This window comes from Coregonus clupeaformis, chromosome 19, assembly GCF_020615455.1.
Source record: "Coregonus clupeaformis isolate EN_2021a chromosome 19, ASM2061545v1, whole genome shotgun sequence".
Taxonomy (NCBI): Eukaryota; Metazoa; Chordata; class Actinopteri; order Salmoniformes; family Salmonidae; genus Coregonus; species Coregonus clupeaformis.
Window position 1 is genome coordinate 5,941,072 of NC_059210.1, and position 144,179 is coordinate 6,085,250.

The following is a 144,179-nucleotide window of genomic DNA, read 5'->3' on the forward strand; positions in this document are numbered from 1 at the left end:
TGGTGGCTTAGCCCATAGCAGTAGAGGGGTCCGGGAAGGAATTTCAACAGCTAAACCAATGTCCCACAGGCATTACGACCGGGTCGCGTGCAGCTGCACCCCGAACTGATGATTACTTGTGTTCTGCCAGCTGTCGGCATGTGGGCAACCTTCATTTACGCTGTGATACAGTCACGACCAGAAGTCGAAACAAAAAAAATCTAAACAAAACGCATGTCCCTGTCCTCTTTTTCAAGATGTGGCCGATTTAAACAGCCAGAAGACATTTTTAAATTAAGAAATAACCCTATTTTTTACGACTTGTTTCGAAATGGCTGCTGGGTAATTTGATATGTATCTAAATGGTGGTCCTCTGTAGCTCAGCTGGTAGAGCACGAGCGCTTGTAACGCCAAGGTAGTGGGTTCAATTCCGGGGACCACCCATACACAAAAAAAATTATGCACGCATGACTGTAAGTCGCTTTGGATAAAAGCGTCTGCTAAACGGCATATTATTATTATAAGTCTCACAAAACTCCGTTTTGGACGAGACTGAATTTATGACCAAAATTATCCTATTTACACTTCGTAGTCAATTTTGACAGTAGAACAAATGTTTCTGACTCATACTCGATGCCACATAGGCTGTTTGCTAAATGAGAAGTGGTTTTTAGGTGCAGTTGCTCTTTAAAGTTACTGTGTACTGACCAGGGAAACACAACCGTAAAGACAAATTCAAGTGTCCGCATAACAGATCAACACAACTCCAAACATGACAGATAAGAAGCTGCATGGCTCCCCAGGGTATATGAATATAAACATGAGACAAAAAAAATACCTGTAGAATGGAATTAGTTATAAGACCTCTATGATTCATTTCATTTTGTCAGTTCTACCAGCCAATGTGAGATTTTTAGATTACACAACATTTGAGCACACATAATTTAAGGGCCTATGTATTTTCTATGTTTTGTTCACCTACAATCTAACCACAAATCTGGCCATCTTTTCCCCTCCCTTTCTGGCTGACCTCCCCTTCTCAGTCCAAGTTCAAACGTGTTTATTTGTCATATACTCATGATATACATTATGGGTGGTTTAGCTTACACAGATTAAGCCTAATCTAAATTGCACTTTTAAAATGGACTAACTGAAATGGCATTACTCAGACATGGCTAAAAATTGTCTCAGATTTGCCTTAGTCTAGATTGAAAAAGTCTGATGTCCAGAAGGACGATTAAAGTTAATCTAGATCTAAGTGAAGGTTTAAATTAAACCTGGTCAGAGGTAGGTATAACTTCAGATTAATGGATGTTGGCTCCCAGGTTGACCTTGGCAATGGAGGGAAATGGATTAGCTGGACTATATCAATGATGATCACAGAGCATCACCAAGACCTGACAGAAGGGCAGTTATAGACAAGAGCATCCACTGAAGGATTTGGATTAAATCTCAATTTCTGTGACCGTTTCCGTATTTACGAAGAAAATGCAGCTGACATCATTTGTTTGCTTGAGCCAAGCATCCCTCCTTCCCTACAGGTACTGATCACCATGAGGTTTTTGGCATCTGGAACCTTCCATTGGGAAACAGGAGATATGAGTGTTGTAAGTGAACCGACTGTATGCAGAATAGTCCACGAAGTCTGCAATGCTAACAGTTGAAGTCGGAAGTTTACGTACACTTAGGTTGGTGTCATTAAAACTTGTTTTTCAACCACTCCCACAAGTTTCTTGTTAACAAACTATAGTTTTGGCAAATCGGTTAGAGATCTACTTTGTGCATGACACAAGTAATTTTTCCAACAATTGTTTACAGACAGCTTATTTCACTTATAATTCACTGTATCACAATTCCAGTGGGTCAGAATTTTACATACACTAAGTTGACTGTGCCTTTAAACAGCTTGGAAAATTCCAGAAAATGACGTCATGGCTTTAGAAGCTTCTTATAGACTAATTTACATCATTTGAGTCAATTGGAGGTGTACCTGTGGATGTATTTCAAGGCCTACCTTCAAACTCAGTGCCTCTTTGCTTGACATCATGGGGAAATCAAAAGAAATCGGCCAATTTTTTGGGGGGGACCTCCACAAGTCTGGTTCATCCTTGGGAGCAATTTCCAAATGCCTGAAGGTACCACGTTCATCTGTACAAACAATAGTAAACAAGTACTATAGTGGTCCTCTGTAGCTCAGCTGGTAGAGCACGGCGCTTGTAACGCCAAGGTAGTGGGTTCAATCCCCGGGACCACCCATACACAAAAATGTATGCACGCATGACTGTAAGTCGCTTTGGATAAAAGCGTCTGCTAAATGGCATATTATTATTATTATTATAAGTATAAACACCATGGGACAACGCAGCCGTCACACCGCTCAGGAAGGAGACGCATTCTGTCTCCTAGAGATGAACGTACTAAAATCAATCCCAGAACAACAGCAAAGGACCTTGTGAAGATGCTGGAGGAAACAGGTACGAAAGTATCTATATCCACAGTAAAACGAGTCCTATATCGACATAACCTGAAAGGCCGCTCAGAAAGAAAGAAGCCACTGCTCCAAAACTGCCATAAAAAAGCCAGACTACTGTTTGCAACTGCACATGGGGACAAATATCGTACTTTTGGAGAAATGTCCTCTGGTCTGATGAAACAAAAATAGAACTGTTTGGCCATAATGACCATCGTTATGTTTGGAGGAAAAGGGGAGTGCTTGCAAGCCGAAGAACACCATCCCAACCGTGAAGCACGGGGTGGCAGCATCATGCTGTGGGGGTGCTTTGCTGTAGGAGGGATTGGTGCACTTCACAAAATAGATGGCATCATGAGGAAGGAAAATGATGTGGATATATTGAAGCAACATCTCAAGACATCAGTCAGGAAGTTAAAGCTTGGTCGCAAATGGGTCTTCCAAATGGACAATGACCCCAAGCATACTTCCAAAGTTGTGGCAAAATGGCTTAAGGACAACAAAAGTCAAGGTATTGGAGTGGCCATCACAAAGCCCTGACCTCAATCCTATAGAAAATGTGTGGGCAGAACTGAAAAGTGTGTGCGAGCAAGGAGGCCAACAAACCTGACTCAGTTACACCTGCTCTGTTAGGAGGAATGGGCCAAAATTCACCCAACTTATTGTGGGACGCTTGTGGAAGGCTACCCAAAACGTTTGACCCAAGTTAAACAATTTAAAGGCAATGCTACCAAATACTAATTGAGTGTATGTAAACTTCTGACCCACTGGGGAATGTGATTAAATAAATAAAAGCTGAAATAAATCATTCTCACCCAACTGTCACGGATTCTGCCCTTCCTCCTTCGTCGTCACCGGAGTACTAGCTGCTGCCGATCTACAGTGAGGGGAAAAAGTATTTGATCCCCTGCTGATTTTGTACGTTTGCCCACTGACAAGAAATGATCAGTCTATAATTTTAATGGTAGGTTTATTTGAACAGTGAGAGACAGAATAACAACAAAAAAATCCAGAAAACGCATGTCAAAAATGTTATAAATTGATTTGCATTTTAATTAGGGAGGACACGGAGGAGAGTTCCGTGGAGCCCACTCCCATACTTCCGGCGTCGTATCTGGTGGCACCGGTGGTGTGGGAGGTTGACGCGGAGATCGAGCGGGCGTTGCGTAACGAACCCACTCCTCCCCAGTGTCCAGAGGGTCATATGTACGTACCGCTGGATGTCCGCGATCGTTTGATCTATTGGGCTCACTACGTCACCCTCCTCTGGTCATCCTGGCATAGGTCGGACAGTGCACTGCCTTAGTGGGAAGTACTGTTGGCCCACCTTAGCTAAGGACGTGAGGGTTTATGTTTCCTCCTGCTCGGTGTGCGCCCAGTGTAAGGCTCTAGACACCTGCCCAGAGGGAAATTGCAACCCCTACCCGTTCCACAACGACCGTGGTCCCACCTATCGGTGGACTTCGTGACGGATCTTCCCCCTCACAAGGGAACACCACGATCCTGGTCGTTGTGGATCGGTTTTCTAAGTCCTGCCGCCTCATTCCTCTGCCCGGGTCTCCCCTACGCCTACAGACGGCCGAGGCCCTATTTACACACGTCTTCCGGCACTACGGGTACCTGAGGATATAGTGTCTGATCGGGGTTCTCAGTTCACCTCAAGGGTTTGGAGGGCGTTCATGGAACATCTGGGAGTCTCGGTCAGTCTGACCTCAGGGTTTCACCCCGAGAGTAACGGGCAGGTGGAGAGAGTCAACAAGGAGGTGGGTAGGTTTCTGAGGTCGTATTGCCAGGACCGGGCGGGGGAGTGGTCGGTTTACCTCCCCTGGGCAGAGATGGCCCAAAACTCCCTCCGCCACTCCTCCACTAACCTTACTCCATTCCAGTGTGTTTTAGGTTATCAGCCGGTCCTGGCACCATGGCATCAGAGCCAGATCGAGGCTCCTGCGGTGGATGAATGGTTTCGGCGCTCGCAGGAGACCTGGAATGCTGCCCATGTACGTCTGCAGCGGGTCATCAGGTGGCAAAAGGCGGCGCCGACCGCCACCGCTATTAGGCTTGGGTGGGGGACTCAGGTGCAGAGACGGACACGCGGACAACGAGGGTGAATTATGATGTAGTTTATTCAGCGTGTTATGGTAGAGAGAAGCAGTACAGGGTGGAGTAGCTTCAGGCCGGGGTAGGAGCTGAGTAGGGTGGAGAGCCAGTAGTCCTGAGGGCTGGATGACGAGGATATCAGACAACAGAGCAGGTTGCGGCGTGGGAATGGCAGGCAGGCAGGCAGCAGGAACAGACGAGATCTAATCGAAGGAGAGACAGGTTACAAACGTGGCAGAAACAACTATAATACTGAGAGAGTTCAACTAAACTGAGATTTCTGTACGGGGCCAAGTTACCACAGGTAGTGTAGGAACGAACTGGCGCTGGAGAGGTGTCCAGCCCGGGTAGATAACTGCTGGTTGATTGTTGACAATTAGCTGCAGCTGGGTGTAACTGATCTTGTGAGAGAATGGCCACGCCCCCTGACCTAGATCCTCTGACTGGACTGCACAGCAGGGGGAGACAGACACAAACAACACACACACAGGGAAAAAGGGAAAGGAAAACCAGCAGGAACAGGACCAACAGTGCCGGACCGTAACAACCGCAGTGAGGCTCTGGTGTATGCACCGGGGGGACCATGTCTGGCTCTCGATCTGAAACCTGCCCCTTCGCCTGCCCTGCCGGAAACTGGGTCGGGCGGTTTGTGGGGCCATTCAAAGTCCTGAGGAGATTGAACGAGGTATGTTATATTTTTTATTTTATTTCACCTTTATTTAACCAGGTAAGCCAGTTGAGAACAGGTTCTCATTTACAACTGCGACTTGGCCAAGATAAAGCAAAGTAGTGCAATAAAAACAACACAGAGTTACATATGGGGTAAAAAAATAAACATAAAGTCAGAAATACAACAGAAAATATATATATACAGTGTGTGCAAATGTAGCAAGTTATGGAGGTAAGGCAATAAATAGGCTATAGTGCAGAATAATTACAATAGTATTAACACTGGAATGCTAGATGTGCAAGAGATTATGTGCAAATAGAGATACTGGGGTGCAAAAGAGCAAAATAAATAACAATATAGGGATGAGGTAGTTGGGTGGGCTAATTTCAGATGGGCTGTGTACAGGTGCAGTGATCGGTAAGGTGCTCTGACAACTGATGCTTAAAGTTATTGAGGGGAGATAAGAGTCTCCAGCTTCAGAGATTTTTGCAATTCGTTGCAATCATTGGCAGCAGAGAACTGGAAGGAATGGCGGCCAAAGGAGGTGTTGGCTTTGGGAATGACCAGTGAGATATACCTGCTGGAGCGCAGACTACGGGTGGGTGCTGCTGTGGTGACCAATGAGCTAAGATAAGGCGGGGATTTGCCTAGCAGTGATTTATAGATGGCCTGGAGCCAGTGGGTTTGACGACGAACATGTAGTGAGGACCAGCCAACAAGAGCGTACAGGTCACAGTGGTGGGTAGTGTATGGGGCTTTGGAGACAAAACGGATGGCACTGTGATAGACTACATCCAATTTGCTGAGTAGAGTGTTGGAGGCTATTTTGTAAATGACATCGCCGAAGTCAAGGATCGGTAGGATAGTCAGTTTACGAGGGCATGTTTGGCAGCATGAGTGAAGGAGGCTTTGTTGCGAAATAGGAAGCCGATTCTAGATTTAACTTTGGATTGGAGATTCTTTATGTGAGTCTGGAAGTTGAGTTTACAGTCTAACCAGACACCTAGATATTTGTAGTTGTCCACATACTCTAGGTCAGACCCGTCGAGAGTGGTGATTCTAGTCGGGTGGGCGGGTACTAGCAGCGTTCGATTGAAAAGCATGCATTTAGTTTTACTAGTGTTTAAGAGCAGTTGAAGGCTACTGAAGGATTGTTGTATGGCATTGAAGCTCGTTTGGAGGTTTGTTAACACAGTGTCCAATGAAGGGCCAGATGTATACAAAATGGTGTCGTCTGCGTAGAGGTGGATCTGAGAGTCACCAGCAGCAAGAGCGACATCATTGATATACACGGAGAAAAGTGTCGGCCCAAGAATTGAACCCTGTGGCACCCCCATAGAGACTGCCATAGGTCCAGACAACAGGCCCTCCGATTTGACACACTGAACTCTGTCTGAGAAGTAGTTGGTGAACCAGGCGAGGCAGTCATTTGAGAAACCAAGGTTATAGGTTACAACTTCCTCCTAATTATCGTATTAACCCCTCGTTCCATGTGTCTCTCCTCAGGCCGGTGGTAGCTGGTCCACTCCAGGAGTCTGAGATACAGGAGGGTCCTCCGCCCCCACTGGACATCGAGGGGGCACTGGCGTACTCGGTTCGTTCCATCTTGGATTCGAGGCGTCGGGTGGGGGGTCTGCAGTATCTCGTGGAGTGGGAGGGGTACGGTCCGGAGGAACGGTGCTGGGTCCCTAGGAGGGACATCCTCGATCCCTCCATGTTGATGGATTTCCACTGCAATCATCCGACTCGCCCCGCGCCGCGTCCTCCTGGCCGTCCTCGAGGCCGGTGTCCTCGAGGCCGGGGGGGGGGGTACTGTCACGGATTCTGCCAAGGCTGCCCTTCCTCCTTGCTCGGGCAGGCTTCGGCGTTCGTCGTCACCGGAGTACTAGTTGCTGCCGATCTATGTTCTATGTTTCTATGTTCTACCTGTTGTCTGATTGTTTCACACCTGTTTCCCATCTTGTAATTACTCCGTCCCTATTTAACCCTGTGGCTCCCATTGTGCTCTGTGCGTGTTTGTTTATTGTTTCGTTTGTCGTTGGTGAGCAGGTTTGTTCCTTCCTGCGTGGAGGTTTACTTGTTTCTTTACGTGTTCAGTAAAGTTACGTTTTCATTTAGTTCTGTGTCCTGCGCCTGACTTCGTCTACCGCATTCCACTGACACCGTGACACCAACTTATTGTGGGAAGCTTGTGGAAGGCTACCCGAAACGTTTGACCCAAGTTAAACAATTTAAAGGCAATGCTACCAAATACTAATTGAGTGTATGTAAACTTCTGACCCACTGGGAATGTGATGAAATAAATAAAAGCTGAAATAAATTATTCTCTCTACTATTATTCTGACATTTCACATTCTTAAAATAAAGTGGTGATCCTAACTGACCTAAACAGGGAATTTTTATTAGGATTAAATGTCAGGAATTGTGAAAAACTGAGTTTAAATGTATTTGATTAATGTGTATGTAAACTTCTGACTTCAACTGTATATGTGAACTGAAAGACAATTCCATAAAGTTCCCTGATGCTGCTGCCCAAGCCAGCTACAAGGTAGAGTTCTATGAATATGGGATCTTCCCTGGAGTCATTGATTGTATAGAGCTCTATCATACTATCCAGGTCTGTGCCCAAACAGTTTGAGCTTCTACTTATAAAAATCCACCTTTCCAGAAATAAGTCTCTCACTGTTGCCGCTTGCTACAGACCCCCCTCAGCCCCCAGCTGTGCCCTGGACACCATATGTGAATTGATTGCCCCCATTTATCCTCAGAGTTTGTACTGCTTGGTGACCTAAATTGGGATATGCTTAATACCCCAGCCATCCTACAATCCAAGCTAGATGCCCTCAACCTCACGCAAATTATCAACGAACCTACCAGGTACAACCCTAAATCCGTAAACATGGGTACCCTCATAGATATCATCCTGACTAACATACCCTCTAAATACACCTCAGCTGTCTTCAACCAGGATCTCAGCGATCACTGCCTTATTGCCTGCGTCCGTAACGGGTCCGCGGTCAAACGACCACCTCTCATCACTGTCAAACGCTCCCTAAAACACATTAGCGAGCATGCCTTCCTAATTGACCTGGCCCAGGTATCCTGGATGGATATAGATCTCATTCCGTCAGTAGAGGATGCCTGGTTGTTCCTTAAAAGTAATTTCCTCTCAATCTTAAATAAACATGCCCCATTCAAAAAATACAGAACTAAGAACCGATATAGCCCCTGGTTCTCCTCAGACTTGACTGCCCTTGACCAGCACAAAAAAACATCCTGTGGCGTACAGCATTAGCATCAAATAGCCCCCGCGATATGCAACTTTTCAGGGAAGTTAGGAACCAATATACACAAGCAGTCAGGAAAGCAAAGGCTAACTTTTTCAAACAGAAATTTGCATCCTGTAGCACTAACTCCAAAAAGTTTTGGGACACTGTAAAGTCCATGGAGAATAAGAGCACTTCCTCCCAGCTGCCCACTGCACTGAGGCTAGGAAACACTATCACCACCGATAAATCTACAATAATCGAGAATTTCAACAAGCATTTTGCTACAGCTGGCCATGCTTTCCATCTGGCTACCACTAACCCGGCCACCAACTCTGCACCCTCTGCTGCAACTTGCCCATGCCCCCCCGCTTCTCCTTCACACAAATTCAGACAGCTGATGTTTTGAAAGCGCTGCAAAATCTGGACCCCTACAAATCAGCTGGGCTAGACAATCTGGACCCTTTCTTTCTAAAACTAGCCGCCGAAATTGTCGCAACCCCTATTACTAGTCTGTTCAACCTCTCTTTCATAACGTCTGAGATCCCCAGAGATTGGAAAGCTGCCGCGGTCATCCCCCTCTTCAAAGGGGGTGACACTCTAGATCCAAACTGCTACAGACCTATATCCATCCTGCCCTGCCTTTCGAAAGTATTTGAAAGCCAAGTTAACAAACAGATCACCGACCATTTCGAATACCACCGTACCTTCTCCGCTATGCAATCCGGTTTCCGAGCTGGTCACGGGTGCACTTCAGCCACGCTCAAGGTCATAAACGATATTATAACCGCGATTGATAATAGACAGTACTGTGCAGCCGTCTTCATCGACCTGGCCAAGGCTTTCGACTCTGTCAACCACCGCATTCTTATTGGCAGACTAAATAGCCTTGGTTTCTCAAATGACTGCCTCGCCTGGTTCACCAACTACTTCTCAGATAGAGTTCAGTGTGTCAAATCGGAGGGCCTGTTGTCTGGACCTATGGCAGTCTCTATGGGGGTGCCACAGGGTTCAATTCTTGGGCCGACACTTTTCTCCGTGTATATCAATGATGTCGCTCTTGCTGCTGGTGACTCTCAGATCCACCTCTACGCAGACGACACCATTTTGTATACATCTGGCCCTTCATTGGACACTGTGTTAACAAACCTCCAAACGAGCTTCAATGCCATACAACAATCCTTCAGTAGCCTCCAACTGCTCTTAAACACTAGTAAAACTAAATGCATGCTTTTCAATCGAACGCTGCTGGCACCCGCCCACCCGACTAGAATCACCACTCTCGACGGGTCTGACCTAGAGTATGTGGACAACTACAAATACCTAGGTGTCTGGTTAGACTGTAAACTCAACTTCCAGACTCACATAAAGAATCTCCAATCCAAAGTTAAATCTAGAATCGGCTTCCTATTTCGCAACAAAGCCTCCTTCACTCATGCTGCCAAACATGCCCTCGTAAAACTGACTATCCTACCGATCCTTGACTTTGGCGATGTCATTTACAAAATAGCCTCCAACACTCTACTCAGCAAATTGGATGTAGTCTATCACAGTGCCATCCGTTTTGTCTCCAAAGCCCCATACACTACCCACCACTGTGACCTGTACGCTCTTGTTGGCTGGTCCTCACTACATGTTCGTCGTCAAACCCACTGGCTCCAGGCCATCTATAAATCACTGCTAGGCAAATCCCCGCCTTATCTTAGCTCATTGGTCACCATAGCAGCACCCACCCGTAGTCTGCGCTCCAGCAGGTATATCTCACTGGTCATTCCCAAAGCCAACACCTCCTTTGGCCGCCATTCCTTCCAGTTCTCTGCTGCCAATGACTGGAACGAATTGCAAAAATCTCTTAAGCTGGAGACTCTTATCTCCCTCAATAACTTTAAGCATCAGTTGTCAGAGCACCTTACCGATCACTGCACCTGTACACAGCCCATCTGAAATTAGCCCACCCAACTACCTCATCCCTATATTGTTATTTATTTTGCTCTTTTGCACCCCCAGTATCTCTATTTGCACATAATCTCTTGCACATCTAGCATTCCAGTGTTAATACTATTGTAATTATTCTGCACTATAGCTTATTTATTGCCTTACCTCCATAACTTGCTACATTTGCACACACTGTATATATATTTTCTGTTGTATTTTTGACTTTATGTTTTTTTACCCCATATGTAACTCTGTGTTGTTTTTATTGCACTGCTTTGCTTTATCTTGGCCAGGTCGCAGTTGTAAATGAGAACCTGTTCTCAACTGGTTTACCTGGTTAAATAAAGGTGAAATAAATAAAAATAAAAATAAAAATAGATGGATGTCATATTTCCATCAAGTATCCCTCTACAGCAGAGTACAGGAATCATAAAAACTGGTTCTCAATAAATGCTCAAAGTGTGTGTACTCCCAATGTGCTGTTCTCCAACATTGTTGCATGTTGAAAAGGTGCAACTCATGACTCAAGGATTATCCAAAATTCTTATTTGTCTACTCAGCTTGAAGGAGGACAACATAGTGGAATCATACTTGGTGACAGTGGGTATGTACAGACTAACTTCTTGTTCACTCCCTATCTTCATGCAATAGGATCTGAGCAATAACGGTACAACCAAGTTCATATCCACACCAAATGTTTGGTGTATGGAGAGTCGTTTCCAGTGTCTCAGAAACACATTGCACTTTCAACCAAAAAGATGCTGCATTGTCATAATTGCAACAGTAGTGCTTCACAATGACCTCAAACAGCATGACTGCCCAGATCAATGACCTCAAACAGCATGACTGCCCAGATCAATGACCTCGAACAGCATGACTGCCCAGATCAATGACCTCGAACAGCATGACTGCCCAGATCCTCACATTAAAGATGAGGATGACCCCCATGTTCCCCGGGTTGAGGCAGACAATGACAGAAAGGGACTAGCCTGCAGAGATGCGTGTGGTATGCAACACTTCTCACAGCAAAGATATCTTAAATGATTGAAGCAAACAATAGCCATGGATTGGTAACAAAACACTTTTTATTTCACAAATATTGGGGACCCTGAACTGATGCTGGTTTGAGAAGAACATTGTTAGTGCTGCTGCTTCATGTTCCTCTCCTCCTCCTCCTCCATAGCCAACTCAACATGAAGGATTCACATCTTCATATCATGCTCTTATTTGAAATATATTAGTTTGCGCTCATGAAATTCCATGGCCAGTTTCTCCTGCATGCTCAGCCTCTTAGTCTTTGTCCTCCGGCCTGGGTTAGTGACACAATCCTCCCTCCTGGCTGCTGTAGATGTATCGGGCTGTCCTCCAAGCTATGGTGATCATCTGCCTCTAGAAAAGGATTACATTTGCTGCATTAGAGAACATTAACTCGTCATGTTGAGTTCAGTACATCATTTTATTATGGGAGTGCAAGAGATGACTTACAACATTATATATTCCCTGCAGTCCGGGATGGCACATGTTGAATGAATGTGTAAATGAGGATTGGAACGGTCCCCCATCTGAACTGTCCAAATGGTCATCATCGGGGATACCTTCCAGGGGTAGCTGGCTGTCAATGATTAACGGTCAACAAGTCCCCCAGCTCATCTGGTCTAATTGGGGTCCTCCACCAGTCCCCCAGCCCATCTATCTCTGGTCTAACTGGGGGTCCTCCACCAGTCCCCCAGCCCATCTGTCTCTGGTCTAACTGGGGGTCCTCCACCAGTCCCCCAGCCCATCTGTCTCTGGTCTAACTGGGGGTCCTCCACCAGTCCCCCAGCCCATCTGTCTCTGGTCTAACTGGGGGTCCTCCACCAGTCCCCCAGCCCATCTGTCTCTGGTCTAACTGGGGGTCCTCCACCAGTCTTAAAAAGCTCCCTACGAGCAACAGCATTTGTCTTCTTTAAATAGATGTGTATGTTTTTCCGCAGGACCTTTCAAAGACAAGACAAAACAGAAATGATGGATTATATTGTTACATTTCTGTCCCCGACTGTGTGGTATTACACAAGAAAACTGACATTTCGAAGTGACTCTGACTAGTAAAAGTGGTTCATCAATAAATACAGTATCTCACCTGAAGTTGTTGTAAAGTCCTTTTATTTACTTTTTCGTTTGAGTTGAATTAGTTTCAAATGGTAGTTCAGGCGTTCTTCTTTTAGTTTTCTGTTGTTGAATCATGCTGTTTGTTCCAGAATTGGGTGGTTTGACACCAGGGTTTTTTCAAAGTCACTGAACTTATCTGAACGTTTTCTTTTACCTCCGTCCATTTGTTTGGTTTAGGTGACATGTTCCAATTCCACACAACGCTTATGGATTAGTGTCCCATCCCTGGTTTCTCCCGAGTGGCGCAGTGGTCTAAGGCGCTGCATCGCAGTGCTAGCTGTGCCACTAGAGATCCTGGTTCGAATCCAGGCTCTGTCGTAGCCGGCCGCGACCGGGGAGACCCATGGGGGCGGCGCACAATTGGCCCAGCGTCGTCCAGGGTAGGGGAGGGAATGGCCGGCAGGAATGTAGCTCAGTTGGTAGAGCATGGCGTTTGCAACGCCAGGGTTGTGGGTTCGATTCCCACGGGGGCCAGTATGAAAACAATTAAAAATAATAATGTATGCACTCACTAACTGTAAGTCGCTCTGGATAAGAGCGTCTGCTAAATGACTAAAATGTAACTGTAAATGTTTCTGAAGGATCCTCAGGTCAGCACCAAGTGCACACCGTTAATCTAATTAGGCTTCACAAAGATTAACTGGTTAGTCCTTACTTACCCTAGTCTGGGACTCCCTAGACTAGAGCTAATTAATCTGAAGTTAATCAATGTCTCAGAAAGCTTTAAAAAAAAATCTGGATTAATTTAAGTAAAATTAGCCTAGTCCTTATTTAAATTAAAATCTGTCCGGGAAACCGCCCCTCAGTCTCTCATCTACTCTGAGCTCAGATGGGGAAACATAAGTTAGGAAAGCAAAGGCTAGCTTTTTCAAACAGAAATGTGCATCCTGTAGCACTAACTCCAAATAGTTTTGGGACACTGTAAAGTCCATGGAGAATAAGAGGACTTCCTCCCAGCTGCCCACTGCACTGAGGCTAGGAAACACTGTCACCACCGATAAATCTACGATAATCGAGAATTTCAATAAGCATTTTGCTACGGCTGGCCATGCTTTCCACCTGGCTACCCCTACCCCGGCCACCAGCCTTGAGGCCGATACGTAAAGCTTATTAAAGAGCAGTGATACTATCTAGAGCAGTGATACTATCTAGAGCAGTGATACTATCTAGAGCAGTGATACTATCAAGAGCAGTGATACTATCAAGAGCAGTGATACTATCAAGAGCAGTGATACTATCTAGAGCAGTGATACTATCTAGAGCAGTGATACTATCTAGAGCAGTGATACTATCAAGAGCAGTGATACTATCTAGAGCAGTGATACTATCAAGAGCAGTGATACTATCAAGAGCAGTGATACTATCTAGAGCAGTGATACTATAGAGAGCAGTGATACTATCAAGAGCAGTGATACTATCTAGAGCAGTGATACTATCAAGAGCAGTGATACTACCAAGAGCAGTGATACTACCAAGAGCAATGATACTATCAAGAGCAGTGATACTATCAAGAGCAGTGATACTATCAACAGCAGTGATACTATCAAGAGCAGTGATACTACCAAGAGCAGTGATACTACCAAGAGCAGTGATACTATCAAGAGCAGTGACACTATCAAGAGCAGTGATACTATTTAGAGCAGTGATACTATCAAGAGCAGTGACACTATCAAGAGCAGTGACACTATCAAGAGCAGTGATACTATTTAGAGCAGTGATACTATCAAGAGCAGTGACACTATCAAGAGCAGTGATACTATAGAGAGCAGTGATACTATCTAGAGCAGTGATACTATCTAGAGCAGTGATACTATCTAGAGCAGTGATACTATCAAGAGCAGTGATACTATCAAGAGCAGTGACACTATCTAGAGCAGTGATACTATAGAGAGCAGTGATACTATCAAGAGCAGTGATACTATCAAGAGCAGTGATACTATCTAGAGCAGTGATACTATAGAGAGCAGTGATACTATCAAGAGCAGGGATACTATCAAGAGCAGTGATACTATAGAGAGCAGTGATACTATCAAGAGCAGTGATACTATCAACAGCAAAAAAAGATAGCTCAGATGTGCGAGTGCCTTTTGAAGTTTAAACTGGACTAACTGAAATGGCATTACTCAGACATGGCTAAAAATTGTCCCAGATTTGCCTTAGTCTAGATTGAAAAAGTCTGATGTCCAGAAGGACGATTAAAGTTAATCTAGATCTAGGTGAAGGTTTAAATTAAACCTGGTCGGAGGTAGGTATAACTTCAGATTAATGGATGTTGGCTCCCAGGTTGACCTTGGCAATGGAGGGAAATGGATTAGCTGGACTATATCAATGATGATCAAAGAGCATCACCAAGACCTGACAGAAAGGCAGTTATAGACAGGAGCATCCATAGAATGATTTGTATTAAATCAATTTCTGTGACCGTTTCCGTATTTACGAAGAAAATGCAGCTGAAATAATTTGTTTTCTTGAGCCAAGCATCCCTCCTTCCCTACAAGTACTGATTACCTTGAGGTTTTTGGGATCTGGAAACTTCCATCGTGAAACAGGAGATATGAGTTATATTTTTTTGGTGAGGGAGGCCCTGCTCTCTCCTTTCCCAGATGTTTAGTTCATTTCATTCCGATCTCCTCTGCATTATTGTAGCCATCTGGTACAGCCTGTCAACTATGCCTCTGCCTATCCCTGTTCTCTCCTCTCCGCACAGGCTACACAAACGCCTCACACCGCGTGGCTGCTGCCTCTCTAACCTGGTGGTCCCTGCATGCACCACACACCTGGAGTTCCAGGTCTCAGGCAGCCTCTGGAACTGCCGTTCTGCTGCCAACAAGACTGACTTCATCCCAGCCTATGCTACCCTCCAGTCCCTCGACTTCCTGGCGCTGACGGAAACATGGATTACCACTGAAAACACTGCTACTCCTACTGCTCTCTCCTCGTCTGACCATGTGTTCTCGCATACCCCGAGAGCATCTGGTCAGAGGGGTGGTGGCACAGGAATCCTAATCTCTCCCAAGTGGTCATTCTCAATTTTTTCCCCTAACCCATCTGTCTATCTCCTCATTTGAATTCCACGCTGTCACAGTCACTAGCCCATTTAAGCTTAATATCCTTGTCATCTATCGCCCTCCAGGTTCCCTTGGAGAGTTCATCAATGAGCTTGACGCCTTGATAAGTTCCTTTCCTGAGGATGGCTCACCCCTCACAGTTTTGGGTGATTTCAACCTCCCTACGTCTACATTTGACTCATTTCTCTCTGCCTCCTTCTTTCCACTCCTCTCCTCTTTTGACCTCACCCTCTCACCCTCTCACCGTCCCCCCCTACTCACAAGGCAGGCAATACGCTTGACTTCATCTTTACTAGATGTTGCTCTTCTACTAATCTCACTGCAACTCCCCTCCATGTCTCCGACCACTACTTTGTATCCTTTTCTCTCTCGCTCTCCTCCAACACTACTCACTCTGCCCCTACACAGATGGTAATGCGCCGCCGCAACCTTCGCTCTCTCTCTCCCACTACTCTCTCCTCTTCCATCCTATCATCTCTTCCCTCTGCTCAATCCTTCTCCCTCCAATCTCCTGATTCTGCCTCCTCAACCCTCCTCTCCTCCCCTTTCTGCATCCTTTGACTCCCTGTGTCCCCCTATCCTCCCGGCCGGCTCGGTCCTCCCCTCCAGCTCCGTGGCTTGATGACTCATTGCGAGCTCACAGAACAGAGCTCCGGGCAGCGGAGCGGAAATGGAAGAAAACTAAACTCCCCTGCCGACCTGGCATCTTTTCACTCCCTCCTCTCTACATTTTCTTCATCTGTTTCTGCTGCTAAGGCCACTTTCTACCACTCTAAATTCCAAGCATCTGCCTCTAACCCTAGGAAGCTCTTTGCCACATTCTCCTCACTGCTGAATACTCCCCCCCCACCCCCTCCTCCCTCTCTGTGGATGACTTCGTCAACCACTTTGAAAAAAGAAGGTTGACGACATCCGATCCTCGTTTGTTAAGTCTAATGACACTGCTGGTCCTGCTCACACTGCCCTACCCTATGCTTTGACTTCTTTCTCCCCTCTCTCTCCAGATAAAATCTTGCGACTTGTGACTGCAGGCCGCCCAACAACCTGCCCGCTTGACCCCATCCCCTCCTCTCTTCTCCAGACCATCTCCGGTGACCTTCTCCCCCTACCTCACCTCGCTGATCAACTCATCCTTGACCGCTGGCTATGTCCCTTCCGTCTTCAAGAGAGCGAGAGTTGCACCCCTTCTCAAAAAAACCAACACTCGATCCCACTGATGTCAACAACTACAGACCAGTATCCCTTCTTTCTTTTCTTTCCAAAACTATTGAGCGTGCCGTCTTTAGCCAACTCTCTTGCTATCGCTCTCAGAATGACCTTCTTGATCCAAACCAGTCAGGTTTCAGGACTGGTCATTCAACTGAGACTGCTCTTCTCTGTGTCACGGAGGCTCTCCGCACTGCTAAAGCTAACTCTCTCTCCTCTGCTCTTGTCCTTCTAGACCTGTCTGCTGCCTTTGATACTGTGAACCATCAGATCCTCCTCTCCACCCTCTCCGAGCTGGGCATCTCCGGCGCGGCTCACTCCTGGATTGCGTCCTACCTGACCGGTCGCTCCCTACCAAGTGGCGTGGCGAGAAGCTGTCTCCGCACCACGTGCTCTCACCACTGGTGTCCCCCAGGGCTCAGTTCTAGGCCCTCTCCTTTTCTCCCTATACACCAAGTCACTTGGCTCTGTCATATCCTCACATGGCCTCTCCTATCATTGCTACGCTGACGATACACAACTAATCTTCTCCTTTCCCCCTTCTGATAACCAGGTGGCGAATCGCATCTCTGCATGTCTGGCAGACATATCAGTATGGATGACGGATCACCACCTCAAGCTGAACCCTGGCAAGACGGAGCTGCTCTTCCTCCCGGGGAAGGACTGCCCGTTCCATGATCTCGCCATCACGGTTGACAACTCCGTTGTGTCCTCCTCCCAGAGTGCGAAGAGCCTTGGCGTGACCCTGGACAACACCCTGTTGCTCTCCGCTAACATCAAGGCGGTGACCCGATCCTGCAGGTTCATGCTCTACAACATTCGGAGAGTACGACCCTGCCTTACACAGGAAGCGGCACAGGTCCTAATCCAGGCACTTGTCATCTCCCCGTCTGGATTACTGCAACTCGCTGTTGGCTGGGCTCCCTGCCTGTGCCATTAAACCCCTACAACTCATCCAGAATGCCGCAGCCCGTCTGGTGTTCAACCTTCCCAAGTTCTCTCACGTCACCCCGCTCCTCCGCACACTCCACTGGCTTCCAGTTGAAGCTCGCATCCGTTACAAGACCATGGTGCTTGCCTATGGAGCTGTGAGGGGAACGGCACCTCCGTACCTTCAGGCTCTGATCAGTCCCTACACCCAAACGAGGGCATTGCGTTCATCCACCTCTGGCCTGCTGGCTCCCTTCCTCTGCGGAAGCATAGTTCCCGCTCAGCCCAGTCAAAACTGTTCGCTGCTCTGGCACCCCAATGGTGGAACAAGCTCCCTCACGACGCCAGGACAGCGGAGTCACTCACCACCTTCCAGAGACATTTGAAACCCCACCTCTTTAAGGAATACCTGGGATAGGATAAAGTAATCCTTCTACCCCTCCCCCCTAAAAAAACAACAACAAAAAACAATTGTAAAGTGGTTATCCCACTGGCTATAGGGTGAATGCACCAATTTGTAAGTCGCTCTGGATAAGAGCGTCTGCTAAATGACGTAAATGTAAATGTAAATGTAAATGAACCGACTGTATGCAGAATAGTCCACAAAGTCTGCAATGCTATATGTGAACTGAAAGACAATTCCATAAAGTTCCCTGATGCTGCTGCCCAATGTCACTCTGCCGATGTGGATGTGGTGGAGGAGTCAAGCGCAGGAAACAGAGGTTTAGTCCAACAAGACTTTAATAGTCTCAATACACGAATAGAAAACCCCGACCTCGAAAAACACGAAGTGGCGAGGAAAAATTACGCACACGCCGTAAAACACTAAACATGAAATGACACGGAAAACAAACACGTAGCAAAGACAAAGTGGCAACAGAATAACAACACACAATTACCCTACAGCAAAACAAGGAACTTATAAGACACGTAATCAACACCCAAACAGACACAGGTGTGACAGACAGACAAAAGCAATCAAATACAGAAACATAGAGCGGTGGCAGCTAGTACTCCGGGGACGGCGACCGCCGAAGCCTGCCCGAACCAGGAGGAGGAGCAGCCTCGGCCGAAACCGTGACAGTACCCCCCCCTTAGCCGCGCGCCGACCCCGGCCTCGGGGACGGCCAGGAGGACGCTGACCCGGGCGCGTGGGATGCCCACGGTGAAACTCAGTCAGGAGGGATGGATCGAGTATGTCCCTCCTGGGCACCCAGCACCGTTCCTCCGGACCGTACCCCTCCCACTCCACGAGATACTGGAGACCACTCCTCCGGCGCCTCGAGTCCAAGATGGTCCGGACCCTGTACGCCGGGGCCCCCTCGATGTCCAAAGGGGGCGGAGGGGTCTCTCCTATCTCATCTTCTTGGAGTGGGCCAGCTACCACCGGCCTGAGAAGAGACACATAGAACGAGGGGTTAATATTTTTATACTCAATTGGCAGTTGTAACCTGTAACACACCTCGTTCAATCTTCTCAGGACTTTGAAGGGCCCCACAAACCGCCGACCCAGCTTCCGGCAGGGCAGGCGGAGGGGCAGGTTTCGAGTCGAGAGCCAGACTCGATCTCCCAGTGCGTACACCGGTCCCTCACTGCGGTGGCGATCGGCGCTCGCCTTTTGTTGACGGATGGCACGCTGCAGATGGACATGGGCAGCGTCCCCACGTCTCCTCCGAGCGCCGAATCCACTCGTCCACCGCAGGGGGCCTCGATCTGGCTCTCGTGCCACGGTGCCAGGACCGGCTGATAACCTAAAACACACTGGAAAGGTGTTAAGTTGGTGGAGGAGTGGCGGAGAGAGTTCTGGGCCATCTCTGCCCAGGGGATGAACCTCGACCACTCCTCCGGCCGGTCCCGGCAATAGGACCTCAAAACCTACCCACATCCTGGTTGACACGTTCCACCTGCCCATTACTCTCTGGGTGGTACCCCGAGGTAAGGCTTACCGAGACCCCCAACCGTTCCATGAACGCTCCCCAAACTCTGGAAGTGAACTGGGGACCTCGGTCAGACACAATATCCTCGGGGACCCCATAGTGCCGGAACACATGGGTAAATAGGGCCTCAGCGGTTTGTAGGGCAGTAGGGAGACCCGGCATGGGAAGGAGACGACAGGCCTTGGAAAACCGATCCACAACGACCAATATGGTGGTATTCCCCTGGGAGGGGGGTAGGTCTGTTACGAAATCCACCGATAGGTGGGACCATGGTCGTTGTGGAACGGGCAGGGGATGTAGCTTACCCCCTGGGCAAATGTCTAGGCGCCTTACACTGGGCACACACCGAGCAGGAGGAGACATAAACCCTCACATCCCTAGCTAACGTTGGCCACCAGTATTTCATGCTAAGACAGTGCACGGTCCGGCCAATACCTGGATGTCCAGAGGAGGGTGATGTATGAGCCCAATAAATAAGACGATCACGGACCTCGAGCGGAACGTGCGTCCGCCCCACAGGACACTCGGGGGAGTAGGGTCGGTACGCAGTGCCCGCTCGATTTCCGTATCGACCTCCCATACCACCGGAGCCACCAAACAAGATTCCGGCAATATGGAAGTAGGCTCGTTGGACCTCTCCTCCGTGTCATACCGCCGGGACAGGGCGTCTGCCTTACCATTCTGGGACCCTGGGATGTATGTGATCTTAAAAACAAACCGGGTTAGGAACATATTCCACCTAGCCTGACGAGGGTTCAATCTCCTAGCTGCCCGGATGTACTCCAGGTTACGGTGATCAGTCAGAATGAGGAAAGGGTGTTGAGCCCCCTCAAGCCAATGCCTCCACACCTTTAGGGCTTGGACTACGGCTAACAGCTCCCTGTCCCCAACATCATAGTTGCGCTCCAACGAGCTGAGCTTCTTAGAGTAGAAAGCACAGGGGCGGAGTTTAGGTGGCGCGCCCGGACCGTTGTGACAGGACTGCCCCAATACCGGTCTCGGACGCGTCTACCTCAACCTGGAATGGTAAAGAGGGATCCGGATGCGCCAGCACCGGAGCCGAGGTGAACAGGTTCTTCAGTTTGACAAATGCCCTGTCCGCCTCAGCCGACCACTGCAAACGAACCGGACCCCCCTTTAGTAGGGACGTAATGGGAGCTGCAACCTGTCCAAAACCCCGAATAAACCTCCGGTAGTAATTAGCAAAACCCAAGAACTGCTGCACCTCTTTTACAGTGGTTGGAGTTTGCCAATTACGCACGGCCGATACCCGGTCTACCTCTATCTCCACACCAGACGCGGACAACCGATAACCCAAAAAGGAGACTGACTCCTGGAAGAACAGGCATTTCTCTGCCTTGACATACAAGTCATGCTCCAACAGTCTTCTCAACACTCGGCGCACCTGGGCTACATGCTCGGCTCGAGTAGCAGAGTACACTAGGATGTCGTCGATGTAAACTACTACCCCCTGCCCATGCATGTCCCGGAAAATCTCGTCAACAAAGGATTGGAAGACTGACGGAGCATTCATTAACCCGTATGGCATGACGAGATACTCGTAATGACCCGAGGTGGTGCTAAATGCTGTCTTCCATTCATCCCCCCTCCCTAATGCGCACCAGATTGTACGCGCTCCTGAGATCCAACTTTGTGAAGAACCGCGCTCCGCGTAATGCATTCCGTCATCGTCGCAATCAGTGGAAGGGGGTAGCTGTATTTAACTGTGATCTGATTGAGACTACGATAATCAATACACGGGCGCAATCCCCGTCCTTCTTCTTCACAAAGAAGAAACTCGAGGAGACTGGGGAAGTAGAGGACCGTATGTATCCCTGTGCCAAGGACTCGGCTATGTATGTCTCCATAGCCGCTGTTTCCTCTTGAGACAGGGGATACACATGACTCCGTGGAAGAGCCGCTCCTGTTTGGAGATTTATCGCACAGTCCCCCTGTCTATGAGGAGGTAGCCGTGTTGCCCTCGATTTGCTAAACACGAATGCTAAATCCTCATACTCGGGGAATGCGCAGTGCGGGCACTTGGTTCGGACTCTCTACCGAGGGTCGCCCCTACGGAAACACCTAGACATCTCCCTACACACTGGGCAGACCACTCCATAAGAGCCCTCTGTTGCCACGCTATGGTAGGATCATGGGTGCTTAACCAGGGAAGGCCCAACACCACGGGGTACGCAGGAGAGTCAATCAGATAAAACTGAATGATCTCCTCATGACCCCCCTGCGTCGTCATCGTCAGTGGTGCTGTGACCTCCCTGATCAGGCCCGACCCCAACGGCCGGCTGTCTAATGCGTGGACAGGAAATGGAGCGTCTACCGGCCGAAGGGGAATTCCTAACCTACTACAAAATGCCAGATCAATAAAGTTCCCAGCTGCGCCTGAATCTACTAGCGCCTTATGCTGGGAATGAGGTGCCACCTGTGGAAACCTCACAGGAATACTCATGTGACCAACAGAGAGCTCTGGGTAAGTGGGGCGCCTACTCACCTGAAATGACTCCCCAGTGCGTGGCCTGTTGTCACCTCCCCCAGGAGACCCTCCCCAGCACCTGGCCGCAGTGTGTCCTCCACGACCGCAGGTGGTGCAGGGGATGGCCCCCCTCGGGTTCCCTCTCCTCCTCTCTCTAGCGCCAGCACCCCCGAGCTCCATGGGAATCGGCTCGGGGGTGCTGGAGGGTGGACTGGACGACCCCCACTCGGGACGTCCGCGGGTAGCCAGCAGGGTGTCCAGACGGATGGAAATGTCCACCAACTGGTCAAACGACAGGTTGGTGTCCCTGCAGGCCAGCTCCCGCCGAACGTCCTCTCGTAGACTACACCGGTACTGGTCGATGAGGGCCCTCTCATTCCACCCTGCATCCGCCGCTAGTGTCCGGAACTCCAGTGCGAACTCCTGTGCGCTCCTCTTCCCCTGTCGGAGGTGGAATAGACGCTCTCCCACCGCTTTCCCCTCAGGTGGATGATCGAAGACAGCCCTGAAGCGGCGGGAGAACTCCGCGTAGGTGATGGTTGCGGCGTCTATTCCCCTCCATTCGGCGTTGGCCCACTCCAACGCCTTGCCGGAGAGACAGGAGATGAGGGCGGAGACGCTCTCGTATCCCGAGGGCGCCGGGTGTATGGTGGCAAGGTAAAGTTCCACCTGCAGGAGGAATCCCTGACACCCGGCTGCAGAACCGTCATATGCCCTCGGGAGTGAGAGCCGAATGCCACTGGGTTCCGGTGCTGAGAGAGGAGGACTGGCCGTTGGTGATGAGATGTTGTAAGGGTCCTTGGCCACCTCAGGGTTCACCAATCGGCGCAGAGTGTTGGACACCTCGTCCATGGCGGTCCCGAGTTGCCGGATCATGGCGTCCTGGAAGTTGATCCGGTCCAGCAGGGATTCGGGTGCCGCCGCTGTTCCTGCTGACTCCATGATGGTGTGTTGTTCTGTCACTCTGCCGATGTGGATGTGGTGGAGGAGTCAAGCGCAGGAAACAGAGGTTTAGTCCAACAAGACTTTAATAGTCTCAATACACGAATAGAAAACCCCGACCTCGAAAAACACGAAGTGGCGAGGGAAAATTACGCACACGCGTAAAACACTAAACATGAAATGACACGGAAAACAAACACGTAGCAAAGACAAAGTGGCAACAGAATAACAACACACAATTATCCTACAGCAAAACAAGGAACTTATAAGACACGTAATCAACACCCAAACAGACACAGGTGTGACAGACAGACAAAAGCAATCAAATACAGAAACATAGAGCGGTGGCAGCTAGTACTCCGGGGACGGCGAACGCCGAAGCCTGCCCGAACCAGGAGGAGGAGCAGCCTCGGCCGAAACCGTGACACCCAAGCCAGCTACAAGGTAGAGTTCTAGTCATTGATTCTATAGATGGATGTCATATTCCCATCAAGTATCCCTCTACAGCAGAGTACAGGAATCGTAAAAACTGGTTCTCAATAAATGCTCAAAGTGTGTGTACTCCCAATGTGCTGTTCTCCAACATTGTTGCATTTTGAAAAGGTGCAACTCATGACTCAAAGATTATCCCAAATTCTTCTTTGTCTACTCAGCTTGAAGGAGGACAACATAGTGGAATCATACTTGGTGACAGTGGGTATGTACAGACTAACTTCTTGTTCACTCCCTATCTTCATGCAATAGGACCTGAGCAATAACGGTACAACCAAGTTCATATCCACACCAAATGTTTGGTGTATGGAGAGTCGTTTCCAGTGTCTCAGAAACACATTGCACTTTCAACCAAAAAGATGCTGCATTGTCATAATTGCAACAGTAGTGCTTCACAATGACCTCAAACAGCATGACTGCCCAGATCAATGACCTCAAACAGCATGACTGCCCAGATCAATTGGTTAGTTGGTTATACCTGGAGTACTTCTCCTGTCTTATCCAGTGTCCTGTGTGAATTTAAGTATGCTCTCTCTAATTCTCTCGTTCTCTCTTTCTCTCTGAGAACCTGAGCCCTAGGACCATACGTCAGGACTACCGGGCATGATGACACCTTGCTGTCCCCAGTCCGCCTGGCCTTGCTGCTATTCCAGTTTCAACTGTTCTGCCTGCGGCTACGAAACCCCTACCTGTCCCAGACCTGCTGTTTTCAACTCTAAATGATCGGCTATGAAAAGCCAACTGAGAGACCTGAGCCCTAGGACCATACGTCGGGACTACCGGCCGTGGTGACTCCTTGCTGTCCCCAGTCCGCCTGGCCTTGCTGCTATTCCAGTTTAAACTGTTCTGCCTGCGGTTATGGAACCCCTACCTGTCCCAGACCTGCTGTTTTAAACTCTAATGATCGGCTATGAAAAGCCAACTGAGATTTATTCCTGATTATTATTTGACCATGCTTGTCACTTATGAACATTTTTGAACATCTTGGCATGGTTCTGTTATAATCTCCACCCGGCACAGCCAGAAGAGGACTGGCCACCCCTCATAGCCTGGTTCCTCTCTAGGTTTCTTCCTAGGTTTTGCCTTTCTAGGGAGTTTTTCCTAGCCACCGTGCTTCTACACCTGCATTACTAGCTGTTTGGGGTTTTAGGCTGGGTTTCTGTACAGCACTTCGAGATATTAGCTGATGTAAGAAGGGCTATATAAAATAAAATTGATTGATTGATTGATCAATGACCTCAAACAGAAAAGAAAGGAGATGGAGTCAACAAGAAAGGACCACCTTTTCAAACTGTAGACACCACCTGGTGATACTGGAGACACCACCTGGTGATACTGGACACACCACCTGGTGATACTGGAGACACCACCTGGTCATACTGGAGACACCACCTGGTGATACTGGAGACACCACCTGGTGATACTGGAGACACCACCTGGTCTCTCTGGAGACACCACCTGGTGATACTGGAGACACCACCTGGTGATACTGGAGACACCACCTGGTCATACTGGAGACACCACCTGGTCATACTGGAGACACCACCTGGTGATACTGGAGACACCACCTGGTGATACTGGAGACACATTTAGATTCATTTACATTTACGTCATTTAGCAGACGCTCTTATCCAGAGCGACTTACAAATTGGTGCATTCACCCTATAGCCAGTGGGATAACCACTTTACAATATGTGTTTTTCTTTTTTTCTTTTTTTTCTTTGGGGGGGGCGACGGGGTAGAGGGATTACTTTATCCTATCCCAGGTATTCCTTAAAGAGGTGGGGTTTCAAATGTCTCCGGAAGGTGGTGAGTGACTCCGCTGTCCTGGCGTCGTGAGGGAGCTTGTTCCACCATTGGGGTGCCAGAGCAGCGAACAGTTTTGACTGGGCTGGGCGGGAACTATGCTTCCGCAGAGGAAGGGAGCCAGCAGGCCAGAGGTGGATGAACGCAATGCCCTCGTTTGGGTGTAGGGACTGATCAGAGCCTGAAGGTACAGAGGTGCCGATCCCCTCACAGCTCCATAGGCAAGCACCATGGTCTTGTAACAGATGCGAGCTTCAACTGGAAGCCAGTGGAGTGTGCGGAGGAGCGGGGTGACGTGAGAGAACTTGGGAAGGTTGAACACCAGACGGGCTGCGGCATTCTGGATGAGTTGTAGGGGTTTAATGGCACAGGCAGGGAGCCCAGCCAACAGCGAGTTGCAGTAATCCAGACGGGAGATGACAAGTGCCTGGATTAGGACCTGTGCCGCTTCCTGTGTAAGGCAGGGTCGTACTCTCCGAATGTTGTAGAGCATGAACCTGCAGGATCGGGTCACCGCCTTGATGTTAGCGGAGAGCGACAGGGTGTTGTCCAGGGTCACGCCAAGGCTCTTCGCACTCTGGGAGGAGGACACAACGGAGTTGTCAACCGTGATGGCGAGATCATGGAACGGGCAGTCCTTCCCGGGAGGAAGAGCAGCTCCGTCTTGCCAGGGTTCAGCTTGAGGTGGTGATCCGTCATCCATACTGATATGTCTGCCAGACATGCAGAGATGCGATTCGCCACCTGGTTATCAGAAGGGGGAAAGGAGAAGATTAGTTGTGTATCGTCAGCGTAGCAATGATAGGAGAGGCCATGTGAGGATATGACAGAGCCAAGTGACTTGGTGTATAGGGAGAATAGGAGAGGGCCTAGAACTGAGACCTGGGGGACACCAGTGGTGAGAGCAGCTTCTCGCCACGCCACTTGGTAGGAGCGACCGGTCAGGTAGGACGCAATCCAGGAGTGAGCCGCGCCGGAGATGCCCAGCTCGGAGAGGGTGGAGAGGAGGATCTGATGGTTCACAGTATCAAAGGCAGCAGACAGGTCTAGAAGGACAAGAGCAGAGGAGAGAGAGTTAGCTTTAGCAGTGCGGAGAGCCTCCGTGACACAGAGAAGAGCAGTCTCAGTTGAATGACCAGTCCTGAAACCTGACTGGTTTGGATCAAGAAGGTCATTCTGAGAGAGATAGCAAGAGAGTTGGCTAAAGACGGCACGCTCAATAGTTTTGGAAAGAAAAGAAAGAAGGGATACTGGTCTGTAGTTGTTGACATCAGTGGGATCGAGTGTTGGTTTTTTGAGAAGGGGTGCAACTCTCGCTCTCTTGAAGACGGAAGGGACATAGCCAGCGGTCAAGGATGAGTTGATCAGCGAGGTGAGGTAGGGAAGAAGGTCACCGGAGATGGTCTGGAGAAGAGAGGAGGGGATGGGGTCAAGCGGGCAGGTTGTTGGGCGGCCTGCAGTCACAAGTCGCAGGATTTTATCTGGAGAGAGAGGGGAGAAAGAAGTCAAAGCATAGGGTAGGGCAGTGTGAGCAGGACCAGCAGTGTCATTAGACTTAACAAACGAGGATCGGATGTCGTCAACCTTCTTTTCAAAGTGGTTGACGAAGTCATCCACAGAGAGAGAGGAGGGGGGGGGGGAGAGGAGGGAGTGAAAAGATGCCAGGTCGGCAGGGAGTTTAGTTTTCTTCCATTTCCGCTCCGCTGCCCGGAGCTCTGTTCTGTGAGCTCGCAATGAGTCATCAAGCCACGGAGCTGGAGGGGAGGACCGAGCCGGCCGGGAGGATAGGGGACACAGAGAGTCAAAGGATGCAGAAAGGGAGGAGAGGAGGGTTGAGGAGGCAGAATCAGGAGATTGGAGGGAGAAGGATTGAGCAGAGGGAAGAGATGATAGGATGGAAGAGGAGAGAGTAGTGGGAGAGAGAGCGAAGGTTGCGGCGGCGCATTACCATCTGTGTAGGGGCAGAGTGAGTAGTGTTGGAGGAGAGCGAGAGAGAAAAAGGATACAAAGTAGTGGTCAGAGACATGGAGGGAGTTGCAGTGAGATTAGTAGAAGAGCAGCATCTAGTAAAGATGAGGTCAAGTGTATTGCCTGCCTTGTGAGTAGGGGGGACGGTGAGAGGGTGAGGTCAAAAGAGGAGAGGAGTGGAAAGAAGGAGGCAGAGAGAAATGAGTCAAATGTAGACGTAGGGGAGGTTGAAATCCCCCAAAACTGTGAAGGGTGAGCCATCCTCAGGAAAGGAACTTATCAAGGCGTCAAGCTCATTGATGAACTCTCCAAGGGAACCTGGAGGGCGATAGATGACAAGGATATTAAGCTTAAATGGGCTAGTGACTGTGACAGCATGGAATTCAAATGAGGAGATAGACAGATGGGTTAGGGGAAAAATTGAGAATGTCCACTTGGGAGAGATGAGGATTCCTGTGCCACCACCCCCTCTGACCAGATGCTCTCGGGTATGCGAGAACACATGGTCAGACGAGGAGAGAGCAGTAGGAGTAGCAGTGTTTTCAGTGGTAATCCATGTTTCCGTCAGCGCCAGGAAGTCGAGGGACTGGAGGTTAGCATAGGCTGGGATGAAGTCAGCCTTGTTGGCAGCAGAACGGCAGTTCCAGAGGCTGCCTGAGACCTGGAACTCCAGGTGTGGGGTGCGTGCAGGGACCACCAGGTTAGAGAGGCAGCAGCCACGCGGTGTGAGGCGTTTGTGTAGCCTGTGCGGAGAGGAGAGAACAGGGATAGGCAGAGGCATAGTTGACAGGCTGTAGCAAATGGCTACAATAATGCAGAGGAGAACGGAATGAAATGAACTAAACATCTGGGAAAGGAGAGAGTAGGGCCTCCCTCACCAAAACTTCCACCTCAGAAACTATAATTGTTTCACTGAACCACCCGAATAAAAACTCTCCCAACTTCCACTTTAGAAATTAGAATTGTTGTGAACTACAGCGGTTCAATGTTTCAAGGAATAGACTCAACTTACTTTGTTCAGCTAGCTAACTATGACGCCATAGCTAACTAGCATGCTAGCATCCAATAACACACAGTTTAGCACCAATACTTGGTTACAACAAACTACCAATAGTGTGTTAACACACTAAACAGATAATTCGTGTCCGTGTCTAGTTCCTTTCATAACGCAGCAATAATTAAACGTTGGCTAGCTAGCACAAATATATTGTATTTAGCTGCTACAGTACAGTTAGCTGGTCGTGTTGGCTAGCTAGCAATGGCTACTGTGTTGACTTTGTTTGAAAACGGCTAGCTAGCTAGCTTCGTGCTACACCCGGCACCGCCCGAATACAATGTTAACCTACAATAACTACCCACAACAGCCCACGATGCCTAACTATGACGCCATAGCTAACTAGCATGCTAGCATCCAATAACACACAGTTTAGCACCAATACTTGGTTACAACAAACTACCAATAGTGTGTTAACACACTAAACAGATAATTTGTGTCCGTGTCTAGTTCCTTTCATAACGCAGCAATAATTAAACGTTGGCTAGCTAGCACAAATATATTGTATTTAGCTGCTACAGTACAGTTAGCTGGTCGTGTTGGCTAGCTAGCAATGGCTACTGTGTTGACTTTGTTTGAAAACGGCTAGCTAGCTAGCTTCGTGCTACACCGGCACCGCCGAATACAATGCTAACCTACAATAACTACCCACAACAGCCCACGATGCCTACCTACAATACCTAACTACAATCTAAATACATAATTAAGCCTTACTCGACAAAGCCCAAGCTATGTATAAACTATCCACCGTTGCTAAACGTTACCAGTAGCTACCCGCTAGCTAGCTAGCCTCGTGCTTCGCCGGGCTCCGCCGTATACAATACTTACCTACAATAATTACCTACAAAAACCTACAATAACTATTTAGATAAACTACCTACAATACCTAACTACAACTACCTACCTACAATCTAAATACATGGTTTAAGCTTTACTCAACACCATATAAGAAGCCAAGCTTACCTCCTGCTAGAGAAAAAACACAACCTCTCCCGGCCACTCCAAACAGATAACCACCTGGTGATACTGGAGACACCACCTGGTGATACTGGAGACACCACCTGGTGATACTGGAGACACCACCTGGTCATACTGGAGACACCACCTGGTGATACTGGAGACACCACCTGGTCTCACTGGAGACACCACCTGGTGATACTGGAGACACCACCTGGTGATACTGGAGACACCACCTGGTCAAACTGGAGACACCACCTGGTCAAACTGGAGACACCACCTGGTCATACTGGAGACACCACCTGGTGATACTGGAGACACCACCTGGTGATACTGGAGACACCACCTGGTCTCACTGGAGACACCACCTGGTGATACTGGAGACACCACCTGGTGATACTGGAGACACCACCTGGTGATACTGGAGACACCACCTGGTGATACTGGAGACACCACCTGGTCATACTGGAGACACCACCTGGTGATACTGGAGACACCACCTGGTCTCACTGGAGACACCACCTGGTGATACTGGAGACACCACCTGGTGATACTGGAGACACCACCTGGTCTCACTGGAGACACCACCTGGTCTCACTGGGGTCGGTGACAGTCACACACACACTCCAAGGTTAAAACCTCAAACGTAAACAGTTGTTCACACACACTTTTCATCATGCAGGAAGCTCTGAGAGGTTTTGTGCAGAAGCTTTGAAGAAGTCATTGAACACTGGAGGAACAAGGATCCTATCAGCTCCCAAAATGCACGTTTTAGAGGAATGTGAAAAATCCTCCATTGCACAAGCAAGGAAAAGTTCAGTGGATGACAGTAAAAGAGACTAGAAGCTGACCACAAAGCCTGTGAGGCATTCTAGAGACCGTATGTGCCAAACTCTCCTCCAACATCACAAGCAATGGGTGGCAAAAGAAACTGGACCGAACTTGACCACGACCCCTCTGAGGCATTCATGCAAATGATGGCACAAAACCCAGCACCAACATCACAAGGTTGACCTCCTACTGAGTACAGGATCCCAACAGGGAGACCAAACCATGGTGCACCAAGGCTGCATTCTGCAAGCAACATCATACAACCACAGCAACAGCCACTAACACCCACAGATGGTGCTAATGTGCAAGCAACTCAAAGTGCGGGTTCCCACCAGGCTAATGCTACCAGCTACCATGCTAATGCTACTAGCCGACAAGCTAAATGCTACCAGCTATCATGCTAATGCTACTAGCAATCAAGATTCTCTGACCAATGCTATCCAAAGACAGAATGACATCACTGAATTTCTGATAAAACAGCAACAGCTCTCTCTCCTGAATGTATCTCACCACAGAAAGCATCCGAGCGAGCGAAACAGCGCCCCCTCTGTCTCTGTATGTGTAGCCCATCTATCTGATGCTGTCTGGTCCAAAAGAGTATGACATTGTTGCCGCCCCATAGCATTGAATGCAAGGGAAGCCAGCGAGCATTTGGCCTCCCTTCATTAAAAAAAGTATAAAATAATAGCCAATCTGCGTTGAGCTCAACTGTGAATGGTCCTGGAGCACCAAAACAAAGTGTCAAGGGAAGCCAGCTTGGAATTGGCGTCAATCCGATCAAATCACATTGAGAGCATACATCATTGACAGAAACAACTTGAATTGTTGCATCTCGTTGTGTTGTTGTCCTCCGTTGGCTAGCTAGCTAACTAAAATCGTCCTTTTCCTAAATTAGCCACGGATGGAGATGGGGATTTGGACTGGTGGTTTTACTTCATTCACTGTACTGGCCAATGGCTATAACAACTATTCTGATCCAACCATAAATTCATACCCCTGGCCTGATAGGATGGAAGTTCAACATGTAGCTAGATGTAGTATGCTAATGTTAACTAGCTGGCCTGATAGGATGGAAGTTCAACATGTAGCTAGATGTAGTATGCTAATGTTAACTAGCTGACCTGGCGTATTGTTGCCCATGAAAGGAAGTTAGGCTAGAGAGCAAGCATTTTAGGCAGGTAGCCTAGGACAACAAAAACTAAAAGCGTGTACTGTATAACAGAGTCAAAGACAGTTTAGGCAACATGAAAGAGGAGGATGGCGTTGGCGTTTCTCTACAAGTAGGGTGAGTCAACATATTTTTCAACTTGCACGCTGTTAAGTTGCGTCAATTCAAATCTGGTATTAGGAACAAAAGAGGTCAATACACGTCTTCTAAATAGACTAGTATTTTAATTAATGCAAAACCTTCAATGGTAAATATGATGTTCGTATATACGGGTCCACTGAAATACCACGCAGGGCACTCAGAGAACTAATCCATTGTTATGAGTTCTCCTTAAAATACTCTGACAGAGATAGTTCCCGCTCCCTGCTGGGCCTATCAGAGTAGAGACTGAGCGTGGTTTAGACTTACTCAGCCAATCCGTTGGCGCACCGGCTGGTCCCAGCCTCTTGGCGCTCCACCGTTGCACACTGTTGCCAGGCATAAGTTCTTATCATAACAACCTGTAGAGCCAGCTCCCATAGACACCATTCCTACGTCCAAGGACGGTTCACAGATCACAAAGAAGCAGTGTAGTCTAGTATTTGGAGACACAAATTCTTATCTTCCCCTACTCCCTAAAACAGCTCCTCACATTAATCACAGCATGTTAGGTGAAACAATTTATATCAGTACAGTACAGACCTTTTATGCTTTAATCATTAATGCATTCTTTCTAAGTTAGTCATCCCATCCATTTATGAGAATAATAAATCCCCAAAAAACAGACTTGTGGAGGTCTACAATTTTTTTTCTGAGGTCTTGGCTGATTTCTTTTGATTTTCCCATGATGTCAAGCAAAGAGGCACTGAGTTTGAAGGTAGGCCTTGAAATACATCCATTGGTACACCTCCAATTGACTCAAATGATGTCAATTAGCCTATCAGAATCTTCTAAAGCCATGACATCATTTTCTGGAATTTTCCAAGCTGTTTAAAGGCACAGTCAACTTAGTGTATGTAAACTTCTGACCAACTGGAATTGCGATACAGTGAATTATAAGTGAAATAATCTGTCTGTAAACAATTGTTGGAAAAATGACTTGTGTCATTCACAAAGTAGATGTCCTAACCGACTTGCCAAAACTATAGTTTGTTAACAAGAAATTTGTGGAGTGGTTGAAAAACGAGTTTGAATGACTCCAACCTAAGTGTATGTAAACTTCCGACTTCAACTGTACATTTAACATTTTTATAAAAACATTTTTATGAGTGCGTTGTCGTGTATTGAGATTATGACTGTTTTGGAGGAACAAGGAATGTTGTTTATGTTAGTATCAAGAGGGAATGTTTTAGGTGTAATACCACATACCACAGACAGGAGGTGGGTTGTAGACAGGGGAGACTGGTGATTGGCCAGAAGAGGGGGCATCATTGTTTATAAATAGGGGGAAAACGAAGGAGAAGGCAGAGCAAAGCAGCCATTCTGAGGCGTCGCTCTCCGGGTGTCATGTCACCTGTCACTCCTGCTGAAGCTTCTGATCTGAATAAACCTTATGATCAACGTTCAGTATGAGCAGACTCCTTTTGTTCATCAGCAATAATTGCCACCACTCACTCGATACGACAAATGGCGAGCTAGCCAGGGAGGGGTCTGCAGTCCTCCTCTGCTGCATTTGGAGTCGCCAGGCTAACTCAAGCTAACTTCGGTCTGGAGTCATGACCCGACCAAACACAGCTAAGTTGTTAGTTTTGTTACTGCTTGTGTACACTGGAGGAATGTACCATTATGACCGTGCCTCTGGTGGCGTTATCGCTGTTGACTAGGAGTCTGAAAAATTTCTAAATTTGGTTGATGGGTAAACGGTAAATAATTTTAGAGCAATCGATGGTAGAGATATTAACGGCAGATATTGGCAGAATGAAGTCAGGAATACGTATGCATTTTAGGGCATTGTCAATCTGGAAAGACCTCGAAACGGGGCGACTCGTAATAATAATAATTATTATTATTGTGTGGGCTACAAATCCTGTGTGAAGTGTTAGACTTTGTCAGGTTGGTTCCGGGAACCATGAATTGAATGATTGTATTTATGTTATACTCCTCCTCTGGCCGACGGGAAATTGGCTGGGGGTAACCTCTCGATATGATATTCATAATTCAAGGCAGCATAAAGTTAGGCGGAGATATGGATATATGGATAATGATTTGGGGACAATGCGAGGTTACTTAGGGCGTGGTAGGCCGCAGTTAGCTAAAGGCTAAGGCTAAATGCTAATTGTGTTGTGTGCTACATGCTAATGTATCCTTAGAGGTCCCGTTGCGATGGACTAAGCCTCTTAAAATATGTATGTGTGTGTAGAATTTAAAGTTTTACGCAAATGTGAGCTCTGTTATGTGTAATTGTGTGATTATAAGGTATAAAATAGTGAGGTTGTAGCGGAATGCTATCGTTCTGTTGTGTGGCAATCGTATTGTTAAGGGTATGCGCATGCGTTTGATTTTGCGACACTACACTACAGAAAGGGGGAGTTTATGGCACGAGATTAGGACACGTTTTGGTTTACGGCACTAAACTACAACACGAGGGTATTGTAAAACTACAAAACAAAATGGTGGGTAAGGGTCATAGGTCCCATCTGGCGTTACCCTGCGAGGGGGAGACAGAGAAATAGACAGACAGAGGAGAAATTTTGACATGAGTATTCTAGTTGTTACATCGGCGATGGTTAAAGATGAAACTTGTTTTGTGACCTATTGAATTTATACATTAAATATATGTTGACGGAGTATAATGAATTAAATTAAATGACGGATTAAAATAAAATAAAAATGTTTTTGAGCGATCTATAATTAGTCCTGAGTTAAGTCTTAGAGCAAATGTGAACGAATGAATATTGAATATGGTTGAAATAACTCAGTATTGCATAAACTGCTGAAATCTTGTGTGTTTCTATGTTTTTTGAAATATGAGAGGAACATGGAACGAGAGGAGAGAGAGAGGGGGGCTAACGTGTGCGTGACGTCACATGACGTGACATCACGTGACGCGGCAGAGGATCAGACATCAGGCTAGGTTACAAGATCTTCCTTTTTACAGATATGTGATAAAATGACAATTTTGCATAGGCTTGGCAAAATACTATTTGAATAAAATTTACATTTTGGAGGCTATGTGCATCACTGGGCTGGATTACAGTTCGATTGGAAATCAGGTACTGACATTATTTGGCAATTATGATTATTGGGTTTATATCATAGGAAGAAACAAGGGGTTATGGGGATTGTAGTGTTGTAGGGGTACAGGCGTGGTTTTAGGATTATAGTCTGAAGTTTAATACTTGCATTTGATGGGTTATGGTGAGAGAGCCACTAATTGCTAAATTGATAAGATAGGGAAATAAAAAATAGATTTTAATTATTCGTTTTTTTTTTGATTTTTAATTGATTTTTAATTTTTATGGAAATGGTTTTGAATAAAACATTTAATTGAATTTTTAATATTCATATTTTTGCCGGTTTATTTAAAAATTTTTTTTTTTTTTTATTGTTTAGGTTATATTAAGAATTACAGGGGGGAAGCCTATATAAGTTATATAGTCTAAAATAGGATAGTTCACAATAAAGGAATAGAAAGGCTTGTTACAATGGGGAAAAAGATATCAGGACTATGAAAGTCATTATACGGGTTGAAATAGTGGTAATCCTTTAATTAAAGTGTTGCTAGGGTATCTGGCAAGTGAAACAAAAGTTGCCCTTCATTCTCAAACAGAAATTGATAAAATATGTCAGCAATAAGATAGGTTTAAAAAGTAGAGCTTAGGGAGGTTTATTCTCAGCTTACAGTCATCATCCAGGAGAGTGATTATTGCATCAGAGATGAAGATGAATCCAAAACTCCAGAAGTAAGGAAAACCGAGATGTCTGGAAACGAAGAGAAGAATGAGGTTCAGAAAGATGAAGAGGATGATGAAGATGAGAGTGATTGATGAGAGGCCATGGGTGGAGGTGACTCTGTGATCAGAAGGAAGTGGCAAGAGAGGAAAGAAGGATACTGGAGACTTGATCTCTGATGAAGGTTGAAGAAAGAAGGGTACAAGAGCAAAGAAGAAATGGAGATATAGGCAGATTGCTTATCATGCCTGGATAAATCGAATAAGAAGTAACACGACTGGACGAAGAATTCAAGAATGGAAGGAGAAGAACACATTGAGGTCAAGAAGAGCCCACTAGTAAGAAGATGATGGAAGATGATATTTCGAGGACAGAACTTAGAAGAGAACCTTTTGAAGAATACTGATATGTCAATGACGAGAAGAACAGGACGAAGAAAACCTGCTGAGAAAATAATCCCAAGAGAAGGAGAAGGAGAAAAGAAGTTTTGGTTATGAAGAATCAGAATGAACCAAATCAACAATCACTGTTACAGCTTCAACTGAACAATATCAAATGCAATTGTACCAGCCAAAGGGGGTACCAGATGTTCCATATCCACAGCAACAAGTCAGGAGGAAACAAGAGAACATTTTTAAGGAAGATACAGGGGCAATTCAAGATCACCTGTTCTCCAGGTGAACTTTAAATATTCTAGAGGGCCTAGAATATCCGGAAGGGGGGTACCAGCTGAGAGCATCGATTAGAGAAGAAGAGAAAATAGCCAACAATTGAAGTAAAAACAACCGACCATTAGAAGTGATGGTGAATAGTGGAAAAACTTATCTGGGTTCAGCCTAAAGAGGTTAAACATTTCACTAATTGATAACTAATTAGGATAGGGATTTGAGGTAGTAAAACAGTTAATTACTCTTAAGATACTAATATTAGAAGATACTGTTATTGCAGTGTTGGGAAGAGATGCATTGTTTAAATTGAATTGTACAATTGGATGTACACTAAAAGGTTTTTCTGGTAGAAGATTTTAAAAAGTAGGGTTTTTGGGAATCATTTGCTTAAAAAGATAATATCATAGGAAGGATGATAATGTATTAGACAATGTCTGAAAATAAACTTAAAAGGGGTGACTGTTTATTCTGGGTTATATTCTTACACTAAGAGATTTCAGGCTAGGCTAAAAGGTGTTTAGTCGTTTGCCAAGTCTGTGTGTAATGAGTCAGAAGCAGGTGGGGAACTTTCCCAATCACATATTCTAAAAATTTGGTGGTAAGGGGTTTTGGGGAAGATCAGGGGGAAAAGTTGTAAATGTTATGAGAGAAAAGATTAGATTAAAATAAGTTAGGAGGACTAGGTTGAAGGAACTCTTAAGACAGTAAGCTAAGTTTCAAAGTTAGTAGTAAGAGAGAGAGAGCAGTGATGAAGGACATTTTAGAGTTTAGTGGGAAGATATGGTAGGAGGTTAGATCTGTTAGGGGCAGATGCATTGAGAAAGTATGTGTTGCTGAATGATAAGAGAAGATTGAGGGTGATTGAGTATCTATAGTTACAGTTCCCAGTAGGGAGATCAAGGTAATTATAGGGGTATTTTGTAGTTTGAAAGTCAGGGATTTAGAGAAAGGACTGAGATTTGGGGAAAAAGTGACACTAGTGGTGATAGAGGGAAGTACAAGTAAAGAGTTCAAAGTCTTAGGGGAAAACTGGGGAAAATTAGGAGTAACTAAGGACATCAACACGTGAGTCTATTATAACAACAGGGAGAAGCAATTTAATTCTTTCAACATTGATAGTTATTAAAGCCATAAATATATTGCATTTGGTTATAAGGGAACCAATACAGCACCAATGTTAGGAAATAATACTTATTAGGGATTAGGATGGGGACGTTCCTCCCATATGGAGAGATAATTATGGGGAATAAGTATGGTTATCAGGACCAGGACTAGAAGTTGTTGCACCTAGTCAAAGGAGGGATAGTTTGTACAACGATATGAAGTGGAAGATGTTAGGAGTGACTGTTCACTTATGTTGCGTAATGTTACAGAGAAAGGTCAGGGAGAATATATGTATACTTATCTAGTGCAAGCATTAGAAGTTGTTCCGGTTAAGAATGATTGGTTAAAGGGCTATGTAATTCGTAAAGTGACGCTTATAATGGAAGATTTGAAATCTGTAGAAGGTTCCACAGTCACAGAGGGAGTTAAGGATAAGTTTATTACAGTAGTCACTCAAACAGTAAATAATACACAGAGTATATTGGTAGCTTTTCCACTAGAAGGAATTAAGGGTTTTAATTCATCAACTAAATCAACAACGTTAATGGTAACTTTGGGAAGGGATTAATGATACGAGGGTAATAGCAAATGTAGGAAGGATGACACCGACAACAACTTTTCTGAAATTAGAGGTAGCAAGAGGGACTCAGGAGGTTATGGTACGAATGGGTTTAAAATAGGAGAGCAGATAGAAACAATATAGATTAATCTGAAATGGAGAATATAGATTCATCATGGAAGCTGCAGGATGGGGTCTTTTGATTTTGATGACAGACAGGGAGAGGTATCTGATCAGTACTGCTCGTTCCTCTGTTGTGAAAATTAGAGATAGATTAACTCATTCTGTAAGAATCCGTGAGGAATCTTGAGGGTTGATGTCTGTTGGGGATGCCAGCCCAAGACATGTTAGACGGTCGCGCGGCCTCTAGCAGGTATGGGTCAGTCTTATGCTTTGTCATGACTGTGGTATCAGCAACAGTCATTGACAGATAAAATAATGTCGTTGTCAGAACAGTAGGGTTTAAGTGTTCTTGGGTAAATGGTTTACCCTATGGGAATTGTTAGATGGAAAGTAAAGTCAGGTAACAGCGGAACCCTGAAGTATTCAGGTGAACCAGTGAGGATAAAGGTTGTTTTTGTTCTAATGAAACATGTGAGGTAGGGGGTGTGTTTATGGGAAGATCAGATTGGGATGTTATATGATAACTTTGGATAAGCATGAACATAAGGTTAGAGATGACAAATATAATGTAATTTTTAATATACCAGTTAGTAGGAACAGCAGGACTTTGATGGTTAAAGGATTAGCTTTTGACTGACAATGTGACTATGGAGAATTCTAGAGATATTTGGTGGGTTTGTGATGATAAAATATATATTCTTACATTATGGATGAACAGGATTTGGTTACATGTCAACGTTGAAGCTTCCATATGAGGTTTCTACTATTATAAGAGGATAGCACCGGACACAGCTAAATCTAGGGTTAAAAGGGTGACATGGCGACATGTCATAGTCTTCAAGCCTATCATTGAAGGATAAGTCTAAGGGAGAAGGGGGGACTTTATTCATGGTATGGTGTAACATTTGGGAAGATCATATTGATAAATATTAGTTATACTTTGAGTCCAGATAGTTCAGATAATATCACTTGGGTTATAGATGCATTATAAGGGATGTGTTTGGGAGATCTGAGAGGATTTGGTTGCAAGATCAATTAGGCCAGTAGGGGCAGTGATGGGTCAGATTTTAGTTTCAGCTTTGATAACACTGTGTGATGTTTGTAATTTGTTACTGACCTTTGAGAAAGCTATGATATTGAGATAGGTTGAGAGTGATGCCTGGAGACAACACTCAGATGCCGGTGGTGACTGTTCCTGTTCTGGATAAAGATGGACAAGTGGAACTGATGGATAAATATCATTTTGGATTATTTGATGATTTTTCAAATTGGTTTTTCAATATTAGTGTGATTTTTAGTATGATTTATGAATCAAAGGGGGAATGGATAATGTGATTCATACATCATTTATATATCATTTTTTAATTCTTAGGTGAAATTGAGGTTTAATTTGAAAGTGGTTGTTTTGCAAAGGATACTGTTTGGTCGTTTCTTTTCTTTTCATTCCAGAAGCATTTGGGGAACATGTGACTCAAACAAAGACAATATGAAGGGACAATATGACTGGAGGAGATGGAACAAGGAGGGTGTGGCTGATTCCATCATCAACAAGTCCATTGGAAGAGGGGACTACGGGGGAGATGAAGTGTAGTGGACTACATTCCAGTGTCTGCAATGAAATATAGACATGTGTAATACATAATTGTGTCATAGCCTTAGGGATTAATTTTTTGTAGAATGATATTTGATGTTATTGAATACATGTGAGGATCTTAGATGTTTTTGTTTATTTCGTGAATGTTTAGGGACAGAGAGACTAGGAAGGGAGAGATTCACTGTAAGGTCCTATGGGTTGACCAGCCTTACAAGTGGATATTTTTTGGATAGGATTTTGTTTGCAGGGGCTTACATGTGTATTTAATGGCATCATACTTTCAAGTGCATTTACATGGGTTATGAGGTTATCTGGAGTACCGACGGTGGTTGCCTGGGGCAGAGGGACCGTGAGAGAATTTTACTGTCTTGATTATGGATGGAAGGTTGCCGGACAGTTTTTTCGCTCTTACACTCCATAAAGATTTATTCATATTTCATAGTAATGTATTCACACTTCATAAACAGTTATTCATAATTCATAGTAATGTATTCACACTTCATAAACAGTTATTCATAATTCATAGAAAGATATTTACACTCTAGAGGAGAATGTTTTGGTTTAAGGTTAAAGATATTCAATAAGATAAATTGTTACTAGTCATAATCCTATTCTGTTTGGTTTCGAGACGTTTAGTTCGTCTCGAAGGGGGAATATGTCGTGTATTGAGATTATGACTGTTTTGGAGGAACAAGGAATGTTGTTTATGTTAGTATCAAGAGGGAATGTTTTAGGTGTAATACCACATACCACAGACAGGAGGTGGGTTGTAGACAGGGGAGACTGGTGATTGGCCAGAAGAGGGGGCATCATTGTTTATAAATAGGGGGGAAAACGAAGGAGAAGGCAGAGCAAACAGCCATTCTGAGGCGTCGCTCTCCGGGTGTCATGTCACCTGTCACTCCTGCTGAAGCTTCTGATCTGAATAAACCTTATGATCAACGTTCAGTATGAGCAGACTCCTTTTGTTCATCAGCAATAATTGCCACCACTCACTCGATACGACAGCGTCCCATAAAAAAAAGACACCCGTTTCACACATGTAGCTGGTTGTTATTGTCAGTCAAAGCTGCGTTACAGTCAGAGGCTCCTTGTGTATGTATCCTGAGTGGCGCAGTGGTCTAAGGCTCTGCATTGCAGTGCTAGCTGTGCCACTAGAGATCCTGGTTTGAATCCAGGCTCACAAGTCGTCCAGGGTAGGGGAGGGAATGGCCGGCAGGGATGTAGCTCAGTTGGTAGAGCATGGCGTTTGCAATGCCAGGGTTGTGTGTTCGTTTCCCCACGGGGGCCAGTATAAATAAATAATGTATGCACTAACTGTAAGTCGCTCTGGATAAGAGCGTCTGCTAAATGACTAAAATGTAAAAAGCGGGAGATTTCTAATCAATGCAAAATGTAATTAAAATTACTGAATTAAGTTAGCTAAATGAGAAGGAGTAGACTACAATGATCAACCAACAGGTAGGCTGTTGTTTCATATGAATGGAGTTGTCATAAACAAGGACGCCTCAAAATATCCTCAATTATCCTCCACTTCAGCTGGCTATTGTAGCTAGCTAGCTTCTTTACAAGGATTTGATGCAGTCAAAACAGGCACTACCAGATGGTTTGATAGATAACCTATGGCAGAAACAAGTCAAACCAGGCCCTACCAGATGGTTTGATAGATAACCTATGGCAGAAACAAGTCAAACCAGGCCCTACCAGATGGTTTGATAGATAACCTGGCAGAAACAAGTTGGTCTTTAACAGCGCAAGTCGGTCTGGCTACTTTCTCCCTCCGTGCCACACACACCGGCCCCTGCTCCTCTCTCGCCCCTTTCTCCCTCCGTGCCACACACACCGGCCCCTGCTCCTCTCTCGCCCCTCAAGAGCGCAAATTAAACTTGAGCGCTTTCAAGTCTGACTTGTCACAGATCAAAAAGAAAAATGTCTTAAACAGTACATGTAGAATTGTAAGCAAAGAAACGTGATTCAAATGTGTAAAAATATGTATTTGAACATATTCAATTGTCCACCAGCAATAGTCACTTGTCATGTTTTTTCGCTCTAAATTTCTCAAATTGCTCTCTCAAGTCCTGAAACCTTTGGGTTTGGATTTTAGGCTGATGGGGGCCAGGTGTACAGGCGGGTGCGTGTCTAGAAACCTTACAACTAACAACTTCCTGCCACTGGCCAGTCCAGTGTTGTGATTGGCTATTATGAGGCTTCTGTTTGCGATGCACTGCAAGAGCCGTCTGTTTAGCTAGCTAGCCGTCTGTTTAGCTAGCTAGCCGTCTGTTTAGCTAGCTAGCCGTCTGTTTAGCTAGCTAGCCGTCTGTTTAGCTAGCTAGCCGTCTGTTTAGCTAGCTAGCCGTCTGTTTAGCTAGCTAGCCGTCTGTTTGAGCTAGCTAGCCGTCTGTTTAGCTAGCTAGCCGTCTGTTTAGCTAGTGTTGTGTCTGAAAACATGTTGCTAATCATGCTGTGGAGGACAAGGAAATCCGCTGACACTGTACTTTGATTATAAAGGTTTATTCATAACAAAGGATTTCAGCGTCGATTTACAGATACCTGCAGGCATCTGGAGAACAGTGGACCCAAAAGAATATGTTGTTCTGTCCGTCCTTTGTCTTCACCAAGTATATATCCTATGTAATCTGATATGGGTGTTTTCCCCTACAGACCAATCCCAGGAGGTCACCTAACAGACTTCCTCTGCTTTAGGGTGCCCCTCTAAAACTGCTCTCCAGATGTCTCCCTGGGCTAAATCAACATTCTCTAAGCTACCATTTGCAAACATTAACAGTCATAAATTCCTTAGATACCACACTAGCAAGCCGGGTTGAGCTGTACGCGTCGAATGACTTGGGAAACCCCCGTTACAAAAAAATATTGCAGTTTTGAAACTGCAGTAAAAGTGCAGTAACTGCAGTCGACTGTGGTATTTTGGACGCAGTATTTGCAGCATACTGCACTCTGACTGCAATCTTTTCTCTTAAGGGCCCGAAGCTTGATTTTTTATTATATACTGAACAAAAATATTAAAACATGCAACAATTGACGACTTTTACTAAGTTACAGTTCATATAAGGAAACCCCCCCCCACACACACAAAATGACTTTATTACAGACAGAAATACTCAGTTTCATCAGCTGTCCTGGTGGCTGGTCTCAGACGATCCCACAGGGGAAGAAGCTGGATGTGGAGGTCCTGGGCTGGCGTGGTTACATGTGGTCTGCGGTTCTGAGGCCGGTTGGACGTACTGCCAAATTCTCTAACTACGTTGGAGGCGGCTTATGGTAGAGAAATTAACATTAAATTCTCTGGCAACAGCTCTGGTGGACACAATGGTGTAAAGTACTTATGTAAAAATACTTGAAAGTAGTACTTAAGTAGTTTTTTGGGGTATCTGTACTTTATTTACTATTTATATGGTTTGACAACTTTTACTTCACTATTCCTAAAGAAAATTATGTACTTTTTACTCCATACATTTTCCCTGATACCCAAAAGTACTCATTACATTTTGAATGCTTAGCAGGACAGGAAAATGGTCTAAGTCACACACTTATCAAGAGAACATCCCTGGTCATCTCTACTGCCTCTGATATGGCAGAATCACTAAACACATGCTTCGTTTGTAAATTATGTCTGAGTGTTGGAGAATGCCCCTGGCTATCCGTAAATTGTCAAATAAGAAAATGGTGCTGCCTGGTTTGCTTTATAAAAGGAATTTTTAAAATATTTATACTTTTGATACTTAAGTATATTTAAAACCAAATACGTTAAGACTTTTACTCAAGTAGTATTTTACTGGGTGACTCACTTTTACTCGAGTCATTTTCTATTAAAAGGTATCTTTATTTTTACTCAATTATGACAATTGGGAACTTTTTCCACCACTGGGTGGACATTCCTCCAGTCAGCGTGCCTCAAAACTTAAGACATCTGTGGCATTGTGTTGTGACAGAACTGCACATTTTAGAGTGGCCTTTTATTATCCCCCAGCACAAGGTGCACCTGTGTAATGATCATGCTGTTTAATCAGCTTCTTGATATGCCACACCTGTCAGGTGGATGGATTATCTTGGCAAAGGAGAAATGCTCACTAACAGGGACGTAAACACATTTGTTCACAAATTTGAGAGAAATAAGCTTTTTGTGCGTATGGAACATTTCTGGGATCTTTTATTTCAGCTCATGAAACATGGGACCAACACCTCACATGTTGCGTTAATATTTCTGTTCAGTATATGAAGACATAAAGGGGAGAATCTGCTACAGTTCATAACCAGTCCCAAATAATACAATGGAAACGGATATGATAAACCAGCTCAACTCAGGTTAACATGTCAGAATCAGATTTATTCACTAAATACATTCAGATGAAGAATTTCCACAGATCCACATACAGCGCATTCGGAAAGTATTCAGACCCCTTGACTTTCTCCACATTTTGTTACGTTACAGCCTTACTCTAATATGGATTAAATTAATTTGATGAATAACGCCAAGTCCGATGGCACGCAGGAAGAAACTGTTCAGGTGGTGGAAGGTTTTGGTCGTGATTGACCTCTACCGTTTGACAGAGGGGAGTCTTTGGAAGAGGGGGTGGAAGGGGGTCGGCGATGATCTTTCCTGCCCGCTTCCTTGCCCTGGAGTCGTGCAGGACCTCGATGGAGGGCAGGTGGCAGCCAATTACCCTCTTGGTGGGTTTTACCATCTACTACAAGTGGTGTATGTTCTATTTTTATTGGCAAATGTAACTTGCAACATGGCCTTTAACAGTTTTTAAATGAAGCCAGTAACACAAATAATTCATCTCAGTGATTGACAATATACAGTGTTGCATGTTAACTCATTCAAGCTCCTTGGGTGCTGCCATAGAGTTACATTAGAAGTGCCCATCCAAGAAGGCTCAAGGTCATTGGCCACAGATAAAATGACGTCCAATCACGTTATATCTACCGTAGCTTTGATTGGACTGATCATGTCAACATCATACTTTCAAAATCTTAGTGTTGGTGAAACCATACAGGAGAGGAAGTTCAGAACCAACGACGCTAGACGGAGAGGAATATATTTAAGCAAAAGGCAGTTTATTAAACACAGAGATAGCTGGTACTGCTCAAGCTACATGCATGGGCCCAATGCATGGACCCATTTCAGTTGCCTCTTATGGGAGACAGTTGAGAAGGGATCAAAAACAGAGTTTTCAGCATTACTTTATACAATGCAACACAAAGGAAGGGGTCCTTCTTCTAGTCCCTTGATTGGTTCCGGAGGCGTAGGAGGCGGGTCTGCTCTGTCCAGAGTAGAAGCCCCATTTTGTGCACGGCAGAGTCCTCTGCCCTAGGCACCCGACCAGTAGAAAAAAGTGCAGTGTGTGTGTGTGCGTAACTCGTGAGGCATGAGGATGAGTGTGCGTATGCATGGAGATGTGTGTGTGAATGTGTGTATGTTCTCAAAGGAAAGTCTCGTGGGGAGCAACCAGATTGTGGCCTGTGGCGTGGGAGTTGTCCCTTGAGAAGATATTGGCTCTGTCCATTGTTCTTGCATAGGAACAGCATTGATTGAAAACAAGCTCCTAACATTAAAATGGGTCATGCACAAGATTTTAGTCAGACCAAGCTATAACATTTTAATATTTACTACGACAAACCCCTCTTCACGTCTCCCCAGAGACGTGACCAAGTAACAGTAAAGAAGGAAAACTTGAGACGTGACACAAGCTAACAGTGTAATTGGCAAAATAGGGAAAACTTTATCAGAAGATAAAGTTTTACATTCCCCCTCTTCACGTCTCACAAGAGACGTGACCCATTAATCATGGTGGCATGAAGCATAGTTGAATCAGTCTTAAAAGAAAAACAATAATGCAGGAAAGAAAACAAAACATGATAACGCATAATGCAATGGTAAAAAACATTCAATCCCCCTCTAGCATACAAATTATATGGGCAGTTAATTAAACAATGTTAGTCCCCCTCTAGTGCACGATTAAATACATCAAAGCTGTTGTTCAAATTCTATTTCATCTTCATTTTGGTGTCAAATTTTGGTTTTGGCTGCTCAAATCAGCCCTGACTTCTGTCAGTGATCTAGAAGGGAGTGGGGGCTGGTGTACAATGAGTTAGATGGTGCCAGGGTGCGCCTGATTTACCTCTGACCTGGACTGAGTGTGAAGTAACCTCCTTCACTTCAGTACGGTCCAGTCCACCTGGGTTCCAGCCACTTTCTCTTGTGGACCTTCACCCTCACCCAGTCCCCCACTTTTTACCTTTAGTGGCAACGTGTTTTCCTGTCAGCTCCCCCTCTTTGGCCTTCCGCACCTGAGAAGAGAGTGCTGCAGAAAACTCAGTCAATTTCATATCATGATCAGTCATTTCTATCTGTTGTACATCAAGGGCGGGCATATGACCTCCCTCCCTTGACTAGGTTGGCGCGTTCCACGAGTCCCTAGGACTGAGGAATGTACACTGAACCGAATCTGTGCATGATTCCGAATCTTACCTCCACCTTTTTCAGGTGTTTTTTTTTTTGCTAAAATGTGTGGTTGTCAGATCTCATCTGCCTTGGTATACCGTACCTGGATATTAATTCAGTTTGTAGCCACTTAATAACTGACCTATCATCCTCTAATTCTGTAGTTTTCTGTAGGAATTTCCTCTACCCATTTTGAAAAGCTGTCTACAGTTTCTGTCATGCGAGGGTGCCACCAGATGTGTGAAACCTTTTGGAGGGTCTCAAACTCAACAGTTCAGGGCAGAGTCTAGCTGGTGCAAATAGTCTTCCATCCTGGCACCTCCAGAGTTCTTCCTGTCCTCTGCCGCCCCCTCCTGGGCCCAGACTGAATGTTCATAGTTTCCCTCTGCTATAGTCGCCTTGGTTGGAGTTCAGTCTGTAATGTCGGTGGTATCGGATGAGGATCACGCCTTCGGCACCTGGAGTTCAGACTGGTGGGTTTATGGTTGTTGTGGGGGTCCACCCCTTCCTCTACCTCTCCATTGTGGTTTACCACTGTCTCTTCCCTCCCTGGGTGTTGATGGTTAGATTTCTGCAGATCCCAGCAATCACGCTTGAAGTGTCCAGTTCTTCCACAATGGTAGCACAGGTAGTTCCCTCTTCTAGGAGGACCTGGTGGAGTGCCTTGCTGAGGCCATGGTTGTGGTTGTGGGCCAAAGTCATGGTGCCTTTTAGGCTGTATAGTGAGGTGGGGCCAGGAGTGGTGCTGGTACTGGCCTCTGGGGAAGCTGCTTCAGTGGCCACACACACATCTGATTTCTTTGGTTGCACCCTCCTGCTCTCTAACGCCACTTTTTAAAAACTTTCCTATACTGTACTTTTCCCCTTGCTCTGTCTGTCATTCATTGTTCTAAGTATTCATTAAATTTGGGTTCGGTTATGTTTTGCCTCAATACAGACGTATCTCATGTAGACACCCTTGTATATAAAGAGGCTGATTGTTTTTATATTATGTGTAATGCAATCATTATCATAAAAATCAGAATTCCAGTCACATATACCAATGCAGTAATTTCCACCCACAGCACACACCACGCCTTAGTTATCTCACACTTGTTCTAGAATCATGCACAATGTCAATATCAGCCCCCCAGTCCCTGGTTCCTGAAACCCTAGGTCAAATTTACTCAATTCCACAGATTAGTATTCAGTTTCATAAGTCTCACTATAACTTTCCATCCTCCATCACACGTTATAATACATAAAAAAACACAGACACGTTAAAATATAAACACAGCAAAACAAAACTGCCAATTAGAATTCAATACCTTAAAAAATTTAGGTTACCAGAGCGTCCTAAAACATAGTCTCAGTTCAACAGAAGCCAACTGATCACTCAGAGACTCGTGTCTTCAGTTTAACTGCACCTTTCACACAACCATTTAAATGGAACGTTTTAAATGTGAAATTACAGAAATAACTGGCACCCCCGGGAATGGGAATTCAGTACCTCTGGTCAATTTCGTTGATTCTCCCCCACCTAATGTCTAGAACTCTGCCACAGTTTAACATGCATAAGGTCTCAGTTCAAACTGGGTCCCTTTAGGAATCTAGATTATGGGTCAAATCTTATCCACCAATGTGTCAATCCGTAGTTTGACACATTCTGGATACGTTTATCTTTATTCCTTATTCCTTATTCCTTAATTCCTTAGTATAAAACACAGTACCAGATATCTCATGTATGCCTTAATTCATTAAGATGGAAAATTATTTAACAAGTATTCATACTCACACTCAGTACTTCTGATCAAAATTTGGTATTGGTCTATAATACAATATGCAAGATTTCGTTTTAACAGGCTCTGCATACCTTTTTAGATGAGCGCTCTGATCAGGTTTCCTGAGGCAAGACGAATAGTTGATGTCTCCTGGATTTTCAGGTCACTCTTCCGTCTGTTTTTAGATCGATGATTTGCCTTTTCCTCTCGCACCAACTTTTAGATCGAATTAAAAACCATCCTCTGCTACCATTTTTGTTGGTGAAACCATACAGGAGAGGAAGTTCAGAACCAACGACGCTAGACGGAGAGGAATATATTTAAGCAAAAGGCAGTTTATTAAACACAGAGATAGCTGGTACTGCTCAAGCTACATGCATGGGCCCAATGCATGGACCCATTTCAGTTGCCTCTTATGGAGACAGTTGAGAAGGGATCAAAAACAGAGTTTTCAGCATTACTTTATACAATGCAACACAAAGGAAGGGGTCCTTCTTCTAGTCCCTTGATTGGTTCCGGAGGCGTAGGAGGCGGGTCTGCTCTGTCCAGAGTAGAAGCCCCATTTTGTGCACGGCAGAGTCCTCTGCCCTAGGCACCCGACCAGTAGAAAAAAGTGCAGTGTGTGTGTGTGCGTAACTCGTGAGGCATGAGGATGAGTGTGCGTATGCATGGAGATGTGTGTGTGAATGTGTGTATGTTCTCAAAGGAAAGTCTCGTGGGGAGCAACCAGATTGTGGCCTGTGGCGTGGGAGTTGTCCTTGAGAAGATATTGGCTCTGTCCATTGTTCTTGCATAGGAACAGCATTGATTGAAAACAAGCTCCTAACATTAAAATGGGTCATGCACAAGATTTTAGTCAGACCAAGCTATAACATTTTAATATTTACTACGACATTAGCTAGCAGTCATCATCATGAATCAAGTAGACAATTTACTGGCAAATCCTTTTCAATCCTTGTCATATGTAGAGAAATTATAGATAAAATGTATTGGTGCTCATCGGCCATTGGACATAAACATTACACAACAAATTTGAAAATCGCATATTCAACAATGAGTGATTTGGAAGGAATTAGTGGCTAACTGCAAGCATTGCAAAGCAATCACTAGCCTGCTATTCAGTGGAGTGGGTGTGTGGTCCAAGTCTGGGTTTAAGGGTCTCTTTTCCAAACCTAAAAGGATAAACATTCAACATTGGCCATGCTGTCAATCCAGCATGACTTCTGCCGCGGTAAAAACAACTGGAAACTCAGAAGTCTCAGACTTCAGTGAGTTCAAAACTGGGAACTCTGGAAAAAACGAGCTCCGACTGGGAAAATACGTTTTGAATGGTGATCCAACTTGGAATTCCAAGTCGGGAACTCGGGCCTCTTTCTAAAGCTCTGACCTGAAGATCACTGACGTAATTTGCCCTCAAGAAGGACCGCCACATCTCCTTCTTCAAGTGAGCACAGCGCAACAAGGTGAGTCCAAAAATGTCTTGTATGCTGCTGCATAAATGATGTAATATGCCAGGGAGATATGTATACTGTAGCTAAGAAAGTAATACTAAGTGTATGTTGTGTAGTAAGCTGTTAGTAGCCCATGTGCCTCACCCTAGCTCATCAACGTAGCTCATCAACGGAGCTCATCCAGTTTATTCTATTTGCGGATGAGAACAAAAACAGGGCAGGAGAAGGTAGATGGTCAGACTACATGTAGACAGACTGGGGCAGGAGAGGAGGCAAGGTTCGGAAGGAGAGGAGGCAAGGTTCGGAAGGAGAGGAGGCAAGGTTCGGTAGGAGAGGAGGCAAGGTTCGGAAGGAGAGGAGGCAAGGTTCGGAAGGAGAGGAGGCAAGGTTCGGAAGGAGAGGAGGCAAGGTTCGGAAGGAGAGGAGGCAAGGTTCGGAAGGAGAGGAGGCAAGGTTCGGAAGGAGAGGAGGCATGGTTCGAAGGAGAGGAGGCAAGGTTCGGAAGGAGAGGAGGCAAGGTTCGGAAGGAGAGGAGGCAAGGTTCGGAAGGAGAGGAGGCATGGTTCGGAAGGAGAGGAGGCATGGTTCGGAAGGAGAGGAGGCATGGTTCGGAAGGAGAGGAGGCAAGGTTCGGAAGGAGAGGAGGCATGGTTCGGAAGGAGAGGAGGCAAGGTTCGGAAGGAGAGGAGGCAAGGTTCGGAAGGAGAGGAGGCAAGGTTCGGAAGGAGAGGGGAGGCAAGGTTCGGAAGGAGAGGAGGCAAGGTTCGGAAGGAGAGGAGGCATGGTTCGGAAGGAGAGGAGGAAATGGTCGGAAGGAGAGGAGGCATGGTTCGGAAGGAGAGGAGGCAAGGTTCGGAAGGAGAGGAGGCAAGGTTCGGAAGGAGAGGAGGCAAGGTTCGGAAGGAGAGGAGGCATGGTTCGGAAGGAGAGGAGACATGGAGAGGAGGCATGGTTCGGAAGGAGAGAGGCAAGGTTCGGAAGGAGAGAGTCAAGGTTCGGAAGGAGAGGAGGCATGGTTCGGAAGGAGAGGAGGCAAAGGTTCGGAAGGAGAGGAGGCATGGTTCGGAAGGAGAGGAGGCAAGGTTCGGAAGGAGAGGAGGCATGGTTTGGAAGGAGAGGAGGCAAGGTTCGAAGGAGAGGAGGGCAAGGTTCGGAAGGAGAGGAGGCATGGTTCGGAAGGAGAGGAGGCAAGGTTCGGAAGGAGAGGAGGCAAGGTTCGGAAGGAGAGGAGGCATGGTTCGGAAGGAGAGGAGGCAAGGTTCGGAAGGAGAGGAGGCATGGTTCGGAAGGAGAGGAGACATGGAGAGAGGCATGGTTCGGAAGGAGAGGAGGCAAGGTTCGGAAGGAGAGGAGGCATGGTTCGGAAGGAGAGGAGACATGGAGAGGAGGCATGGTTCGGAAGGAGAGGAGGCAAGGTTCGGAAGGAGAGGAGGCATGGTTCGGAAGGAGAGAGACATGGAGAGGAGGCATGGTTCGGAAGGAGAGGAGGCAAGGTTCGGAAGGAGAGGAGGCATGGTTCGGAAGGAGAGGAGGCAAGGTTCGGACTGGCTCTACCAGCTAACCTAAGGGATGTGTGAAGAGAATTACTAATTACAATTGAGTTATTTTAGAGAGAGCTGCAGGCTGGGGAGGTTTCTCATGTGGTGATGGAGGTATTGTTTTTCCCTCCAGAACATTCTTAGTTCCTTTAGTGGGAAGAGAACAGCTTATCCTTTACTCTACAGTAAATTACAGTCATACTTATAATATCCAGTCCAGTTCCGCCATCTACTGTTCATTCATTGTAATTAACACTTTCTATATTTTAGCCACTTAAGATCCAAAAGGGACTTAGTTAGTGAGTGCAGACATTTTCTTACTTGTCCCCCGCAGGAATCGAACCCACAAACCTGGCGTTGCAAGTGCCACGCTCTACCAACTGAGCTACAGGAGACTATTATAACCAGCCATTAGAATCGTGTCCCATAACTTAGTCTGTCAGCTGTTTTATCACTTTACACCATAACTAATTGCTTTTTACATTGCAAAACTCATTCCATTGTTACCATAAAAACAAACACACAAAAAGGTGCTTTGAAAGGAATTTAATTCCTAAACGTGTTTTACAATGAAAGCTGTGCAGATCAGTTTAGTCCAACCAGGAAGAAAATACCTTTACAAAATGAGTAGAGAAATATGTAAATATAATCTACCAGCTGATACAAAAATAAACTGAACATGAATGAAGGCTTGAACTTCATCGTTTCAAACAAGAGACAGAAAAACAGCAGAGAAAATATTTAACTGAACAAAATGTATCCCAATATTAGCCTGGTCCCAGATCTGTGTCGTCTTGCCAGCTCCTATGGTCAGTCACACCACAACACAAACAGATCTGAGACCAGGCTACTTTTCACTGACTGCCTCTATGTGCCAGGTAACAAAACAGAACTGTTCTAAAATCACAGAAAATACTAAAGTAAATCTGAAAACATTTAACTATTCTTATATATTGTCAACAGGCCCAGTTAGTTATGAACCACAACACAGCAGTCCATCTTTGGCTGAATCATGATGCATGCATTCAGTTAATACTGCCTTTATATGTGATCACACGACACACCAAAATATAAAATATTTTACAAAATAAGCTTGGGTGAAGTGTATATATATAAATTTATAAAAAAAAGCAATAGGAAATGTTTAAATAGATTATACTAAAGCTAAACAAAACGTTTCCAGAGTGTTGGATATTGCACACCAGCCGCGTGGGGGGAGGAGGGAGGGAGGGAGGGGGTGAGGAGGGAGGGAGGGGGGAGGGGGTGAGGAGGAGAGAGGGGTGAGGAGGGAGGGAGGGGGGTGAGGAGGAGGGGTGAGGAGGGAGGAGAGAGGAGGGGGGGGAGGAGGAGGGAGGGGGTGAGGAGGGAGGGAGGGGGTGAGGAGGGAGGGAGGGGGTGAGGAGGGAGGGAGGTGAGGAGGGAGGAGGGTGAGGAGAGAGGGGGGGAGGAGAGAGGAGGGAGGGGTGAGGAGGGAGGAGGGAGGGGGTGAGGAGGGAGGGAGGGGGAGGGAGGGAGAAGAGGAGGGTGAGGAGGAGGGGGAGGGAGGGGAGAGGGAGGGGAGGGAGGAGAGGTGAGGAGGGAGGGAGAGGGGGGGAGGGAGGAGGGAGGGGGAGAGAGGAGGGAGGGGGGGAGGGAGGAGGAGGGAGGGGGAGAGGAGGAGGGGAGGAGAGAGGGAGGGGGGGGAGAGAGGAGGGAGGGGGTGAGGAGGGAGGAAGGAGGGAGGGAGGGGGAGGGAGGGAGGAGGGAGGGAGGGGGGTGAGGGTTAAGGTTGAGGAGGGAGGGAGGTTATGGAGGGAGGGGGTGAGGAATGAGGAAGGAGGGAGGGGGTGAGGGTTGAGGAGGGAGGGAAGTTTATGGAGAGAGGGGGAGAGTTGAGGGAGAGAGGGGGGAGTTGAGGAGAGAGGGGGAGAGTTGAGGAGGGAGGGGGAGAGTTGAGGAGGGAGGGGGAGAGTTGAGGAGGGAGGGGGGAGTTGAGGGGGAGAGTTGAGGAGGGAGGGGGGAGAGTTGAGGAGGGAGGGGAGAGTTGAGGGGGGAGAGTTGAGGAGGGAGGGGGAGAGTTGAGGGGGAGAGAGTTGAGGGGGAGAGTTGAGGAGGGAGGGGGGAGAGTTGAGGAGGGAGAGAGGGGTGTATGGAGCAGCCCAGACAGGACAGGACAGGACCTTCTCAGGGCTTTCTGCGCCTAAAACACAATCAACAACAAATTACAAGAGTTACACTCACTTCAGAAATACACTGAGTATACAAACAGCAGGAACAGCTTCCCTAATATTGTGTCCTTTGGGTGGTGGACCATTCTTGATACACACAGGAAACTGTTGAGCGTGAAAAACCCAGCAGCCTTGCAGTTCTTGACACTCAAACCGGTGCGCCTGGCACCTACTACCATACCTCGTTCAAAGGCACTTCAATATTTTGTCTTTCTGAATGGCACACATACACAATCCATGTCTCAATTGTCTCAAGGATTTAAAAAATCCTTCTTTAACCCGTCTCCTCCCCTTCATCTACACTATTGAAGTGGATTTAACAGGTGACATCAATAAGGGATCATAGCTTTCACCTGGATTCACCTGGTCAGTCTGTCATGGAAAGAACAGGTGTTCCTAATGATTTGTACACTCTGTGTATATTAATTTAGAAAACTTTCGGCGGACACTATTGACGGTATCACACATACACATTTGTCCAATAAAACCCTACAGAATAAATGATACTTACTTCTGATGTCCATGGTGCTGGTAGCCTGGACCCAGGTTCGACCCAGCCCTCATCTCTATAGCCATAGAGCACTGGAACACAGAACACACACAATGTGGAAGCTTCTAGAATGGTTGACGACAAGCAACTGCCTTCTTTGTTTTTACATCAACATAAAGTATCTTAACAGGGTGTTGGGTCACCACGAGACAGAACAGCTTCAATGCACCTTGGCATAGATTTGGATGATTCAGGTTCCAGACCAGTTAACTAGGCCTAAGACCCCTAGACATAATGATTCAGGTTCCAGACCAGTTAACTAGGCCTAAGACCCCTAGACATAATGATTCAGGTTCCAGACCAGTTAACTAGACTCAGGACCCCTAGACATAATGATTCAGGTTCCAGACCAGTTAACTAGGCCTAAGACCCCTAGACATAATGATTCAGGTTCCAGACCAGTTAACTAGGCCTAAGACCCCTAGACATAATGATTCAGGTTCCAGACCAGTTAACTAGGCCTAAGACCCCTAGACATAATGATTCCGGTTCCAGACCAGTTAACTAGACTCAGGACCCCTAGACATAATGATTCAGGTTCCAGACCAGTTAACTAGGCCTAAGACCTCTAGACATAATGATTCAGGTTCCAGACCAGTTAACTAGGCCTAAGACCCCTAGACATAATGATTCAGGTTCCAGACCAGTTAACTAGACTCAGGACCTCTAGACATAATGATTCAGGTTCCAGACCAGTGAGTGCAGCTAAATCAGTAGGCTTATTATGGGTTTCGTAACACTGGGAGTTGGCAAGACGGCACAAACCGACCAGGGACCAGACTAACCAGTCCAATAACCAGTGTAGTGAGTGAACCCTGCCTCTTACCCGGTCCTCCACATCTGTCCAGTCTCCCTCCATACGGTCGCCCCCCTGGGCAGTGTTGCCCTCTGAAGACCTCCTCTTACGGCTGAATGGAGGAACACACAGTGAGTGTTTCACATCAACTACATCAGACTACACAGAATCGCTGATCTTCACCTTATCGTTCTGGATCTACAGTGAGGGGGAAAAAGTATTTGATCCCCTGCTGATTTTGTACGTTTGCCCACTGACAAAGAAATGATCAGTCTATCATTTTAATGGTAGGTTTATTTGAACAGTGAGAGACAGAATAACAACAACAAAATCCAGAAAAACGCATGTCAAAAATGTTAAATTGATTTGCATTTTAATGAGGGAAATAAGTATTTGACCCCTCTGCAAAACATTACTTAGTACTTGGTGGCAAAACCCTTGTTGGCACCCACAGTCAACGAGCACATTTACAGTACAGAAACAAAAGTGAGTTTAGTGTTTAGCACAGTGAGTGGACAACTACGTTGGTCCAGTGGTGAGCTCCTGTCTCAGTCTCGATGCAAGTACAGTGCATTCGGGAAAGTATTCAGATCCCTTGACTTTTTCCACATTTTGTTACATTACTGCCTTATTCTAAAATATATTAAATTGTTTTTTCCCCTCAATCTACACACAATACCGCACCCATAATGACGAAGCAAAAACAGGTTTTTAGAAACTGAATATCACATTTACATAAGTATTCAGACCCTTTTCTCAGTACTTTGTTGAAGCACCTTTGGCAGCGATTACAGCCTCAAGTCTTCTTGGGTATGACGCTACAAGCTTGGCACACCTGTATTTGGGGAGTTTATCCCATTCTTCTCTGCAGATCCTCTCAAGCTCTGTCAGGTTGGATGGGGAGCGTCGCTGCACAGCTATTTTTAGGTCTCTCCAGAGATGTTCAATCGGGTTCAAGTCCGGGCTCTGGCAGGGCCACTCAAGGACATTCAGAGACTTGTCCCGAAGCCACTCCTGCATTGTCTTGGCTGTGTGCTTAGAGTTGTTGTCCTGTTGGAAGGTGAACCTTCGCCCCAGTCTGAGTTCCTGAGCACTCTGGAGCAGGTTTTCATCAAGGATCTCTCTGTACTTTGCTCCTTTCATATTTCCCTCGATCCTGACTAGTCTCCCAGTCCCTGCAGCTGAAAAACATCCCCACAGCATGATGCTGCCACCACCATGCTTCACCATAGGGATGGTGCCAGGTTTCCTACAGACGTGACACTTGGAATTCAGGCCAAAGAGTTCAATCTTGGTTTCATCAGACGAGAGAATCTTGTTTCTCATGGTCAGAGTCCTTTAGGTGCCTTTTGGCAAACTCCAAGCGGGCTGTCATGTGCCTTTTACTGAGGAGTGGCTTCCGTCTGGCCACTCTACCATAAAGGCCTGATTGGTGGAGTGCTGCCGAGATGGGGAGAACCTTCTAGAAGGACAACCATCTCCACAGAGGAACTCTGGAGCTCTGTCAGAGTGACCATCAGGTTTTTTGTCACCTCCCTGACCAAGGCCCTTCTCCTCTGATTACTCAGTTGGGCTGGGCGGCCAGCTCTAGGAAGAGACTTGGTGATTCCAAACTTCTTCCATTTCAGAATGATGGAGGCCACTGTGTTCTTGGGGACCTTCAATGCTGCAGAAATGTTTTTGTACCCTTCCCCAGATCTGTGCCTTGACACAATCCTGTCTCAGAGCTCTACGGACAATTCCTTCGACCTCATGGCTTGGTTTTTGCACTGTCAACTGTGGGACCTTATATAGACAGGTGTGTGCTTTTTCAAATCATGTCCAATCAATTGAATTTACCACAGGTGGACTCCAATCAAGTTGTAGAAACATCTCAAGGATGATCAATGGAAACAGGATGCACTGGAGCTCAATTTTGAGGCTCATAGCAAAGGGTCTGTTCTTTAATTTTTTATAAACCTTCGCTTGTAGGTCCCCAAGAACACAGTGGCCTCTTTCATTCTGAAATGGAAGAAGTTTGGAACCACCAAGACTCTTCCTAGAGCTGGCCGCACGGTCAAACTGAGCAATCGGGGGAGAAGGGCCTTGGTCAGGGAGGTGACTAAGAACCCGATGGTCACTCTGACAGAGCTCCAGAGTTCCTCTGTGGAGATGGGAGAACCTTCCAGAAGGACAACCATCTCTGCAGCACTCCACCAATCAGGTATTTATGGTAGTGGTCAGACGGAAGCCACTCCTCAGTAAAAGGCACGACAGCCCGCTTGGAGTTTGCCAAAAGGCACCTAAAGGACTCTCAGACCATGAGAAACAAGATTCTATGGTCTGATGAAACAAAGATTGAACTCTTTGGCCTGAATGCCAAGCGTCACATCTGGAGGAAACGAGGCTCCGCTCATCACCTGGCCAATACCATCCCTACGGTGAAGCATGGTGGTGGCAGCATCACGCTGTGGGGATGATTTTCAGAGGCAGGAACTGGGAGACCAGTCAGGATCGAGGAAAGATGATTGGAGCAAAGTACAAAAAGATCCTTGATGAAAAGCGCCCATCCAACCTGACAGAGCTTGAGAGGATCTGCAGAGAAGAATGGGACAAACTCCCCAAATACAGGTGTGCCAAGCTTGTAGCATCATACCCAAGAAGACTCGAGGCTGTAATCGCTGCCAAAGGTGCTTCAACAAAGTACTGAGTAAAGGGTCTGAATACTTATGTAAATGTGATTTCAGTTTTTATTTTTAATAAACCTGTTTTTGCTTTGTCATTATGGGGTATTGTGTGTAGATTGATTTAATCAATTTCAGAATAAGGCTGCAACGTAACAAAACGTGAAAAAAGTGAAGGGGTCTGAATACTTTCCGAATGCACTGTATGTATGTATGTAGGTCTGTATGTCTGTATGTCTGTATGTCTGTATGAATATACACTGAACAAAAATATAAACGCAACATGCAACAATTTAAAAGCTCTGACTGAGTTACAGTTCATATAAGGACGTCGGTCAATTGAAATTAATTCATTAGGCCCTAATCTATGGATTTCACATGACTGGAATTACAGATATGCATCTGTTGGTCACAGATACCTTAAAAAAAAGGTAGAGCGTGAATCAGAAAACCAGTCAGTATCTGGTGTGACCACCATTTGCCTCATGCAGTGCGACACGTCTCCTTCGCATAGAGTTGATCAGGCTGTTGATTGTGGCCTGTGGAATGTTGTTCCACTCCTCTTCAATGGCTGTGCGAGTTGCTGGATATTGGTGGGAACTGGAACACCCTGTTGTACACGTCAATCCAGAGCATCCCAAACATGCTCAATGGGTGACATAATAATAATAATAATAATATGCCATTTAGCAGACACTTTTATCCAAAGCGACTTACAGTCATGCGTGCATACATTTATTTTTTTTGTATGGGTGGTCCCGGGATCGAACCCACTACCTTGGCGTTACAAGCGCCGTGCTCTACCAGCTGAGCTACAGAGGACCACATGCCTGGTGAGTATATGCAGGCCGTGGAAGAACTGGGACATTTTCAGCGTCTACGAGTGTGAACAGATCCTTGCGACATGAGGCCGTGCATTATAATGCTGAAACATTAGGTGATGGCGGCGGATGAATGGCACGACAATGGGCCCCATGATCTCGTCACGGTATCTCTGTGCATTCAAATCAATAAAATGCAATTGTGTTCGTTGTCAATAGCTTATACCTGCCCATACCATAACCCCACCATGGGGCACTCTGTTCACAATGTTGACATCAGCAAACCACTTGCCCACATGACTCCATTCACGCTGTCTGCCATCTGCCCGGGACAGTTGAAACCGGGATTAATCCGTGAAGAGTAAGTCAAGACCCTGGTGAGGACGACGAGCACACAGATGAGCTTCCCTGAGACGGTTTCTGACAGTTTGTGCAGAAATGATTCGGTTGTGCAAACCCACAGTTTTATCAGCTGTCCGGGTGGCTGGTCTCAGACGATCCCGCAGGTGAAGTAGTCGGATATGGAGGTCCTGGGCTGGCGTGGTTACACGTGGTCTGCGGTTGTGAGGCCGGTTGGACGTACTGCCAAATTCTCTAAAACGACGTTGGAGGCGGCTTATGGTAGAGAAATGAACATTCACTTCTCTGGCAACAGCTCTGGTGGACATTCCTGCAGTCGTTAGCAGTAGCAGCGGTACGTTAGCAGCAGTCGTGGTACGTTAGCAGCAGTCGTGGGTACGTTAGCAGCAGTCGTGGTAATGCGTTAGCAGCAGTCGTGGTACGTTAGCAGCAGTCGTGGGTACGTTAGCAGCAGTCGTGGTACGTTAGCAGCAGTCGTGGGTACGTTAGCAGCAGTAGTGGTACATTAGCAGCAGTCGTGGTAATGCGTTAGAAGCAGTCGTGGTACGTTAGCAGCAGTAGTAGCAGCAGCAGCTGTAAAAACAGGACACCTACCATGGTCCAGTAGGAAGCTCCTGTCTCAGAGTTTCTATGTCAGTGAACTGGACCGCCTGTCCTCCACCTCGGGTCTTGAACACTTCACCCTAAAAGTTAATAATACAGGCATGAGAACACAGGCATTAGAATACATTTTAGTCATTTAGCAGACGCTCTTATCCAGAGCGACTTACAGTTAAGTGAGTGCACACATTTTTCATACTGGTCCCACGTGGGAATCGAACCCACAACCAGACGTTGCAAGCGCCATGCACTACTAACTGAGACACACGGGAACACAGGCATGAGAACACAGGCATGAGTACTAGCAGTAGTAAAATAGCAGACGCCGTGGATTACAGGCAACATCCGCATTGAAATACAGGCTAGAGCGGCTGCTTTCATGGAGCGGGACACGAATCCGGACGCTACGACATCCGACAAGCCATCAAACAGTCTGATATGATGTTTTTTATGGTGTAATGACGTCATGTCATAGTATCGTGGGGAACAGGTTAGAGTTACTAGATAAGTGGTGAGGAGACAGAAAGTCTACATTCCTTTATGTCAAAGGAGATTACTGATGTTTAGGATAGCATGAGTGATGGGCAGGATAGTGACTTGGGGTAAAGAGTGATGAACATCAAAGACAGGGAGTGCCCATGGAGATTTACCAGATGGATGCCAGGAAGATGGTAACAGAAGGTATACAAGGTAGAGTGTTTCCTTTGTTCAAGTTAGTTCGTAACACCAAGGGGGCAAAGCTCTGGTCATTGTTGTAACGAACCCGGCACCCGATCATTAAACATTTGCATTAACTGTCTACAAAGTGTCTAAGTAAATCCTTGCATCCTTGACTACTTGAACACCCGAGAAACTCATCATAACATCAATACAGGACTATGATCTAATCTTACTACGCCGGCTCCGACGCTCGTCGGATGTCAGGTTTTACAAACTATCACGGCTTACAAAGGGAAACCCAGCCGCGAGCTGCACATTGACGCGAGCCTACCAGACGATCTAAATTCCGTCTATGCTCGCTTCAAGGCAAGCAACACTGTACCTGCATGAGAGCACCAGCTGTTCCAGACGACTGTGATCTCACTCTCCGTAGCCGATGTAAGACCTTTAAACAGGTTAACATTCACAAGGCCCAGGGCCAGACGGATTACCAGGACACACTCAAGAGGATGTGCTGACCAGCTGGAAAGTGTCTAAAATGACTTTCAACCTCTCCCTGACCCAGTCTGTAATACCTACATGTTTGAAGCAGACCACCATAGTCCCTGTGCCCAAGAACGCCAAGGTAACCTGTCTAAATGACTACCACCCCGTAGCACTCACATCTGTAGCCCTGAAATGCTTTGAAAGGCTGGTCATGGCTCACATCAAAACCATCATCCCAGACACCCTCGGCCCACTCCAAATCGTATACCGCCCAAACAGATCCACAGATGATGCAATCTCTATTGCACTCCACACTGCCCTCTCCCACCTGGACAAGAGGAACACCTACGTGAGAATGCTGTTCATTGACTGTAGCTCATCAATACCAAAGCTCATCACTAAGCTAAGGACCCTGGGACTGAACACTTCCCTCTGCAACTGGATCCTGGACTTCCTGGCGGGGCGCCCCCAGGTGGCGAGCGTAGGCAACAACACATCCGCCATGTTGACCCTCAACACGGGGGCCCACTCGGGTGCGTGCTCAGTCCCCTCCTGTACTCCCTGTTCACCCATGACTGCGTGGCCGTGCACGACTCAAACACCATCATTAAGTTTGCTGACGACACGGCGGTGATTGGCCTGATCGGCGACGAGACAGCCTATAGGGAGGTCGTCAGTGACCTGGCAGTGTGGTGCCAGGACAACAACCTCTCCCTCAACGTCAGCAAGAGAAAGGAGCTGATCGTGGACTACAGGAAATGGAGTGCCGAGCACAAACCCATCCACATCGATGGAGCAGGTCTAGAGCTTCAAGTTCGGTGTCCACATCACTAAGGAACTATCATGGTACACATCAACACAGTCGAAGGAGGCATGACTACGCCTCTTCCCCCTCAGGAGGCAAAAAAGATTTTGCATGGGTCCTCAGATCCTTAAAAAGTTATACAGCTGCACCATCGAGAGCATCCTGACTGGTTGCATCACTGCCTGGTATGGCAACTGCTCGGCCTCCGACCTCAAGGCGCTACAGAGGGTAGTGCGTACGGCCCAGTACATCACTGGGGCCAAGCTTCCTGCCATCCAGGACCTCTATACCAGGCGGTGTCAGAGGAAGGCCCTAAAAATGGTAATAAACCAGCCACCCAAGTCATAGACGATTCTCTCCGCTACCGCACGGCAAGCGGTACCGATGCACCATGTCTGGAACCAACAAGATCCTGAACAGCTTCTACCCCCAAGCCATAACACTGCTAAATAGTTAGTCCGGGTAGTTATTGTTTAACTATTTACATTGAACCTGAAGGCCATCGTGACAACATTTTGACTCATCACATATGCTGCTGTTACTGTTTTATTTATCCTTTTGCCTAGTCACTTTATCCCTACCGATATGTACATATCTACCTCAATTACTTCATACCCCTGTACATCGACTCGGTACTGGAATTCCCTGTATATAGCCATGTTATTACCTGGTACCCCTGCACATCGACTCGGTACTGGTACTCCCTGTATATAGTCAAGTTATTACCTGGTACCCCTGTACATCGGCAGGCATTGGACTGCAGGGATTGGACTGCAGGGATTGGACTGCAGGGATTGGACTGCAGGGATTGGACTGCAGGCATTGGACTGCAGGGATTGGACTGCAGGGATTGGACTGCAGGCATTGGACTGCAGGGATTGGACTGCAGGGATTGGACTGCAGGGGATTGGACTGCAGGGATTGGACTGCAGGGATTGGACTGCAGGGATTGGACTGCAGGGATTGGACTGCAGGCATTGGACTGCAGGGATTGGACTGCAGGGATTGGACTGCAGGCATTAATGATCCATTCCAATAGATCCACAGAGGTGATAAAGAGGTCTCTTTCTAAATAAGTCTTCCCACAATTCCCTGTCCTCTCTTATCTTATTCTCAGACATCCAAGGTCCCTTCCCTTCTGACCTTCTCTTCCAATACATTTTAACAAGGAGGCGCAGAGAGAGGTCACGAGGAAGGGTTAGTGACCGTAAAACTTCCATTAAACGCAGTCTCAAATAGTACTTCAATAACCAGGCATCGCCACACATTACAGCAAATAAACGGCGGGTCTAAATGAACTGTTTACGAGGTTACAAGGGACACAGCTCTGATATTCCCATGGTCATGTGCATTCATTGTATTTATCTCTTCTGTCATCATTACTAGCCATGGTGCCACCGAAAAGAAAATGACATCAAATTCAAGCTATCAGTGATCAAATTCAAGCTAGCAGTGATCAAATTCAAGCTAGCAGTGATCAAATTCAAGCTAGCAGTGATCAAAATCAAGCTAGCAGTGATCAAAATCAAGCTAGCAGTGATCAAAATCCCACAACAACATGTGGGCGAGGCAACAGCCAGGCATTTTGGAATCGACCCAAAACAAGTGAGAGAACGGGGGGTTAGTAAGGAAATAGAAGCCTGGATCATATAGAAGCCTGTCTCTAATAAGCGCCAGTTGTGTTCAGTGATTGAAGCAAATAAACGCCCAGGCTATTAATTGAAGTTTGACGGTAGATTAATTCAGAGAGCCTTTCTATAAGTCTTGACTGGTACATACCTTAATGAGTTTGGTCTGTATCTCTCCATCAGAGGCCAAGTCTTGGTGAGTGAGCATGTACTTGTCACACTTGGCCAGGGCCTTCTCGCTGGGGGCCGAGACCTTAATGGAGTTGGATCCCAGGATGGGCTGCATCACCGTGTCCAGCTCCACGTTCGACGACGGCTTGTGGTCCACCCACCTCTCCCCAGCAGAGTGGGAGCGCCTGTGGACCGCACGCACCGGGGGACCCGTCTAGTCGTCGACGGAAACGAAGCAGAGGGAAAGTCAGGGACAGAGAATCATGTGTTTGCTAACAATAAAATCATTCCATTGCTGGAGTTAGCGACACTAATAAACCATCAACTCTACAGGAAGTACAATCTAGCCAACCAAACGAAGCAACTAAATCTGATTCAATCAGGGATCAATTACATGCTTCATAATGTCATTATGGTGTTAGAAAACGACTGAAACTTGGTCAACATGTTGTTATACATGCAGTCATCTGATGTTTCAGAGGAACAAGACATCATGTTATGTTAGAAAATCATTTTATTTTGGTCTAAAGTGCAAACAAGAACATGCACCTGTTATATAGAGGGAGCGTTCATAAACGCATTACCCGACAAACCTAAAAGTCAGCTGATGACATGGTTAGTGTAACTGACTGCAGCTCTGCTTCCTACCAGCTGACCTTAGCACCTTAGTCTGTTGAGACTCACTGACCCTGTAAGCACCTCCCTGCTGCTCCTCCTCTAGGTCTAGATCACAGGCCTGGTCAGGTACCTGTCTGTCTTCCTCTCTTTCTCTGGCCCTCTCCCAACACCTGCCTCTCCTCCTGCTAAGGCTGCTGGGTAGACCGTGGGCTTGGTACTGGGCCAGGCTAGTGCTAGTCTGTCTGTCCTGAGGGACTCTCTGCTCCCACTCTGAGATGCAGGAGGTTACAACAGAGAGGGAAGTGCTGCCGGTGCTAGCGCTCTGAGGAGGGGAGGTGGGGTGGGAGCCTGACCCTGGCCACTGCCCTACCTGCTGGGGATGGGGAGGGGCGAACACTGGGTCTAGGGCCTGGCTGGACCTGGAGCCAGATAGACAACTCACCCAGCTGGTTAGGATACATGCATACATACATGGCTGGCTGGCTGGCTGCACACACTAACAAACAGGCTGCACGCACACCAGCAGACAGACAACACACAATTACAGAATGTTACATTCAATCAAAGTCTGACCAAGTATACAAAAGGTTAGCTATGGGAAAGAATAGTGGATTTCATATAAACCTTCCACAAAAGGTCAGGGTCAGTAAATTCAAGTCATTAAATCCACATTGTAACATGTAAAATAACATGCAGATGTGTTTTCACATCATGATTAACACGCCAGTCAGAAGAGGCTAGTCAACGTGTTAGCAGTAAAGGGGGAAACAGTAGTTTGTTTTGGAAAGGGGATTCCTTTTGATTCCTTTGAGTAGGAAAGGGAAAACGTTAGCAGGGTATATTAGCTGGATGAGTCAGTGCTCTAGAAGCGCATGTCGTGGTAACGTACGGGAACAGGCGATGGCGAGGCCGATCTCTTGGCGGGGGCGCGGTCCCTCTCCCGGGAGGGACGCTGGGGCTTGTCGGTGGTGGGGCGCTGGTCTGAGGGGGTCTTGCTCTCAGTCACAATGGCCTTCAGCTGCTTCAGCTTCTCATCTTTCACCCACAGCTTGTTCTGCATCTCCAGCTGCTTGGCACACACACGGCGCTCCTGGAAACACAAACCAGGACCAGCCAGGGTTAACACACACTGCTGCTTCTGCTGCTACCAGTACTACTACTACTACTACTACTACTACTACTACTACTACTACTACTACTGCCGCTACAACCACTACTACCACTACTACTGCTACTACTACTAATACTACTTTCAGACCCTTTAGAGAACAGAGATATCACATTTACATAAGTATTCAGACCCTTTACTCAGTACTTTGTTGAAGCACCTTTGGCAGCGATTACAGCCTCGAGTCTTCTTGGGTATGACGCTACAAGCTTGGCACACCTGTATTTGGGGAGTTTCTCCCATTCTTCTTTGCAGATCCTCTCAAGCTCTGTCAGGTTGGATGGGGAGTGTCGCTGCATAGCTATTTTCAGGCTCTCCAGAGATGTTCGATCGGGATCAAGTCCGGGCTCTGGCTGGGCCACTCAAGGACATTCAGAGACTTGTCCCGAAGCCACTCCTGGAGTTGACTTGGCTGTGTGCTTAGAGGTGTTGTCCTGTTGGAAGGTGAACCTTCACCCCAGTCTGAGGTCCTGAGCGCTCTGGAGCAGGTTTTCATCAAGGATCTCTCTGTACTTTGCGCCGTTCATCTTACCTCGATCCTGACTAGTCTCCCAGTCCCTGAAAAAACATCCCCACAGCATGATGCTGCCACCACTATGCTTCATCGTAGGGATGGTGCCAGGTTTCCTCCAGACGTGACGCTTGGCATTCAGGCCAAAGATTTCAATCTTGGTTTCATCAGACCAGAGAATCTGGTCTGAGAGTCCTAGGTTGCCTTTTGGCAAACTCCAGCGGGCTGTCATGTGCCTTTTACTGAGGAGTGGTTTCCGTCTGGCCACTCTACCATAAAGGCCTGATTGGTGGGAGTGCTGAAGAGATGGTTGTCCTTCTGGAAGGTTCTACAAACTCCACAGAGGAACTCTGGAGCTCTGTCAGAGTGACCATCGGGTTCTTGGTCACCTCCCTGACCAAGGCCCTTCTCCCCCGATTGCTCAGTTTGGCCGGGCGGCCAGCTCTAGGAAGAGTCTTGGTGGTTCCAAACTTCCTCCATTTCAGAATGGAGGCCACTGTGTTCTTGGGACCTTCAATGCTGCAGAATTGTTTTGGCACTCTTCCCCAGATCTGTGCCTCGACACAATCCTGTCTCGGAGCTCTAAGGACAATTCCTTCGACCTCATGGCTTGGTTTTTTGCTCTGACATGCATTGTCAACTGTGGGACCTTATATAGACAGGTGTGTGCCTTTCCAAATCATGTCCAATCAATTGAATTTACCACAGGTGGACTCCAATCAAGTTGTAGAAACATCAAGGATGATCAATGGAAACAGGATGCACCTGAGCTCCATTTCGATTCTCATAAACTTACCTGGTAAAATAAAGGTTAAAAAATACCTTCACAGGATTGGTTAACTCTTGAGGTTCCTAGGGTCTCCACCGAGCTAAAAGGTAAATCTGCTTTTAGTTTTAATGCACCGTATTACTGGAACTAAATACTAAATACATTTCATCTTCATGTTCTGGTGCCGTTGGTTAATAAATCAGAAGCAGCACTTCCTTTATCATACTATTTTCCTCCAAGAGAGAAAGAATAGGCATAAATCTATCCTGCAGCACAGAGAGAGATCATCATCCTGTAGCACAGAGAGAGAGAGATCATCATCCTCTAGTCTACTCACACTCTCCTTCCTGTAGCAGAGAGATCATCATCCTCTAGTCTACTCACACTCTCCTTCCTGTAGCAGAGAGATCATCATCCTCTAGTCTACTCACACTCTCCTTCCTGTAGCACAGAGAGATCATCATCCTCTAGTCTACTCACACTCTCCTTCCTGTAGCAGAGAGATCATCATCCTCTAGTCTACTCACACTCTCCTTCCTGTAGCACAGAGAGATCATCATCCTCTAGTCTACTCACACTCTCCTTCCTGTAGCACAGAGATCATCATCCTCTAGTCTACTCACACTCTCCTTCCTGTAGCAGAGATCATCATCCTCTAGTCTACTCACACTCTCCTTCCTGTAGCACAGAGATCATCATCCTCTAGTCTACTCACACTCTCCTTCCTGTAGCAGAGAGATCATCATCCTCTAGTCTACTCACACTCTCCTTCCTGTAGCAGAGAGATCATCATCCTCTAGTCTACTCACACTCTCCTTCCTGTAGCACAGAGATGATAGATAGAGAGAGAGAGAACTCACACACTCCTTCTCCCACTTGTGCTTGGTGTCCTGGACCATGCCCTGCATGCGTTGCTCCATGCGCCTCTTCTCCGACTGCTCTCTCTGCAGACGCTGTTCTCTGCTCTCCAGCTCCTGCTGCAACGTACGCTTGTCATCCTCATAGATGTTGGTGGTCTTCTGCAGGATGTCAATCTGATGGAACGAGAGAGAGAGAGAGAGAGATGTTAAGTGACAGTAGATGGCACTATAGACCAATAAATACCAAACCTACCCGACTGGTACACTAGGGCGGACCCCATTTAGTCGACTGGTCGATTGTTTGGTCGACCAAGATTTTAACCTCATTGTGTGAATTGTTTGCGTTTGATTGTGTGTCTATCAATTCCCCATTACATATATCACCAGTAGTACATGTTCTGTTAATTCCTATAATTTCTCATCTACAATGTTTGTTTGTTTATGGTAATTGCTGTTAATGCATTCAATATATTATTATTCCAGTCTTTTACCGTTGTCGGAGTGGACACATTGTTTGCAGAGCGCAAAACCTATGCTACACTTCTGAGAAACAAGTGTTGGTATATTTCATTCAATTCACAAGTTGTCAATTTAATCATTGTCTTTTGTTTGGAGCGCTCCTGTCAATGTTGAGTAAGGACGCGCACCTGATTACTCATAGAAGTAGGACCATATGCTACCTGGCTGCACGCTAATGTAGGCCTATAAATGTGCCCGTTTGGGGATCTGATAGTGTTTCTGATTGGCTTAACGCACCACCACTAATGACCTGTGGAGCTTCTCAAAGTCATGTTTTCTTCCCCTCAAACAGCAAGTAAACAAAGTCTGTTTTTACATCCATTGAGAATGACAATAGTTCCTCAATGTATTTGAAAAATCTTTCCAGCTCTCTCCCTTTCAATAATCACTCAGTGTGAAAGGGGAAAAATATATAATGCTCTGATCCAGTGGAAACGTCATAAAATAGGCCTACCTGATAACTTCTTATCCCTTACGCAAATAGCCTCCAGCTGTGTATCTCTGTCTGGAGCTCACTGGCTCGGGAAACTCTGAGGGCCCAGAATATTTTATACAATGTTGCAGGTTTGCTAGCACCAGCTTCAGGCTGGACCAAGTTAATAGTTGATACAATGTTTCAAGTTCCTTGCAGACAGGCCTGCATAGCCAATGTGATTTATAGGATATTTATTTTTATGAGGATATTTTCTACCTGCAGGCTGCAATGTTCTTATTTGTTGGCTTTATGGAGTCTATTTTTACATATTGGCAATGGCAGTTACTTTTAGATTTTAGATTAACCACATGATAATGATTTTGAGATACGAAGACTTTATTATCAATTAAATTACACTGTTCCACGAAAATGTGCATCTGAAAATCGTAACTGGCACGCAGATCGGTAGAAATGGCAAGATAAATTGGCACTCCACATGAGAAAGGTTGCCGACTCCTCGTGTAGCCTATTACCGGCAACTTCAGGAGAGTAACGGCAGAATCTGCAGAGAGAGCCAGTAGGAGCGGGAGGAGGATGGTCAGGTCACGTTTTTTCTTCTTCTGGTTATCTTAATTTATGGCTCCCTCTTGAGTCATTTGTGTTGTATTTCATCAAACAGTGCGCTTAAAGCATCAGACAAGCTCAATGCATATATAGTTGATCTTATTAAAACATATGGAAAAAGCCACGTTTAAAAATTTAGATCAACCAAATAGTCGAAAGAACAGGCGACTTTCGGTCTACTAAGATTTATTTTTGTCGGGGACAGCCCTATGGTACACTCAATCAATCAATCAATTTTATTTTATATAGCCCTTCTTACATCAGCTAATATCTCGAAGTGCTGTACAGAAACCCAGCCTAAAACCCCAAACAGCTAGTAATGCAGGTGTAGAAGCACGGTGGCTAGGAAAAACTCCCTAGAAAGGCGAAAACCTAGGAAGAAACCTAGAGAGGAACCAGGCTATGAGGGGTGGCCAGTCCTCTTCTGGCTGTGCCGGGTGAAGATTATAACAGAACCATGCCAAGATGTTCAAAAATGTTCATAAGTGACAAGCATGGTCAAATAATAATCAGGAATAAATCTCAGTTCAGGCTTTTCATAGCCGATCATTAAGAGTTGAAAACAGCAGGTCTGGGACAGGTAGGGGTTCCATAACCGCAGGCAGAACAGTTGAAACTGGAATAGCAGCAAGGCCAGGCGGACTGGGGACAGCAAGGAGTCACCACGGCCGGTAGTCCCGACGTATGGTCCTAGGGGCTCAGGTCTCTCAGTTGGCTTTTCATAGCCGATCATTAAGAGTTGAAAACAGCAGGTCTGGGACAGGTAGGGGTTTCGTAACCACAGGCAGAACAGTTGAAACTGGAATAGCAGCAAGGCCAGGCGGACTGGGGACAGCAAGGTGTCATCATGCCCGGTAGTCCTGACGTATGGTCCTAGGGCTCAGGTTCTCAGAGAGAAAGAGAGAACGAGAGAATTAGAGAGAGCATACTTAAATTCACACAGGACACTGGATAAGACAGGAGAAGTACTCCAGGTATAACCAACTAACCCCAGCCCCCCGACACATAAACTACTGCAGCATAAATACTGGAGGCTGAGACAGGAGCGGTCCGGAGACACTGTGGCCCCATCCGAAGAAACCCGGACAGGGCCAAACAGGAAGGATATAACCCCACCCACTCCGCCAAAGCACAGCCCCCGCACCACTAGAGGGATATCCTCAACCACCAACTTACAATCCTGAGACAAGGCCGAGTATAGCCCACAGAGGTCTCCACCACAGCACAAACCAAGGGGGGGGCGCCAACCCAGACAGGAAGATCACGTCAGTAACTCAACCCACTCAAGTGACGCATCCCTCCCAGGGACGGCATGAAAGAGCACCAGCAAGCCAGTGACTCAGCCCCTGCAACAGGGTTAGAGGCAGAGAACCCCAGTGGAGAGGGGAACCGGCCCGGCAGAGACAGCAAGGGCTGTTCGTTGCTCCAGAGCCTTTCCGTTCACCTTCACACTCCTGGGCCAGACTACACTCAATCATATGACCTACTGAAGAGATAAGTCTTCAGTAAAGACTTAAAGGTTGAGACCGAGTCTGCGTCTCTCACATGGGTAGGCAGACTGTTCCATAAAAATGGAGATCTATAGGAGAAAGCCCTGCCTCCCGCTGTTTGCTTAGGAAATTCTAGGGACAATTAGGAGGCCTGCGTCTTGTGACCGTAGCGTACGTATTGGTATGTACGGCAGGACCAACTCGGAAAGATAGGTAGGAGCAAGCCCATGTAACGCTTTATAGGTTAACAGTAAAACCTTGAAATCAGCCCTTGCCTTAACAGGAAGCCAGTGTAGGGAAGCTAGCACTGGAGTAATATGATCAAATTTCTTGGTTCTAGTCAGGATTCTAGCAGCCGTATTTAGCACTAACTGAAGTTTATTTAGTGCTTTATCCGGGTAGCCGGAAAATAGAGCATTGCAGTAGTCTAACCTAGAAGTAACAAATGCATGGATTAATTTTTCTGCATCATTTTTGGACAGAAAATTTCTGATTTTTGCAATGTTACGTAGATGGAAAAAAGCTGTCCTTGAAACAGTCTTGATATGTTCGCAAAAGAGAGATCAGGGTCAAGAGTAACGCCGAGGTCCTTCACAGTTTTATTTGAGACGACTTTACAACCATCAAGATGAATTGTCAGATTTAACAGAAGATCTCTTTGTTTCTTGGGACCTAGAACAAGCATCTCTGTTTTGTCCGAGTTTAAAAGTAAAAAGTTTTCAGCCATCCACTTCCTTATGTCTGAAACACAGGCTTCTAGTGAGGGCAATTTTGGGGGCTTCACCATGTTTCATTGAAATGTACAGCTGTGTGTCATCCGCATAGCAGTGAAAGTTAACATTATGTTTTCGAATAACATCCCCAAGAGGTAAAATATATAGTGAAACAATAGTGGTCCTAAAACGGAACCTTGAGGAACACCGAAATGTACAGTTGATTTGTCGGAGGACAGACCATTCACAGAGACAAACTGATATCTTTCCGACAGGTAAGATCTAAACCAGGCCAGAACTTGTCCGTGTAGACCAATTTGGGTTTCCAGTCTCTCCAAAAGAATGTGGTGATCGATGGTGTCAAAGGCAGCACTAAGGTCTAGTAGCACGAGGACAGATGCAGAGCCTCAGTCTGACGCCATTAAAAGGTCATTTACCACCTTCACAAGTGCAGTCTCAGTGCTATGATGGGGGTCTAAAACCAGACTGAAGCATTTCGTATACATTGTTTGTCTTCAGAAAGGCAGTGAGTTGCTGCGCAACAGCTTTTTCTAAAATTTTTGAGAGGAATGGAAGATTCGATATAGGCCGATAGTTTTTTATATTTTCCGGGTCAAGGTTTGGCTTTTTCAAGAGAGGCTTTATCACTGCCACTTTTAGTGAGTTTGGTACACATCCGGTGGATAGAGAGCTGTTTATTATGTTCAACATAGGAGGGCCAAGCACAGGAAGCAGCTCCTTCAGCAGTTTAGTAGGAATAGGATCCAGTATGCAGCTTGAAGGTTTAGAGGCCATGATTATTTTCATCATTGTGTCAAGAGATATAGTACTAAAACACTTAAGTGTCTCTCCCGATCCCAGGCCCTCGCAGAGTCGTGCAGATCCAGGACAGCTAAGCCCTGGAGGAATACGCAGATTCAAAGAGGAGTCCGTAATTTGCTTTTCTAATGGTCATGATCTTTTCCTCAAAGAAGTTCATGAATTTATTACTGCTGAAGTGAAAGCCATCCTCTCTTGGGGAATGCTGCTTTTTAGTTAGCTTTGCAACAGTATCAAAAAGAAATTTTGGATTATTCTTATTTTCCTCGATTAAGTTGGAAAAGTAGGATGATCGAGCAGCAGTGAGGGCTCTTCGGTACTGCACGGTACTGTCTTTCCAAGCTAGTCGGAAGACTTCCAGTTTGGTGTGGCGCCATTTCCGTTCCAATTTCCTGGAAGCTTGCTTCAAAGCTCGGGTATTTTCTGTATACCAGGGAGCTAGTTTCTTATGACAAATGTTTTTCGTTTTTAGGGGTGCAACTGCATCTAGGGTATTGCGCAAGGTTAAATTGAGTTCCTCAGTTAAGTGGTTAACTGATTTTTGTCCTCTGACGTCCTTGGGTAGGCAGAAGGAGTCTGGAAGGGCATCAAGGAATTTTTGTGTTGTCTGAGAATTTATAGCACGACTTTTGATGCTCCTTGGTTGGGGTCTGAGCAGATTATTTGTTGCGATTGCAAACGTAATAAAATGGTGGTCCGATAGTCCAGGATTTTGTGGAAAAACATTAAGATCTACAACATTTATTCCATGGGACAAAACTAGGTCCAGAGTATGACTGTGGCAGTGAGTAGGTCCAGAGACATGTTGGACAAAACCCACTGAGTCGATGATGGCTCCGAAAGACTTTTGGAGTGGGTCTGTGGACTTCTCCATGTGAATATTAAAATCACCAAAAATTAGAATATGATCTGCTATGACTACAAGGTCTGATAGGAATTCAGGAAACTCAGAGAGGAACGCTGTATATGGCCCAGGAGGCCTGTAAACAGTAGCTATAAAAAGTGATTGAGTAGGCTGCATAGATTTCATGACTAGAAGCTCAAAAGATGAAAACGCCATTTTTTTTTTGTAAATTGAAATTTGCTATCGTAAATGTTAGCAACACCTCCGCCTTTGCGGGATGCACGGGGAATATGGTCACTAGTGTAACCAGGAGGTGAGGCCTCATTTAACACAGCAAATTCATCAGGCTTAAGCCATGTTTCAGTCAGGCCAATCACATCAAGATTATGATCAGTGATTAGTTCATTGACTATGACTGCCTTTGAAGTGAGGGATCTAACATTAAGTAACCCTATTTTGAGATGTGAGGTATCACGATCTCTTTCAATAATGGCAGGAATGGAGGAGGTCTTTATCCTAATAAGATTGCTAGGGTGAACACCGCCATGTTTAGTTTTGCCCAACCTAGGTCGAGGCACAGACACAGTCTCAATGGGTATGGCTGAGCTGACTACCACTGACTATGCTATTGGCAGACTCCACTAAGCTGGCAGGTTGGCTAACAGCCTGCTGCCTGGCCTGCACCCTATTTCACTGTGGGGCTAGAGGAGTTAGAGCCCTATCTATGTTGGTAGATAAGAGGAGAGCACCCCTCCAGCTAGGATGGAGTCCGTCACTCCTCAGCAGGTCAGGCTTGGTCCTGTTTGTGGGTGAGTCCCAGAAAGAGGGCCAATTATCCACAAATGTTATCTTTTGGGAGGGGCAGAAAACAGTTTTCAACCAGCGATTGAGTGCTGAGACTCTGCTGTAGAGCTCGTCACTTCCCCTAACTGGGAGGGGGCCAGAGACAATTACTCGATGCCGACACATCTTTCTAGCTGATTTACACGCTGAAGCTATGTTGCACTTGGTGACCTCTGACTGTTTCATCCTAACATCGTTGGTGCCGACGTGGATAACAATATCTCTATACTCTCTACACTCGCCAGTTTTAGCTTTAGCCAGCACCATCTTTAGATTACCCTTAACGTCGGTAGCCCTGCCCCCTGGTAAACAGTGTATGATCGCTGGGTGATTCGTTTTAAGTCTAATACTGCGGGTAATGGAGTCGCCAATGACTAGGGTTTTCAATTTGTCAGAGCTAATGGTGGGAGCCTTGGCGTCTCAGACCCCGTAACGGGAGGAGTAGAGACAAGAGAAGACTCAGACTCAGACTCCGACTCGCTACATAATGGGGAAAACCGGTTGAAGGTTTCTGTCGGCTGAATGAGCGACACCGGTTGAGCATTCCAATAGTATTTCCCTCCAGAAGCCATGAGAAAGTTGTCCGGCTGCGGGGACTGTGCGGGGGATTTATACTAACGTTACTGTCTGTACTTACTGGTGGCACAGACGCTGTTTCTTCCTTTCCTACACTGAAATTACCCTTGCCTAACGATAGCGTCTGAAGCTGGGCTTGTAGCACAGCTATTCTCGCCCGTAAGCGATCGTTCTCCTGTATATTATGAGTACAGCGACTGCAATTAGAAGACATCATGTTAATGTTACTACTTAGCTTCGGCTGTTGAAGATGTTGACGAACCATGTCCAGATAAAGCGTCCGGAGTGAAAAAGTTGAATAAGGGAAAAAAGTTGCGATGGAAAAAAGGAAAAATAAAGTAAAGTTGGCAGCTAAAACGCACAGGAAAATGACTCTTCTGTCTCGGGATAAAACGTCCGGGGTGAAAAAGTTTAACGAAAAAAGATGAGTGAGGACAAAACTAAAAAGTTGGTAAATTTGTTGAACACAGAGATTGATTAAACGTTTATTAAAAGTAAAACGTGAATAGTTTGGCAGGTAGCCAAGTAGCAACAAACAGCACAGCAGCACGGAGACAATGCGAAAGCGAGACGGAAGTATATGGCTGTCTGTCTGTCACCTACCTGACTGGTACACTCAATATGGCTGTCTGTCTGTCACCTACCTGACTGGTACACTCAATATGGCTGTCTGTCTGTCACCTACCTGACTGGTACACTCAATATGGCTGTCTGTCTGTCACCTACCTGACTGGTACACTCAATATGGCTGTCTGTCTGTCACCTACCTGACTGGTACACTCAATATGGCCGTCTGTCACCCACCTGACTGGTACACTCAATATGGCTGTCTGTCTGTCACCTACCTGACTGGTACACTCAATATGGCCGTCTGTCACCTACCTGACTGGTACACTCAATATGGCTGTCTGTCACCTACCTGACTGGTACACTCAATATGGCCGTCTGTCCCCTACCTGACTGGTACACTCAATATGGCTGTCTGTCACCTACCTGACTGGTACACTCAATATGGCCGTCTGTCACCCACCTGACTGGTACACTCAATATGGCTGTCTGTCTGTCACCTACCTGACTGGTACACTCAATATGGCTGTCTGTCACCTACCTGACTGGTACACTCAATATGGCCGTCTGTCACCCACCTGACTGGTACACTCAATATGGCTGTCTGTCACCTACCTGACTGGTACACTCAATATGGCCGTCTGTCACCCACCTGACTGGTACACTCAATATGGCTGTCTGTCACCTACCTGACTGGTACACTCAATATGGCTGTCTGTCACCTACCTGACTGGTACACTCAATATGGCCGTCTGTCACCCACCTGACTGGTACACTCAATATGGCCGTCTGTCACCTACCTGACTGGTACACTCAATATGGCCGTCTGTCACCTACCTGACTGGTACACTCAATATGGCCGTCTGTCACCCACCTGACTGGTACACTCAATATGGCTGTCTGTCACCTACCTGACTGGTACACTCAATATGGCTGTCTGTCACCTACCTGACTGGTACACTCAATATGGCTGTCTGTCACCTACCTGACTGGTACACTCAATATGGCTGTCTGTCACCTACCTGACTGGTACACTCAATATGGCTGTCTGTCTGTCACCTACCTGACTGGTACACTCAATATGGCTGTCTGTCACCTACCTGACTGGTACACTCAATATGGCTGTCTGTCTGTCACCTACCTGACTGGTACACTCAATATGGCTGTCTGTCACCCACCTGACTGGTACACTCAATATGGCTGTCTGTCACCTACCTGACTGGTACACTCAATATGGCTGTCTGTCACCTACCTGACTGGTACACTCAATATGGCTGTCTGTCACCCACCTGACTGGTACACTCAATATGGCTGTCTGTCACCTACCTGACTGGTACACTCAATATGGCTGTCTGTCACCTACCTGACTGGTACACTCAATATGGCTGTCTGTCACCTACCTGACTGGTACACTCAATATGGCCGTCTGTCACCTACCTGACTGGTACACTCAATATGGCTGTCTGTCACCTACCTGACTGGTACACTCAATATGGCTGTCTGTCACCTACCTGACTGGTACACTCAATATGGCTGTCTGTCACCTACCTGACTGGTACACTCAATATGGCTGTCTGTCTGTCACCCACCTGACTGGTACACTCAATATGGCTGTCTGTCACCTACCTGACTGGTACACTCAATATGGCCGTCTGTCACCCACCTGACTGGTACACTCAATATGGCTGCCTGTCACCTACCTGACTGGTACACTCAATATGGCCGTCTGTCACCCACCTGACTGGTACACTCAATATGGCTGTCTGTCACCTACCTGACTGGTACACTCAATATGGCTGTCTGTCACCTACCTGACTGGTACACTCAATATGGCCGTCTGTCACCCACCTGACTGGTACACTCAATATGGCTGTCTGTCACCTACCTGACTGGGTACACTCAATATGGCTGTCTGTCACCTACCTGACTGGTACACTCAATATGGCTGTCTGTCACCTACCTGACTGGTACACTCAATATGGCCGTCTGTCACCTACCTGACTGGTACACTCAATATGTCTGTCTGTCTGTCACCTACCTGACTGGTACACTCAATATGGCTGTCTGTCACCTACCTGACTGGTACACTCAATATGGCTGTCTGTCACCTACCTGACTGGTACACTCAATATGGCCGTCTGTCTGTCACCCACCTGACTGGTACACTCAATATGGCCGTCTGTCACCCACCTGACTGGTACACTCAATATGGCTGTCTGTCTGTCACCCACCTGACTGGTACACTCAATATGGCTGTCTGTCACCTACCTGACTGGTACACTCAATATGGCCGTCTGTCACCTACCTGACTGGTACACTCAATATGGCTGTCTGTCACCTACCTGACTGGTACACTCAATATGGCTGTCTGTCACCTACCTGACTGGTACACTCAATATGGCTGTCTGTCACCTACCTGACTGGTACACTCAATATGGCCGTCTGTCACCTACCTGACTGGTACACTCAATATGGCCGTCTGTCACCCACCTGACTGGTACACTCAATATGGCTGTCTGTCACCTACCTGACTGGTACACTCAATATGGCTGTCTGTCACCTACCTGACTGGTACACTCAATATGGCCGTCTGTCACCTACCTGACTGGTACACTCAATATGGCTGTCTGTCACCTACCTGACTGGTACACTCAATATGGCTGTCTGTCACCTACCTGACTGGTACCTCAATATGGCTGTCTGTCACCTACCTGACTGGTACACTCAATATGGCCGTCTGTCTGTCACCCACCTGACTGGTACACTCAATATGGCTGTCTGTCACCTACCTGACTGGTACACTCAATATGGCCGTCTGTCACCTACCTGACTGGTACACTCAATATGGCTGTCTGTCACCTACCTGACTGGTACACTCAATATGGCTGTCTGTCACCTACCTGACTGGTACACTCAATATGGCTGTCTGTCACCTACCTGACTGGTACACTCAATATGGCTGTCTGTCACCTACCTGACTGGTACACTCAATATGGCTGTCTGTCTGTCACCCACCTGACTGGTACACTCAATATGGCTGTCTGTCACCTACCTGACTGGTACACTCAATATGGCTGTCTGTCACCTACCTGACTGGTACACTCAATATGGCTGTCTGTCTGTCACCTACCTGACTGGTACACTCAATATGGCTGTCTGTCACCTACCTGACTGGTACACTCAATATGGCTGTCTGTCACCTACCTGACTTTGGAGCTTGTTCTCTTTGTCATACCTTGCAGTGAATGGTGTAGACCAGCAGTGAAGTATATTATGTAATATTTCATTGTGTTCACCTTGTACTCCAGCATCTTCGACTTCTTCTCCAGACGGTCTATCTCAGTCTTCTGGGTATGGATGGTCTTGTCCTTCTCCCCCAGTTGACCTCTCTGGTCCTGGATGAAGTTCTCCTTGGAAACCAGGCTACTGTCCAGCTCCTGGATCATCACCTTCAACATGTCGGCTGGAAGGGGAAGGAATATCAATGAAGACGTGACCAAAACGCCCTATAACCAGCTTGATGAGTTTGTGGTCAGTGGTTGACCATCAATGAAAATCTATTTGATCCAATGAACCCAGGGACAGTTGTTGGATGGAGCCTGTACTAGAGCCATCATCCTTCCCAGCTGATAGACTCCTCCATCTTGTTACAGGCTTGTTAGTTATCCTAACTTTCCTAGAACGATCCAGAGTAGGAGTCTGAACAGGGTGGATAAGCGGTATGGATCTAACATTCACGGTTCAAATATTTAAGGTACGAGTGCGACAGTCTGTGGGACCCTAAACCGATCCAAGTGAGTATGTTAACATGCACACTAATAACTAGATATTAAAGTGATTATGGCAGTAAGCCGGTTATGGCATTAGTCACGTAAACGCCTTACTCTGCTTCTTAAATCGCTTAAGGTCACAATCGAAGTCAGCACACGCTGATTAAAGCACCTGGTTTTCTGAGCTATCTTTCTATTAGGACATGTAAACGCCTTAAATCTTACCGGCCTTGTTGTACTCCTGGGTCATCATCTGCCTGATCTTGTGTCTCTTCTCCAGCGCCTCTATGAGGCGGGGCAGGGTGACGTCATCGTGGGGGTCCGTGATCTCGCTGGCGGGCAGAGGGGGCAGGTTCTGGAGCAGCTGGTGCATCACTGACTGGGTGGATTCTAGACCCAATCAGAACACTGCTCATTACTAACACACATTGGATAGGACCATGGAACTAGCGACCCACGCCCCACTGTGGGTTCTATTATCACAGGGAGCACATACTCCTACCAGAAAGAACATGTAATGTCTTCAGAAAGTATTCTCACCCCTTGAATTTTCCATATTTTGTTGTTACAGCCTGAATTTAAAATTGATAAAATTGAGATTTTTTTAGTCACTGGAATTATGTTTTTCAAAATGTTTACTAATTAAAAATGAAAAGCTGAAATGTCTTGAGTCAATAAGTATTCAACCCCTTTGTTATGGCATGCCTAAATACGTTCAGGAGTAAAATTGTGCTTATCAAATCACATAATAAGTTGCATGGACTCACTGTGTGCAATAACAGTGTTTAACATGATTTTTGAATGACTACCTCATCTCTGTACCCCACACATACAATTATCTGTAAGGTCCCTCAGTCGAGCAGTGAATTTCAACCACAGACTCAACCACAAAGACCAGGGAGGTTTTCCAATGCCTCGCAAAGATGGTACATAAAAATAAAAAAAGCAGACATTGAATATCCCTTTGAGCATGGTGAAGTTATTAATAACACTTTGGATGGTGTATCAATACACCCAGTCACTACAAAGTTACAGGCGTCCTTCCTAACTCAGTTGCCGGAGAGGAAGGAAACCGCTCAAAGCTTTCACCATGAGGCCAATGGTGACTTTAAAACAGTTACTGAGTTGAATGGGGAGTTATTCAGGATAAAAAAGAAACAGTATGGAGCTAAGCACAGGCAAAATCCTGGAGGAAAACCTGGTTCAATCTGCTTTCCACCAGACACTGGGAGATTAAGTCACCTTTCAGCAGGACAATAACCTAAAACACAAGGCCAAATCTACACTGGAGTTGCTTACCAAGAAGACAGTGAATGTTCCACAGTGGCAAAGTTGAAAATCTACGGCTAGACTTGGAAATGGTTGTCTAGCAATGATCAACAACCAATTTGACAGAGCTTCAAGAATTTTGAAATAATAAAAATTGGCAAATATTGTACAATCCAGGTGTGGAAGACATATCCATGGGAGACATATCCTGAAAGACTCACAGCTGTAATCACTACCAAAGGTGATTCTAACATGTATTGACTCAGAGGTGTGAATACTTACGTACATTTTATTTTCAATACATTTGCAAACATTTCTAAAAACATGTTTTCAATTTGCCATTATGGAGTATTGTGTGTAGATGGGTGAGAAAAACATTCAATTTAATCCATTTTGAATTCAGGCTGGAACACAATGTGGAATAAGTCAAGGTTTTATATTTGCGATTTTTCAAATAGCCACCCTTTGCCTTGATGACAGCTTTGCACACTCTTGGCATTCTCTCAACCAGCTTCATGAGGTAGTCACCTGGAATGCATTTCAATTAACAGGTGTGCCTTCTTAAAAGTTAATTTGTGGAATTTCTTTCCTTCTTAATGTGTTTGAGCCAACCAGTTGTGTTGTGACAAGGTAGGGGGGTATACAGAAGATAGCCCTATTTGGTAAAAGACCAAGTCCATATTATGGCAAGAACAGCTCAAATAAGTAAAGAGAAATGACAGTCCATCATTACTTTAAGACATGAAGGTCAGTCAATACGGAACATTTCAAGAACTTTGAAAGTTTCTTCAAGTGCAGTCGCAAAAACCATCAAGCACTATGATGAAACTGGCTCTCATGAGGACCGCCACAGGAATGGAAGACCCAGAGTTACCTCTGCTGCAGAGGATAAGTTCATTAGAGTTACCAGCCTCAGAAATTGCAGCCCAAATAAATGCTTCACTGAGTTCAAGTAACAGACACATCGCAACATCAACTGTTCAGAGGAGACTGCGTGAATCAGGCCTTCATGGTCGAATTGTTGCAAAGAAACCACTACTAAAGGACACCAATAAGAAGAAGAGACTTGCTTGGGCCAAGAAACATGAGCAATGGACATTAGACCGGTGGAAATCTGTCCTTTGGTCTGATGAGTCCAAATTTGAGATTTTTGGTTCCAACCGCCGTGTCTTTGTGAGACGCAGAGTAGGTGAACGGATGATCTCTGCATGTGTGGTTCCCACCGTGAAGCATGGAGGAGGAGGTGTGATGGTGTGGGGGTGCTTTGCTGGTGACACTGTCTGTGATATATTTAGAATTTAAGGCACACTTAACCAGCATGGCTACCATAGCATTCTGCAGCGATACGCCATCCCATCTGGTTTGGGCTTAGTGGGACTATGATTTGTTTTTCAACAGGACAATGACCCAAAACACACCTCCAGGCTGTGTAAGGGCTATTTGACCAAGAAGGAGAGTGATGGAGTGCTGCAACAGATGACCTGGCCTCCACAATCACCCGACCTCAACCCAATTGAGATGGTTTGGGATGAGTTGAAGGAAAAGCAGCTAACAAGTGCTCAACATATGTGGGAACTCCTTCAAGACTGTTGGAAAAGCATTCCAGGTGAAGCTGGTTGAGAGAATGCCAAGAGTGTGCAAAGCTGTCATCAAGGCAAAGGGTGGCTACTTTGAAGAATCTCAAAAATAAAATATATTTTGATTTGTTTAACACTTTTTTGGTTACTACATGATTCCATATGTGTTATTTCATAGTTTTGATGTCTTCACTATTATACTACAATGTAGAAAATAGTAGAAATAAAGAAAAACCCTTGAATGAGTAGGTGTCCAAACTTTTGACTGGAACCGTATATTATTACTCAAAGTGCAACAGCCACCCTCTCCATCTCTACCTGCGTCCACAGGGCCTCCTCGCTCCTCCAGGCGTCGCGACAGCTCGTCTTTGAAGGCTTGGTTCCTCTGTCGCCGCCCAGCAGCGAAGCCGCAGATGGGCCTGTCCACAGGCCTGGCTACCTCTACCTCCTGGGTCATCTCAGCGAAACGCATCACCAGCTGGAGAAACAGACACGGATCAGACAGATCACCAGCTGGAGAAACAGACACGGATCAGACAGATCACCAGCTGGAGAAACAGACACGGATCAGACAGATCACCAGCTGGAGAAACAAACGTGCCAGACAGATCACTAGCTGGAGAAACAAACGTGCCAGACAGATCACCCATGGTCAGTAAGTAATAGCATGGAGTTCACAAAGCCAAGATTGTGGGTTCAATTGCCGCAAGGTCAGGGGTCACATATGGCACATATTCTACAATAAATGTACGGACTCACTGTCCTGCAAGTCACCTAGGAGAAAAACACCTGCTAAGCTGTATACACTACCAATAAGATACAGTACATTAAGACAACTGGCAGGCAGTCAGGCCAACTGGAAGGAGGTCAGGCCAACTGGAAGGAGGTCAGGCCAACTGGAAGGAGGTCAGGCCAACTGGAAGGAGGTCAGGCCAACTGGAAGGAGGTCAGGCCAACTGGAAGGAGGTCAGGCCAACTGGAAGGAGGTCAGGCCAACTGGAAGGAGGTCAGGCCAAAGACACATGCAGTGCAATACATTCCTAAAAACATACCTAAACATTGGGAGAATTATTCCAAGGAGGGGATAATGGACTCACCATTGTTTCTTCGTAGTCGTCGGCTTTAGGGTTGACACATACAACCATCCGTACTTTACCCTCCCCGTCGAAGTAGTTCTTGAACAAGTGAGTGACCTTGGAGTCCCGGTAGGGAACCATCTGTGTGGAGGAGAGAGAAACCTTTCCTTTAGGCCTTTTCACAGCGCATTGTTCTTAGCCCCAGGCTAGATTAGCATGTTCACACCAGCAGTTGTTAACCCTGGGCTAAGCTTTAACCCTGTCCTAAGGAGTGACACCTGTATTCCAAAGCCCTGGGCTAAGCTTTAACCCTGTCCTAAGGATTGACACCTGTATTCCAAAGCCCTGGGCTAAGCTTTAGACCTGTCCTAAGGAGTGACACCTGTATTCCAAAGCCCTGGGCTAAGCTTTAACCCTGTCCTAAGGAGTGACACCTGTATTCCAAAGCCCTGGGCTAAGCTTTAACCCTGTCCTAAGGATTCACACCTGTATTCCAAAGCCCTGGGCTAAGCTTTAACCCTGTCCTAAGGAGTGACACCTGTATTCCAAAGCCCTGGGCTAAGCTTTAGCCCTGTCCTAAGGATTCACACCTGTATTCCAAAGCCCTGGGCTAACGGACCAACAACATGAGACCAACATTCTCTCTGACACGCGACCAATGTTATTATAAGCAATAAGACATTTATTAACACATTGCTTATAGCCTAGCATTTGATTTCCAACAGTTATGGTTTGTATAAACCTTGCCGTCTGCCCGTCTGACCTCGGAAACAATGTTTCACGTTTGAAATTCGATCTCGCCTGTACAGAGAACGCTTTGCACGTTGTCTGATCCAGGAGAAATAATGCAACAACATTATTATCGTGGATTATTCAAAGTAAATGTGAATGAAAAGCTATGAAAACAGACAGAGATCCTATTAAATTACTAGCCTAATTGCTAATTCCATGCATTTGCTGCCTTTCCAACTGTAGCGTTTTTGTAGCTTTAGACGTTAGCCGGCCTGCAAAGCAACCATTTTTGTTAGGCACTAACCACGTTTCCATCCACAGTTTTATGAGAGTAAAGAAATGGCGGTGGAAATGCTTTTATGCGCAAATATTGATATAATAACCATCTTATGGAAGTAAAGTTGGGAGTCACGCCATGATGGATGGTATGTGTGTGTGGTCCTCCCACTACGACTCGGGAAAGCATGCAGTTTATTAGACTACAGATGAAATCAGTTATGATGAACTTCACAGGGTGGTGAAAGAGCACGGTGACGAGCTTGATGCTCCTTTCAATAAATATAGAGGGTCTTATTCTGGTGACATGATGATCGATGCTCGACTGCCGTTTGACAAATACTAATATTCTGTCTCTTATCCATAACAATCACGTAGACTAGCCAAGCAGCACAGCATCTGCCAGCTGTTGGCTGGAGCGCAGGAGCCAAGACCAGAGTAGGCACATTTCGCTATTTAACACAACAGTTGTTGTGACAAAACTAACGGTAGAGTTGAAAATGTGATGGAAACATTTTTATTGGGTCCATGAAAACATAAGTGAAGAAGTACATTGTGTGCACTACGTCATGACGCTGATTGTTATCCTCAACAAGTCCATTGGTGGAAACACCACCGGTGGGGAAAAACTATACATTCCTCTCCTCCTTCTGCATATTTTCTTTATACGGATTCTAGAATATTCACATGAAAATCTGTCGCCAACTGGATGGAAACCTAGCTACAGTAACCAACGTTTTTGCACGGATTAAAGTATTGTGTTTTGTCCTCAGATGGAAGGATGAATTAGTATGAATTTAGCTACTTAAAATAATGTGCAGAATGCATTACGAGCTTCACAAGCAAATACAGACCATATGGTATAGCGTTCCCTGTCTCCTCTGCCAAATACAGACCATATGGTATAGCGTGCCCTGTCTCCTCTGCCAAATACAGACCATATGGTATAGCGTGCCCTGTCTCCTCTGCCAAATACAGACCATATGGTATAGCGTGCCCTGTCTCCCTCTGCCAAATACAGACCATATGGTATAGCGTGCCCTGTCTCCTCTGCCAAATACAGACCACATGGTATAGCGTGCCCTGTCTCCTCTGCCAAATACAGACCATATGGTATAGCGTGCCCCTGTCTCCTCTACCAAATACAGACCATATGGTATAGCGTGCCCTGTCTCCTCTGCTTAATACAGACCATATGGTATAGCGTGTCCTGTCTCCTCTGCTTAATACAGACCATATGGTATAGCGTGCCCTGTCTCCTCTGCCAAACACAGACCATATGGTATAGCGTGCCCTGTCTCCTCTGCCAAATACAGACCATATGGCATAGCGTGCCCTGTCTCCTCTGCCAAATACAGACCATATGGTATAGCGTGCCCTGTCTCCTCTGCCAAATACAGACCATATGGTATAGCGTGCCCTGTCTCCTCTGCCAAATACAGACCATATGGTATAGCGTGCCCTGTCTCCTCTGCCAAATACAGTCCATATGGTATAGCGTGCCCTGTCTCCTCTGCTTAATCACAGACCATATGGTATAGCGTGCCCTGTCTCCTCTGCCAAATACAGACCATATGGTATAGCGTGCCCCTGTCTCCTCTGCCAAATCCAGTCCATATGGTATAGCGTGCCCTGTCTCCTCTGCTTAATACAGACCATATGGTATAGCGTGCCCTGTCTCCTCTGCTTAATACAGACCATATGGTATAGCGTGCCCTGTCTCCTCTGCCAAATACAGACCATATGGTATAGCGTGCCCTGTCTCCCTCTGCCAAATACAGACCATATGGTATAGCGTGCCCTGTCTCCTCTGCTTAATACAGTCCATATGGTATAGCGTGCCCTGTCTCCTCTGCTTAATACAGACCATATGGTATAGCGTGCCCTGTCTCCTCTGCCAAATACAGACCATATGGTATAGCGTGCCCTGTCTCCTCTGCCAAATCCAGTCCATATGGTGATAGCGTGCCCTGTCTCCTCTGCTTAATACAGACCATATGGTATAGCGTGCCCTGTCTCCTCTGCTTAATACAGACCATATGGTATAGCGTGCCCTGTCTCCTCTGCCAAATACAGACCATATGGTATAGCGTGCCCCTGTCTCCCTCTGCTTAATACAGACCATATGGTATAGCGTGCCCTGTCTCCTCTGCCAAATACAGACCATATGGTATAGCATGCCCGGTCTCCTCTGCCAAATACAGACCATATGGTATAGCGTGCCCTGTCTCCTCTGCTTAATACAGACCATATGGTATAGCGTGCCCTGTCTCCTCTGCTTAATACAGACCATATGGTATAGCGTGCCCTGTCTCCTCTGCCAAATACAGACCATATGGTATAGCGTGCCCTGTCTCCTCTGCCAAATACAGACCATATGGTATAGCGTGCCCTGTCTCCTCTGCTTAATACAGACCATATGGTATAGCGTGCCCTGTCTCCTCTGCCAAATACAGACCATATGGTATAGCGTGCCCTGTCTCCTCTGCCAAATACAGTCCATATGGTATAGCGTGCCCTGTCTCCTCTGCTTAATACAGACCATATGGTATAGCGTGCCCTGTCTCCTCTGCTTAATACAGACCATATGGTATAGCGTGCCCTGTCTCCTCTGCCAAATACAGACCATATGGTATAGCGTGCCCTGTCTCCTCTGCTTAATACAGACCATATGGTATAGCGTGCCCTGTCTCCTCTGCCAAATACAGACCATATGGTATAGCGTGCCCTGTCTCCTCTGCCAAATACAGACCATATGGTATAGCGTGCCCTGTCTCCTCTGCTTAATACAGACCATATGGTATAGCGTGCCCTGTCTCCTCTGCTTAATACAGACCATATGGTATAGCGTCCCCTGTCTCCTCTGCTTAATACAGACCATATGGTATAGCGTGCCCTGTCTCCTCTGCCAAATACAGACCATATGGTATAGCGTGCCCTGTCTCCTCTGCCAAATACAGACCATATGGTATAGCGTGCCCCTGTCTCCTCTGCTTAATACAGACCATATGGTATAGCGTGCCCTGTCTCCTCTGCCAAATACAGACCATATGGTATAGCGTGCCCTGTCTCCTCTGCCAAATACAGACCATATGGTATAGCGTGCCCTGTCTCCTCTGCCAAATACAGACCATATGGTATAGCGTGCCCTGTCTCCTCTGCCAAATACAGACCATATGGTATAGCGTGCCCTGTCTCCTCTGCCAAATACAGACCATATGGTATAGCGTGCCCTGTCTCCTCTGCCAAATACAGACCATATGGTATAGCGTGCCCTGTCTCCTCTGCCAAATACAGACCATATGGTATAGCGTGCCCTGTCTCCTCTGCCAAATACAGACCATATGGTATAGCGTGCCCTTGCTCCTCTGCTTAATACAGACCATATGGTATAGCGTGCCCTGTCTCCTCTGCCAAATACAGACCATATGGTATAGCGTGCCCTGTCTCCTCTGCTTAATACAGACCATATGGTATAGCGTGCCCTGTCTCCTCTGCTTAATACAGACCATATGGTATAGCGTGCCCTGTCTCCTCTGCTTAATACAGACCATATGGTATAGCGTGCCCTGTCTCCTCTGCCAAATACAGACCATATGGTATAGCGTGCCCTGTCTCCTCTGCCAAATACAGACCATATGGTATAGCGTGCCCTGTCTCCTCTGCTTAATACAGTCCATATGGTATAGCGTGCCCTGTCTCCCTCTGCTTAATCACAGACCATATGGTATAGCGTGCCCTGTCTCCTCTGCCAAATACAGACCATATGGTATAGCGTGCCCTGTCTCCTCTGCCAAATCCAGTCCATATGGTATAGCGTGCCCTGTCTCCCCTCTGCTTAATACAGACCATATGGTATAGCGTGCCCTGTCTCCTCTGCTTAATACAGACCATATGGTATAGCGTGCCCTGTCTCCTCTGCCAAATACAGACCATATGGTATGGCGTGCCCTGTCTCCCTCTGCTTAATACAGACCATATGGTATAGCGTGCCCTGTCTCCTCTGCCAAATACAGACCATATGGTATAGCGTGCCCTGTCTCCTCTGCCAAATACAGACCATATGGTATAGCGTGCCCTGTCTCCTCTGCTTAATACAGACCATATGGTATAGCGTGCCCTGTCTCCTCTGCTTAATACAGACCATATGGTATAGCGTGCCCTGTCTCCTCTGCCAAATACAGACCATATGGTATAGCGTGCCCTGTCTCCTCTGCCAAATACAGTCCATATGGTATAGCGTGCCCTGTCTCCTCTGCTTAATACAGACCATATGGTATAGCGTGCCCTGTCTCCTCTGCCAAATACAGACCATATGGTATAGCGTGCCCTGTCTCCTCTGCCAAATCCAGTCCATATGGTATAGCGTGCCCTGTCTCCTCTGCTTAATACAGACCATATGGTATAGCGTGCCCTGTCTCCTCTGCTTAATACAGACCATATGGTATAGCGTGCCCTGTCTCCTCTGCCAAATACAGACCATATGGTATAGCGTGCCCTGTCTCCTCTGCTTAATACAGACCATATGGTATAGCGTGCCCTGTCTCCTCTGCCAAATACAGACCATATGGTATAGCGTGCCCTGTCTCCTCTGCCAAATACAGACCATATGGTATAGCGTGCCCTGTCTCCCTCTGCTTAATACAGACCATATGGTATAGCGTGCCCTGTCTCCTCTGCTTAATACAGACCATATGGTATAGCGTTCCCTGTCTCCTCTGCCAAATACAGACCATATGGTATAGCGTGCCCTGTCTCCTCTGCCAAATACAGACCATATGGTATAGCGTGCCCTGTCTCCTCTGCCAAATACAGACCATATGGTATAGCGTGCCCTGTCTCCTCTGCTTAATACAGACCATATGGTATAGCGTGCCCTGTCTCCTCTGCCAAATACAGACCATATGGTATAGCGTGCCCTGTCTCCTCTGCCAAATACAGACCATATGGTATAGCGTGCCCTGTCTCCTCTGCCAAATACAGACCATATGGTATAGCGTGCCCTGTCTCCTCTGCCAAATACAGACCATATGGTATAGCGTGCCCTGTCTCCTCTGCCAAATACAGACCATATGGTATAGCGTGCCCTGTCTCCTCTGCCAAATACAGACCATATGGTATAGCGTGCCCTGTCTCCTCTGCCAAATACAGACCATATGGTATAGCGTGCCCTGTCTCCTCTGCCAAATACAGACCATATGGTATAGCGTGCCCTGTCTCCTCTGCCAAATACAGACCATATGGTATAGCGTGCCCTTGCTCCTCTGCTTAATACAGACCATATGGTATAGCGTGCCCTGTCTCCTCTGCCAAATACAGACCATATGGTATAGCGTGCCCTGTCTCCTCTGCTTAATACAGACCATATGGTATAGCGTGCCCTGTCTCCTCTGCTTAATACAGACCATATGGTATAAGCGTGCCCGGTCTCCTCTGCTTAATACAGACCATATGGTATAGCGTCCCCTGTCTCCTCTGCCAAATACAGACCATATGGTATAGCGTGCCCTGTCTCCTCTGCCAAATACAGACCATATGGTATAGCGTGCCCTGTCTCCTCTGCCAAATACAGACCATATGGTATAGCGTGCCCTGTCTCCTCTGCCAAATACAGACCATATGGTATAGCGTGCCCTGTCTCCTCTGCCAAATACAGACCATATGGTATAGCGTGCCCTGTCTCCTCTGCCAAATACAGACCATATGGTATAGCGTGCCCTGTCTCCTCTGCCAAATACAGACCATATGGTATAGCGTGCCCTGTCTCCTCTGCTTAATACAGAGCGGTACAGTATACTGTCAGATACAGATGATGTGGTGTAGCTTGTATGTAGTACAGATAAATATCCCCAAATGTACCTAGTTTGTTCCACAACCTACATGCATAACACATAGTTTAGCATGATGTAGTACACAAATGGTCCAAAATGAATTAAATAAATACAATCCAAACCTTGTTTGTGCCACACATTTGATTCTCCCGAAGCACTTCGATACACGTCCTCAAAGTCATGAGCGACTGGTTGATGTTACCTACAATCAGAAATATACATTTTATCTTACAAGTAGAAAAGGCATATTTCCTGAAAAAAATGTGAGCTTTCTTCATCAGTCTAGGTAAAAACGATGTTTTCTGGTCGTGGATAGCATTTATATTCAGGGTTCTCCCCAAATAATTTACTTTGTTTAATATCATTTAAAGGCTCTAGACGGCAGTTACAGTTGTTCAAAGGCCTCCCCCAGCTGTACTCAGAAGCCCCACCTTGTTAAAAGAAAATCCTGGGGAGAACCCTGACATTGTTGAATGGAAAGTGACTCGAACCCACCTGCTTCTCTGAGGCGGTTGCCCTCTGCCCGGGTCCTGCTGGTGCGCTCACTCCCCGCCAAGTCTACGAGGCACAGCTGGCTGACGCTGACCTGGTTCTTATCCTGAGCACACATAGAAAAACATATATACATATTTACTCTTCTACTAGACAAAGTTATTTTCAACCCCCTATAGTCGATGTCCACGCCCACCACATAAATCAAATTAGCATTAAAAAAAACTCCCCATAGACATTCATCTGTTTAAGCTAGAGATATGTTTTATTTTGCTTGGGCTGCGTCTCAATCCACCGCATCCGCTGATGTCGGCCTTTCGCATCTGCGGTGGAAGGTGGCAAAGCCACAGCAGTGTTTGTCAGACCAGGAGACATCCCGAACATCGGTCTTCTCACGGAAACGTGACGGGTCTCGTCTGAAGTCGGTACCACCGGTCTGCCAACTTCTGTCTGTAGCATCTGAACAGTTTGGGCTTCAAACTAATATGACCCTCTAAGACAACGCATTCACGGGTCACTACGGAGGAGTTTTGGGTCCTGAATCAAAGGGAATACCCTGCAGTCTCCATCTGAGCATTAATGCTGCGTTCAAAACAACTGGGAAACTCGGAAATCTCACACTTCCGACATCAGTAAGTTTAAGACAACTGGGAACTCTGAAAAAAAGGAGCTCCGACTGGGATTTATTTGTATTTTTGTTGTTGTATGTTACCCCCTTTTTCGTGATATCCAATTGCGATCTTGTCTCATCGCTGCAACTCCCCAACGGGCTCGGGAGAGGCGAAGGTTGAGGCATGCGTCCTCTGAAACATGACCCGCCAAACCGCGCTTCTTAACTCCCGCCCGCTTAACCTGGAAGCCAGCTGCACCAATGTGTCGGAGGAAACACCGTTCAACTGACGACCGAAGTCAGCCTGCAGGCGCCCGGCCCACCACAAGGGGACGCTAGAGCTCCATGAGCCAAGTAAAGCCCCCCGGCCAAACCGGAATTCTAACTCAGGAACACTGGCCTCCTTCTAGAGTTCCATCTTTCAGACCTAAAGATCACTGACGTCTTGATTTGACCTCCTATTTTTCAGAGTTCCCAGTTGTCTTGAAAGCACCATAAAACTCATGGCGCCCTCCGCCAGCTCATATCTGTTTGAAGCTGGATTCTGTGCATTAAAACCAAATATCGATCCAGGTTGGATGTGACGGCAGAGATGAGGTGCGCACTGTCGACCACGCCCAGTCTTTGACGCGACATGCATCAAGCACACCCATCTCATTAGTGGTGGTGAGATACATTATGTCAGACTAATTTGCAGTTGACTGATAGCCTCACATTAAAAGTATGTGATTGTGTTGAGAAGACAATCAGAAATACTGTTAATATTTTTCAATTGACTGCCATAGCCCAAATAAAAAAGTAAACATCGGCTGTTAATAGCCAATTTATTCACATGGTTGGGGTTGCAGAATTTTCAGATATCAAAATGGGGTCGTGGGCCACAAAAGTTTGGGAACGCCTGATGTAAACATTATTAAAGTGACCAATGTTCAATGACTATGTACATAGCAGGGTTTCCTTCAGCTGATAATAGCCGATAAATAAGATGGCCGACTGCCAAAAAAATAACAATCCCATTGCGAAATAATGAATTTTAGCCTATTAATTGATTGAAATGCCAGTGGATGTAGCTAGCGCAAGACCTGCTGATACATCTCAAAACAGCCGTTTGTTGCTGCTGGAGTGAAACGTGCTTTCATAAGCACACTCCTTGTGCAACAATTCTAAAGGTAATCCTGTGTAAAAACAAAACAATGGCCACGATTAAAAATAGCTATTATTTATTTTCCCCCCAACTGGTAATTGAAGCTCTTCCCATTCACCATTCAAGTGTATAGGCAACGAGGCAGGCTTCGCACTCTCACACCACTTCGCAATGAGCTGGAGGCAGTAAGCATTTTGAAAGCAAACTTCATTGTTAGAAACCCTGAACGTTTTAATACATATGAGGCATGTCTTACCTTGCTTCAAAGTAGCCTAGCCAAAATCCAACCAAAGGTGCAGGCAATTATTTTCTAAAGACTTCCATATGCCATTGAAACCAGTAGCCAAAGGCACAATTCTAGTTATATTAGCAACGCATGCTAGTTGTAGCATATTTAGTTCTCCCCTCTTCCTAAATTTCAAAACAGATGTTTTCATATCTGTCACACGAAACCGTTCACAATGGTGTTTTCCCGCTAATTGTATTATGGAACTTATATTTGCGCGTAGCCTATTGCTTTAGGCAGATTGCTGCGCTTATAATCTGAAGAAATAATAGGTTCATCAACATTTTATGATAAACGTTCTGATCTGTTGCTTGAGACTGATTGCTTTTTAACGTTTTCGGATCTACCGTCCCACAACCGTCCGAGAGTGTTTGGAACAGGCTATTTCTTCCTCGCACAGAACGACAAGCTGACCAATATAATAGGTAAACATTTCTACTTTGGGGGATAGTAGATTGACATAGGCTGGTGATTTTGCTGTTCGTTACTCATCTTGTTGGCTGAGGAAAAGTAAATGAGGACAGTTATTCTAACATCGGCGGCGCTTGGGTTTCAAGTTCGGGGGGAAGCTAATTTTGACCATAAAATGCACCTTTATAATAAAAGGTTTTCATGCATCCTCGCATTTTCAGAATTATGCAAGATATCCTACTATTCCTAATGTGATTATTAGGTTTCAGTCATAATTTAGGCTAATAATAGAAGAGTCGGCCTAAGCTATATCAGTCTACATTTACTCCGTTTTCTTTGCACAGGAAAATGTGGCCTTTACTACACGTTAGATGACTGAAGACATTAGCAGAAGAAATAACAGGGTATTCTACTGCGCTGACACTGACAAACAGATCAATAAAAACGAAGGTCTGATCCATATAGTCAGGGGAGACAAATACATGACATCATCTAACCTGGAGGAGGAAATGATTGTCCAAAAACACACTAAAAGTGGAACTAACCCAATGATAATGGACAGTGAATATGCACACTCAACGGGGATATGGCCGACGTTCTCCGCTGGCTACTGTTCACTCGACTAAGTGGAGAATTTGTATAACTAAAAGACAGATTGGAGTATTTTTATTGTCTTCCATTTGCAGCAATTTGTTTCCAAACACTTTTTCCGCGATAGTAGTTTCAAATATTGCGATATGCCTGGACTGGTCTGTTTGCTTTTCACTGACAGTCGCAACTCAACAATCTAGGCTGATTTGGTACTTGCCTCGCGCTCTCCGCCCGCTGCCCAAATTGAGGGACCTTCCGACTGTAGGCTATGCGATTTATTGGTAGAGCACGGCGCTTGTAACGTCAGGGTAGTGGGTTCGATCCCCGGGACCACCCATACGTAAAAATGTATGCACACATGACTGTAAGTCGCTTTGGATAAAAGCGTCTGCTAAATGGCATATTATTATTATTATTATTATTAAAACAATCCACCTGTTTTTAATTTAACAAGTTACTGATTCTCTGTGTCCAAATTATGCTTTCTGGTGTAGTAGCCTATTTTGAATGATTGTAATTATTTCCGCATAGACAGGAGTAAGCTAATTAAGGTTTTATAATTTTGGCAATTTAATTCAAGTTACTTTAGGAAAGCTTAGCTTCCCCTAGCCTTGTGGACGCACCGCCTATGTAATCTAACATCTTCAAATTGCTCATCTAAATTCGGTAAGAATGACGCAAACTGTTGCATCGGAGTTGTATGTTTTGTTAAGATGAATTACCTTCAACTAAATGTGATTTCTGTCATTCTGAGAACCGTGGTTGGACGCCGTAAACAGGTTACCAGTGCCTAAAATTAACTTTTTGGTCCACCAGCTACTGTGGCAGGTAAATAAATAAAAATCTACCAGCCACTCAAAATATTTTACGCCATAATCCAAAAACAAAACTATGACCATGCTTTGTAATGTTTCTAAAAGAAGAAATTGATTAGTAATAAGTAATGTGGTATACTGCTCAATTTCATCAGTCTTTTAACCAAAATATCAGATGAGACAAAATGTTCAGCTGCCCCTTTAAAGGGTGGGAGGTTACCATAGTAACAGACCACTCAAGTCATGTCACGTGTGTCTGAGATTTGGGATCGGACTAGGGGCATCTCTTCGCTATCAGTTGAAGCAGCAGACTCAAACTAACTTTAAAAACAACTGAGCTTGTGAACAAAACAATGTAAATAGCCAAGTAACACGAGGACAAAGCCTCACTTTGTAGACTTGAGTAAATTACACCAACTTATGCACCTCCAAAAATGTCTCTGTATTTTCACTCAGATCTCCTGTCAGGCAGTGTTGCTGCGTGAAGTGGGATGTATGATTCGTATCTCTTTGTGCGATTAGCAGCTGTGAACCAAAACTGCAGAAATACTTTGTAAACAGCTACTGCAGCATTTTTCTACTATAAAATCGCAACTCGCATGTGCTCATACTTGACTTTGGACTATTTTTGTTCGCGAATGTAATGCTTGCACTGTAGAGCCCTACAAATTGACCCGCATTTGGCGGGTATTAATTTTATGCCTGGTACAGAGTTGAGTACCGGTTGGTAGCCGGCTAGTAACAGTGACTAAAGTTCAGGGCAGGGTACTGGGCAGAGGCTGGCTAGTGGTGACTATTTAACAGACTGATGGCCTGGAGATTGAAAAATAGCTTCTGTCTCTCGGTCCCAGCTTTGATGCCGCGGAGCTGAGATCCTTGATGATCTTCTTGGCCTTCCTGTGACACCGGGTGCTGTGTAGCTCAGTTGGTAGAGCATGGCGCTTGCAACGCCAAGGTTGTGGGTTCGATTCCCACGGGGGGCCAGTATGAAAAAATTTAATGTATGCACTCACTAACTCTGGATAAGAGCGTCTGCTAAATGACTAAAAATGTAAAAATTTAAAATGTCCTCGAGGGAGTGTAGGCAGTGTGCCCCCTGTGATGCGTTGGGCAGACCGCACCACCCTCTGGAGAGCCCTGAAGTTGCGGACAGTGCAGTTGCCGTACCAGGCGGTGATACAGGATGCTCTCAATGGTGCATCTGTAGAAGAGGCGCTGTTACGCCTTCAGACTGTGTGGATGGACCATTTCAGGTTGTCAGTGATGATCGAGGAACATGAATCCACGATCAACTCCTTTGTTTTGTTGACGTTGAGAGAGAGAGATTATTTTCCTGGCACCACTCCGCCAGGGCCTTCACCTCCTCCCTGTAGGCTGTCTCATCGTTGTTGGTAATCAGGCTTACTACTGTTGTGTCGTCTGCAAACTTGATGATTGAGTTGGAGGCGTGCGTGGCCACGCAGTCATGGGTGAACAGGGAGTACAGGAGGGGGCTGAGCACGCACCCTTGTGGAGCCCCAGTGTTGAGGATCAGCGAAGTGGAGATGTTGTTTCCTACCTTCACCACCGGGGGGCGGCCCGTCAGGAAGTCCAGGACCCAGTTGCACATGGAGGACTTCAGACCCAGGGACCTGAGCTTGGAGGGTACTATGGTGTTGAAGCCTGAGCTGTAGTCGAACAGCATTCTTACATAGGTGTTCCTCTTGTGTAGATGGGATAGGGCAGTGTGCAGTGCGATGGCGATTGTGTTATCCGTGGATCTGTTGGGGTGGTATGCAAATTGAAGTGGGTCTAAGGTGACAGGTAAGGTAGAGGTGATATGATCCTTGACTAGTCTCTCAAATCACTTCATGATGACAGAGGTGAGTGCTACGGGGCGATAGTCATTTAGTTCAGTTACCTTCGCTTTCTTGGGTACGGGGACAATGGTGGCCATCTGGAAGCAACTGGGGACAACAGACTGGGATAGGGAGAGATTGAACATGCCCGTAAAGACTCCAGCCAGCTGGTCTGCACATGCCCTCTGACCCGGCAGCCTTGCGAGAGTTAAGATGCTTAAATGTCTTACTCACCAGTCACCATGCCGTGGTTAAATGCGGTGGTTTGTGATTTTAGATTTGCGTGAATGCTGCCATCTATCCACGTTTTTTTGGTTTGGATAAGTCCTAATCATCACAGCAGGAACAAAAATTCCTCTATGCACTTCCTGATGAACTCAGTCACCGAGTCATTGTATACGTCAATGTTATTCTCAGAGGCGACCCGGAACATATCCCAGAATATAATCTTGAGACATAGATTCCGATTGGTCATACCAACGGAGTGGGATTCTTGTCTGATTCTATTGAAGAGAGAGGCGATAAAAGCGTTGGGCTAAAAGTGCAATTGATTATATATGATGAGATTACCTGTAAGATGTTGTCACCATCTGCATCCAGGGGGGCCTGAGCCAGTTTGATGATGAATACACTGTGGGAGCGACTGGACTCTCTGTTGAGCTGAGTGTTGGCTATACGCCTCTTCTTCTGACCTGTAACATAACCAGACAGTCAACCTAACATCAATACCTATATAAGATCACACTGTGGGAGCGACTGGACTCTCTGTTGAGCTGAGTGTTGGCTATACGCCTCTTCTTCTGACCTATACACAACAAACAGGAGATCAAGTTCAACCAAATCAACCTCAATTAGCTACTCAATAACATGATATGGCCCAGGTCAAACACAGAATGGATGGGTTGTGGTAGCAGGAAATGTTGCTTGGTCTCTGGGATGAGCAAAGAACTTCATGAAAACGGTATTGCTGTAAAAGGGGCCTTAATGGCTGCATTTACACAGACAGACCAATCCCCCCCCAATAATTGTCCAAACGGTCAGAATTGGGCTGCCTGTGTAAACGCAGCCTTTGATAGATTAGGTGTTCAGTGAAGGGTTGATCTGATCCTACCTCTCCAGAACACCTCAAAGGCCTCTTCTGTAGACTTGACTTCTACCTCGGTGCAGCCGGCCACGTACATGTTGTGGTTCTGGTCCTCTCTCAGGATCTTAGACTGGGGCGGTCTACACAGACAGAGACAGACACAGAGAGAGACAGACAGAGACAGACACAGAGACAGACAGAGACAGACACAGAGACAGACACAGAGACAGACACAGACAGACACAGAGACAGACACATAGACAGAGAGACACAGACAGACACAGAGACAGACACAGAGAGAGACAGACACAGAGACAGACACAGAGACAGACAGACACAGAGACAGACAGAGACAGACACAGAGACAGACACAGAGACAGACACAGACAGACACAGAGACAGACACAGAGACAGACAGACACAGACAGACACAGAGACAGACACATAGACAGAGAGACACAGACAGACACAGAGACACAGACAGAGACAGACACAGAGTCAACTGACTGATATTGCTGAGCTACCTGGTCCTAGATCCGTTTGTGTCGTCTGGCCAACCACTATGGTCATTCGTAAAAGAACAAACCGATCTGGGACCAGGCTGATGCTGTGTACTGTTTAGTACTGAACATCTTATACGTAGAAGACTGGCTCGCGTTACATTTTAACGCATGAATGTTTGACAGCCACAAAAAGCATTAGACAGTCAAGGCTAAAGCAACATACAAAACAAAGAAAGCAAAGCAACATACAGCAACATAGAGCAGTTCTGCCACTACAAAGCACACAGAGAGCACGACAGCTAATGAACACTTCATGGTTGCAACACTGAAGCTTCTGTAGCATTATACATGTAGCTATACGAGTTTATTTTCTATGTGTGACATACATGACCTCCTGGTTGGGCTGCCTCTGAGGAGTGCCTCCACCGTTCCACCTAGCAAAGTAAGGAACACGGGAAGATTTATCTGACTGCAATAACTACTCTAATGGGAAACTATACCATACAGTAGGACCAGGAGATAACTACTATACCATACAGTAGGACCAGGAGATAACTACTATACCATACAGTAGGACCAGGAGATAACTACTATACCATACAGTAGCCAGTAGGACCAGGAGATAACTACTACTCTAATAGGAAACTATACCATACAGTAGCCAGTAGGACCAGGAGATAACTACTACTCTAATGGGAAACTATACCATACAGTAGGACCAGGAGAGATAACTACTACTCTAATAGGAAACTATACCATACAGTAGGACCAGGAGATAACTACTATACCATACAGTAGGACCAGGAGATAACTACTATACCATACAGTAGGACCAGGAGATAACTACTATACCATACAGTAGCCAGTAGGACCAGGAGATAACTACTACTCTAATAGGAAACTATACCATACAGTAGCCAGTAGGACCAGGAGATAACTACTACTCTAATGGGAAACTATACCATACAGTAGGACCAGGAGATAACTACTACTCTAATAGGAAACTATACCATACAGTAGGACCAGGAGATAACTACTATACCATACAGTAGGACCAGGAGATAACTACTATACCATACAGTAGGACCAGGAGATAACTACTATACCATACAGTAGGACCAGGAGATAACTACTATACCATACAGTAGGACCAGGAGATAACTACTATACCATACAGTAGCCAGTAGGACCAGGAGATAACTACTACTCTAATAGGAAACTATACCAAACAGTAGCCAGTAGGACCAGGAGATAACTACTACTCTAATGGGAAACTATACCATACAGTAGCCAGTACGACCAGGAGATAACTACTACTCTAATAGGAAACTATACCATACAGTAGCCAGTAGGACCAGGAGATAACTACTACTCTAATAGGAAACTATACCATACAGTAGCCAGTAGGACCAGGAGATAACTACTACTCTAATAGGAAACTATACCATACAGTAGCCAGTAGGACCAGGAGATAACTACTACTCTAATAGGAAACTATACCATACAGTAGGACCAGGAGATAACTACTATACCATACAGTAGCCAGTAGGACCAGGAGATAACTACTACTCTAATAGGAAACTATACCATACAGTAGGACCAGGAGATAACTACTACTCTAATGGGAAACTATACCATACAGTAGCCAGTAGGACCAGGAGATAACTACTACTCTAATAGGAAACTATACCATACAGTAGCCAGTAGGACCAGGAGATAACTACTATACCATACAGTAGGACCAGGAGATAACTACTACTCTAATAGGAAACTATACCATACAGTAGCCAGTAGGACCAGGAGATAACTACTACTCTAATGGAAACTATACCATACAGTAGGACCAGGAGATAACTACTACTCTAATGGGAAACTATACCATACAGTAGCCAGTAGGACCAGGAGATAACTACTACTCTAATAGGAAACTATACCATACAGTAGCCAGTAGGACCAGGAGATAACTACTACTCTAATAGGAAACTATACCATACAGTAGCAGAGGACCAGGAGATAACTACTACTCTAATAGGAAACTATACCATACAGTAGCCAGTAGGACCAGGAGATAACTACTACTCTAATAGGAAACTATACCACAGTAGCAGTAGGACCAGGAGATAACTACTACTCTAATAGGAAACTATACCATACAGTAGCCAGTAGGACCAGGAGATAACTACTACTCTAATAGGAAACTATACCATACAGTAGCCAGTAGGACCAGGAGATAACTACTATACCATACAGTAGCCAGTAGGACCAGGAGATAACTACTATACCATACAGTAGCCAGTAGGACCAGGAGATAACTACTACTCTAATAGGAAACTATACCATACAGTAGCCAGTAGGACCAGGAGATAACTACTACTCTAATAGGAAACTATACCATACAGTAGCCAGTAGGACCAGGAGATAACTACTACTCTAATAGGAAACTATACCATACAGTAGCCAGTAGGACCAGGAGATAACTACTACTCTAATGGGAAACTATACCATACAGTAGCGGACCAGGAGATAACTACTACTCTAATGGGAAACTATACCATACAGTAGCCAGTAGGACCAGGAGATAACTACTACTCTAATGAAACTATACCATACAGTAGCCAGTAGGACCAGGAGATAACTACTACTCTAATAGGAAACTATACCATACAGTAGCCAGTAGGACCAGGAGATAACTACTACTCTATAGGGAAACTATACCATACAGTAGCCAGTAGGACCAGGAGATAACTACTACTCTAATGGGAAACTATACCATACAGTAGCCAGTAGGACCAGGAGATAACTACTACTCTAATAGGAAACTATACCATACAGTAGCCAGTAGGACCAGGAGATAACTACTACTCTAATGGGAAACTATACCATACAGTAGCAGAGGACCAGGAGATAACTACTACTCTAATGGGAAACTATACCATACAGTAGCCAGTAGGACCAGGAGATAACTACTACTCTAATGGAAACTTCCATACAGTAGCCAGTAGGACCAGGAGATAACTACTACTCTAATAGGAAACTATACCATACAGTAGCCAGTAGGACCAGGAGATAACTACTACTCTAATAGGAAACTATACCATACAGTAGCCAGTAGGACCAGGAGATAACTACTATACCATACAGTAGCCAGTAGGACCAGGAGATAACTACTACTCTAATAGGAAACTATACCATACAGTAGGACCAGGAGATAACTACTATACCATACAGTAGCCAGTAGGACCAGGAGATAACTACTATACCATACAGTAGCCAGTAGGACCAGGAGATAACTACTACTCTAATAGGAAACTATACCATACAGTAGGACCAGGAGATAACTACTACTCTAATGGGAAACTATACCATACAGTAGGACCAGGAGATAACTACTACTCTAATAGGAAACTATACCATACAGTAGCCAGTAGGACCAGGAGATAACTACTACTCTAATAGGAAACTATACCACACAGTAGCCAGTAGGACCAGGAGATAACTACTACTCTAATGGGAAACTATACCATACAGTAGGACCAGGAGATAACTACTAATCTAATAGGAAACTATACCATACAGTAGCCAGTAGGACCAGGAGATAACTACTACTCTAATAGGACACATCCAGTAGGACCAGGAGATAACTACTACTCTAATAGGAAACTATACCATACATGCAGTAGGACCAGGAGATAACTACTACTCTAATAGGAAACTATACCATACAGTCCAGTAGGACCAGGAGATAACTACTACTCTAATAGGAAACTATACCATACAGTAGCCAGTAGGACCAGGAGATAACTACTACTCTAATGGGAAACTATAAAATACAGTAGAAGGACACTGTATAAAGTACAGAGATTCACTGTATAAAGTGCCTTCAGACAGGAGATTCACTGTATAAAGTGCCTTCAGAAGGGATTCACTGTATAAAGTGCCTTCAGAGAAGGGATTCACTGTATAAAGTGCCTTCAGAAGGGATTCACTGTATAAATGCCTTCAGAAGGGATTCACTGTATAAAGGGATTCAGAAGGGATTCACTGTATAAAGTGCCTTCAGAAGGGATTCACTGTATAAAGTGCCTTCAGAAGGGATTCACTGTATAAAGTGCCTTCAGAAGGATTCACTTATAAAGTGCCTTCAGAAGGGATTCACTGTATAAAGGGCCTTCAGAAGGGATTCACTGTATAAAGTTCCTTCAGAAGGGATTCACTGTATAAAGTGCCTTCAGAAGGGATTCACTGTATAAAGGGCCTTCAGAAGGGATTCACTGTATAAAGTGCCTTCAGAAGGGATTCACTGTATAAAGTTCCTTCAGAAGGGATTCACTGTATAAAGTGCCTTCAGAAGGGATTCACTGTATAAAGTGCCTTCAGAAGGGATTCACTGTATAAAGTGCCTTCAGAAGGGATTCACTGTATAAAGTGCCTTCAGAAGGGATTCACTGTATAAAGGGCCTTCAGAAGGGATTCACTGTATAAAGTGCCTTCAGAAGGGATTCACTGTATAAAGTGCCTTCAGAAGGGATTCACTGTATAAAGTGCCTTCAGAAGGGATTCACTGTATAAAGTGCCTTCAGAAGGGATTCACTGTATAAAGTGCCTTCAGAAGGGATTCACTGTATAAAGTGCCTTCAGAAGGGATTCACTGTATAAAGTGCCTTCAGAAGGGATTCACTGTATAAAGGGATTCACTGTATAAAGTGCCTTCAGAAGGGATTCACTGTATAAAGTGCCTTCAGAAGGGATTCACTGTATAAAGTGCCTTCAGAAGGGATTCACTGTATAAAGGGATTCAGAAGGGATTCACTGTATAAAGGGCCTTCAGAAGGGATTCACTGTATAAAGGGCCTTCAGAAGGGATTCACTGTATAAAGTGCCTTCAGAAGGGATTCACTGTATAAAGTTCCTTCAGAAGGGATTCACTGTATAAAGTGCCTTCAGAAGGGATTCACTGTATAAAGTGCCTTCAGAAGGGATTCACTGTATAAAGTGCCTTCAGAAGGGATTCACTGTATAAAGTTCCTTCAGAAGGGATTCACTGTATAAAGTTCCTTCAGAAGGGATTCACTGTATAAAGTGCCTTCAGAAGGGATTCACTGTATAAAGTGCCTTCAGAAGGGATTCACACCCCTGGACTTTTTACACACTGTTGTTACAGCCTGAATTTAAAATGGTCACTGGCCTACACACAACACCCCATAATGTCAAAGTGAAATTTTGACAAATAAATTAAAAATTAAAAGCTGAAACTTCTTAAGTCAATAAATATTCAACCACTTTATGGCAAGCCTAAATAAGTTCAGGAGTAAGAATGTGATTAACACGTCACATAATAAATTGCATGGACTCAATGTTTGCAATAGTGTTTAACATTATTTCTGAATGACTACCTCATCTCTGTACACCACATATATAATTATCTGAAAAGGTCCCTCAGTTGAGCAGTGAATTTCAAACACAGATTAAACCACAAAGACCAGGAAGGTTTTCCGATGTCTCGCAAAGAGGGACACCTATTTGTAGATTAAAAAATGCAGATCTTGAATATCCCTTTGAGCATGGTGAAGTTATTAATTACACTTTGGATGGTGTATCAATACACCCAGTCACTACAAAGATATAGGCATCCTTCCTAACTCAGTTGCCGGAGAGGAAGGAAACCGCTCAGGGATTTCACCATGAGGCCAATGGTGACTTTAAAACAGTTACAGAGTTGAATAGCTGTGAGAAAACTGAGGATGGATCAACAACATAGTTACTCCACAATACTAACCTAATTGACAGAGTGAAAAGTTGGAAGCCTGTACAGAATAAAAGTAATCCAAAACATGCATCCTGTTTGCAACAAGGCACTAAAGTAATACTGCAAAAAACATGGCAAAGCAATTCACTTTTTGTCCTGAATACATGTTTGGGGCAAATCCAATACAACACATTACTGAGTACCACTCTCCATGTTTTCAAGCATAGTGGTGACTCCATCATGTTATGGGTATGCTTGTAATGGTTAAGGACTGGGGAGTTTTTCAGGATAAAAAAATAATAAACATTATGGAGCTAAGCACAGGCAAAATCCTAGAGGAAAACCTGGTTCAGTCCACTTCCACCAGACACTGGGAGATTAATTACCTTTCAGCAGGACAATAACCTAATACAAGGCTAAATCTACACTGGAGTTGCTTACCAAGAAGACTGAATGTTCCTGAGTGGCCGAGTTACAGTTTTGACTTAAAATCTACTTGAAAATGTATGCCAAGACCTGAAAATGGTTTTCTAGCAATGATCAACCAATTTGACAGAGCTTCAAGAATGTAAAGAATAATGGGCAAATGTTGTACAATCCAGGTGTGGAAAGCTCTTAGAGACTTACCCAGAAAGACTCACAGCTGTAATCACTACCAAAGGTGCTTCTACAAAGTACTGACTCAGGGGTGTGAATACTTATGTAAAAGAGACATTTCTGAGTTTCATTTTGACATCTATCAACTCTGTTCAGAGATCGCTAGTATGAGGACCATACAGTGCATTCAAAAAGTATTCAGACCCCTTGACTTTTTCCACATTTTGTTACGTTACAGCCTTATTCTAAAATGGATTAAATTATTTTTTCCCCCTCAATCTAGACACAATACCCCATAATGACAAAGCAAAAACACGTTTTTAGAAATGTTTGCAAATGTATTAAAAATAAAAAACAGAAATACCTTATTTAACTAAGTATTCAGAAGCTTTGCTATGAGACTCAAAATTAATAATAATACATAAATATGCCATTTCAGACGCTAAATGGCATATTTTTTGAGTCTCATAGCAAGCTATGAAAATTGACTCAGGTGCATCCTGTTTCCACTGATCATCCTTGAGATGTTTCTACAACTTGATTGGAGTCCATCTGTGGTAAATTCAATTGATTGGACATGATTTGGAAAGGCAAACACCTGTCTATATAAGGTCCCACAGTTGACAGTGCATGTCAGAGCAAAAACCAAGCCATGAGGTCGAAGGAATTGTCCGTAGAGCTCCGAGACAGGATTTTGTTGAGGCACAGATCTGGGGAAGGGTACAAAAACATTTCTGCAGCATTGAAGGTTCCCAAGAACACAGTGGCCTCCATCATTCTTAAATGGAAGAAGTTTGGAACCACCAAAGACTCTTCCTATAGCTGGCCGCCCAGCTAAACTGAGCAATCGGGGAGAAGGGGCCTTGGTTAGGGAGGTGACCAAGAACACGATGGTCAATCTGACAGAGCTCCAGAGTTCCTCTGTGGAGATGGGAGAACCTTCCCAAGCCACTCCTAAGTAAAAGGCACATGACAGCCCGCATGGAGTTTGCCAAAAGGCACCTAAAGGACTCTCAGACCATGAGAAACAAGAACTCTTTGGCCTGAATGCCAAGCGTCATGTCTGGAGGAAACCTGGCACCATCTCTACAGTGAAGCATGGTGGTGGCAGCATCATGCTGTGGGGATTATTTTCAGCGGCAGGGACTGGGAGACTAGTCAGGATCGAGGGAAAGATGAACGGGGCAAAGTACAGAGAGATCCTTGATGAAAACCTGCTCCAGAGCGCTCAGGACCTCAGACTGGGTCAAAGGTTCACCATCCAACAGGACAACAACTCTAAGAACACAGCCAAGACAACGCAGGAGTGGCTTCGGGACAAGTCTCTGAATGTCCTTGAGTGGCCCAGCCAGAGCCCGGACTTGAAACCCGATCGAACATCTCTGGAGAGACCTGAAAATAGCTGTGCAGCGACGCTCCCCATCCAACCTGACAGAGCTTGAGAGGATCTGCAGAGAAGAATGGGAGGAACTCCAAAAATACGGGTGTGCCAAGCTTGTAGCGTCATACCCAAGAAGACTCGAGGCTGTAATCGCTGCCAAAGGTGCTTCAACAAAGTACTGAGTAAAGAGTCTGAATACTTATGTAAATGTGATTTTGCTTTGTCATTATGGTGTATTGTGTGTAGATTGATGAGAAAAAATAATTGTAGCCATTTTAGAATAAGGCCGTAACGTAACAAAATGTGGAGAAAGTGAAGGGGTCTGAACAATTTTTCCCGAATGCCCTGTATTTTAGGAATTAACCTAATCTGCTGAGAAATATTAAAAATGCTAGGGGAGGATTTTAATCCATCATTTCACTAGTTATGCTTGCCATATCTACAGACTGACCGAAACATTCATTCCCATATATCTGCTGTAACTATCTTACTTGGGTTTGATGGGGTCGTAGGGGGCTTCCTCCAGGAGATCATAGATATAGTTGTTGTATATCTCGATGTAGGAGACAAACACACTGTAGCTACTGTCCTCGTCCACCTCGTCCACCCTGCACGCCTCCTCTGGGTTGATCATGTCTGCAAACTCTGGGTCCAGCCTCTGCCTGAAACCATGGGTTGGAACCAAAATTACATTTCCAATCGTACTATTCTGAACAGAACCATCATTTTTTCTGTTCAACTGTTCCGACCCACAAACAAAAGTTCTGAATTATATCAATGGCATTGTTGAATACTTGTTTCTGATTGGCTTGAAGGGCATTCTAGATCGTGCATTATTTCCCTATAATGCACAGTATATCGGCAGGGTAGAATTCAATGGCTTTCGTTCATTCTTAGATGTTCTATGTTTGAGCTGCTTTTGAAAGCAAAAGTCGAATTGAAAACATATTTGGCATTGCTGAATTCTATTTTCATAATGGCAAGCTAGGACTGATGGTTTGGTTAACTAAACTAGCAAGTCTGTTTGGTTACCACGGCCACTCCTCTAGTGGTCTAGTAAATTTGCTAGCCCTTTTCAGTCCACCTCTGGCCTGCTGGCTCCCCTACCTCTGGCCTGCTGGCCCCCCTACCTCTGGCCTGCTGGCCCCCCTACCTCTGGCCTGCTGGCTCCCCTACCTCTGGCCTGCTGGCCCCCTACCTCTGGCCTGCTGGCCCCCCTACCTCTGGCCTGCTGGCCCCCCTACCTCTGGCCTGCTGGCCCCTACCTCTGGCCTGCTGGCTCCCCTACCTCTGGCCTGCTGGCTCCCCTTCCTCTGCTGAAGCACAGTTCCCGCTCAGCCCAGTCAAAACTGTTCGCTGCTCTGGCACCCCAATGGTGGAACAAGCTCCCCCACGACGCCAGGACAGCGGAGTCACTCACCACCTTCCGGAGACACTTGAAACCCCACCTCTTTAAGGAATACCTGGGATAGGATAAAGTAATCCTTCTACCCCCCCTTACCCCAACCCCCCCAAAAAAAAATATATATAAAAAAAACATTGTAAAGTGGTTATCCCACTGGCTATCATAAGGTGAATGCACCAATTTGTAAGTCGCTCTGGATAAGAGCGTCTGCTAAATGACGTAAATGTAAATGTTGAACATTTCTACCTGCAAATGTACACATTTCTAGCAGCAAACGTGTTAAATTATAGCCATGGTGTTAGAGCCAATTTAGACATATTTGTATAAAACAGAACATAGAGCTCCATGTAGGTGTATATATTTAATATGTGATTAAATATTAGGTACGTCCCGTTATGATTTATATTGACCTGATTGAGATATAATCCTTTACCTTAGTTTTTGGCTCCCCCTGCTGGCCATTCATTGTACTGTGGTAAGTCTTAGGGGGGGGGGTCCTACCTAGACGCAGGAGCTGTAGTCTTTTGATAATAGATGCATACAAACAGGCCATATTATGTATTTATGTCAAGTAATCTATGCTTTAAGTTGATTGGAGAATATGTTTTGTTAGATAAGAAAAATAAATCATTTTTTGTTGCACCATATCCCCGGATCTCATTGAATGTTTTTGCCGTTTGGGAACTTCGAATGCGTCCGAAACAACCCCGCTTCAGGCAGTGACTATGTTCAACTGGTAAGGAAGTCACTACACATGGTATAAAAGGGCATAATCAACGAGTGGAAGGTCAGTTCCACTCCACTAGCGTGTTGGGGAAAACACCTTCCACGTCGTTCATTATTTTCCATAGAACGCATAGCCCCTCGTTGATTATCTCTTACGCAATGTGGTATACTACTCAATTTCATTTAATTTTTTGTGACCCGAGTCTTTTAACCAAAATAATCGAGACAAAATGTTCAGCTGGCCCTTTAAGGGCGCGAGATTAAACATGGTAACGGGGCCACTCGAGGTCATGTCACGTGTCTGTGTGTGATTTGGGACGTGACTGGTGGTAGAAGGCATCTACAGCGTCTCTTCGCTGTCAGTTGAAGCAGCAGATTCAAACTAACATTGAAAAACAACAGAGCTTGTGAACAAAACAATGTAAATAGCCAAGAAACTCGAGGACAAAGCCTCACTTTGTTGACGTTCGAGTAAATTAGATTAACTTTTATGCCTGTGCGCAGCGCCTCCAAAAATGAATCTATCAGTGTCTCACTCAGTGTGCAAAATTGTTGCTACGCGAGGTGGGTTTCATATTTCTTTGTGCGATTAGCATCTATGAAACAAAACAGTAGAAATACTTTGAAAACAACTACTTCAGAATTTTTCCCCTAGAAATTGTATCTCACACATACTTGACCTGACTATTTTTATTCACAAATGCAATGCTCGCACTGTAGAGCCCTGCAAATTGACCACCCGCCAACGTGGCTGGTGAAAAAGACATTCTTACCGGCCAATCCCTAAACCTACCCACATTTGGCGGGTGGCCATTTGATGCACTTAGGACCTCATGATCCGATATTATCACCATACTTAGGTGCCGATACGATATGTATGTATTGCGATTCTATATGATTTTATTGCGATTCCTATAAAATCTGTTTTATTTTTTGCCTGATTCCACTTCCCCCTGTTTTTTCTGGTTTTCGTTTGCAAAATCACACGTGTTTTTGAAAAAGCCTTTCCATCTACCAGAATCCTTGTCATTAGCATCATCGCTAACGGCTACATAGTTGAAAGTTGCAGGAAATACGAATCACTGATGGATTCCGTTCATGTCCTATGATAAACTTGGGCAAATTAAATAATTTTCAATACATCTAGTTGATTCCCCACTAAGTTCAATACATTTTTTGAATATTGTTAAATTCTGTTTTAATGTCTGGATTCCGTGATTCTGTCCACATTGCCAATTTTATAGGCCCCTAAATAAGCACAGGGGAAATGATGTTTGCGGATCATTCACATAAAGACAAACAGACGAGTTTCAGGCGCCCTCGTTATAAAAACTCACCTGGAGGGTGTTTTAGGGACGGTGGTTGGTTGGTTCTCTCTCTTCTGGCGCTCCAACAGAGCGTCCACCTGGTTCTGGACCTCCATACCATTCTTATCATCTGTCTTCAACACCTGCGCATCACAGCGGAATTAGATATGGAATGGGACAGACTGGCACTATGGATCGAAGCTCTGAGATTTCTCTAACCAAGTCTCAAGTAGGACCTTTTATAACAGATGGGACGTTGTTATGGACTCAGCTTGACTTTTGAACAGCTTTGAAGATGAAAACATCCAAGAAACAATAGTTGCTTATTTCTCTTACGAATCGTTTGGCCTGGTAGGGCCCGATGCTGTTGAAGATCATGTCCAGGGAACGGGGCAAGAGTCCTCCCTGTCCTGGAGACCCAGTCATAGTGAAGGTCTTCCCACTGCCTGTCACCCCATAGGTAAACAGCAGACCTGGAGAAGGGGAGAGATAGACATCCTAATTAACAGACATTCAACACGGGATGGCAAGACATTCCAGGGTCCACATACATTAGTGCACACTGTAGCAAAACATTTTGCAACTGAAAATGAAAACAAGCTTTATTTATTGGACAGGTTCTGGTAGCCCCTCCCTGGTTGGTCCTGTTAGTTCCAAGTGTATAAACCGGTTAGCTGACAAAGTCACAAAAACGATGCGCTTCAAATGGGGCAGAAGGAGGTGTTGTGTTATGATTCTCAAACGGTCAGATAGCTAGCAACAATGACAACAAGCATGTGGGGAATCGTAGGTGGCTAGTTTTAGCTCGTTGTATCTTGTTATTGATACCATGTCTTGTTTTGAGGTGTTTTGACTGATGTCACGTCTATGCTAATATGGCTCAAATTAGCGTTCTAGCTAAACAACAACTATAACAATGTATTGAGACAACATGTGCTCATTGTGTAAATGTATTTGTTTTCTCTAAACATTGGAGAGGAAATATAGTTTCCATGTTGTCAACAATCTCAGCCAACCCCGTCTGTTTTCCCCATAGTTGAGCATGCGTAGGTTTTGTTGCTTAACAACCAACCCGTCTGTTTGCCCCATAGTTGAGCATGCGTAGGTTTTGTTGCTTAACAACCAACCCGTCTGTTTGCCCCATAGTTGAGCATGCGTAGGTTTTGTTGCTAAACAACCAACCCGTCTAGAACCGATGTATGCAGTACACATCCAGTAACGTACCAATACAGGGTCCACATCAAGTCATGAAAGAGAGATGGATACGGGCACACTGTTGAATGCACCCTCGGTTTTATTGAGCACAGATGACCAGCTGTTGGCAATAGAATGGCAGATGAAAGGGGATCAACCGGTTTACCTTACCATTTTTACTGTGAATGAGGTCATCAACGAGCGGCTTGGCAATATCCTGAAACAATTCCATCTGGGATGTCTTTATACCAAGCACCTTCTGGAAGGAGTACTGCGTCTGTCAAAGCAAAGTGGGTGTTAACCTTTGGCTGTTAAGAGAGTTGGGCAAGAAACCCTTCCGTCTGATCCTAATACACATCCAGCACCTTGTTCAGCTTCAATGACACATGAAAAAGAGGGTAGTGTCTTTGAAAGTATTCATACCCCTTGACTTATTCCACATTTTGTTGTGTTCCAGCCTGAAATCAAACTGGACTAAAATCGTTTTCCCCCTCACCCATCTACACACAACACCCCATAATTACAAAGTGAAAACATGTTTTGAGAAAATTTTGCAAATTTATTTATTAAAATACTGAAATCTCATTTACATTAGTATACACACCGAGTCAACACATGTTAGAATTATTTTTTAAATTATTCAAGCAGTTCAGCTGACACAAGACTGAATCCAAACATTACACTGTTGATTTTATGTGAATTTTACATTTACTGTACTTTACGCCACATTTGTTGAAATCTGAAAATACTCTGGATACATTCAGTAACATGATCAGAATATTCCTGTAAAATGTGGGGTAGGTGCCACATAAGACAAATAAATAACAAGGGTTTGAGTGAGAGGACTAACTGGTATCTTCAAGTGGACACACCTCTCCAAAGTGTGCACAGTTCCTAAGTCATTTACATTTACGTCATTTAGCAGACGCGCTTATCCAGAGCGACTTACAGTTAGTGAATACATACTTTTTTTGTTTTGTTTTTCATACTGGCCCGCCGTGGGAATCGAACACACAACCCTGGCGTTGCAAACCAACTGAGCTGCATCCCTGCCGGCCATTCCCTCCCCTACCCCGGACGACGCTGGGCCAATTGTGCGCCGCCCCATGGGTCTCCCGGTCTCGGCCGGCTACGACAGAGCCTGGATTCGAACCAGGATCTCTAGTGGCACAGCTAACACTGCGATGCAGTGCCTTAGACCACTGCGATGCAGTGCCTTAGACCACTGCGCCACTCGGGAGGCCATTTCAATGCACTTTTATGACTGAAAGAAGAGTCTTCAACTTAGCTCTCCTAGCTGTGCCGTTGAGGAACCAGAACAAGCACACTTGTAGTTTAGTTTGGAACGCAGCCCTGCATCTCCATCGCCACAAAATTACTGTTGTTGTTTACGCAATCCAAAAACGGTCCGTTATAAAATCGCAATCTGGGTCAGGTGGGCATCATTTGAAAGCATGTTATATTACCAATATGACTAGATAAATTATAAAATATGATCTTCCAGTGTTAGTCTTTCACAAGGCAATTCAGGGACACCGATCATAATTTTGGTGTCCATAGAAAGGAGTCATGAGTGCATTCAGGTGCGTGCGCTGCGGGCGGGTGTTTGGCTCACTTTTATGACATCAAAGCAGTATTTATTATATTCCTCAACGTCTCATCCTTCAAAATACACAGAGGCTTCTTAAATTTACAGCATTTCCCTCACTCAGACAACAAAACATTAGCAAAAGTTGCCACATTAGCGGGAGGGATGGGACGGCTGTCAGACAAAACCCATACAAATCAAATCTTATTGGTCACATACACATATTTAGCAGGTGTTATTGCGAGTGTAGCGAAATGCTTGTGTTTCTAGCTCCAACAGTGCAGTAGTATCTAACAATTCACAAATCTGAAAGTAAAAGAATGGAATTAAGAAATATATAAATATTAGGATGCGCAATGTCGGAGTGGCATTGACTAAAATACAGTAAAATAGAATACACTATATACATATGAGATGAGTAAAGTAGTATGTAAACATTATTAAAGTGACAGCGCTGTGAAGCGCAGAGCCAGAGCTCTGTCGTCATGTATAGCGTGTTACTGTACAGCCACTGAGCTCTGACGTCATGTATAGCATGTTACTGTACAGCCACTGCATTCCAATTTTAGCATTTATCAGTGCCCAAATCTGCCACTTACAACCCGTATATGGGTACGAGTGTAAAAGGTTAATCAGCACTCCAACATTTTTGGGGTGTGTGTCAACTCATGCTTTTCACTGGTTTTTTTTGGTCTTCAGCAGCAGCAGAGGAAATAGCTACAGAGGTTTCACAGCCAGACACATACCTCCTTGAACTCTCCGTTCCTGTTGGCTTTGAGTCCATCAGGAGCATGTAACTGGATGGTGGTGTTGCTGATCACTTCAATACAACACTCCTCATCCTCCACTCCGAGAGGTCTCACACGACAGTACACCTGAGAGACAGCAGCAAAACAATACAATAACTATAGATGAAACAATTACAACGTGATGAACCTCATCAGAGTTGTCCTGTAGGAGTGGCCTGAGGTCCCCAACCCTTTCTCTAGTAGTGAATTAAGCCTGAGTCCCAAATAGCACCATATTCCCTATATAGTGTACTACTTTTGACTTATATAGTGCACTACTTTTGACCAGGGAGCATAGGGCTCTGGTCAAATGGAGTGCACTATGTAGGAAATTGGTTACCATTTGGGACGCACTTTATTCAACACTTACAGACATGGTTTTCATTGGCTTAAGGTGGCTGGATCATAGAGCTAGCCAATTAGCTAATTTGATTAATTATAATTCCATGGACACAATTACAATGTGATGACGAAGCTCGATCAGTGAGGTGTTCTACAGGAGAAGCCCTGGCAGATCCCCAACCCACCTGTCTCCAGACATTCAATACATAAAGGTGGCTCTGTTCTAGATATATCATAGAACTTCAATAACTAATTTTAATAAGCTGTATGTTTGCAAATGGATTTAGTTAGGTCATTCTTGCCATGCAAGAGAATTGAGGAAATCATGAAACCTATCAGAGGCATCAACTCTGTGACAGATAAAATGTTCAAACTGTGCTGACTAGTTAGTAAGGAATCTTCTGTCGTTTACTTACACCAACGGGATCTTTCTGGTTGCTGGATGGCTTCTTTGGAGCAGGTCTACGAGGCGTTTTGCACTTCCTAAGCAATCAAATGGAAAAAACCAACAAAAGGTAGCCAAGTTAGCAAGCTAGCTAACGTTAGCGACTAGCCAATTTTTGCCTTAGCTGACCTGGTTGGCTAGCGTTAGCTACATAACGTTAACTCGACAATTTGACGAGGTTAGATTACGAAACTAGCGGGCTAAAGATATTGGTTATTTTCAAATAACTTTATAATAAATCATTTTTATTGCAATCGCAACATTTATACTCACGTAGGTCGTATCATTGTGAATTGTTATCGTTTGATTTTCTTTCAACTCGGTTTCCTTCTCCTCCAGTTCCAAGTTCGAACGTTCCCTCCACTCACCTCGCGGACAAAACGTTATTCAAATTCAACCAATCAGCGTCGACTGGACCACCGGAAGTTCCACCCAACTACTTCTGGGACAGTGCGGAACTTCAAAATAAAAGTCATTTATACAACACTGCCGCCTACTGGGCAGAAGCTGTAACTCGCAGAGAAGTTACAAAACACGTGTGGCGAATGCATGGAAATTGCAATTTTTTTTAAATTTTTATTTAACCTTTATTTAACCAGGTAAGCCAGTTGAGAACAAGTTCTCATTTACAACTGCGACCTGGCCAAGATAAAGCATAGCAGTGCGATAAAAACAAACACAGAGTTACATATGGGGTAAAACAAAACAAAGTCAAAAATACAACAGAAATACATATAATATACAGTGTGCAAATTTAGCAAGTTATGGAGGTAAGGCAATAAAATAGGCTATAGTGCAAAATAATTACAATTAGTATTAACACTGGAATGATAGATGTGCAAGAGATGATGTGCAAATAGAGATACTGGGGTACAAATGAGCAAAAATAAATAACAATATAGGGATAAAAACGAAGAACAAGGAGCTCAACAAATATTTTGAACTCGTGCGTCGAGTCTATATTGCACTGGTAATGTATTTTTGTATGTAATTTGAAGAACGTGCGTTACATCTGTCGGCCCTTAACCCCTGGCTGTCGGCCCATGCCCCCTGGCTGTCGGCCCTTGCCCCCTACCGTTGGCGTTTGTTATTGTGCAACCATCTAGCTACAGCAAATGTGAGTTTAATAAACTATGTCGATCCGTGTGGTTGATTCCAATGTTGTTCCTAAGTTAAAGTGATAGTTACCAAAAAAGTTTGTATGTTTGTATTCGTGTTGAGATTTCATCAGTCATAAATTAATTGGAAAGGTCTAATTTACACAAATAATGTCAAATACATTTGTATTCGTCACATGCTTCGTAAACAACGGGTGTAAAAGTGAAATGTTTCCCAACAATGCAGTGATAAATAAAACAGAGAAAAGTAAAACACGTAATAATAAATACACAATAAGTAACGAACGATAAGTTGGCTATATACATGGGGTACCAGTACCGAGTCGATGTGCAGGGATACGAGTTAATGAGGTAGATATGTACATATAACTAGGAATAATTTCATTCTGTGCCTGTATTTTCTATTCATTTGGAGTTGAGGCATAGGATATCATATCCTACATCTGTATTTGACAGATGTTTAAAAGCATCTGTCAAATACACCTGACAAACTGTTTTGTGTTGAATAAGAGTGATTTGTTTTTCATTGCTGATTGTTTCATTTCTGCATCCAGCATACACAGTCAGAAATGAAGCAATCAAAAATGAAGCAATCAAAGCAGAAGTCAAGGAAGAAGAATGGAGAAACCATCTCCAAGTAGCTACGGCAGAAGATGGACGGGAAGACCACACTGAAAACAGGTCTGCTAGGAATGTCACTGTATTTCCACTGAAATCCATGACCCTGCTAGTAATACCCATCATGGTCATGCCAACGGCATATAGGGGTTTTGGCTGGGCGCTTGATGGGTGGTAGCATTGAAACAGGTTTCATGGGACAGGTGTGCTTTAGGACGCTAACATGCTGACTACACCCGGCGTGCGTCCGCGAGCATTGCAGAGTAAATGTAACAGCGTGGCTTCCGTCCCTCTCCTCGCCCCTACCTGGGCTTGAACCAGGGACCCTCTGCACACATCGACAACAGTCACCCTCGAAGCACCGTTACCCGTCGCTCCCCAAAAGCCGAGGGAAACAACTACTTCAAGGTCTCAGAGCGAGTGACGGCACTGATTGAAACGTTACTAACGCGCACCGCTAACCAGCGAGTCGTTTCACACCGGTTCCATACACATACTGTACATGTTATTCAATCATTTCACCCAAACTGCTCGCGCGCGTCTGCGTAGCTAAAATAGAACTTGGTTAAATCCAACATTAGAACACACTGCTTCTGCAACGCAGCGCCGCAAGGCTAACGCAGTGTTCCATTGGAAATGATTGTTCTTCTGGTGTACCAAAACGCATGGAATGGAGGCCATCAAAACTCTGTTTTCTCATGCAATTGCATAGCAATATAGAAATGTTGCACAACAGGAACACTTATTTCATTCAATGCATCAACCAGCTACGAGAAGCTGTCTCTCACTGTGCAACAGCTGATCCTATCCCTCTCTGAATTCCAGGGCTCTCATGAAGTGTTTGATTTGATTTTCGATTGCATTTGTGTCAGAGTGATTAGAGGGACAATAGCCCGCTGAGTACTGGCCATTAGCAAGTTTGGTAGGCAGTTTTGGAGAAGTATAGATACCATGACTCAATGGTCACGTGGAATTTGACTGCGCTCATGACTCCTGACGTGGCGGTAATAAAACAACAACATTTTAGCAGACGCTCTTATCCAGAGCGACTTACAGTTAGTGAGCACATACTTTTTGTTTTTTCATGCTGGCCCCCGTGTGAATCGAACCCACAACCCTGGCGTTGCAAGCGCCATGCTCTACCAACTGAGCTACACGGGTAATACGGTCACCGTAACAGCCCTAGTCTTTACCTGGCTAAAAGATGAGGACTATAATATCTATTGTTTACAGGAAACTGACTCTACAATTACAGATGAGGTTGTGTGGAAAAAGGACTTGTGCTCTGTTCCTTGCCTCAGGCTGCAAATGCTGCTCTCTCATCAAGTGATCATATTTTCACCCATCAGACTATTCTCAATTGAATCTGGTCTTTACTAATATGTAAAACTAGTTTAGATTTAGAATGGTCCATTATCAACTGGGCAGGAACAGGGGTAGGGGAAAAATACATGGAATTCGTATGCACTGGAATAGCAAATGGAGGCCGCTTTCCCTCCAGTTCGTTTTTCAATCATGCCAGGTAGGCTCATCTGGTTATTTCACTCCACATATCAACCACTGTTTGTGGAGCATTCAGCATCTCGCTGCGGGACAGGTGATATTCCGCCCAAACTCTGTATGCCATGGGCTCTCCAACCCTGTTCCTCCAGCTACCCAGTACTCTGTATGCCATGGGCTCTCCAACCCTGTTCCTGTAGCTACCCAGTACTCTGTATGCCATGGGCCCTCCAACCCTGTTCCTGTAGCTACCCAGTACTCTGTATGCCATGGGCTCTCCAACCCTGTTCCTCCAGCTACCCAGTACTCTGTATGCCATGGGCTCTCCAACCCTGTTCCTCCAGCTACCCAGTACTCTGTATGCCATGGGCTCTCCAACCCTGTTCCTCCAGCTACCCAGTACTCTGTATGCCATGGGCTCTCCAACCCTGTTCCTCCAGCTACCCAGTACTCTGTATGCCATGGGCTCTCCAACCCTGTTCCTGTAGCTACCCAGTACTCTGTATGCCATGGGCTCTCCAACCCTGTTCCTGCAGCTACCCAGTGCTTAATTTGGGAAACCAAGTAGTTGTATTTATTATGGATCCCCATTAGTTCCTGCCAAGGCAGCAGCTACTTTTCCTGGGGTCCAGCATAATTAAGGCAGTTATACATTTTAAAAATATTACAATACATTCATAACAGATTTCACAACACATTATTAAGTGTGTGCCCTCAGGCCTCTACTCTACTACCACATATCTACAACACAAAATCCATGTGTACGTGTGTGTATAGTGCGTATGTTATCGTGTGTTTGTATGCATGTGTATGTGTCTATGTTTGTGTTGCTTCACAGTCCCCGCTGTTCCATAAGGTGTATTTTGATCTGTTTTTTAAATCTAATTTTACTGTTTGCATGAGTTACCTGATGTGGAATAGAGTTCCATGTAGTCATGGCTCTATGTAGTACTGTGCGCCTCCCATAGTCTGTTCTGGACTTGGGGACTGTGAAGAGACCTCTGGTGGCATGTCTTGTAGGGTATGCATGGGTGTCCGAGCTGTGCGCTAGTAGTTTAAACAGACACCTTGGTTCATTCAACATGTCAATACCTCTCACAAATACAAGTAGTGATGAAGTCAATCTCTCCTCCACTTTGAGCCAGGAGAGATTGACATGCATATTATTAATGTTAGCTCTCTGTGTACATCCAAGGGCCAGCCGTGCTGCCCTGTTCTGAGCCAATTGCAATGTTCCTAAGTCCCTCTTTGTGGCACCTGACCACACGACTGAACAGTAGTCCAGGTGCCACAAAACTAGGGCCTGTAGGACCTGCCTTGTTGATAGTGCTGTTAAGAAGGCAGAGCAGAGCTTTATTATAGACAGACTTCTCCCCATCCTAGCTACTGTTGTATCAATATGTTTTGACCATGACAGTTTACAATCCAGTGTTACTCCAAGCAGTTTAGTCTCCTCAACTTGCTCAATTTCCACATTTTTCATTACAAGATTTAGTTGAGGTTTAGGGTTTAGTAAATGATTTGTCCCAAATACAATGCTTTTAGTTTTTGAAATATTTAGGACTAATTTATTCCTTGCCACCCATTCTGAAACTAACTGCAGCTCTTTGTTAAGTGTTGCAGTTATTTCAGTCGCTGTAGTAGCTGACGTGTATAGTGTTGAATCATCCGCATACATAGACACACTGGCTTTACTCAAAGCCAGTGACAGGTCATTAGTAATGATTTAAAAAAGTAAGGGGCCTAGACAGCTGTCCTGGGGAATTCCTGATTCTACCTGGATTATGTTGGAGGCTTCCATTAAAGAACACCCTCTGTGTTCTGTTAGACAGGTAACTCTTTATCCACAATATAGCAGGGGGTGTAAAGCCATAACACATATGTTTTTCCAGCAACAGACTATGATCGATAATGTCAAAAGCCGCACTGAAGTTTAACAAAACTTCCCCTACAATCTTTTTATCATCAATTTCTCTCAGCCAATAATCAGTCATTTGTGTCAGTGTTGTGCTTGTTGAATGTCCTTCCCTATAAGCGTGCTGAAAGTCTGTTGTCAATTAGTTTACTGTAAAATTGCATTTTATCTGGTCAAACACAATTTTTTCCAAAGGTTTACTAAGGGTTGGTAACAGGCTGATTGGTCGGCTATTTGAGCCAGTAAAGGGGGCTTTACTATTCTTAGGTAGCGGAATGACTTTTGCTTCCCTCCAGGCCTGAGGGCACACACTTTCTAGTAGGCTTAAATTGAAGATATGGCAAATAGGAGTGGCAATATCGTCCGCTATTATCCTCAGTAATTTTCCATCCAAGTTGTCAGACCCCGGTGGCTTGTCATTGTTGATCGACAATTAATACTTTTTTCACCTCTCCCACACTTACTTTATGGAATTCAAAATGAAAAAGTTTGTCTTTCATAATTTGGTCAGATATACTTGGATGTGTAGTGTCAGCATTTGTTGCTGGCATGTCATGCATACGTTTGCTAATCTTGCCAATGAAAAAATTATTAATGTAGTTGTCAATATCAGTGGGTTTTGTGATGAATTAACCATCTGATTCAATGAATGATGGAGCGGAGTTTGACTTTTTGCCCAAAATTTCATTGAAGGTGCTCCAAAGCTTTTTACTATCATTCTTTATGTCATTTATCTTTGTTTCATAGTGTCGTTTCTCGTGAAACAGTGAAATCTGTAACATGTTTTCACAATTAAACATATATTTATTTCATTAAACTGTTGACAGCCCCTCTCTCGGTGCGCTCGAGAAAGGAATGAAGGAGAGAGAGAGGAGGAGACGAAAACGCACGGTGGTGAGATATTCTGTGGCTAAAGGTAATGTGTCAGCCTATTAATTATGAAAACTAGGCTATTCAAAATCAAATTCAAATTCACTCAAATTGTAGGCTACACAATCAATGAACCAACAGCATCGACTAGGCCTATACGTTTTCTTCCAGGCTTGTGGATAGGAAGTGAGGAGCGTAACATAAGGTAACCAGTCCATCCAGTATGCATAATAATACAGTCCACACTCAAAGGTGATTTACTAGAATTTGTTTAATTTTGGAGTACAGGCTAGACCAATTGTGTTTTTAAAATGTTTTTCTGCTGTGTGCGTAATATGCGGTAGGCTATGTATTGCATAACGGCACAATCATTATTTAAATTAAGTTTTTTGGGGGGGCTTGTGCTCATATACAGGCCTATGAATATGCATGAGCTCTAATATGCATATGGGTGTTTTTAATTAATCATCACCTTAGAAAGCGCTGTCCATTTCGTTGTGTTTGGCTTTGAAACAACATCCATAACAACCGTGTTTTACACTCAGTTTTAACCTGTTGTTGAACTTCTTTCTTCTAATTGATCGATCACAGTGAGGCGAGTTTTAAAAGCATGGTACTGTTTTGACGATAAGTGTTTGATGTGATTTTCGAACACATTTGCATTGATGTCAGAGTGGTTAGAGGGACAATAGAGCCCTGAGTACCAGACCATTAGGACCTGATGGTTAGAGGGACAATAGAGTGCTGAGTACCAGGCCATTAGGACCTGATGGTCAGAGGGACAATAGAGCCCTGAGTACCAGGCCATTAGGACCTGATGGTTAGAGGGACAATAGAGCCCTGAGTACCAGGTCATCAGGACCTGATGGTTAGAGGGACAATAGAGCCCTGAGTACCAGGTCATCAGGACCTGATGGTTAGAGGGACAATAGAGCCCTGAGTACCAGGCCATTAGGACCTGATGGTTAGAGGGACAATAGAGCCCTGAGGACCAGGCCATTAGGACCTGATGGTTAGAGGGACAATAGAGCCCTGAGTACCAGGCCATTAGGACCTGATGGTTAGAGGGACAATAGAGCCCTGAGTACCAGGTCATCAGGACCTGATGGTTAGAGGGACAATAGAGCCCTGAGTACCAGGCCATTAGGACCTGATGGTCAGAGGGACAATAGAGCCCTGAGTACCAGGCCATTAGGACCTGATGGTTAGAGGGACAATAGAGCCCTGAGTACCAGGTCATCAGGACCTGATGGTTAGAGGGACAATAGAGTCCTGAGTACCAGGCCATTAGGACCTGATGGTTAGAGGGACAATAGAGCCCTGAGTACCAGGTCATTAGGACCTGATGGTTAGAGGGACAATAGAGCCCTGAGTACCAGGCCATTAGGACCTGATGGTTAGAGGGACAATAGAGCCCTGAGTACCAGGCCATTAGGACCAGATGGTAGTTAGGTAGTTGGGTTCTACCAAGGACCAGGTCATCAGGACCAGATGGTAGTTAGGTAGTTGGGTTCTACCAAGGACCAGGCCATCAGGACCAGATGGTAGTTAGGTAGTTGGGTTCTACCAAGGACCAGGTCATCAGGACCAGATGGTAGTTGGGTTCTACCAAGGACCAGGCCATTAGGACCAGATGGTAGTTGGGTTCTACCAAGGACCAGGTCATCAGGACCAGATGGTAGTTAGGTAGTTGGGTTCTACCAAGGACCAGGCCATTAGGACCAGACGGTAGTTAGGTAGTTGGGTTCTACCAAGGACCAGGCCATTAGGACCTGATGGTAGTTAGGTAGTTGGGTTCTACCAAGGACCAGGCCATTAGGACCAGATGGTAGTTAGGTAGTTGGGTTCTACCAAGGACCAGGCCATTAGGACCAGATGGTAGTTAGGTAGTTGGGTTCTACCAAGGACCAGGCCATTAGGACCAGATGGTAGTTAGGTAGTTGGGTTCTACCAAGGACCAGGCCATTAGGACCAGATGGTAGTTAGGTAGTTGGGTTCTACCAAGGACCAGGCCATTAGGACCAGATGGTAGTTAGGTAGTTGGGTTCTACCAAGGACCAGGCCATCAGGACCAGATGGTAGTTGGGTTCTACCAAGGACCAGGCCATCAGGACCAGACGGTAGTTAGGTAGTTGGGTTCTACCAACGCATGTCCAGAGTGCATAAGAGGAGACTACCATCACATGGTATTTTACTGCATCATGACTCCTGACTGCCGGTGTGGCGGTTATACGGTCACCGTCACAGCCCTAGTCTTTATTTCACCTGGAAATTCCCCATTACACTGTATTCCCCATTACACTGTATTCCCCATTACACTCTATTCCCCATTACACTGTATTCCCTATCACACTGTATTCCCCATTACACTGTATTCCCCATTACACTGTATTCCCCATTACACTGTATTCCCTATCACACTGTATTCCCTATTACACTGTATTCCCCATTACACTGTATTCCCCATTACACTGTATTCCCCATTACACTGTATTCCCTATCACACTGTATTCCCCATTACACTGTATTCCCCATTACACTGTATTCCCTATCACACTGTATTCCCTATCACACTGTATTCCCCATTACACTCTATTCCCTATCACACTGTATTCCCTATCACACTGTATTCCCCATTACACTGTATTCCCCATTTTACTGTATTCCCCATTACACTGTATTCCCCATTACACTGTATTCCCCATTTTACTGTATTCCCCATTACACTGTATTCCCCATTACACTGTATTCCCCATTACACTGTATTCCCCATTACACTGTATTCCCCATTACACTGTATTCCCCATTTTACTGTATTCCCCATTACACTGTATTCCCCATTACACTGTATTCCCCATTACACTGTATTCCCCATTACACTGTATTCCCCATTACACTGTATTCCCCATTACACTCTATTCCCCATTACACTCTATTCCCTATCACACTGTATTCCCCATTACACTGTATTCCCCATTACACTGTATTCCCCATTACACTGTATTCCCTATCACACTGTATTCCCTATCACACTGTATTCCCCATTACGCTGTATTCCCTATCACACTGTATTCCCCATTACACTCTATTCCCTATCACACTGTATTCCCCATTACACTGTATTCCCCATTACACTCTATTCCCTATCACACTGTATTCCCCATTACACTGTATTCCCTATCACACTGTATTCCATTTCCCTGCATTCCCCATTACACTGTGTTCCCTATCACACTGTATTCCATATCACTGCATTCCCCAACACACTGTATTCCCCAATACACTGTATTCCCCATTACACTCTATTCCCCATTTTACTGTATTCCCCATTACACTGTTTTCCCCATTACACTCTATTCCCCATTACATTTACATTTACATTTACGTCATTTAGCAGACGCTCTTATCCAGAGCGACTTACAAATGGGTGCATTCACCTTATAGCCAGTGGGACAACCACTTTACAATGTTTTTTTATTATTATTATTTTATTATTTTTTTGGGGGGGGGGGTGGGTTGGGGTAAGGGGGGGGTAGAAGGATTACTTTATCCTATCCCAGGTATTCCTTAAAGAGGTGGGGTTTCAAATGTCTCCGGAAGGTGGTGAGTGACTCCGCTGTCCTGGCATCGTGAGGGAGCTTGTTCCACCATTGGGGTGCCAGAGCAGCGAACAGTTTTGACTGGGCTGAGCGGGAGCTATGCTTCCGCAGAGGTAGGGGAGCCAGCAGGCCAGAGGTGGATGAACGCAATGCCCTCGTTTGGGTGTAGGGACTGATCAGAGCCTGAAAGTACGGAGGTGCCGTTCCCCTCACAGCTCCGTAGGCAAGCACCATGGTCTTGTAGCAGATGCGAGCTTCAACTGGAAGCCAGTGGAGTGTGCGGAGGAGCGGGGTGACGTGAGAGAACTTGGGAAGGTTGAACACCAGACGGGCTGCGGCGTTCTGGATGAGTTGTAGGGGGTTTAATGGCACAGGCAGGGAGCCCAGCCAACAGCGAGTTGCAGTAATCCAGACGGGAGATGACAAGTGCCTGGATTAGGACCTGTGCCGCTTCCTGTGTAAGGCAGGGTCGTACTCTCCGAATGTTGTAGAGCATGAACCTACAGGATCGGGTCACCGCCTTGATGTTAGCGGAGAACGACAGGGTGTTGTCCAGGGTCACGCCAAGGCTCTTCGCACTCTGGGAGGAGGACACAACGGAGTTGTCAACCGTGATAGCGAGATCATGGAACAGGCAGTTCTTCCCCGGGAGGAAGAGCAGCTCCGTCTTGCCAAGGTTCAGCTTGAGGTGGTGATCCGTCATCCACACTGATATGTCTGCCAGACATGCAGAGATGCGATTCGCCACCTGGTTATCAGAAGGGGGAAAGGAGAAGATTAGTTGTGTGTCGTCTGCGTAGCAATGATAGGAGAGGCCATATGAGGATATGACAGAGCCAAGTGACTTGGTGTATAGCGAGAATAGGAGAGGGCCTAGAACTGAGCCCATTACACTCTATTCCCCATGTTACTGTATTCCCCATTACACTGTATTCCCCATTACACTGTATTCCCCATGTTACTGTATTCCCCATTACACTGTATTCCCCATTACACTGTATTCCCCATGTTACTGTATTCCCCATTACACTGTATTCCCCATGTTACTGTATTCCCCATTACACTGCCCCATGTTACTGTATTCCCCATTACACTGTATTCCCCATTACACTCTATTCCCCATTTTACTGTATTCCCCATTACACTGCCCCATATTACTGTATTCCCCATTACACTGTATTCCCCATTACACTCTATTCCCCATTTTACTGTATTCCCCATTACACTGTATTCCCCATTACACTGTATTCCCCATTACACTCTATTCCCCATTTTACTGTATTCCCCTTATTACACTATATTCCCCATTTTACTGTATTCCCCATTACACTATATTCCCCATTTTACTGTATTCCCCATTACACTCTATTCCCCATTACACTCTATTCCCCATTTTACTGTATTCCCCATTACACTCTATTCCCCATTTTACTTTATTCCCCATTACACTGTGTGACGACTGTTGATGTAAAAAGGGATTTCTAAGTCAGATTTGATTGAACATATGATTGAATAGTGTGTGTTCCTAATCAGTAATGCTGACTGGTTTAAACAATGTATAGATTTAAACCGAATCCATCCCAACTATTCTGTTCTTCTTGTGTATTGTCCTGAGATACATTTTTCAATGACATCTAGGTACACAAAACAGTCAAATGAGAAAATTAATAAGCATGCACTCATTAGTAACCGTTGGTTAATGGCATGCAATTTGCTGGTTGTAATGAAGTCCTTTGTAGCTCAATTGGTAGAGCATGGCGCTTGTAACGCCAGGGTAGTGGGTTCGATCCCCGGGACCACCCATACGTAAAAATGTATGCACACATGACTGTAAGTCGCTTTGGATAAAACCGTCTGCTAAATGGCATGTTATTATTTAAGTCAACCTGTTTTGCCCGATAGGAATTGTGCTCGGTCCTCTTCTTTTTCCTGTAGTCCACAATCAGCTCCTTTGTCTTGATCACGTTGAGGGAGAGGTTGTTATCCTGGCACCACACGGCCAGGTCTCTGACCTCCTCCCTATAGGCTGTCTCGTCGTTGTCGGTGATCAGGCCTACCACTGTTGTGTCGTCGGCAAACTTAATGATGGTGTTGGAGTCGTGCCTGGCCATGCAATCATGAGTGAACAGGGAGTACAGGAGGGGACTGAGCACGCACCCCTGAGGGGCCCCCGTGTTGAGGATCAGCGTGGCAGATGTGTTGTTACCTACCCTTACCACCTGGGGGCGGCCTGTCAGGAAGTCCAGGATCCAGTTGCAGAGGGAGGTGTTTAGTCCCAGGGTCCTTAGCTTAGTGATGAGCTTTGAGGGCACTATGGTGTTGAACGATGAGCTGTAGTCAATGAATAGCATTCTCACATAGGTGTTCCTTTTGTCCAGGTGGGAAAGGGCAGTGTGGAGCGCAATAGAGATTGCATCATCTGTGTATCTGTTGGGGCGATATGCAAATTGGAGTGAGTCTAGGGTTTCTGGGATAATGGTGTTGATGTGAGCCAAGACCAGCCTTTCAAAGCACTTCATGGCTACAGACGTGAGTGCTATGGGTCGCTAGTCATTTAGGCAGGTTACCTTAGTGTTCTTGGGCACAGGGACTATGGTGGTCTGCTTGAAACATGTTGGTATTACAGACTCAGACAGGGAGAGGTTGAAAATGTCAGTGAAGACACTTGCCAGTTGCTCAGCGCATGCTCGAAGTACACGTCCTGGTAATCCGTCTGGCCCTGCGGCCTTGTGAGGGTTGACCTGTTTAAAGGTCTTACTCACATCGGCTACGGAGAGCGTGATCACACAGTCATCCGGAACAACTGATGCTCTCATGCATGTTTCAGTGTTTTCTTGCCTCGAAGCGAGCATAGAAGTAATTTAGCTCATCTGGTAGGCTTGTGTCACTGGGCAGCTTGCGGCTGTGCTTCCCTATGTAGTCTGTAATAGTTTTCAAGCCCTGCCACATCCGACGAGCATCGGAGCCGGTGTAGTACGATTCAATCTTAGTCCTGTATTGACTCTTTCCCTGTTTGATGGTTCGTCGGAGGCAGGGACGGCTTTTTCAATAGGGCGATATGGGCGACGCACTGCCAAACGGGAAAAGGAAGGGATTTTTTTTCTAATCAATTATATCACGGCAACAGCAGTTATCAGTGTTCACGTCTGATCTGCCAGCCACTAAATGTCAAATCAGGCTAAAGTCGTGCTTCAAATGGCCCCCGCTCGCTTTTTGGGGCGATTTCAGTCAAGTTGAAAATCGCCCAGAAGTCTCTCATAGCCTGTCATGTAAAATCTATTTTTTTCACATTTCAAAGCTTTCAATACATTCTCTATGGGTGTCTGTGGGCTTGCACTTACGCGCTTTCGTCATACGTGACGTAACGTTGAACGTAACTAAGACAATGGCGGCTATCAGCGTCTCTGTTGCGACCTGCAGTGCGGCGTTATTTTATGTTTTTAATTTGTAGACTTAGTTTACAAACATTCTGCCAACCATGGATTTCCAGTGGTTGGTTTTGGACTGATCTTGTTGATCGTGTACATACCCGCTACGAACGGACTAAATAATGAAAACGCTGCTGGCAGCTGAATCCCAATACAGCTGGGAGACTTGGCTGGATGAGTCCCGGGCCACCTTCACCCTGGTCAGAGCGGACCGCGATCCTGGTAAGAGAGCGACTCTGTACCCCGACATTGAACTGCTTTCTGTGTCATTGCGACCTTACTATCAATTCAATTCAATTTAAGGGCTTTATTGGCATGGGAAACGTGTGTTAACATTGCCAAAGCAAGGGAAGTAGATAGTAAACAAAAGTGAAATAAACAATAAATATTAACAGTAAACATTACACTCAGAAGTTTCAAAAGAATAAAGACATTTCAAATGTCATATTATGTATATATACAGTGTTGTTACAATGTGCAAATAGTTAAAGTACAAATGGGAAAATAAATAAACATAAATATGGGTTGTATTTACAATGGTGTTTGTTCTTCACTGGTTGCCCTTTTCTTGTGGCAACAGGTCACAAATCTTGCAGCTGTGATGGCACACTGTGGTTTTTCACCCAGTAGATAAGGGAGTTTATCAAAATTGGGTTTGTTTTCGAATTCTTTGTGGATCGCTGTAATCTGAGGGAAATATGTGTCTCTAATATGGTCATACATTTGGCAGGAGGTTAGGAAGTGCAGCTCAGTTTCCACCTCATTTTGTGGGCAGTGTGCACATAGCCTGTCTTCTCTTGAGAGCCAGGTCTGCCTACGGCGGCCTTTCTCAATAGCAAGGCTATGGTCACTGAGTCTGTACATAGTCAAAGCTTTCCTTAAGTTTGGGTCAGTCACAGTGGTCAGGTATTCTGCCACTGTGTACTCTCTGTTTAGGGCCAAATAGCATTCTAGTTTGCTCTGTTTTTTTGTTTGTTCTTTCCAATGTGTCAAGTAATTCTCTTTTTGTTTTCTCATGATTTGGTTGGGTCTAATTGTGTTGTTGTTGTTGTTGTTGTTGTCCTGGGGCTGTGTGGGGTCTGTTTGTGTTTGTGAACAGAGGCCCAGGACAAGCTTACTTAGGGGACTCTTCTCCAAGTTCATCTCTCTGTAGGTGATGGCTTTGTTATGGAAGGTTTGGGAATCGCTTCCTTTTAAGTGGTTACTATCTGCCCCGTGAGTTCCCCCAATTGTTTGTTACCGTTGTGTACTGTTGATAATCACAAGTTTACTGGAGAACTGAGACCAAGTAGAGACTTTGGACAGGGTGGATATGGTATAATAAAGGCAGTTTATTCAGAGGTAAAGATATCTGGAATCGCGTGCACGGACTCGTGCACGTGTGTAGGTCACCTAAATCATCAGAAAAATTGCCCCTCCTGAGAATTTTTTCAGGAGCCGCCACTGGTCGGAGGGCATAGCGGGATTTCTTATAAGCCACCGGGTTAGAGTCCCGCTCCTTGAAAGCGGCAGCTCTAGCCTTTAGCTCAGTGTGGATGTTGCCTGTAATCCATGGCTTCTGGTTGGGGTATGTACGTACGGTCACTGTGTGGTCGACGTCATCGATGCACTTATTGATGAAGTCAGTGACTGATGTGATGTACTCCTCAATGCCATCGGAAGAATCCCGGAACATGTTCCAGTCTGTGCTAGCAAAACAGTCCTGTAGCTTAGCATCTGCTTCATCTGACCACTTTTTTATTAACCGAGTCACTGGTGCTTCCTGCTTTAGTTTTTGCTTATAAGCAGGAATCAGGAGGATAGAGTTATGGTCAGATTTGCCAAATGGAGGGCGAGGGAGAGCTCTGTGTGTGGAGTAAAGGTGGTCTAGAGTTTTTTTTCCCTCTGGTTGCACATTTAACATGCTGGTAGAAATGAGGTAAAACGAAAGGAAGACCCAGAGTTACCTCTGCTGCAGAGGATAAGTTCATTAGAGTTACCAGCCTCAGAAATTGCAGCCCAAATAAATGCTTCACAGAGTTCAAGTAACAGACACATCGCAATATCAACTGTTCATAGGAGACTGCGTGAATCAGGCCTTCATGGTTGAATTGTTGCAAAGAAATCACTACTAAAGGACACCAATAATAAGAAGAGACCTGCTTGGGCCAAGAAACACGAGCAATGGACATTAGACCGGTGTAAATGTGTCCTTTGGTCTGGCGGCCAATTTTGAGACTTTTTTGTTCCAACCGCCATGTCTTTGTGAGACGCGATGTGGGTGAACGGATGATCTCCGCATGTGTAGTTCCCACCGTAAAGCATGGAGGAGGAGGTGTTATGGTGTGGGGGTGCTTTTCTGGTGACACTGTCTGTGATTTATTTAGAATTCAAGACACACTTAACCAGCATGGCTACCACAGCATTCTGCAGCGATACGCCATCCTATCTAGTTTGGGCTTATTGGGACTATCATTTGTTTTCCAACAGGACAATGACCCAACACACCTCCAGGCTGTGTAAGGGCTATTTTACCAAGAAGGAGAGTGATGGAGTGCTGCATCAGATGACCTGGCCTCCACAATCCCCCGCAGAGTGAAGGAAAAGCAGCCAACAAGTGCTCAGCATATGTGGGAACTCCTTCAAGACTGATGGAAAAGCATTCCAGGTTAAGCTGGTTGAGAGAATGCCAAGAGTGTGCAAAGCTGTCATCAAGGCAAAGGGTGTTTATTTGAAGAATCTCAAATATAAAATATATTTTGATTTGGTTAACACTTTTTTGGTTACTACATGATTCCATATGTGTTATTTCATAGTTTTGATGTCTTCACTATTATTCTACAATGTAGAAAATAGTAAAAAATAAAGAAAAACCCTTGAATGAGTAGGTGTTCTAAAACGTTTGACCGGTAGTGTACATTAACACACAGAAACAGCAAATCCTCCATATAATTAGTCTCATCGGACTAATAGTACTGTAGAGCTCTTTTTACTTGCACACAATATATCTGGGTCGCCCCGTCCTGCCCCCCAGGGGTCCATCACAACCCAACACACCCCACTCAGCTTTAGGATCTTAGTGAAACATTCATTATTGGTTTCAGGAGTGTTAGACCAAGATCAGAGTAACAACCCACAGGACAGCAGACCCCCAGGGCCAGGACTGAGCAACCCAGCAGACCCCCAGGGCCAGGACTGAGCAGCCCAGCAGACCCCCAGGGCCAGGACTGAGCAACCCAGCAGACCCCCAGGGCCAGGACTGAGCAGCCCAGTAGCCCCCCAGGGCCAGGACTGAGCAGCCCAGCAGACCCCCAGGGCCGGGACTGAGCAGCCCAGCAGACCCCCAGGGCCAGGACTGAGCAGCCCAGCAGACCCCCAGGGCCAGGACTGAGCAGCCCAGTAGCCCCCCAGGGCCGGGACTGAGCAGCCCAGCAGACCCCCAGGGCCAGGACTGAGCAGCCCAGCAGACCCCCCAGGGCCAGGACTGAGCAGCCCAGCAGCTAGGGATTGCCTAAATAGGTATCTCCCCTGACGTGGGCATGTTTTCAATACAGACTCCTTTAGTCATACTGTATTCCATATAAGGCATCCAGACCTTATGAAAGTTGCCAAGTAGACCCTTAATCTTGTAATAAATCTAATCTAGTGATGCATAACATACTCCCTGACGAAGGCCATGCAGCCAAAACGCGTCAGAGTAAAAAAAAAAAAAAAGTTTCCATTGAACATCCCATATAAATATAAATAAAGGCATTTTGATGAAGAGAGTCTCGGTCCTCCTGTCTTTTAGAGTCTCGGTCCTCCTGTCTTTTAGAGTCTCGGTCCTCCTGTCTTTTAGAGTCTCGGTCCTCCTGTCTTTTAGAGTCTCGGTCCTCCTGTCTTTTAGAGTCTCGGTCCTCCTGTCTTTTAGAGTCTCGGTCCTCCTGTCTTTTAGAGTCTCGGTCCTCCTGTCTTTTTTCTAGTGGTTTCTACTTGACATTGTGAGAGGAGAACCAACCTTCCAATAAATGGCAATGCATTTCTTAGCCGCTATAAATGCTTGGTTACACAGTTTCTTCTGATAACAGTCTCCAGTATCAACATTTCCAAGCAAACAAAAAGAGGGAGAAGGGAGAATCTGTAGACATGCTGAGATAAAAGAACATAAGCTTTTCCAGAATTCAGCCAGCCTTCACAAGGCCATAACATGCAAATATGTCCCCTTATATGTATTACACCTCCAGCAGAGGAATGACATTTCTGAGTGCATGATATTCAGTTTCACTGGCATATAGTACGTTCTATGGGTGGTCTTAAACTGCAGTGATGTATGTCTGAGATGATATGAAGATGACGGGGCTTTAAGCTGCTGTCCTGTAGCTACTGTAGGTCTACCCATCAACTGAACATGGAACTTTATATCATTCACTGATATGTATTGTTAATATACTGCAAAGTTCACCTGATCATCCGTAGACTGGTCTTCCCTGGCTGTCTGACCCTGCTGGGAACCCTGTCACCATCTGATCCTGCTAAGACATGATGAGCATAGCGTTGTGTACTGACTGCACTAGAGGGCTGCGTTCCCGCGGGATGCTGCAGGACCTGCGGGTCCCGACAGAGGTCATAGAGGGCTGCGTTCCCGCGGGATGCTGCAGGACCTGCGGGTCCCGACAGAGGTCATTGCAGTGCGGTCAGGAGTGGGCGGTCAGACAGACGACTTTGGGATTAAAATATTTTCTTTTTGATGAAGATTTACCCTGGTGTACATTTATACATTATATTATCCAAGAATCGATTCAATGGTTCAATAATTGAAATGACCATTATTCCCAGATCCCAGACTGTAGCTTTAAGCTGAAACTGCTGTCCTGTGGCTACTGTAGGTCGACCCATCAATTCAAGATGGAACTTTGCATCATTCACTGATATTGTTAATATACTGCAAAATTCAGTCTGCTGTCCCCACTTGCTTCGAGATGTCCACCATTGTTCCTGTACCCAAGAAAGCAAAGGTAACTGAACTAAATGACTATCGCCCCGTAGCACTCACCTCTGTCATCATGAAGTGGTAATATACCAGAACCACATCATCCAGAGGTAATAAACCAGAACCAGAACCACATCATCCAGAGGTAATAAACCAGAACCAGAAACACATCATCCAGAGGTAATAAACCAGAACCACATCATCCAGAGGTAATAAACCAGAACCAGAATCACATCAACCAGAGGTAATAAACCAGAACCACATCATCCAGAGGTAATAAACCAGAACCAGAAACACATCATCCAGAGGTAATAAACCAGAACCACATCATCCAGAGGTAATAAACCAGAACCAGAAACACATCATCCAGAGGTAATAAACCAGAACCAGAAACACATCATCCAGAGGTAATAAACCAGAACCAGAATCACATCATCCAGAGGTAATAAACCAGAACCACATCATCCAGAGGTAATAAACCATAACCAGAATCACATCATCCAGAGGTAATAAACCAGAACCACATCATCCAGAGGTAATAAACCATAACCAGAATCACATCATCCAGAGGTAATAAACCAGAACCACATCATCTACTAGTAATAAACCAGAACCAGAATCACATCATCCAGAGGTAATAAACCAGAACCACATCATCCACTAGTAATAAACCAGAACCAGAATCACATCATCCAGAGGTAATAAACCAGAACCACATCATCCAGGGGTAATAAACCAGAACCAGAACCACATCATCCAGAGGTAATAAACCAGAACCAGAACCAGAACCACATCATCCAGGGGTAATAAACCAGAACCACATCATCCAGAGGTAATAAACCAGAACCAGATCATCCAGGGGTAATAAACCAGAACCAGATCATCCAGGGGTAATAAACCAGAACCAGATCATCCAGGGGTAATGACAACAACAAGAGACACAAGAGTCAAAATAAATAATCAGGGAAGAGGAGAGAGGTTGTTCTTTGTGATGTTGGAAGAGTTTTGTCTATGACATGTTGTATTAATATGCCTTTTGTAAATGTTGCATATACTGTTGTAAAGTGAACCATGTATTTTTATTGAAAACTTCCATTGACAAACAAAGCAAATGCTGGAATGGACATAAACATGGCCAATCATGATCCACACCATAGAAATCCACAAATGTTTGAAATATGTCTTACAATGGTGATCACTGTTCCACCGTGTTTCAAATATATTGGTTGTGTTGCTGATGATATATATATATTTTTAATATATATATATATACAGTGGGGGGAAAAAAGTATTTAGTCAGCCACCAATTGTGCAAGTTCTCCCACTTAAAAAGATGAGAGAGGCCTGTAATTTTCATCATAGGTACACGTCAACTATGACAGACAAAATGAGAAAAAAAAATCCAGAAAATCACATTGTAGGATTTTTTATGAATTTATTTGCAAATTATGGTGGAAAATAAGTATTTGGTCAATAACAAAAGTTTCTCAATACTTTGTTATATACCCTTTGTTGGCAATGACACAGGTCAAACGTTTTCTGTAAGTCTTCACAAGGTTTTCACACACTGTTGCTGGTATTTTGGCCCATTCCTCCATTTTCTTTCCCTCAATTTGTCTGTCATAGTTGACGTGTACCTATGATGAAAATTACAGGCCTCTCTCATCTTTTTAAGTGGGAGAACTTGCACAATTGGTGGCTGACTAAATACTTTTTTCCCCCACTGTATCCTTTTGTATACTGTATTAAAAAAGAGAATTACAAGCTTGGGACCAGGCTAATGAACAGTCTGTATCCTAATCTAAGTGAGTGTTGTGATGGGCTCTGGTCTACGTAGCTCGTTGACTGTAACATTAACCAGACGTATCAGCACCTCTCCCCATTTCTCCTGGTCCTCCTCTCTCTCCTGGAGCTTAGCCTGGTGAGCAGAGTAGACCATGCCCAGGATGAGGCTCTCAAAGCGGGGTTGGGAGAGAGGGAGAGGCCCTCTCTGGTCCTCCAGGTCCTTCACCATCTGCTCCACGGAAGAGAGCGTCTTGGGGATGTTGTCGTTGATGTGAGCCAGGAAAGCCCGTCCCTGCCTCATAGATGCCATCTCCAGGTCCAGCAGGACGATGTTGTTGTCTTTGTCAATCTCCACTCCACCCAACAAGAACTGTATGGAGAGGTAAGAATCTAATGATCAGTCAAGTGTGGGTAGATACACTACATATACAAAAGTATGTGGACACCCCTTCAAATTAGTCGATTCGGCTATTTCAGCCACACCCGTTGCTGACAAGTGTATAAAATCGAGCACACGCCCATGCAATCTCCACAGACACACGTTGGCAGTAGAATGGCCTTACTGAAGAGCTCAGTGACTTTCAACGTGGCACCGTCATAAGATGCCACCTTGCCAACAAGTCAGTTCGTCAAATTTCTGCCCTGCTAGAGCTGCCCCGGTCAACTGTAAGGGCTGTTATTGTGAAGTGGAAACGTCTAGGAACAACAACGGCTCAGCCGCGAAGTGGTCGGCCACACAAGCTCACAGAACGGTTCACCATCTGGCAGTTCGACGGACAAATCTGGGTTTGGCGGATGCCAGGAGAACGCTACCTGCCCCAATGCATAGTGCCAACTGTAAAGTTTGGTGGAGGAGGAGTAATGGTCTGGGGCTGTTTTTCATGGTTCGGGCTAGGCCCCTTAGTTCCAGTGAAGGGAAATCTTAATGCCATAGCATACAATGACATTCTAGACGATTCTGTGCTTCCAACTTGGTGGCAACAGTTTGGGGAAGGCCCTTTCCTGTTTCAGCATGACAATGCCCCCGTGCACAAAGCGAGGTCCATACAGAAATGGTTTGTCGAGATTAGTGTGGAAGAACTTGACTAGCCTGCACAGAGCCCTGACCTCAACCCCATCGAACACCTTTGGGATGAATTGGAACGCCGACTGCGAGCCAGGCCTAATCGCCCAATATCAGTGCTTGACCTCACTAATGCTCTTGTTGCTGAATGGAAGCAAGTCCCCGCAGCAATGTTCCAACATCTAGTGGAAAGCCTTCCCAGAAGAGTGGAGGCTGTTATAGCAGCAAAGGGGGGCCCAACTCCATATTAATGCCCATGATTTTGGATTGAGATGTTCGACAAGCAGGTGTCCACATACTTTTAGTCATGTAGTGTAATAACATATGTACAATAAATAAGTTTAGTAAACAGATGGTGGGGAAAAACAGAAACAAATAATAATAATATGCCATTTAGCAGACGCTTTTATCCAACGTGCATACATTTTTGTGTACGGGTGGTCCCGGGGATCGAACCCACTACTTTGGCGTTACAAGCGCCATGCTCTACCAGCTGAGCTACAGAGGATTACTCAAGAGAAAATACAATATGCTCATATAAATGTAGGCTGGTCCCAGATCTGTTCTTTCTTTCTGACTTTGATGGTAATTGTCAGCAAGACCGCCCAAACTGATCTGGGACCAGGCTAATAGAAGTGTAACTCTAACCTCAAACATCAAGTTTGCATCGCTGATGGATTTGCCCAAGCCCTGGGAAGGAAGACCGCCATGAATGGCACCAGACACATCTGAGAGAGAGAGAGAAAAAGTTGGTATTTTCACTATTCAAATTATTCATGAAAAAATGAATAATGTTACTCTCAGAAACATAGGATTTAAGTTTAACTCAACTTCCACTTAGCACCTGTTGTGGTATTCAATTACATGCAAATGTACATATTGATATTCAATTCAATACAACTTTAACTACTAATCCTTTATCTACTATTGTCATTGCATTGCATTCAAGACACAACATATCCTTAAGTCCAAGTTAGTTTTAAAACAATTATAACTCACCTAAAAGATCTTGAAACCGCAAAGTCGCAACAGTGACCCATATGAGAACTCTTAGTTGAGGTTTTGCCACCATCTCTCTTTTATGACTGTACAACTCTGATTGCATGACGATTTCACAGCCTCCCTCTTTCCTTTGCTCCTCTTAAATAAAAACCCAGTCCGATAGCCACGAGTCTAGGCTAGAATGCCATACATTCTTCCACCTAGGAAAAAAGGCATTAGGGCCAGTTGGCTGATAAGTTTACAGCACTGCTAGTGTTGTTCCATCCTGGTCCTGCTGGGTGTGCAGGATTACGTTCCATCAAGCTAGTAGGCCTACACACCCGATTCAACTATTCAACTACGGTCATCGCTAAGCCTATGATTGGATGTGTAGTAGTTAAACAAAGTTCGGCACACCCTGTGGTCCCCAGGACCAGAATTGGAGACCTGCGTTTTACACAAAAAAAAATAATGAAGTAGACTGTTGTGACATATGTAACTCTGTGTTGTTGTTTTTATCGCACTGCTTTGCTTTATCTTGGCCAGGTCGCAGTTGTAAATGAGAACTTGTTCTCAACTGCCTTCTTACCTGGTTAAATAAAGGTGAAATAAAAAATAATAATAAAAAAACATATCTCCGCCACACGGTGGCAGCACCTATCATTGGCATCAGCATCAGCTGAGCTGGCCAGAAAAAAAACGTTTGTTTACTTCCGGTGAATAGTTCACCGTCTTCCGTATGATGAAATAGATAAGATAGTGGAGTAAAGGTAGGCTGAAAAGGTTTACCAGCTAATAAATGATCTCTTAAACTATAATCTGATACTGATTAAACTGTTTGCCAACTCGGCATGATTGGTGTCAGAATGGTGGCGCTGCAGGGATTGCTAACGTGTGGTTGCTTAGCTAGCTACAGTAACTAACTTTCACTGACAGTCCATGAATGTGCATCATCTATTTGTCAGGTTTCGTAAAACCAAAACAATACATAACGTTAGTCCAGTTAAAACCATTGTGATTTCAGTTTACACAGAAACACGAACCAGCGTGTTTTAAATCTCTACAGATTCGCAAAGTCTGAAGTCTGCTTTTTAGTTTTTTGTCTTAACCGGCAGGGTTTCTAACTATACACACTAACAGTTGTGTTTCTCGATGATTCTCAGGTAGCCTAACCCTGCTAGCTGGTAAGATGGAGTCCAGTGAGGCCGGGGACAGGGCCAGGTCCGGGGGACAGAGTTTAGGAGCAGGCTCCTTGGTGGCAGAGGAGAACTACTTCCTAGGTTACACATTTACAGACCGCTCCCACTCCAGCCGCGTGGTGCAGAGCATCATGGACCTGTGTCTGCAGGTAAGGAATCATAATTAAACCGTTCTCTGATTCCTCGCATCCTATCTCCTCGTCTCCTCAACCTTATTAGACGTGAAGGTTCCCTCCCCTCAGACCTTCTTCTCCAATGGGTTTTGAGGAGGCGGCAAGGGGAGAGGATGGGAGTAATCGAGGAAAGATGAATTATACACGCTCCATTCAGTTGAAATGAAATTCCATTTTAAATCTGTCTCCCAGTGCAGCATTAGTTTCGGGGTTATAATGACATTGACGGTTCCTCCATCTTATACTCCTGTGTGTTCAGGATGGGCTGTTTGCTGACGTGACGGTGATGGTGGAGGGGAGGGATTTTAACCTGCACCGCCTGGTACTGTCAGCCCAGAGCAGCTTCTTTAGATCCATGTTCACATCCAACCTGAGAGAGGCTCACACACGCAGCATCCAACTGAAGGACGTCAGGTAGGAAGTCTAGGTTAGAGAGGTTCAGACAGCGTCCAACTGAAGGACGTCAGGTCAGCGTCCAACTGAAGGACGTCAGGTAGGAAGTCTAGGTTAGAGAGGTTCAGACAGCGTCCAACTGAAGGACGTCAGGTCAGCGTCCAACTGAAGGACGTCAGGTAGGAAGTCTAGGTTAGAGAGGTTCAGACAGCGTCCAACTGAAGGACGTCAGGTAGGAAGTCTAGGTTAGAGAGGTTCAGACAGCGTCCAACTGAAGGACGTCAGGTCAGCGTCCAACTGAAGGACGTCAGGTCAGCGTCCAACTGAAGGACGTCAGGTAGGAAGTCTAGGTTAGAGAGGTTCAGACAGCGTCCAACTGAAGGACGTCAGGTCAGCGTCCAACTGAAGGACGTCAGGTCAGCGTCCAACTGAAGGACGTCAGGTAGGGCTGGTGGTCTCTCATCCCTGGGACCATCGCCTGCCGTTGTGCCCTTGAGCCTGGTACTTAACCCATAAACTGCTCAACGCTCTGTTTCTCGCAAATTGAACAATAAAAGTATATTTTCTATTGTATTCAGCGCGTCAGTCTTCCAGCTGCTAGTAGACTACATCTACCACGGGACAGTGAAGCTGACCGTGGAGGAACTGCAGGACACCTATGAGATGGCTGACATGTACCAGCTGACTGCTCTGTTTGAAGAATGCTCCCGCTTCCTGTCACGCACTGTAGATGTCAAGAACTGCCTACAGGTGAGCTGGGTTTCCATTTCCTGGACCTGATACAGCCAATTGTTGGTGTCCGAAGTAATGAGCGAATGTGTGTCCCCTTTGTGGATAGGATTGACTCGGGTAGAAATGTGAATTCTGTTCGTCAAGGTACTGTATCGGATCTGTGTAGCTGCTGTCAATCGGACCATCTTGTCATCTTGTTATAATAATAATAATAATAATATAATAATAATAATAATATGCCATTTAGCAGACACTTTTATCCAAAGCGACTTACAGTCATGTACGCATACATTTTTACGTATGGGTGGTCCCGGGGATCGAACCCACTACCCTGGCGTTATAAGCGCCGTGCTCTACCAGCGGAGCTACAGAGGACCAAGCGCCGTGCTCTACCAGCTGAGGACCACCATAGTAGCTTTTTGAAGCACTGTCAGTTGATTCTGTTCTTCCTACTGTAGGTGATGTGGCTAGCAGACCGACACAGTGACCAGGAACTATATTCTGTTCTTCCTACTGTAGGTGATGTGGCTAGCAGACCGACACAGTGACCAGGAACTATATTCTGTTCTTCCTACTGTAGGTGATGTGGCTAGCAGACCGACACAGTGACCAGGAACTATATTCTGTTCTTCCTACTGTAGGTGATGTGGCTAGCAGACCGACACAGTGACCAGGAACTATATTCTGTTCTTCCTACTGTAGGTGATGTGGCTAGCAGACCGACACAGTGACCAGGAACTATATTCTGTTCTTCCTACTGTAGGTGATGTGGCTAGCAGACCGACACAGTGACCAGGAACTATATTCTGTTCTTCCTACTGTAGGTGATGTGGCTAGCAGACCGACACAGTGACCAGGAACTATATTCTGTTCTTCCTACTGTAGGTGATGTGGCTAGCAGACCGACACAGTGACCAGGAACTATATTCTGTTCTTCCTACTGTAGGTGATGTGGCTAGCAGACCGACACAGTGACCAGGAACTATATTCTGTTCTTCCTACTGTAGGTGATGTGGCTAGCAGACCGACACAGTGACCAGGAACTATATACTGCAGCCAAACACTGTGCTAAGATCCACCTGGTCCAAATCCACCAGACGGATGAGTTCCTCAACCTGCCACTCTGTCTCCTCATGGACATTATCAAAGGTACATTTACTGATTGCTTGCTTTGATTTTTATAGCACTTCTAGTGCAACGCGCTTTACCTAGTAATGGAGGAAAACTTACCCCCACCACCATATTTATCACCCACCTGGGTAATGCCACGGCAGCCATTTTGTTGGGTCTTTTACCATAATGCTGTTCCCCAGACGGTGTTCCGACGTCTCAGAACCCCACGGTAGCCATCGAATCCTGGATCAACCACAACAAGGTGGAGAGAGAAGAGTTCTCCACTGTTCTCCAGGAGAACCTCAAGGTACAGTGTTCTCATTCTAGATCCCTAAACTCTACGACAGGTCTCTCTCTTGAATATTTCTATCTGATGGGGAGTTTTGGGGGGGGGTTTGAGATGCCCCCGGTTTTGTGGAGGTCATAGCTAAAACAAGTTCAACAACACAAATGTTTTTTCCCCCTAAATAAATAAATCATTCTATAAAAAAAGATATCCAGTTATTCATGTAAGGGATTATTAATTCCCTCACTGTGTCTGGCCTGTCTTTGCAGGAGATTGGGGAGAAGGTGCATATCTACCTTATAGGTAAAGAGGAGACGAGGACCCACTCCCTGGCCGTTTCCCTGCACTGTGACGAGGACGACACCATCAGCGTCAGCGGCCAGAACAGCCTGTGTCACCAGATCACTGCAGCCTGTAAACACGGGCCGGACCTCTACGTGGTGGGGGGGTCCATCCCTCGCCGCATGTGGAAGTGTAACATGCAGACTATGGACTGGGAGCGCTGTGCCCCCCTGCCCCGAGACCGCCTCAGCCACACCATGGTCTCCGTCTCGCTCCAGGACGCCGTCTATAGTCTGGGAGGTAAGACGCTCCAGGACACGCTCTCCAACGCTGTCATTTACTACACGGTGAAGGACAACGTGTGGACGGAGACTAGCCCGCTGGATACGGCGGTGTCTGGGGCGGCGGGGGTTAACCTGGGAGGAACCATCTACGTACTGGGTGGGGAGGAGAACGACATGGACTTCTTCACCAAGCCGTCACGACTCATCCAGTGCTTCGACACGCAGACGCAGAAGTGCCAACTGAAGCATTACGTGCTGCCGTTCGCGGGAGTGATGCACGCCGCCGCCCACATGGACCTGCTCTTCATCGTTGCGGAGGGGGACTCCCTGATCTGTTATAACCCCCTGCTGGAGAGCTTCACCAGGCTGCGCTTCCCCGAGGTGTGGAGCTGTGTGCCGTCCTTCTGGAAGGTGGCCAGCTGTAACGGCTCCATCTACGTGTTCAGAGAGAGGTGTACAAAAGGAGACGCTCACACGTTGAAGTTTAACCCCGCTACGTCAGTGGTGACTGTTATCAAGGGGATTAAGATACTACTGACCAACTGGCAGTTTGTACTGGCCTGAAGTTTAACCCCGCTAAGGTGAGGAATTTGAGAACATACAGAGCATTCGGAAAGTATTCAGACCCCTTCCCTTTTTCCACATTTTCTTACGTTTACAGCCTTATTCTAAAATGGATTAAATAAAATGTATCCTCATCAATCTACACACTATACCCCATAATGACAAAGCAAAAGCAGGTTTTTAGATATTTGTGCTAATTTATTACAAATAAAAAACAGAAATATCTTATTTACATAAGTATTCAGACCCTTTGCTATTAGACTCGAAATTGAGCTCAGGTGCATCCTGTTTCCATTGATCATCCTTGATGTTTCTACAACTTGATTGGAGTCCACCTGTAGTAAATTCAATTGATTGGACATGATTTGGAAAGGCACACACCTGTCTATATAAGGTCAGTGCATGTCAGAGCAAAAACCAAGCCATGAGGTCAAAGGAATTGTCTGTAGAGCTCCAAGACAGGATTGTGTCGAGGCACAGCTCTGGGGAAGGGTACCAAAAAATGTCTGCAGCATTGAAGGTCCCCAAGAACACAGTGGCCTCCATCATTCTTAAATGGAAGAAGTTTGGAACCACCAAGACTCTTCCTAGAGCTGGCCGCCCGGCCAAACTGAGCAATCTGGGGAGAAGGGCCTTGGTCAGGGAGGTGACCAAGAACCCGATGGTCACTCTGACAGAGCTCTAGAGTTCCTCTGTGGAGATGGGAGAACCTTCCAGAAGGACAACCATCTCTGCAGCACTCCACCAATCAGGCCTTTATGGTAGAGTGGTCAGACTGAAGGACTCAGACCATGAGAAACAAGATTCTCTTGTCTGATGAAACCAATATTGAACTCTTTGGCCTGAATGCCAAGCGTCACGTCTGGAGGAAACCTGGCACCATCCCTATGGTGAAGCATGGTGGTGGCAGCATCATGCTGTGGGGATGTTTTTCAGCAGCAGGGACTGGGAGACTAGTCAGGATCGAGGGAAAGATGAACGGAGCAAAGTACAGAGTTCACCTTCCAACAGGACAACGAGCCTAAGCACACAGCCAAGACAACGCAGGAGTGGCTTCGGGACAAGTCTCTGAATGTCCTTGAGTGGCCCAGCCAGAGCCCGGACTTGAACCCGATCGAACATCTCAGGAAAGACCTGAAAATAGCTGTGCAGCGACGCTCCCCATCCAACCTGACAGAGCTTGAGAGGATCTGCAAAGAATAATGGGAGAAACTCCCCAAATACAGGTGTGCCAAGCTTGTAGCGTCATACCCAAGAAGACTCAAGGCTGTAATCGCTGCCAAAGGTGCTTCAACAAAGTACTGAGTAAAGGGTCTGAATACTTATGTAAATGTGATATTTCCGTAATAAATTTGCACAAAAAATAAAATGTGCACAAAATTAAAAAAACATGCTTTTGCTTTGTCATTATGGGGTATTGTGTGTAGATTGATGAGGGGGAAAAAAAACAATTTAATCAATTTTAGAATAAAGCTGTAACGTAACAATGTGGAAAAAGTCGAGGGGTCTGAATACTTTCCGAAGTCATGGTCAAAAGTTTTGAGAATGACACAAGTATTGGTCTTCACAAAGTTCGCTGCTTCAGTGTTATGAGATATTTTTGTCAGATGTTACTATGGTATACTGAAGTATAATTACAAGCATTCCATAAGTGTCAAAGGCTTTTATTGACAATTACATTAAGTTTATGCAAAGAGTCAATATTTGCAGTGTTGACCCTTCTTTTTCAAGACCTCTGCAATCCGCCCTGGCATGCTGTCAATTAACTTCTGGGCCACATCCTGACTGATGGCAGCCCATTCTTGCATAATCAATGCTTGGAGTTTGTCAGAATTTGTGGGTTTTTGTTTGTCCACCCACCTCTTGAGGATCGACCACAAGTTCTCAATGGGATTAAGGTCTGGGGAGTTTCCTGGCCATGGACCCAAAATGTCTATGTTTTGTTCCCCGAGCCACTTAGTTATCACTTTTTCCTTATGGCAAGGTGCTCCATCATGCAGGAAATGGCATTGGTCGTCACCAAACTGTTCTTGGATGGTTGGGAGAAGTTGTTCTCGGAGGATGTGTTGGTACCATTCTTTATTCGTGGCTGTGTTCTTAGGCAAAATTGTGAGTGAGCCCACTCCCTTGGCTGAGAAGCAACCCCACACACGAATGGTCTCAGGATGCTTTACTGTTGGCATGACACAGGACTGATGGTAGCGCTCACCTTGTCTTCTCTGGACAAGCTTTTTTCCAGATGCCCCAAACAATCGGAAAGGAGATTCATCAGAGAAAATGACTTTACCCCAGTCCTCAGCAGTCCAATCCCTGTACCTTTTGCAGAATATCAATCTGTCCCTGATGTTTTTCCTGGAGAGAAGTGGCTTCCTCGCTGCCCTTCTTGACACCAGGCCATCCTCCAAAAGTCTTCGCCTCCCTGTGCATGCAGATGCACTCACACCTGCCTGCTGCCATTCCTGAGCAAGCTCTGCACTGGTGGTGTCCCGATCCCGCAGCTGAATCAACTTTAGGAGACGGTCCTGGCGCTTGCTGGACTTTCTTGGGCACCCTGAAGCCTTCTTCACAACAATTGAACCTCTCTCCTTGAAGTTCTTGATGATCTGATAAATGGTTGGTTTAGCTTCAATCTTACTAGCAGCAATATCCTTGCCTTTGAAGCCTTTTTTGTGCAAAGCAATGATGATGGCACGTGTTTCCTTTCAGGTAACCATGGTTAACAGAGGAAGAACAATGATTTCAAGCACCACCCTCCTTTTAAAGCTTCCAGTCTGTTATTCTAACTCAATCAGCATGACAGAGTGATCTCCAGCCTTGTCCTCGTCAACACTCTCACCTGTGTTAACGAGAGAATCACTGACGTGATGGCAGCTGGTCCTTTTGTGGCAGGGCTGAAATGCAGTGGAAATGTTTTTTTGGGGATTAAGTTAATTTTCATGGCAAAGAGGAACTTTGCAATTAATTGCAATTCATCTGATCACTCTTCGTAACATTCTGGAGTATATGCAAATTGCCATCATCAAAACTGAGGCAGCAGACTTTGTGAAAATTAATATTTGTGTCATTCTCAAAACGTTTGACCACGACTGTAGGCTGTTACATTACATGAACTGAGCACAATATTTTCTTTGTTTTCCCTTCCTCTCTAATTGTCACTGATGCTATGATGATGTCATACTCACTGTTCTAAATCATGTACAACAATAAGTGATGGGATATTTTGAAAACCCCACGATGGGAGAATTCAGAGATATTATTTTCCTGCAATATTCAATTCTTGTGGATGTTGGTTATTGGAGTTAGATTTGTTTCTTTATTCTGTAAGTGTGTCTACCATGATCCATGTGTATATTCAACGAAACTCACATAAAAATATGAACTGTGAATATATTATAAATATTTCGTAAATAAAACCATAATATGTTTAAAAATATATATATTTCACGAATTAAACCATAATCCTCCGTGAATATGTAAAAATATGTAAAAAAAAAAAAAATATACACAAATATTCACCCATATGTCGCAAATACATCCCATGATTTGTAAATATATTCAACATAGATCACAAATGAAACTACAATTTGAACAAATGTAGAAAGATTTGTGAGCATATGTTTGGACATCCCTGACATGTACAACAGGAACGTGCGTTTTGCGTATTCAAAAAGTGCTTGTGGATCTGTATTCTGTGTTTAAAGGACACTATTGCAATCCACAAGTGTGACTTCAGATGAGTCGGCAATCTCTTTGTTTTACGCGTAGAGTTATGACATCACAGCATTGTCATTCGCAATTTCTTGGGAGAACACTTTTTAGCTAGATAAATAACCACTTCATGAAATGTGACTATAATGTTTATTTATTCAACAAATGTTAACCAAATGACTTAAATATAAACGTTACATTCGATCATTGGGGCATGCAACGCCTAGGGTGTTCTATAGACATCACGTCAGCTGTTTAGACAAACAACCAAAGTTAAATTAACTACTTAATTCTGCAATGTGTCAATTATGAGGAACCGCTCAGTTTTAAAATCATGAATTGTTGGATCGGGCTAGCCAGCTAATCTTTTTCAATATGTGAATTGTTTGCAGGACAAAGCACTCTGTCCCGACTTGTGTGGTGGTAAGACATTTTTACATTATCTGATTAAAAACCTTAGAAATCCAGCTTGCTGTTTTCTGTTTCATGTAGGGTTGCTTCCAAGCAATGCCTGGTTTCCAAACCATGCAACAGCATGTTAGCCCCTCCCAATGCTTTGGGACTGTGCTTTGCCTCTTGAGTGTTCTGACTTCTGAGTAATGGTTTACCATTTTATTGTCACTAGAACTCACTACTGTCAACGTGGGGTGAAGTAGCTAGCTACAGTAACTAACCAACAACAATTAGCTAGCTACAGTAACTAACCAACAACAACTAGCTAGCTACAGTAACTAACCAACAACAACTAGCTAGCTACAGTAACTAACCAACAACAACTGGAATGCCACACTCAGCCTTCAAATGCCTTTAGCAGCACTGCAGTCAAGTAAAACAAAAAAACTCACAAATAGCTTCCATATGTCTAAAATAGCTGGACAAGAGGGCATTGAACCCATCATTGTTTTATTGACTACTATTACAGACAAAGCTAAAGGCTATAGCTAGTGTGCCATTATTGATTACATACCCACCCTTCTCTTTTCAATGTAAATATCAAATCAAATCAAATTTTATTTGTCACATGTGCCGAATACAACAGGTGTAGACCTTACCGTGAAATACTTACTTACAAGCCCTTAACCAACAATGCAGTTCAAGAAAGAGTTAAGAAAATATTTACTAAATAAACTAAAGTAAAAAATAAAAAGTTACATAATAAAATAATGTTGTACATGTTGTAGGTAGGGGGGGGGGTCCATGTAAATAGTCCAGGTGGCCATTTGATTAATTGTTCAGCAGTCTTATGGCTTGTGGGTAGAAGCTGTTAAGGAGCCTTTTGGTTCTAGACTTGGCGCTCCGGTACCGCTTGCCGTAGCAGAGAGAACAGTCTATGACTTGGGTGACTAGAGTCTTTGACTATTTTTTGGGCCTTCCTCTGACACCGCCTAGTATATAGGTCCTAAATGGCAGGAAGCTTGGCCCCAGTGATGCACTGGGCCGTACGCACTACCCTCTGTAGCGCCTTATGATCAGATGCCGAGCAGTTGCCATACCAGGCGGTGATGCAACCGGTCAGAATGCTCTCGATGGTGCAGCTGTATAACTTTTTGAGGATTTGGGGACCCATGCCAAATCTTTTCAGTCTCCTGAGGGGGAAAAGGTGTTGTCGTGCCCTCTTCACGACTGTCTTGGTGTGTTTGGACCATGATAGTTTGTTGGTGATATGGACACCAGGAACTTGAAACTCTCGACCCGCTCCACTACAGCCCCGTCAATGTTTATGGGGTCCTGTTCGGCCCTCCTTTTCCTGTAGTCCACGATCAGCTCCTTTGTCTTGATCACGTTGAAGGAGAGGTTGTTATCCTGGCATCACACTGCCAGGTCTCTGACCTCCTCCCTATAGGCTGTCTCATCGTTGTCGGTGATCAGGCCTACCACTGTTGTGTCATCAGCAAACTTAATGATGTTGTTGGAGTCGTGTTTGGCCACGTAGTCGTGGGTGAACAGGGAGTACAGGAGGGGACTGAGCACGCACCCCTGAGGGGCCCCCGTGTTGAGGATCAGCGTGGCAGATGTGTTGTTACCTACCCTTACCACCTGGGGGGCGGCCCATCAGGAAGTCCAGGATCCAGTTGCAGAGGGAGGTGTTTAGTCCTTAGCTTAGTGATGAGCTTTGAGGGCACTATGGTGTTGAACGATGAGCTGTAGTCAATGAATAGCATTCTCAC

General features: G+C 45.4%; 3 protein-coding genes across 6 annotated transcripts in view; 1 reads left to right on the forward strand and 2 right to left on the reverse strand.

The window, feature by feature from the left end:
* Window positions 1-52,652: 52,652 nt before the first annotated feature.
* Window positions 52,653-111,811, reverse strand: LOC121531508 (kinesin-like protein KIF23). Of its 3 annotated transcripts, XM_045227080.1 has the most exons (23): window positions 111,726-111,811; window positions 111,424-111,490; window positions 110,624-110,752; window positions 108,461-108,566; window positions 107,432-107,568; window positions 107,126-107,238; window positions 104,149-104,319; window positions 96,320-96,367; window positions 95,458-95,570; window positions 94,917-95,038; window positions 88,655-88,757; window positions 88,282-88,361; window positions 81,342-81,461; window positions 80,563-80,722; window positions 77,624-77,788; window positions 76,925-77,091; window positions 66,219-66,392; window positions 63,800-64,000; window positions 62,273-62,506; window positions 58,537-58,625; window positions 54,129-54,210; window positions 53,264-53,334; window positions 52,653-52,724 (listed from the first exon to the last, which is right to left on the reverse strand). In XM_045227080.1, the coding sequence occupies exons 1-23, from the start codon at window positions 111,737-111,739 to the stop codon at window positions 52,709-52,711; spliced, it is 2,682 nt and encodes an 893-aa protein (XP_045083015.1). In that variant the 5' UTR covers window positions 111,740-111,811; the 3' UTR covers window positions 52,653-52,708. The 3 variants fall into 3 exon arrangements, with proteins under 3 accessions (XP_045083015.1, XP_045083017.1, XP_045083018.1); XM_045227082.1 differs by lacking the exon at window positions 96,320-96,367; XM_045227083.1 differs by lacking the exons at window positions 52,653-52,724; window positions 53,264-53,334; window positions 54,129-54,210; ... (1 more) ...; window positions 62,273-62,506; window positions 96,320-96,367 and having other exon boundaries at window positions 63,722-64,000.
* Window positions 111,812-131,117: 19,306 nt separating this feature from the next.
* On the reverse strand, window positions 131,118-133,763 carry LOC121531242 (protein FAM180A). Its single transcript, XM_041836486.2, has 3 exons — window positions 133,296-133,763; window positions 132,945-133,024; window positions 131,118-131,603 (listed from the first exon to the last, which is right to left on the reverse strand). Exons 1-3 carry the CDS (start codon window positions 133,399-133,401, stop codon window positions 131,250-131,252), a joined length of 540 nt encoding a protein of 179 aa, XP_041692420.1. The 5' UTR covers window positions 133,402-133,763; the 3' UTR covers window positions 131,118-131,249.
* A 215-nt stretch (window positions 133,764-133,978) lies between these two features.
* Window positions 133,979-144,179, forward strand: part of kbtbd4 (kelch repeat and BTB (POZ) domain containing 4) — a 13,232-nt gene continuing 3,031 nt past the window's right edge. Inside the window, exons 1-8 of one of the 2 annotated variants that reach the window (XM_041836761.2) lie at window positions 133,979-134,047; window positions 134,441-134,625; window positions 134,909-135,063; window positions 135,621-135,792; window positions 136,782-136,923; window positions 137,088-137,194; window positions 137,443-138,320; window positions 142,404-142,434. In XM_041836761.2, coding sequence (XP_041692695.2) covers window positions 134,467-134,625; window positions 134,909-135,063; window positions 135,621-135,792; window positions 136,782-136,923; window positions 137,088-137,194; window positions 137,443-138,303 — 1,596 coding nt within the window. In that variant the 5' untranslated portion in view covers window positions 133,979-134,047; window positions 134,441-134,466 and the 3' untranslated portion in view covers window positions 138,304-138,320; window positions 142,404-142,434. The remainder of the gene's footprint in view (window positions 134,048-134,440; window positions 134,626-134,908; window positions 135,064-135,620; window positions 135,793-136,781; window positions 136,924-137,087; window positions 137,195-137,442; window positions 138,321-142,403; window positions 142,435-144,179) is intronic. The other variant, XM_041836759.2, reaches the window with a different exon arrangement.

Bases quoted from the DNA above. Each gene is read 5' to 3' on its own strand.
- LOC121531508 (XM_045227080.1), bottom strand. The intron at 107,569-108,460 runs GTAAGGTAAACC...CCCCTTCTCCAG, and splicing joins CCTCATTCACAGTAAAAATG to GTCTGCTGTTTACCTATGGG. The intron at 88,758-94,916 runs GTAATCTCATCA...ATGTGTGCTCAG, and splicing joins ATGGTGACAACATCTTACAG to GATAAGAACCAGGTCAGCGT.
- LOC121531242 (XM_041836486.2), bottom strand. From the start codon at position 133,401: ATGCAATCAGAGTTGTACAGTCATAAAAGAGAGATGGTGGCAAAACCT. The intron at 133,025-133,295 runs GTGAGTTATAAT...TCTCTCTCTCAG, and splicing joins GCGGTTTCAAGATCTTTTAG to ATGTGTCTGGTGCCATTCAT. The intron at 131,604-132,944 runs GTTAGAGTTACA...CTCTCCATACAG, and splicing joins ATGCAAACTTGATGTTTGAG to TTCTTGTTGGGTGGAGTGGA.